The 136,324-nt window shown below is 45.6% G+C and overlaps 1 protein-coding gene across 4 annotated transcripts; it reads right to left on the minus strand.

Moving 5' to 3' along the window:
• Positions 1-24,439: 24,439 nt before the first annotated feature.
• Positions 24,440-97,103, minus strand: RAB11FIP4 (RAB11 family interacting protein 4). 4 transcript variants are annotated; one of them, XM_082326934.1, is made up of 13 exons: positions 97,054-97,103; positions 39,788-40,011; positions 35,357-35,548; positions 33,757-33,891; positions 32,248-32,283; positions 31,403-31,502; positions 30,895-30,998; positions 30,195-30,335; positions 29,573-29,654; positions 29,172-29,309; positions 28,499-28,657; positions 27,998-28,141; positions 24,440-26,215 (listed from the first exon to the last, which is right to left on the minus strand). In XM_082326934.1, exons 2-13 carry the CDS (start codon positions 39,928-39,930, stop codon positions 26,099-26,101), a joined length of 1,491 nt encoding a protein of 496 aa, XP_082183060.1. In that variant the 5' UTR covers positions 39,931-40,011; positions 97,054-97,103; the 3' UTR covers positions 24,440-26,098. The 4 variants fall into 4 exon arrangements, with proteins under 4 accessions (XP_082183060.1, XP_082183058.1, XP_082183059.1 ...); XM_082326932.1 differs by lacking the exon at positions 97,054-97,103 and adding an exon at positions 51,624-51,672; XM_082326933.1 differs by lacking the exon at positions 97,054-97,103 and adding an exon at positions 51,571-51,613.
• Positions 97,104-136,324: the final 39,221 nt, after the last annotated feature.

Raw genomic sequence — 136,324 nt, forward strand, 5'->3', positions numbered from 1 at the left:
GCAGCAGCCACCGCCCCCGGCCGGGGGAGGCAGCGATCCGCGCCGCCCCCTCCCCGGACTTGCGAGCTGGCCGGGCCCGCGGCGGGGCGAGGCGGCCGGCCCCGCGTCCCGGAGCCGCGGACGCCCCGGAGCCAGCCCCGCACCTCGGGCCGGGCCCGCAGCCCCCGGGCCGGGCCCCGCAGCGCATCGTGACTCGGCACCGCCGAGCCCGCGCCCGCTCCTGCGGGAACTTCGTACGCGGGGAGGGGGGAAGCGAAAACACCCCGTACGGTTCAAACGGCCAGAAAAGCCCGAGCCCCTCCGTTACCTGCTCCGAGCGAGCAGGGAGTACGGGAAAGGGGCTGCGGGGGGACCCCGCGGCCGCCTCCGCTCCCCAGACCCGCAGGTCCTCGGGACTGCGCGCAGGAGGGGCTCGGGCTGACCGAGCACCGAGCGGGGAGCAGCGGCGGGCCCCCTCCTGCCCCGCAGCCCACCTCCTCGCGGGCGGTATTTAAGCTGGTGTCGATCACGTTGCGATTTTTTCCACCCTTCCTTTTTGCCCTTGCAAAAGGCAAAATTTGAAAAAAAAAACAAAAAACAAACAAAAAAAAATTCGTTGCCACAAGGGACATTGCAACATTTCTCTCGGCGTTTCGAACGCCGCGTTTGCCCCAGCGAGCTTAAGAAGTCCCGACCCAACGAGCAGCAGAGAAGTGGGGGAAAGAGAAAAAAACCCCGAAACACCCCAAAGCAGCAATTAGAAAAAAATCAAAAACAACCCAAAAAGCAACACCCAAAACCCATCAAACCAGGCAGAGGCGAGCTGCTCCCCGCAGCACCAAGGCGCGATCCCGACGCGGCGGAGCTGCTGTCCGGCGGCAGGCACGCATCCCTCGAAAGTTTGCTCCACGTGTTGCGGGCGCGTCCCGGGAGGGTCGGCGCGGCGCGGCCCGTCGCAGCGGGGCGGTGCGGGCCCGCTCCGCCGCTCCCGCGCCGTTTAAGGAAGCGGCCAGTCCCCACCCCTGCGCCGGGCAGCTCCCGCGGCAGCCCGGCTCGGCGGATCCGCAGGCTCTCCCGGGCTGCCCTCCCCACCCCCTGCCCTCCCCGCCGCTCCGCCGGCCCATCCGGCCCCGCACCCGCCAGGAAATGGGCGCCGCGGCCCCCGCCGCCCTCCCGCCGCCGCCGCCGCCGGCTCCCGCCCGCCCCGCGCTCCTCCCGCCGGCGCCTCCGCCGGGGCAGCCCCGCCGCGCCGGCCCGCGCCCCGCCGCCCACCGAGGGCGGAGGGCGCCCCCTGGCGGCCGCTCCCCGCCCGCCGCGGCTGCCGCCCGGGAGCGCGTCGGGAGCGCGGCGGAGCGGAGCGGGGCGGGCGCGGCTGCTGCGCTGCGGAGCCGCCGGCGCCTCCCTGCCCCTGCGCCGCTGCAGACGCTGGGAGCCGCGCCGCAAGCGCTGGGGATCGCCCCGCACAGCGCTGCCCCGCACAGCGCTGCCCCGCACAGCGCTGCCCCGCACAGCGCTGCCCGGACCGCGTCTGCTCGCAGCCAGCGCCTCCCTCCGCGCGTCCCGGTGCGTCCCGCCTTCCCCGCATGCCTCGAAGTAGCCATGCGGACACCTTGGGTCTGTCGCGGGCTGCCGGGGACCCGCTCTGCCCCTCGCCATTTACGTGCCCAGCCAGGCTGGGGGAGCACACCTGTACGACCGGGAAAACCTCTGCACGAAGCACAGCTATACGATGCACGCAGGCTATACAGCCTCTGTAAAGCCCCACTCGTTCACGTACGCACTCAGCTAAAAAAGCGTTTTAAGAGAATACCACAAGGCCCTCAGTAATGTGAGGTCAAGTCAGAAGGGACAGCTGAAATGCTATGAAAAAGAAAAATTTACTTTCTTCCTGCTTTTCGCTCTTACATTATTCCTCTGCACATCCTCACCTGCCTCATGTTTTTGAGCTTTCTGGACGTTTTGGAATTACACTTTTATAGGCTTTGGGTACCAACCCAGCACGTGCAGGCCCTGCCCACAGGTTACAGGGGGCTGGACAGTTACTGCACCTCCCTTTAGTCTTTGCCACAGATCCTCCGAACACCGAACTGTGGAAAAGGGGACAAAACACATACACCCCACAGAGAGCTTTAGTTCCTTGCACGCCCATACCCCGGGACAGCTTATTCCAGCGTGACAGCGAAGCAGTGACCCATCCAGCAGGACATTGGAACCATCAGAAACACGGGGGATGGCTTGCGAGGTTTTTGTCCTAGGAAGGAGGTCACTCACTGTTCCTGCGAGATGTCAGCAGCCAAGGTGACGTTCACTGAAGATCACAGCAGGAACACAGCTCCATCGAGTTGAGCAGCAGGCCCACAAGGGAGGCAGACTAGAATGAGCTCCCATTGATGGGAGAGGATTACCAGCACATGGGAATGTCTCCATCACATCTCCCGTACCTGGCAGGAAAACCTCAGCTGAGCGAGAAGCTCCAAACTGGGCTTCAGGAGCTAAAGCTAACAAAAATCAAAGCCAGCATCCAGAGGACTCCTCTTTTAAATATCTGGGTTCAGCAGGACACAAATGCACATCTCTGCTGTCTACACTGGATTCTTTTTCCTGTGTACACAGAAGCCACGTAAGACAGCCCCGTGTATGCAGGCTGCGCCCGAAGCCTTTGCCTGCTCAGAGGTTTGTGGTACCAGCATCATTATGGATGTGGCAAGTGCCTCTACCTGGCTTGCGTGGATAGAATGAGACAGAGACAACTTGAACTGATCCGTCACGTAACTGCTCTTCTCGATCAACACCACAGAGCCATCCTCTACACAGAAGAACGTGTTCCTTGGCTGGAAGCCTGATGAATATTTAGAGCCTAGGAACATGATGTTTAAAACCAACAGTAGTTTAAAACCAACAGTAGCAAGCTCCCAATGCAAAGTGAATCATGGACCATGGGCAAAAAGGTTTGAAAGAGGGAAGAAGTTGTATGAGCATTTTGGAAATAAGACGTACTGGCAGAAGGTACAGAAATGAAGAATTTCTGGATCAGCTGGAATGGTGACACCCAGGAATTTGTTCTGCAGCAATGATGCCCAGTAAGTACTGGTAGAAATGAAGACTTCAAAAAACTGTAAAAGACACTAACCTTTCTTCTGGTGAAGGGCATGGATGCTGCAGAAATCACTTGAGTTGGACAAGAAAAGGCTTCAACAGCTTTTAGAAATTAGAGAGACTTACTTTTAGAGAGACTACAAGTTACATCTGCCAACCTCTTATTCTCATTCTCCCCCTCCCCCCCCGTTCTTCCTCTTTGGCTGTATCAAAGAGTTGCTCATAACAACACAGACCAATGCTGAGCACAATAAATTCATAGCAAATAATGATGTACCTACGTGTATGGAAGGAAGAGCACGAGCCAGGGAATGGAGACGTTTCTTCCTAATTAAGCTGATGGCATACTGCGTAGCTGATGTCCTGACCAACTGTTTAATTTGCTATTTTCAGCAGCCTCATACATGTTGCCTCTTGTCTTCATCTTGCCCCCGCTGGTACTGATGTGAAGCACCTCTTAATTTCCATGAGAGCAGGGCAAGACTTTCACACACCATTTTTGCCCAGCGGGAGCTCCTGTGCAGGGAGCCCAGTCCCACGAGATGTGCTCAGCTGCTGGCAGCCCGCTCCCACTTCCACTGACAGCCCTGGCAGTCCCTTGGTGGTAACTGGATACGGCACATTTCAGGGAAGTCTCCCCTTGGCAGGAGGTACTTCCCTACCTGAGAAGGTCAGGTCTTTGGACTTCATCTCCTCTCACAAATACCTGCTGGCTGCTCTCCATGGTGTGCAGAACCTGTGTGCTGGGAATGCATGACTACAGCCCCCCTCTGGATGGGAGCTGGGAAGAAGATCAACTCCGCATTCAGTTCAGATGTAATCACAAGTATATCAAGTTGTAAAGCATCACAACTTTCACAATTCTAAAAATAAACATAAGCAGTTTGTTTCAAGCCATTTGGCAGCCAAAGGGCTAATATATTAATAACATTAGACCAACAATAGCCCAGAACAATAACTACGGAACAATAGATTCTATCACTTCTGAAAATAGCCCTGTGTGGAAAAAAGAAAACATTTTTACAAGAGCCACGAACCAGATGCAGTAGCTTCTTTACAGGACTCCAGAAAGGCTTCACAAAGCGGAGGACTGGTGTGATATCTCCGAAGTCATGAGGGAGCTTCTGTGCGTGGGAGACTGGACGGCACGTTGCTGACTGGGACACACTTGGAGCCTGCGGGCGCAGTGTGGTCTAGCTGAATGCATGCGTTAATCTGAGTTTTTCTTTCTCGATCCTACCTATGCTTAGGCAATACATTTCGCTGCAAGTAGATCCATTGATTTGTTAACTTTCCAGCGTGCGGTACTAAGCAGCATGTAAGCAACCGTGGCTTGTAGCCAACAGCTTGGTATTTCGGCATCAGACCTTGTTGACAAAGAGACTGGATTGTCAAAGAAGTTAAACCTGAAGACAATGTAGTGAGAGGAAGAATTGAAACCCCACTGCTGGCAGAGGATGAAATTCACTGGTCTTCACTTGAAAGTATGAATCCATGCCGGAGACCCAGAGTCGGATCTTTTTTTTTTTTTTTAATCAGAACAATAGGAATAGCAAGTTTATGATTAAAAGTTCTGAAATGTGCAAATAGGATGTACTGCAAAGAGCTGGCCTGACCCCATGTACCTCTGCAGGAACACCAAGCAGCCAAGTCCACTGAGGATTTATAGAAACTGCAGTCCTTCTGAGATCTTTCCTGCGACCCGGTTGTTCAGCTCTGAGCACCCACATAACGCCAGTGAGCTCCAGCCTCCTGTCACCGCTCAGACATGGTCTGGTTCTCTGCTCACTGGCCAAGGCTCTGCCCGTCCAAAGAACCTCTGGCAAATCGTCAATGCAAGATGAATGCCCCACCACAAACGGGGCCTTCATATTTAAAGCATGTGTGCTTGTGTGTATATGGGGGAGAGAGAAAATCACAGGACTAACGAGCTATGATTAAGCTCAGAAATAATGGTTTCCTGTTCAAACACAGAGCTATGTCTCTTCTTAGTACAACTACCTCATCCCAATTGTGTCTATTAAAGACAATTACTGGGGGAGACAGATATGTGTAACCAGATGTGGAAACAACGGTCATGTTATGCACAGTGCCATATGCAGTTTAAATTCTTTGGGGCTGAACAAGTTACATATAAAAAAATTGTGTGTGTGTGTTTGTGCACAGAGGAGCAGCTGTCAATGGGGAAATCCCCTTAGCCCACTTTAATCCTGTGTTCCACAATCCCCAGGGATTAAACAAATGCACTAACATTATTTACTGTAATGCTGCCTCCCTGGGGGGCTTCAGTCCATGAAATCCACTCCAGCATTTGCAAGTTCCAGTTGTGAAATAGGCTGCGCGCATTCTATATTTGGTAGCTCGCAAGTACTCTTTCGGTTGGGCCCGGAGTGATGAAAGGACAGGAGTCAGGAATTCAGCTCAAGCAGAGGCTAACAGCAGCGGGCTCGGGCTCGGAGGGGGAGCTCATTTCTCCCTGCACAGGTCTTACATGGGCACCAAGGCACTGCAGTGACTGCTGAGAGGGGACAGTGTTCACAGGATTATACAAGACGCTTTCTTAAAATTAAAGATGCCGCCACAGTACTATTCCTCCCGTCTACACACTGGGAGTGTGAAATGAGGCTTTAAACCCAACTTTAAACCCAGTAAAGCCTCACATGCCTTCTGCTTTCCTTTTCCTATACCGAAATAAGTGTTTGAACTTGGGTACAATCCCTGTGAAATTAGTGACAAGGATTCCATCGATTCAGATGCACAACCCTCACAATCCCAATAAGGCTGCGACAGTGCAAACTGCACAATGCCATCAAACTCTTATGACCGTTTGGGTTCAACTGATGGCCACAGTGCCCAGCAATAACATACAACAGTTTCAGGCTGGGGCTCCCAAGAACCCTCTAACATATTTGCAATGCTAGCTGATTACTCCATCTCTTTCTTGAGCTTCCCGCCTAAGTTTATTATAGCTTCTTCAAAGACAGTAAACATTAAATTCTATATTAGGCTGTCCTTGCCTTGAATTCCTGTACAGTTTAAATTCTTTAACTTAGATGATTGTACCAACTCAGCACTACAGTTTGAATTACTGCTGCCACAAATGAGAACGCAGGTCACAGTCACAGGGAGCATCACCCTGAAGAAGCCGCTGCTGTTAGTACAGGGGCAGGTTTGGCCCCATGTCTTTCAGGCAGCAGCAAACAGTACAAATGTCAAGGGCAAAGGAGTTTCACAGAATCACAGAATGGTTGAGGTTGGACGGGACCTCTGGAGGTCATCTGGTCCACCCCCTGCTCAAGCAGAGTCACCTAAAGAAGGCTGCCCAGGACTGCGTCCAGATGGCTTTTGAATATCTCCAAGGATGGAGGCTCCACAACCTCCGTGTGCAGCCTGGTCCAGTGCTCGGTCACCCTCACTTGAAAAAGTGTTTCCTGATGTTCAGACGGAACCTCCTGTGTTTGAGTTTGTGCCCTTTGCCTCTTGTCCTGTTTGGGGTTGATGGTTTTTGCACTGCGGACATGATGTCTCAGGCTGGACTCTAAAGCCTGGCTTTGTCACCATAATCACCAGGCCAGTGGAGCTGTATTGTGCTGAAAGCAAAGGAAATTATTCTCCATAATACGAGATTCATATGAGGACTCAGAAGCTGTTCAGAAGCTGTATTAATCCAACATCTGACTCTGCTCCCATGGCACTGCATTTACAAATATAATTTCATCAGCTCCAATGTAATTTTTTTCCAATGTACACCAAGGTCATAATAAAAGCTATACTCATGTTACTGCCCTTCATCCTGCAACAGCTTGCTTACTGCAGTAAGCTTCACTTAGTGGTAAATGCAAGAGGGTACTCACACGGCTAAGGAGAAGCCCCGTGCACAAACCTTCCAGGCCTGGGCTCTGAGCCTCTTTCTTTCATGCAGTTTACAGTCAGAAACACGAATAAGCACCTGAGAGAGAAAGAGGGAGAGGAGCAGGGCTTCTGTGACCAGCAGGCCCCGTGCTGCTGAGGTTAAACTGACTGTGGAGGAGCTGAGATTAGAAATCTCCCATCCATCCCTCTTGCTCCTCCTCCCCTGCATAATTGCAGTTCATTTCAGACACTGCCTGGAGTGTCAGCTGGCATCTCCTGGGATTCACAGAAGCGGTTGCTGCCATTCAGCACCACTTTTTCCATTTAAATTCTGTTTTCACAGGTTCCCTTAGGAAACCAAGGCACCGAGCACTGCTCCGCACTATGCCAGCACGGCAGCAAGCACTCCCACTCCCTCTCCTGGGTCCCCACAGAGCTCATTCACGAAATCCCGCTGCCGCCACTCATGACATTACACCTTGCTCTTAGGGGAGCAGTAGCAGCACGCGGGGCTGACCCCTTCATTCATCCTGGTCAGGGAGGCACACCTGGACCCTCTCATTAGCATCTAATTATCGATGACAGTAGCACCCTCAGGACCAGACCTCTGTAAGAGTTGCTACGCCTGTACCAAAGCAAAAATACAACATGAATCCTCACGGAGGATCTTCACAACTGCTCCGCACCTCGTGTTTCTAGGGAAGGGGACACCAGTAACACTGCCCCTCGGACACAGAATGAGGAGACTCACTTTGCCTTTCCTACAGTTGCCATAAATGGAGTTCTCAGGCAAAAAAAAAATCTTATTTCGTATCTCACTGTCATTTTTTAAATTATTGACTACTGCAGCATTCAATGGATTACTATTCGCAAACACGTACCTGCTCCTCCGGCAGAACAAATCGAGTAATTTCTGTTTCTGCTTGAGCCTTCGGCATGCAGACAAAAACATTTTTTATTCATCAGTGGTAAAAGGCTACAGCCATTTGACTTTAAACACAGACATGCTTCTGGGCTCTCTTCCAGGAAGTCTGTGTCACCCAGGCTTTAGATCGATATGTTTGTCTGCAAAGTCACCCTTTTGATCTGTAATTTTTCATTTTGACACAAGAAATGCCTTTTGGTCAAACTTCAGCAGTCCATTAAATTCCAGGCATAATGGAAATGGGAATCACATTGCAGTAGCCATGTGAAGATTTCCACAGTTTGGGGTTTGTTTACTCATGGGTTAATTTACTCAGCCATATATTTGAGATTCAGACAACACTGCAAATACTGTTCTCCTGCCTCATCACTGCCTGCCCCCGACTTGTTTGTTGGTGGTCTCACCGGCAGTCGCAGCTTTATAAAATACTTCGTACATTTAGTTGTCTAAGCTGCAGGAAACGCTGTCCCCGTTCCGTACTGCAGACGCTGAGCATCCTCCCAGCTTGGCCCTGTCGTTTGCCGTGTACAAAGGCAGGGCCCAGCCGCCGGGACGGGCTCTCGCCAGCACGTGGCCCAGCTGGCTCACGCAGCCTGGTCACCCCTGGCACGCCACGCGCTGTTTGCACAACTCGGCACATGTATTTTCTTTCGAAGTTCAAGGTTTCAGGGCTTGGGTTTGGGGTTTTTTTTCCTCCTTTTTAAAAAAAAACAACAACACGTGTCAGCTGTCCCATAGAGGGATACCCCAAAAAGCACGAGAGCTGGGAAGACAATCCAACACTTCATTAGGGGGACAAGCGGGTCTGAACAGCCTTTGGGCCAGTCCCCCTGCCCGGCTCCATGCAGCAAGGTCTGAGCAAGGCTTTTGAATGATCTCACTGCTATTTCTGAACCAGACACACAGCTCCTCCTGTGTTGCTACCACACTGGTTTTCAGTTGCTGAAGTTTGACCCTAGGGAGGACGCGACAGACACTCAGGGGAGTTGCAAAGCACTGAAAATGTTATTATAATCCAAACAAAGAACATTATGCTTTTAGTCCCCATTCACATATTACCTTTCAAAACCAAGCGTTTTCTGTCAGCCTCTCAAAAATACATATAATACACAATTCAGAAATACCGCTGTTACAATTGGTTCATTTTTACACTTCTTTTAAAAGGGTCATGAAGATGTCTGGATTCTGAATAACAGGTTTGTCAAACCAGAAAGGTCAGGAAATTCTGTATCTAAATATGGCCAAGATTTTCAGCAGTAACACATCTTTTAAGTACATTAATTGTAATGTGTTTTTATTAGGTAATTAAAAGGGACCTCATTTTAATCCTCATTTAATAACTCCTTATTTAATAGAGGTGTTATATTCAGAGGGAGGCTGCTCAGTATTTCCTGGAATAAAATCAAAGATCTTAAAGCAACTCAAGTGGGGCACCTAAAAATTTTTATGTTTTTGGTCAGGACTTGTGTCCAAAATAAACAACTCTCCCTCACCCACCAAAAAAACCCAAACCAAAACCATCTCCAGCACAGCTATGATCAGATCATAAGCATCTTGATTAAAGCTCATTGGCACTTCAGGACTTTAGCTATTAAATTAAAGCCAAAATCGAATTTATTACCTGAGTGAGTAAGAAGAGGGGGCCAGGAATTTGGGAGGCGAGAGAACACGGGATCTGCCTCCACACAACCCTGCCGTGCCGGGAGCTCCCACAAAAAGCGAAGGCGCAGAGACGCCAAAGAGAGGGGAGTGAGGAGAACCAAAGCCCCAGGGGTGCCCGCACCAGCGAGCCGGGAGGGGATCAGCTCTGCCTAGATGTGGGGAGCAGGATGTTTTATACAGATTTTATTTTTAGGCTGGACTTTGCTCACACACAGGGTCAGCTGACAAAGTCTTGTTAGCTTGAGCGGCTCTCTGCTCATTTACATCAGTTGGGGTCTAGCTGTTGATTCCCAGCTTTGTTAGCAAACCGTGCGGTGCTCCTGCCCCAAGTCAGGCGGGCCAAGCGCAGCACACGCGCCGGGTGACAGCGACATGCGTGGGGCCGCCCTTCCACGCCCCCAGCTCCTGCTGCGAGAGCTCTCTGTTATCTGAAGTAACCCGCAGCCTCCCCTCCCGCCTGAGCCAGGGCTGTGAGTGAGCGGTTTGTCTCCAGGAGGCTCAGCCAGCATCTTGCCCTGGTGCAAAATGTACACGTGAGCCTGGAGGCACGGCTCCATTCCTTCTAATAAGCCAACCAGAACTTTTCAGAGGCGACAAACTGCTCCGCAAGCGTCACCTGTTCAAACGTGGCATTTATAGCAAAGCCTCCACCCGTTCTTTTCTGTACAGGAACACCTCCTTGTCTCTCTGGACTTTCTTGACTACTACAACCAGCACATTATTTTTCAGTCGTACTTTGGGGGTGAGCAGGGGCCTGTATTGCACACCAGGACTCTGCCGTGCTGAGCAAAACCAACAGCCCTAAAAAGACGGTCCTGAAGACTGGAGAAAAATACCTGTACCCTGGGATCAGTGTGTCTGTGAAGAGCCGGGGAGCCTTGAAGACAACAAGGTGAGCAGGATGGCACACACACGTTACTGAACAGAAAGGATCTGGGCAGGCGAGCTCCTTCCAAGAGTGAAGATGCACAACAGCAGTCCCAGCGCAGAGCTTTCCTATGGGCCCCTCCACGAGGAGCTGGGCAAAGAGCCTGCGAAGGACCTTCACAAGACAATTCCGGGAATCAGAAACAAATATTCCAGTTCTGCAGAGACTGAAGTTAAGCAACTGGTAAGCTGCCTGGATGTGTTATGGCTGCAGAAAACAGCAATGCCAGAGCTTTATTGAAATACCTGGCTCTTAGTCCTGGATTCGTGGCACACGTTTGGGCAAGACTCGGCTGCTCAAGTTTACAGGATGGCAAACCTGTTTCAGGGAGGACCTCAGTTTCACAATTGGTTTCAACCAGAAACAAACCCACAGAATTCTGAAATTCTCTGCAAAAGCTGCAAGATGGCTTTTGAATCATTAGAAACATTTTGGTTTGACATTCTGATGCGAGATGCTGTAGAATTAAAAAAAAAAAAAAAAAAAAAAGTCAAAATAGGGTGTTTCAAAGCTGGAACTTTCATCCTCAAAAGCCTCCAACAAAGCTGACAGGATTTTGACAGCACTGCATTTTCCAAGTAAAATGGTGTCTACGTTTTTCTAAACAAGTTCTAAACTGCATTTCCTCTTTTTATATCAAAATGTACTACGGCTTTTTTTGTGGCTTGTTAATAACATACTGTACCATCATTTTGTACAAACCTACCCAAAAACCTTATGCACACACACTTCCAATACCTATCGAGAAAGACAAACAGCCTCCTACCCAATCAGTCCTAGGCTACGTGTGGCAGATTAAACAGCAAAAAACATCTTTTTCTAAGCATCAAAGGAAGCAGCTAGTTTTTTGGAAGAGGCTCCTCAGCTCTTCCCAGATACGTGGCTATTGTGATTTTGCAGTGAAATGACTCTATTCTTCACGTATTTTAAGCTGTCTGAAAGCAGCAATAATCAAAGTGATGTTACACAGAGCCAGCAGAAATGCCCTTGCACATGTGTAAAGCTTGCACAGCTTTATGTATTAAGAACCAAGCCATGAAGGTCAGTTCTGGTGTAAACGGTAAAACTGCACTAAGCTTTTCACAGCCGTGTTTGTTTATCCCAGGATTCGGCCTCCCTCTACCATTTCAGGACTCAATACGTGGGAATTACATCAAAACCAGCACCTATAGATAAAGTAACAGCAAGAGGGATTGATTCATCACTTCCAAGCTCACCAAACGCTTCCTTCACAGCAATGCAGTGCAAACATCGGTTTTATTTTAACTATGATTCATTGCATTCGAGACAACAGTCCTGAAGCAAACCCGCAGAGCAATCCCTCCCGCAGCGGTGGTTGCCGTGCTCCCGTAGTGCAGCTGCGGGCACAGCAGAGCACTTCCACCCCCGGGCAGGGGCTCCCGAGGAGCCCCGGGCTCTGCCCCCGCCAGACCGGCACCGATGCCACCCGTGGGCTCACCACCGGCTCCGTGGCAGAGGCCCGTGGGGATCGCGGCCACCCCACTGGGTCCACGGGGATTGCGGCCCCGCTCCCCGGGCTCCGCAGCTTCCCCGCCGCGGGGCTCCCCGGGCACAGCGAGGACCCGCAGCCGAAAGCAAAAAGCGGCCGCAAACGAGGCGGCGCCCGCGGCCTCCCCGCAGCGGGGCTGCCAGCGCACCGCGCTGCCTCGGCAGGCACGGACGGGGTTCGAACCCGCGATCTTCGGTTTACGAGACCGACGCCTTACCACTTGGCCACCGCGCCTGACGGGCTAGCAGCACCCGCGCGCCGCCAGTGGAAGGCGGCGAGCGGCCGCCCCCGGCCGCCCGCCCCGGGGAGCTGCCGGCGGCGGGACCGGGCGGGACGGGACCGGACGGGACCGCCGAGCCCCGCCGAGGCGGGGAGAGGCCGCGGCAGGGCGGGACGGCGCAGGGCCGCCCGCCGGCACGTGGGGGCGCTGGGCGGCGCCGGGGCAGCCGCGGGGCGGGAACGGGCGGCGCCGGCCCTGCGGAACCGCCCGGGACGGGAGCACCGGCGCGTCGTGCCCCAGCGCGTCCCCCGTCGGCTGCCGGGGGTCGGTGGCCGGGCCCCGCCCCGCCCGCAGGGCCCCGCCGTGCCCCGGCCCCTTCTCGCTGCAGCGGGAGGCCTCGGAGGCCCGGTCCCGCTGCCGCCCCCCGCGCCGTGCTCCCGCCGCTGCCCCGCCCCGTCGGGTCTCCGCAGCGGCACCGCGGGGGCAGCCCGGTGGCTCAAAAAAGACCATGGTCGGTGAACGTTTGTTTTTCTTTCTCCTGATTAACAACTCCTGATGTTTCCCATGGCAGAGGAAAGCCGTGCATCCCTACAGAAACGCTGGGAGTTGCCTAAGGAAACAAACAGTAGCTGTTTTGTATGAAAAAAGTCTGCCGCTAAGCTTACAGAATCCTAGAATGGTTTAGGTTGGAAAAGACCTTTAAGATCATCGAGTCCAACCATTAGCCCAGCACTGCCAAGCCCACCACTAACCCATGTCCCTCAGCACCACATCTCCCCGGCTTTTAAATCCCTCCAGGGATGGGGACTCAGCCCCTGCCCTGGGCAGCCTGGGCCAGGGCCTGACAGCCCTTTGGGGGAAGACATTTTTCCTAATATCCAACCCAACCCTGCCCTGGCGCAGCTTGAGGCCGTTCCCTCTCGTCCCATCGCTTGTTCCTGGGGAGCAGAGACCGACCCCCCCGGCTCCAGCCTCCTTTCAGGCCGTTGCAGAGAGCGATGAGGGCTCCCCTCAGCCTCCTCTTCTCCAGGCTGAGCCCCCCCAGCTCCCCCAGCCGCTCCTCCCCAGCCCTGTGCTCCAGCCCCTGCCCCCGCTGACACATTCAGCCCTGTTGCTTTCCAGTGTCTGGCACCTGCTAACAAGAGCGTGCTGGTCCCATCTCCCAGTTTCGGGGGGAGGGAGGCTTCCCCCCACCGCGCAGCACCGTCCCGCGGTGGGACACAGCCGCCCCCTGCAAGGCCCAGCACACCGGCACCGGGCTGGGGCTCTCCCGCACGGCACCGCTCCTGCTCTGCGACTGCCGCAGCACGCTGCCTCCCGTCGCGCTCTCTGTGCCGGGCAACAGCGTTTCCACCTTGGGACAATATCAGGCAATCTAACATGGTTTTGTGTCAGGAAATGTTTCCTGATATTCACACTGAATTTTCACATTTCACTCCAATCCCGTTATCTTCTGCTTGCATAGTAAAGTCATAGTAGCATAAATCATAAATACAATACTACATTACTAATATTTCCTCCTTTGGGTTTCCAGCTACCAAATATTTAGCCTTATGGCTAATGCTTGGTTAAAACCCAAAAATGAATCAGCTTTCATTTTTATCACCACTAGCTGTAGGGCAGGAGGGAAGAATTTGAAGGATGTGGTTTTGAACGATTATGTAGCTTTGCATTGAAATTTCTCATTCTGGTTTCTAGTTTTCAACCATGGCTGGGTGGCAGAAAGGAATCTGGTATATTTTGGCTTATATACTCCTCCTGAAAAACACAAACCAAACCAACCAAGCAAAAAGAAAATAAAAAAATCCAAGCACCGCTAGAACCTACTACCAATCTGACATAATAAAATCCCTCTTTTTACTTTATACCTATGAATTTGTAACCAGGCACCACTGTCTGTTTAGTCAGATCCGAGTTACACAGCCTTTATTGCAAGAATGCATACTGCATTTGCAGGGCGCTCCTTGCACAAATAAATAAAACACGCGAGGTCTGAACAGCTCCTTCCAAAGAGGAACAGTTGCTTTCCTAAGGGCGAGTCCCATTTTTAGGTGTTAATACAAATATTGTGCCAAGTGTTTCCAAGCAGGTCTCCGATGCTAAGGCTTACTTTTTTGATGCCACAATCGCTTGGGAAGGCCGCAGCCCAGCGACACAGAGGGTGACTGAGCCGAGCACAGCTCGGGTGGCAGGGGACGCCGGGGCTGCAGAACTCGCGGCGGGTTTTCGGCCACGTCCTGCGCCCTCCGCAGCCCCGCACTTCGCGTTTCAGGCGGCCGGTGTTCAACCACGTCCCTCCCTCCGCACAGGGCAGCCCCGGCAGCGCTCCCCGTCCCCACTTCCCCGGCAGCGGCCATGCCAAGAGCCCGGCCGTGCTCTGCTGGGGGAAGGCTCCACTGCACCCACCGCAGGCGGGGCGCAGCGCCGCGCCTTCAACCCGCGCTGTGCTTCCACGGAGGAAAGCAAACTCCTCTGCTCCTGCTTTTCTCCAGGGCAGTTCCCCCCCGGAATCGTCGCTTTGCACAGCCAGAGCTCGGCTGCTCACCGCAGGCTTTGACCGAAGAGGCTAAGGGACCGGCTGGCTCGGGGGTTATTTCTCTGCCACACGGGACAAGTGCTCGGGCAGACCGGAGAAGACTGAAGGGCTGAGAGCAACCCTGCCCGGTGACCGTTCAGGTTTTAAATAAAAGCCTGAGCACATCAAGAAAAAAAACACACAGTGGCCAAGAGAGACAGCGTTTCATAAAACACAGCCTGCGATTTGCTTGCAGCACAGTACCACCGGCAAAGAGTGAGTGCAACCTGCAGCGGCCAAGTTCCATCTTCCTCATTGGGCACCACAGCCCAGCTCTTCCGTCTTGCTTTTCAGACGCAGTCTGTACTCTGAGTTGTAAGCCTTACGTTATGTGCTATTGCATCAAAATATGAACTACCCTGTCTGTTGGCGAGCTAAGGCACAAAGATCTGTGTGAGGGAATGAGGGTTTAAGCACTACGTCAGAAGCCATGCTTACACATTATCACCGCAAAGTTGTTTTAAAATCACCATTAACCCAAACAGTTCTGGTCATACACCTGGGACAACCTTCAATTTACTAGTCATATGCTCTAGCCCCTTTTTTGCATCCAAAAAGCAGCTGACTCCAAGGAAAAAACTTACCCCGAGCTATGCAAGCTAGGAGAGTCCCTGCTGCATTACATGGGTCAAGAGACATTTAGAGTGACACATCCCGGACCCCTGTCTGCTGTCAGAGATAAGGGAAAATGTTGCAACATGAGCCAGCAAGAAGAGCAAAGAGAGGAAGAGAAAGCATCAGTCACAGCTTTGAGACAGCTCTGTTGAACAAAACATATCTGCCAAGACAACGTGAAGAGACCAGAGCCTGCTGCCAGACTACAGGAGCTGGCCGGTGTACTCACTGGGTGCTCACATGTCGTTCCTCTGTGTAACGGCTCTCCTTGCCCCCGTCCAAGTTTTCAGAGTCAGAACTCCTGCAATCTATTTCCTGCTCTGCTACCGCCTCATTTAACCTCTGTCTGGCTTCAAACCCTCTTTCCCTTCTCCCTTCCCCCCAAAAAGATAAGAGCAAGATAACGATCACCTCCCAGGGAGTTCTGAGCTTTAATTCCTGGTTGCAAAATGACCCAAGGGTCTCGGCTCTCCCCAGCCCAGTAAGAACAGCATCATTTGTTAGAAACTATTACAGACTTTGTGATATATAGTGTTGATGTATTCCTATCCCCAGAGTAACAGCTGATTTACTTTCCCAGTGTTGTCTTTCTTGTGTGCCAGTGAGTAATTCATCTGGAAGTAGGTCAGTAGTACATCACGTTAGTCTGACCTGCTGAGATTTGGGAACAAAACTGCTCCGTGTCTCTCTGGTGAAGTGGTTTAGCATACACAGCGGGGAGTTTTCTTTGAGCCTGCTGTCATAAATCTGAATATCCACCATCTCATTGCCGTGAGGAACCTGGGAATGGGGAAGTCTGAGAAGACAACATGCAGGTAAGTTGCTCCACAGATTATTCATACACTGTCTTTGCTCTGATTCCCCAAATATCTGTAGCCACTGGGAGAAAAGCTGCCCAGCAACTACATGTGATGATATTGTAAAAGGCATATACCAGATTTAGAAACTACTGTCAGCCAAATCAAAGCAGTTTGCACACTATGATCACTTGAAGATCATCAAAATGCTTTCTAAAGGAAAACATTTGCCCTGCAAGGCTTGAACTGATCAGTGAAGTCTCTTCAAAATTCCCTTTCCCCCTCTCCGAGCTCAGCTGGAGGCAGAGAGCTACAACATTAGACTCCCCTTCAGATTTTAAATAACACACCACAGGCCTGGTTCTCTGGCCTTACACCCTTCACCATCATTCACACAGATGCAAAACGGTCGCATTTTTTCACATCAAGGGCGCAGGTGACACCTGATGAAGAAGCAGGCTGGGGGGTGGGAGCAGTAGGTTTTCAGGAGGCAAACTTCAAACCCGCTCAGCCCCGCCGTGGAAGCACAGCTGTGAGCCATCCGTACCCTGCGGCCGTGCCAGCGTGGGCTTTGCTGGCATTTCCAGGCTAACTCTGATGGTTTCCTTCTGACACGCTGCCGGGCAGGGAGGACGGGGCAGCGAGCTGCACAGCGCTGCTTCAGGAGGTGCTTCACCCCAGGTGTCTCCCCAGCACACCACAGAAAGGCCCCAGTTTCCCCAGTAAGAAGCACCCAGCACCTCTGTAGGCTGACTGCGGCTGCCCCTCTATCAGCAGCGTTTTCCCAAAGTAATGGACCCCTCTTTTTTGTAATGGTGCCCACAGACACCAGCCCTGGGGCCGGCTGCCCCCGAGGTGACCGCGCCCGCGGCGCCCTCCTCTCACTCCACACAGACTCTTGCAAAAAGTAGCCTTGAACCTAAACAGCTAGTCACTTACTAGGTTATTTTTTTACTCTAGCAGTTAAAATAAAGACCAGAGAAGAGGCCAGCGGGTCTGGCAGCTCAAACAGGAGAAGATAAAAAAAAAATTACCTCAGAGCGTTGGTGGAGGGAGCCCCGCAGGCACTGGTGCGTGCTCCGCCTTCCCGCCTCGCACAGAGCCTGTTCTGCTGGGGACGGCGACTTGGTGAGCCCTGGCCCGAGCCCGCACCGGACCGAGGGTCTCCTTTTGTCCCCGCTGCCTCCACACACCGCACTGGCGATGGCCTCAGCTCCCAGCCACTGCCCCGGGCTTCCCACCGCCGCCCTGGCCACTGGCGGACAAACTTTGCTGTCCTGCTCCTGGGAGGGCTCATCCCAGCACACCTGGGAGCCGCTGCCGGGGGCTTGGCCATGGGCAGGCTGCTGCCGGGCCACCCATGGCAGAGCTTTCCCTCAGGCCTCTCCCCAGCACAGGCGAGCAGGGGGAAAGCCGTTGCCTTTAGCTTAGCTGTGAACCTCCTCTCCGCAGTGCCCCGTGGGCACGCCCGGGGGGGTCAGTGCTGGCCACGCGAGGTCAGACTGTGCACCAGCACCAGACCCCCCCGGGACGCGGCTTCAGGCTGCGCCCTCCCCGCGGCAGCTCGCTGCTGCCCAGGAACGGGGTCAGAGCACGCGCTCATTAGCCACACGGGTCAGTAAATAATTATATTTAAGTCAGATTAAAAAGCTGGCTCCAACTCCTGCAAACGGCTCACAGCTGGAGCTCCCATCAGTTGAGAAGGGGAGGGCTGTGGGTGGAGAGATTAATGGGTCGGTCCCACGAAGCTTCGGCATTATGTATCCCACAAAGCTCTTGGAAATTTAACATAGTTGTGGCTGTCAGATAAGGCACGTGCCGAGACAAACTCCTTCCCTAGTGACATCTGTGTAACTTGGCCAAAGCTAATGGAGTTGGCGTTTGGGCAGGTGAGAGCAGAACTGTGCAATCCTCCTTTAAATGAAGTGCAGAAATAGAGGTGGGTCTGCACTGCGTGTGCCAGGGAGCCAGGGTAAGGAGGGACACTGAATCAGTCACCCATGACAGACAACTTTTTAGTCATGCAGGGAAAGCAAATAATTTATTTACATATCTGATTGTACATTACAGCTACCTGAAAGGATCCACGTTAGCAAGGACAGCTTTATTGTCCCCAGAAAGTATTTCAAGAAAATACAGAGAAATAGTGTAATGGCACATTGCAACAGTACTGACATCACTTCACTTGTGCTGTAAATCACAGAACGAGATTAAAAAGAGTCATATGCCACTTTTGCTGACTGCTTTTTTGGGGTTTTTCCAGTAACAATGGAGCGAGTGGACTTTGCTCATTTTCATACCAAGCAGCCTTTGAAGTAAAAAATAAAACCACCTCCTTGCTTCTAAGGCAGCTTTATAATCTGTCAAGTGAGTGCCAAATTCAGTTAAAAAAAATACTGCTCCATGAGGACAGAACATATTATTTTATAGATCAAAACTTTGTGTTTTGGGAGATTTAGGAGATATTGACGATTTCTTCCTTGTGACTTACCACAGTTTATTATCTCACTGTGTCCAGGGGCTGGTGAGCGGGGTATTGATAAAGCACAAGGTGCGAGAGAGGGAACAGTTCAAGCATCTCACCAGATGAGGGGGTCAACACTCAAGAAACGAAAGCACCAGCTCAAGAAGAGGTTGGTGGGAGGGAAGGACACTTCTAGGACCAGGCCCCTGGTTGCCAGCGTTACAGATGGCCCAGTCTCACAGTGCACCTCTTTAGCTTCCCCAGTGCTGCAGGCGAGTGCTGTGCTACAAACCCCAAGGGAAGGAGCTGAGTCTGCGGTTGGCAAAATGTGAAAAGCAAGACACTCAATTTCTCACATCTGCAAGAGGAAGATCTCCAGTCACACAGACCCAGGGTCTGTCCTTAGGAAAAGCTGCCACAGAAGCCAGGGAGGGAACAGAAGAAGTAATCATCTAAAGCATTTTACCCTCTCTAAGAAGGAGAGTCTATGAATTGGTAATGCTATTTCTCTTTCCATTTCAATGGGCAAAGTAAATCACTCACCCACTCCCACAAAAATAATCCTGGAACTGAAGTTAACCTGAAACAGGCAATGTGTTCAAATGAGATTTTGGTCTGATGTCCATTTCAAGTATAAAAAGAAGCAAATTGGCTTTAGCGTGAATAAAAACTATAATCACCAAGTCAGGACCGTAACATTTAGTTAGGCGTTTTATTATTTTGAATTAACTGAAACCAACAAGTGGACAGAATCGGTCTCATAACGATACTAGAACAATAAATATGGGGAGTGTATGTGTGACATTGCCTTACAAAAGAGACCAGCCATCTGACACAACATTTCTAAAAGAAGACAGAGAACTGCTAATTATGTTAAATTTCATTTGCTACATAATTTAGACCATGACGTAGTGCTTCTAAAAAAACCTGTACAAAATGAGTATTTTTTACATCTCAGAGGCACATGAATACAAATCTGATCTATTTTATATATACACATGTACATTACACGAAAACCAGAGATGAAGATCAAATGAAAAACGTGTATATAAAAAGTGCCCAAAACAGGAGATAAAACGTGAAAGTAAGATGTATCCTCACAATAGAGAAGTAAAAGGCACAAGTACTAAAATATGTAACCATGCAAAAAATGTAAGTACAGTCTGTGCAACAAAGCAAAACAAATGGCTCCCACAACTGATTTTACAGTAATTCTCAAAATACCTCAGTATTGAAACATACCGTCAGTGCAACGTTTACTGCCCTGCAGCGTACTAAAGTGTTTACGTGATATGAAATTCTTGGTTCTCCTTCTGACTTCCCTTCTCCAAAGCCAGAATAATTTAGCTATGGATAAGGTATTAAATAAAATGGGGCTGATGTTGGGTAGTGTAGGAAGTTCACTGCTCCGACAGCCCGGGTGGAAGAGTAACCGCAGCCCTTCTGCACCCCTTACCGTCTGCGTACTGAACGTGTGTCTGCCAGAACAATCGCCTCCGTGCCCTTCGGCGGGACACAACGGGCTTTACGGGGGTTTGCCAGGGTGAACGTCACTCTGCTGAGAACAGTGATGCGAAAGCTGGCAGCTCAGATGTCACAGTCGCACCACTAACACCTCCTACATAAAAAAGAAATACAGATTGTAGGGGTAGGTGTCCAAACTATACCGAAGACGTCCGTGTTTGTTAATACATGTTTTCGTTAGGTTTAAAGTCCAAGTAAAAAGTAATCTCTCTCTAATTATGTCTTTGAACAGGTACTACTCTCACAGTTGAACAGAACTTTGAGACTTAGGACAGTAAGCTAAAAAAAAAAAAAAGCTTAAGGAATGCAATGTAGCTGGCTCCGCACTGTGACAAACCACGGTACAGTGACCCTAGCTGCAGATGTTTCTGTCTTAATGGGCTGCTGTCACTATCTCTAAGGTGTGCTTGCTAGGCTAAGGCAGCAGGGCTGTGCCTTGCCAACAGTGTACAAGTACAGCATGCAAGGGGGTAGCTATAGAGAATCAAGGCAAAACTTACGGGGACGTCCCAACGATGCCTTACCTGGGTGGACTTCAGGCTTATTCACCCTACATGCTTGCGTATCGTGAGAATCAGCTACAACGTTTTGTCATGTAGGTAGGACACAACTTGTCTTCAGGACCACACAAAAGGCATGGACAGGACTGGCCTGATATAAAGCCAGGGATAAAATTCGTCATCTCAGTAGGTAAAGCCATACTGAAGCCAAGAATATTGTTTGTCCCTCCCATCTGCTTAAAGTGGCTGCTCCAAGGCACACAGACACTCTGACAGCGGGCACAGTGGCTGGGGACAAGGCCAAGAGCATAAACGTCAACAGACGATATATTGGGGAAGAATCCCACAAAGACACAACTCTCTTGCACATCAGAGCAGTTCCCAGTGCATTATGCAGGATTACAGGATTCAGACCAAACACCTACTGCAATCCTTATCAAACTCTAAAGGCACGTGCAGAGTTCCATTAAATAAGAAACCCACACATGCCACATGCTTCAACAGCAAACTGCTCCCAGGATCAATATTTTGGATTGAAAAATACTGAGAAAACAACCCCAAAGATGCAGCAAAGGAACAAAACGCCAGCAACTGTTAACTATACCCTTTAAAATCAGTTGTGTTACATCACCTGTCACGCCTTCTTGACAATGTTCCTTGAGTAACAAATGACATAACAAGAATACGAGCATTGCTATTTACACCAGAACCAGTCCAGGAACTGCTCAGTTAAAGTTTGAGTCAGTTTTTACTCAAATCAATGTAAGTCAAGCCACTGATTTGGCAAGTGTTTGATCAGCTGCTACTTCCTTCCTTCCTTCCTTGGAAAAAAATCCCTCAGAGCACAACATACAGTATTTGTTTTAAGAGAACACCGCTGTATATTCACTGTCATTAAAGAAGAAAAAAAGTATTCACGTGTTTGTAAATTCTAGCTCGTCGGTTCATCACGTCATTAGCACTACGATGCAGAGACCGCTGAACAGTGGCTGATGTAGCAGGCCACAACGTATGTTTATATATCAGCTTCCAAGCCTTCAATCCCTAAGCAGATTAGGGAGCCTAAGCACTGTAGGCCAAGATCCTCCCTGGAGAGTAACGCAGTTCTACCGAAGTAAATGGCGCTTTGCTGCATTCAGACAGCAAAGTATTTGTTGAGACAGATATCTGAGAATTAATGACGCCGTGTTCAACTCCCTACAGAGCTGGCTGAGAAACATCGGAATTTCTCTCAAGACCATAGAAGGAAAGTTGACAGCAAAAGTATATTGGATTTTTTTTTTTTTTTTTGAGACTTGCTACAAATTTGCATATTAAAAACTCCTTAAAAATAGCTGGGATGGTTACAGTTTGCCACTGTTGCACTTCAAAACATGACAAATCCTCAAACGGCTTGAGTCTTTAATAGAAGTTATTCAAAAAGGTGAAAAATACTCTTTTGATGTCAAGGTAGTTTTGAATCAGCATCACACTCCGAAACCAGAACTAGGCAGCAGCTGAAGACTGATGTCTGGAGGGAAGCAGCCAGTATCAGAAAAGTCTCGAGACTACATTTCAGGTGCTCTTAAGTGCAAGTTTTGAAAGAGGTATTTTTTCCGCAGTAGCTTGTGTGTGGGATTAGCCTGATGAAGGACAGCTTCTAGCCAGAAGCAAGTCATTTTTTTCACTGTACAAAAATACCTGCAGTGGTTTGCAACTGGTTTGACCAGAATATCTCTTAGCTTTTCAGAATCTACAGTAGCATGAACTAAGGAGCAGATCAAGATACAGTACCTTGGATTGCGTTTGCATCCCCGAGGGTTAAATGAGAAGTGCAGTTTCGACACGAGAATGTTTACTGCATGTGAGAATTGCTAGAATGAGATGATACCACATCGCTGTGTTTGATTTACCCAGGGAAGTGAAGCCATTGTTCCACTAACAGTAACACTGACACAGAGGCAGACTGTACTTCCCCAGCTGGCCTGTGAGCACAAAGGAAGCCCACAGTAAAGAAATAAGACATCTATCAGAGAACAGACACTGAAACCGGTGTCTCCCTATCTCCCATATCTCCTGTCTGGTCTGCCAATGTGTCTGCCTGGCACTTGAGCAAAACAGGCACTCTGCAATGTCGATAGCGGATTACTCTTCTCCCTGCCCCAGTGACCCATCAAGTGATCCCGTATTTCCAAGTTACCTGCATGTCATAAAACATGACGACTTCTCTTCTGGGATAGAAGAGTTCTCCAAGGCTTGGACTGCAAGACAAGTTGGTTTGTTATCTGTAGTTACTCAGTCTAAAAATTTCAGTCGCTAGTTAGTATTTTTAGAAGCGGACACCTTAGAGGAAAAGGTATCTGCCAGTGAAATGCCTCTCTCACCTCCAGCTCCCATTATTTGTCAAGCATAGCAAGTGTCTGGATATGTAGTTGAATAATAACAGAAAGCAGTACCATGTCGAGGGCCCCACAGGAGCGGAAATATAACTCCTTTATGCGATAAAACAAAGCTACGAACACCACCAACATGGTGGTAAGACAACTCTTCAAATGCAAATACTGGAGCAAGGAAGAGCTTCTAAATGCTAAAGCAGCTGGGTACAGAGCTAAACAAGATGACCTGCAAGTCTTTCGAAAATCCACTGCTAGGTACCCCTGGCTAGAGTGCCGCTTTCAGGATTTCAGCCAGATTTAGTGACTCTTTGTCACTATTAGTGACTATTCACCTCTTACATATAGTTACCTGCACAAAAACTTGGTTATCTCTATGATCATGTCGTCTTCTGTTCACGTCCATAGGCTCTGTGGTCTCAGTGAAGTAAGCCAGGCTCTCTGCTTCCCAAGTGCTCAGCACAATTTTCAGTGAAACAGTCCTCAACATTTGCTGACGTTTGACCCAAATGGGAATGGGTTTTAGATTATTAAAATTCCAAAGCTGAGTCCAGTTTACATCAAAGTATTTAGGGGAAAGCATTCAGTTACCGGTCTGACCTGCAATAGCTTCACTCTTATTTACATGAGAGCAGGACAGAAGTGTAACTTACCAAAGGAAAGTTAGCTCCAGTAGCAGGGCTGCTGTCTCACCCAGCCCTGCTTGTCACAGCAGGTTAGCAACAGCCACCTGACAATTTGAAACAGTTCTCTATGGCCTGTAAAAAGAGCAAAGTCCTTGGCACAACCCACAAACAGCACCAGGCAGAGGGAAATGCCATCGCTAAAGTGCAGGTGAAGAGTCCCGTAGGCAGGGAGCTGCAGGTAGCACCAAGCTGGCTTAACTGTTCCTCTCCTGCCTTCTGGGTAGCACATCCAGAAGCAGCAGTGAGGGGAAAGGTGTGTGTGCGAGGTGTCCGTGGTGTTCCACCTGCAAAGGAGTAGTCTTTAAATCCCTTCCTCCAGACTACCCTAGAGCCTCCGGACACCAGCGCTGAGACATCACTGTTTGAACAAGACTGTACCATTTCTCCCAGAGCACTGAAGCCCTGCAGACATCTTTGTGCGCTGGGATGTTGTGTCCCATAGTTATTCCTCTGGTCCCTTTTGCTGTCCAGTTACTTTACACCTGCCTAATGCAGATACATAGAAACAAACTGGATTTATTTTCTTGCCTTCAAGAAAGCCTGATTTCAGTACTTCCCCACCCTCTCCCATCACTCCAGTAACACATCACTGAAGGCAAGAGCACAGAGGTTGCAGAAAAATATATATATATATATTTACATCTATAACTGAATACATGTTTTATGTATTCAAATTCAGGAAAAATGCATCACATATACACACCAAGATACATCAAGAGAATACTAGGGGCAAGACACTGCCAACAGCAAGAAATATACAGAAAAGCACAGTCATTGCTACTGTAACATTCTTCTGGGGAGCGTATTCAACAGAGGAAACATCTCTATGCATTGGGAAAAGCCAGATACTTGGGCCTATTTTTCTGTGCCAGTTGGCGTGAATCAGAAGTGTGAAGTTTTTACTTTAAAAAAAGTGCATGGAATAAAATTTTTTTTTTTTAGTATTCAACTATCCAAACAATTCCATAAGCTCCTTATATAAGCTACATCATTAATTAAAAAGGTCTTAGCCCTACAGTACACAAATCCAGCTCAGGAGAACACAGGCACATGCTGAAGTCCATTCCTGTTTAAGGCAGCATTTAAGCGTACACTCAACTTCAAAGCTTATGTTCTGTCCTGCTGACTTCTGTGAGCGGCCACACTACACATTTGAAGTTAAGCACCTGCACAACTGCTCACCTAAATCAGGATGTGTTCCCTATTCAGAGCTTTAGATATGCACGTGTGTACTCAGTCTGGATTGGCAACTTCTGCAAGACCAAGCTCCTTTTCTTTTTACTGCCCTGTAGGTAAAAGTCACTCCACACCAGACTTCTCTCCACCACCGTGTTAGGACCCAGCCGGTCCTCTCCACAGCTTGCCCAGAAAATGTCAATCTCAAAGGAGTGCAGTGTGGCCGGAGTGGGAAAGCAACTCAACATGTAATTTCAAGGGCTGCTTCTCCTCCCCCTGAAGTGGGCTATTTCATGCAATTTTTCCTTCTTTTTTTTTTTTTTTTTTTTTTTGTTCTGTTTCTTTTTTTGTAAGAAGTGGAATGCGTTCCTTCAGTGAAATCTTTAAAATTAAGGGTGAGGGGAAGGGGCAGGATCCCAGAATTCATCTTAATGGCCCATGATAAACCCCTGAAAATAGGGGAACAGATTTGAAGAGCTTCTTAGCCTCAATGCTACAGGGACCCTGGCATAAAAAAAATACACATGCAGACACACACTAAAGAGCAGGCTGGCTCAGAGCATCCCAAAGCAGGCTCCAAAGTGATCTTACATAAAAAGCACTTTGTGCTGACAGTGGCAAACAAGTGGATGGTGATTTCTCACAAATAGCAACAATTCTGCAATATCTTCCTCTTCTTCCCTTTTACTTTGTGTCTTTCCTTTTCCCCAAAGTTTGGGCTTTTTTTATCCTATGTGTGGTTTAAGCACTAAAACTAAATCAAATAGGAAATTACAGAGTCAGCACCAGTCAGGAACTGAACCTGGGTATGTGAATTGGTTTGTGGTACCCAAATTCCTGGAAGAACGAAAGAACAATTCTTGCTCCTAAAGTTAGGGCCACATCCATATGTTTCCATTGTCTTTTTTACCTTTACAACTAGAGGTAGAGTCATTTTGTCCAGTATCTAAAACAGCATGATCCAGTTATATTGTTATTACATTAATATACAGTATCCATCTTATCACAGGTATTGAAAGTGCATGGAAAAAGTCTAACCAAGCCAATTCAATGACAAATAACAGTGTACCAAACATCATATAAACACACCCGCGCACCCACACTCACATGTAGTGTATATATATATTTATAGATTAATTTACAGTATCAGAGTGTTGTTTAGATCCAGTGGCATGTGCAGAAATATCAGGCAGTTGCTGCTTCTTCTCATATTCTCTTCAATTCTTTATTTCCAAGATAGATGGGTTGTGGTCTAGGATTGCCAAAATAATCTTGTCCATATACTGTCGCAATCTGTAATTTATCTCTTCCTGTTCTTTAAGGGCTTCCATGAGCTGAAACACAACATTTCAAAGTTAATCTTGCAATATTCTCACTAGTTTACATAATAGCACAAAATTCAGACAGGTGAGAGACTAGCGCCCACTCAGAACCACCGATTCTCTTTTTGTGACAGGTATTCTACCTCCAGCTCCTCCCTGTATCTCTATTAGAAACAATCTGTATGTTAAAGATCTTTACTATTACGGAAGGTGGTGAACTGTCATCACCAGGAATCTTTTGGCAGGTCATCTGAAACAAATTCCTCATCTAACACACCAGTCCATCCTGCATCCACACCATGGAGGAGCTTCCTCATCTCGGTGCAAGAGCTTCATGATACTCAACTCATATCTACTGAAATCTACAGCACTTTGCATGAAAGGCTGCTGAACAGAACACGGATTTCGGTGTTTTGCACTGGGAACAATACGGGCTGCCTCTCTACCATGTGCATACTCTCCCTCTCAAAAAAAACCTACCAAAACCCCCCAAAACAACACAGCTACATACTCCTCACAAACAATCCACTGAATATTCTATGTCCTATATTAAAGACGTGTTTCACTAGACCTTTGAGCTGTGAAAGGCCCCTCAAACTCTCCAAAGATGAAGACGGCTTGCTTTTTATACTTTGCATGTTTAATGCCAAACTGACAAAGCTGCCCAGGAGTGTCAGAGCCCCAGATCCTCCCAGAGCTAATGTGATTTGGGTGTTCATTTCCATTAGCCTTCATTAAAGTCCCAGCCTGAATCTGCAGTTTCTTACCTTCATTTTGATTACGCAGGAAAAATGGCACAATGGGAAAAGCTTATGCAGGTCAGTGAGGTTTACTAAGCCTGGGCCACAGTTGTAAGGCACATTTAGAGGGAATGCTGGGTATTGTATGAGCCAGAGTCATGAGATTCAGAAGGAGAAATAAAGATTTGTCTGGACAATAGCAAAAGCCCAATTTGCTTTCACCTAATTAGAGTTCGACAATTAAACAGCCTTTCTTCACAGTGCTCTGGTTCAGCAAGAAACTCAAGTATGCACTTCGCTTCAAGGGCCTGTCCAGGAGCTAAGGCTAACAGGGTCATTCAAGTACAGATTGGGTAAAAAGGTTTGTCTCAGGACTCCTCTTGAAGAAGAAATGGGAAGTTCTGTCCAGAAGAAACTATTTCTTTTAATCTCCTTCATCACTAACCTGTCTTTTTCCCTGGGAGCTCTTCCATATCCATTGGCCTGATCCCACTATCCGTCCTGGAGCTTAAAGGAAGCTGTACCAGCTCGACTCAGCTCACATACACATGGGTCTCCTATAGTATCTTCCAACGCATTACCAGATTATTACTTGCACACTACCTACCTTCTCCAAGAATTCAGCTCTGCTACAGGGAATATATAACTCAAATTTAGATCTAAGGGAGAGCTTGTTACTGAAGTAGCTTAGAAATAAATCTAGAACAGAAAGTAAAATTTTAAGTAACTAGCTATGGTAATTTCTGTATGAAATTAATGTCATAATAGCACAACAACCTGTAAGACAGAAGATGTTAAAATAAATCCATTGTAAAACACTTCACTGAGATTCTAATAATTCCAATTTTCTTGAGAGACAAATTGAAGAGTTATATAAAAGGAGCATCTAAAATCACTGTTAGATTTAAGGCAATCTTCTAACACTCCTCAACTCCTAGCAAAGCAGATTTTTCTGTTTTTCATTTGTCAGCTTCAGATAGTTCAACCTTGACAGTTAATTACATTGAAAAACGCATATTTTTGGATGTAGTACTTGATTAAAAAATCGTATTACCTCATCTCTTGATGCAGAATCAATTTCAGCAGCCAGTGACTGGGCTTTTGTTTGTGTTGCAAAGAGATTTTTAGCTTCATAAAGACTAAGACTCAGGATCTGTCCATTAAGATCATCATTTTGGTCACGAAGTTTCTGATTCTCCTATTTAAGGATGAAAGGACATTGCTTTTAAGTTCTTCCTACAAGGTTTCATTAAAAAATACATAAATTTTTAAAATCACAGGTAGCTTGGATGACATATGATAAGGCTGCAAGCTAACAGCAACTCTCTTACCACCAGTGACAGGTCCTCCCTGCCTGAATCACAGGTGTTTCCTATGTGCACAATTTACATCGCCTGGGCAAAGAAGTCCTAGACAGATGCAATGTGGGTCTTGTGCTTGTGTGGGAAGGGGGGGACAAAATCTAAAGGCAGTGTGCTAGGGGTTGCAGCTATAGGCATTTTTTCAAAGCAGTCCTGTACATTTCACATGGATCGAGAGGCCCTTCCCTGCTCACCTGCTTCAGCCGTTTTATTTCATGCTCCATTTCCACCTCTCTGGTTTTGGCATTGAATTCACTCACGCTGGATGAAGAACTTCTCCCACGTCCAGGACGCTCACATTCCAGCTTGTACAGCTGCAAGTGCTCCAGCTCCTTCCGCAAGTCTTCAATGAGCTGTGGGCATGCAAGCAGGCCATGTCTCTCCAGCCCCTGCACAACCAGCCCTCCCTGGCAGCAGCCATCTCTGTGCTGCGCCTCTGTACTCTGACACAAGCACTGCGTGAACCTGGCTGAGGCCGGACATTGCTCCACTACAGCCACTTGCACTTCTATGGAAGCACAGGTCACTTAACCCGCTTCAGAGCTGGAAGCGGCTCTGATCTCTAAGCTTCATGCCTGAGAGGCGTAATTCCCCTTGCAAACCTAGTAAAGGAAATGTTAGGGCACGCATTCAAGGTTGCAAGTTTTCAGAGAGTTGTAAACCCTTTGGATCAGGGATTGCCATTTATTAGGTATTCTTGCAGCATTCATCACCCTACGGGTATCCCTCCCAAAGAAACACAATCCAGTAATGCATTCACTGGATGTTATATTTTCAGTGTTCATCCTGTCTGTCCATTCTTTTTCAGATGGGCTTCCATGCAGATGAGATGCAATCGCCTGGTCTTACATCCCTCTTCACACCTACCTCCTGTGTGGCTTCCCTCTCCTTGTTAAATTCCAGTCTGTTCTGCCGCAGCTTGTCCATCATTCTCTTGTACAAATCCATCTCATCCTTCAGTCGCAGACTAGTGTCTTCCAACCTATCTGACATGCGTTGCCTTTCCTAGAATAAACGGGGAACTTCACAGCTAGCTTGCAAGTGCATAAGCCATCTTCCGTTTTACAACACAAATCTATAGACACAGCTGGTCATAAGCTGGCATGTGTCTCAGGGCATTCCTGCCACTAAAGGTGATCAGTGTTCCAATTCTATCAATATTTTTGTTTAGAGAAGGGAAGTTAAAGCCGGGCCAATCGCTACATGAGTTTGTTTTTACACAAATCAAGCTGCTGTTAAATTGTTCAAGCACTGAGGGTTTTTGTTACCTCATCTAATCTCTCCGTTTGCGATTTCAGTCGTGTGACAGTGCTTTTCAGCTCGCCATTTTCTTCTTCCAGTTGCTGAACCCTGTGTCAATAACAAAAATCTTACAGCAAATGCCTCTTCAAGAATGCAAACATGCAAAACGGCATGCTCTAAAAACCCATTTCTCTTGCACTTGATAGAAACACCAAACAAGAAAATCTTGTAATCTTAGCATTTTTCCTCATGAGATATTGGGTGGTTTTTGTTTGTTTGTTTGTTTTTAGGGCCAAAAATGCTACACTGACCCTCAGATTCTTATGCTCCTAACAACAGGTATCTAAAAAGAATTAAGTAGGAAGAAACAAATGCACGCACAAGTGGCTGCTACAGCTGGTCACAATTCCCTCCTTGAATCCATGCCAAATAACCAGCTAAGCTGTCTACACGGGCCGTGTGGATTAAAGCATTAATGTAAACCATCCTCCAAGCTTTTGGGCATTAGACATGCAACTGCACAGCTACTCTACAGACCTACGAACCTGTAACCATCTGTGCACTGTCTGGTTGTGAAGAACCTACGTTTACATGCAAAGTAAAGATGAACCTGTACTCTGTTCTGGGTGGCACCGAGATGTTTGTTACCTTGTATTTAGCAGTTCAATTTCGGTGCCTTTCTCCTTTTCATACTTGCTGTATGCTTCTCTGTGTCTCTTCATCTCTTCTTCCAGGGTCTGTTCTGCTGATGTTTCTTGGTCCTTCAATAGTTCTTCCAGCTCATGAACTCTAAGGAAACCAGATCTCATTTCAGTAACAGCTTCACAAGTACTTTAAAAAAAAAAATAAAGTGTGCAACTTCATTGCCTCTCTCTTTCCTTCCCATTCCTTTATTTCATTCTACTTCACCATCTCTCTTGGCATTTAACCTCTCCCAATATCTCTCTTGGTATTTAATCTTCCCAAAAAGCATAGAATTAAGTAGTATCAGTTAATCTAGTATTCTTTCATTCTCAGTGAAGCTGGGACTATGACCCAGCCTTCTGCTCTTGCTACATGCAAGAAAAACATCCAGTGGTAACCTCTCTTATAACAGAAGAGCTTGCTCTGTGCAGGTCAGTAAATCTCCGTACTAAGAAACTTGCTTAGAAAGCCTCTGCTTGCTGACAATTCAGCAAGGCAGCCCTATTGCATTTGGGCTTCTCAGATGAAGCCTTATCTTATTTTGTCTGTCAGCATTAAAGCAGAAGACTTGGTCATATTTTACAGGTAGAGATGTTCCCTCCCTCCAACCTTGTTCTAGCTCTGCTCTGACATGATGAAGAGAACTGGCTCCGTGCTTTATTACCTGTGAACTAGCTGTGTGTTCTCTTGTTTCAGTTTGCTCTTCAGGTCGCCATTTGTCAGGCTATCATTCTCCAGTTCTGTCACCTTTTTTTCTAGGTACATTACCTGGAAGGGGAAGTGGCAAAGAATTGAGAGTTTGAATCTCTCTTCATACACACCTTCACTCTTTCTAATTGCCATTTAGCTATGCTACCCATTTTAAAGGGGGCATACTTCCCTGCAGCAAAATGAAGCTCTGAAATTCTGAGTTCCCCAGACCCTGCATCTTCCTTGAAGGTGACCAATGCAAATACACGGTAAAGAAGTATCAATACAACGCCTAGATCTGTATTTGCACAGTTCTTGTATTTTTGTGAAGCAAAGTTGTAATATTAATGGAATATCAAGGACATTTTGAATGAGCTACTTCAGGTCACTGGTAACCGTGAGCAAGAGAACTTTGTCAATCGCTGCATGTCTCCAGCAGGATTTGGTTGGGTACGTTAATCGCAATGCACACAGCTTCTCACCTTTTCAGTTATATCATTGTCACAGGAGTCTATACTGTCTCTGAATAGGTCTTCTGTGCTGCCATTGCTGCTGCTGAAGTTACTGTTGTGGAAGAGCTGTCTGAAAGATCAGAAGGATAATATTTGGCTTGATGAGGATGGAGGAGAAAGAGCCTGGGTACTGTCTTATAGCCTGGCTTTGCACTTTGAGCATCCAATGCTAGGATCTGTGCAATCATTTCAGTGACAATTACAACTGTTTAAGCACAAGTCTTACAAGAGACTGGTAGCTAAATGAAATCATAGTGAGCACAATCAATGACATTAGTTCTAGGGGGTGAATTCTTTGTTGCTTTTGATAGGATCTGCCACGAGCATTAACATAGTTTAAAAACTACTTAGCCTTATTCACACTATGTACTGACTTGTATTTGCCTTACTACAAATTTAAAATAAGGTCACCACTGCGCACTGGCAGATCACAATTCTGTATGTCCCTTTTTAAAGGGATGCTCTTGCTTTCCTTTGCATTTCGGCAACAACAACAAAAAGGCCCACATTATGAGAGTGAAAGAAGCAATAGCTGGACTGATGGAACACCAGTATAACGGAAAAAAGTTGGCAGACAAGGAAGCAACTATCTATGTTCTTAATAGAGCTCTTTCCAGTTCAGGGGCCTGCTCCAAGACTAGCAGTGGCTTCTATATTCTGTAACATCCCTATCCAAACACAGGCCCCTTCCCTTGAAAACTTGTCTTGGCACATTTTTGTTTACCTAAACTTATTCCTCTTCTCTTCTCCCACCCCCGCTTACAGAATTGTTACAGCTGATTCCACATATATTCATTAAAAAGTTGGACTCTTACCTTCCAAAAGCTGTGCTTGATATTTTCCTGTTAGGGCTACATGGATACAGAAGGAATAATATAGGAATTAAACACTTACTTGATCAGTGTTGGATTCAATCTTAATTTAAACTCCAGCTGAATTGCACAATGAAACATAACACTGACTTTTTTAGTGAAGTAAAAAAATGATTCTGAGAACAATATTCTTAGACAACTTAATCAAAAGCTGCAGTTACTAACAATGTGAGGATGAGTGAAGCCACAAATTACTGTGATCATTAATAAGTCAATTTGCAAATACTGTTATATTTAGCAGAGATTTGTCAGTGTAAATCAGAGTGAAACTAACATTAGAAACACCACAAAGGGACACTGAGTTAGTGATGGACATTTATTCTAGATTCCCAGTTTTTAGATGATTTTATAAACAGTTAGTTTATCCTTCCCTATAACGCTTCCCAGTTCAGCACAGGAACTGAGATGCTTTCCATTTTTACAGGACCCTTTTGCAGCCAGAGCCTAGTAGTATCTAAACGAAGGACCAGACTCCAGACAACAGCACTAGAACCAAATCAAAATATCCAGCTGTATCGCTCAATAAGAGGATGTTGCATCTCTGCGTGCACACAGACACACAGCTCTTAGGCAGAGCATTGCTCTCTTTCAGCCAGCTATGTACGGCCTCACTCATAAAATTACCAAAGCCCCAGCCGGTCACGGTCTGGCTGTTAGCGAGACTCCTTGCTAGGGCAGGAACATTGTTCATATCAAATACTATGCGGCTGTGTCATCAAGAGAAGAAGCGGTGCAGTGCGCTCTGCGCCCAGGCTTATGCAGACAGGCAGGATTTACATTCAGTTTCTAGGGGGAGCTAGAAGCCCACCAAATTTCCTTCAAAAACCCGAGATGATTGTTGGAAGCACTGGATGCTTTCCAAGTGCTCAGCACAGTTCAGAAGTGGATGCAGTGGCAGAGATAGAAATGTAAGGGGAAAGCTGAAATTGCAAAGAACCACAAAAGTTAACTTCTGCCACAGGATTAATCATTTTTCCAAGTTCCCTTGAGGACAAAAAAAATCCCACTGGAATGAAGTGCCTCTGCTGATCAATAGCTTTAGGAGAGGTGTATGTAAGGTTATATGCATTTGCTAAGGATCTGCCAGATCACTCCTTCCCACCTGGAGAAAACAGTAGCTAACTGTAGATCTGCACTAAGCAGCACAGCAGCCCCCACTTCCTGGGAAAAATTCCTGGAAATATCACTCTCACTCTGCAATCAAAGAGCTAATTGGTTAAAATATTTGAGTTTATTAATGCTGTCTACACCTTAAGTCAGAAAAATACTTACTAGCTAATGAAGAACGGCATTTTGGTTCAGGCCAAATTTCTTACTGTTTTGTAAGAACAACACATGTGGAAGACAGAATGGGATACAGGGAAGGAGAGGGCTCTTTCTTCCTCTCCTCCTGCTGCTAGCTAGTCCCATTTCAAGGGGGCATTGCTAAAAGCAGTGCAATAGGCTGCTTACCTGTTTGCTTTCAAGTTTTTCAGCCTGGCTTCCAAATCGTTGAGTAGATTTATCTTTTTGCAGCACTGTGAGCAGTAAACATCCAGTAACTCGCTGTTATAAACATGCCTCATTTTTCGGGGTGTTTGGCCAGCACTGTTTGCAGGAAAGGAGAGATGTTACTAGCTATAGTAACCAACTCACAACAGATTTTCCTCTTGACTGCGTGTCTGCGTGTCAGAATCACAGATGAGGGTCTTGGGGAACCACCTCTAACTGCAACTCATCTAACTTAGAGGTGATGATGGAGAGTGCTAGTCTTAGGGCAAGTCTACCTGTCTGAGAAGAGGCTTTACAGAGGATGTGTTCTGGGTGTCAGTGGAAAGAATCAGTTTGGGCGACTGGAAGAATAGCACAAGGTATACAGAGTCCATGCGATGCATGTAGCAAAAGCAGCTACATTAGTATGTTCCACCTCAGCAATGCTGCCCTCTCATCTTGCCCATCTTCCCACTAGAGCCTGGCATGCAACCTGAAGCGTCTTTTCTCCAAGAGAAAGACAGGAAGATGAAAAACAGAGTGGTGTGGTAAGAAGTCGTCACAGGAACCCCCTCAGATGGTAGGATGGAAGGAACCCTAGAATGAGGAGGAAGGGAGAAGTGGACACAGGTCTAAAGAGGAGATAAAAGTAGCTCTTGGCATGATAAACAGAAAATAAACTCAAATAAAAGAGAGCAATCATGGCATGAAGTGCACAGAGCCCCAGGAATGGGAATGGAAAGGGCTGCATAAACCTGAGGAAACAGGGGATGAAGGACACAAGCCATCATCATGAAGGGGCAGTGGAGAGGGGTGCTGGCTCTGCATGCATGACAGAGGTGGCAAGGCTGGATTGCAGAAGTGCTTGAAACAGAGGGCAGCACATGGGGGTTGCATGCAGAACAGAGGGATGCAGTGAGCTTGTCCGGTGTTAGCAATGAAGCACAAGACCTTCACGTGCTATTGATCCAAGCAGACAAATCCTAGAGCATCTTCATGCTCAGCACTTCCCCAAACCTGCTCCCCCATCCAGGAAACTGGTGGACTGTAGTGGCATTTCCAGCTCCTACCAGACAGCAGCTACTTGCTTATGGTCTCCAAGACATTCAAAGTCAATTTGGATGCTTGTTTCAAACAAACCCCTGTCCGTATACAGCACTTCACCTTACAGGTTAGTGCCAAAGATTTGTAGTATCAGAACACTAAAAGAGGAGCAGCTCTCTTGCAGGTCTTCTCTGCACTGCATCAGGGCTGGTGCATGACGCTAAGCTGGTTTCCAGCTTGCAGCAGGTAACTTCCAACACTAGCCCCTAACTGTGAAATCTACTGTCTGCCATAGACAGAAATCTCTACAAGCAAAACAGCCCAGTTATTTCAACAGAACGCAGCAGAGGTTATCAGAAACAACATATTTGCTATACCTCTTGTTATTAAATGTAGTCTGTCAATCGCAGGGCAAAAAATAAACTGAACATTTTGCTTTTAAGGTAAGTCTATGTAACCAGTGTAAACTCTGGTATGGTCACCCATGCTCAGAGAAGAATAAAATTGAAAAATTGTTTGTTAATGAATAAGGAGCAACCTGGAAGATACAGATGAGCCAAGGTCAGAGTAGGCGTTGGTTCTGGTCTCATCATCAGGGCATGGGCTACTGGGAGTAAAATCCACATCATCTCCTTCCCCATAGTCTTCAAACTGTTCTTCATTACTGATCAGAGAGGCGGTGGAATAAGTTGAGAGGTCAGATGCTGCAGAAGGGTTGTGAGGACTTGACCTGAAACAAGAGGTCAAAACGTCTCGAAGGCCGACTTTGATAGCATCTCATCTCACATGGAATCTTCCACCTTTACAGCTTGTTCCCTCATTTGAAGTTGTAACCCACTTACTTTGTGCTAAAAACCTGAAGTGCTAAGCACATCTGATGTGCATTTGACATAGTGCCTTGAAAGACAAGAGCATGAGAATCTACAAACAAGCTACCTGTGAGATGGGTTTGGATCAACGCAAACCATTTCACTTTAAAGAGCACACCTCGACAATCCTCAGTCATCATTTCCACGCAGTGAAGACTGCTGCTTATGGGACTTCTGCTCTGAATGCAGGAACTGCGCAGACAACTGCGAAATGCACGGGATAGTGAGAGAAACACGTTCAAGACAGAGGCTGTCGCTCCATTCCACAGTTTCCCAGTAATCCCCACAAACCCTCTCCCACACCTCATGAGCTCCAGCCACTCTCTTTTTGGTGTGTCCAGAAACAAACTTCAGCTCACCACATGCCAAAGAGTCACTAAAGCTACAGATGTGACCTAATGGAGGCCGAGTTCCTGCCTTTCCTTCCATTGTGACAAAACGTGTCTTTCAGAGGAGATACGGACCACAAGAAAAGGGTGCTTTACTACCAGAGAAGTATCTAATACAATGCCAAACAGGTAGGGAATGGCAGAACCCTGTGACCTCAGAGAGAGAGGACATATAGGTAAACAGATCAGCAGAGCCAGGCACCACAGGAAAGCAGCTGGCAGAGTACTTTTGAGCACATCACATCTAATACAATGGAGCAAGTTTGCCGCGGAGGGTGCATGGTGATTCTCCTGCCCAGAGTCCAGACTACCCTGCAGTCATGCAGTGTGCTATCTTGCAGAGGCAGATATTTTACACAGGTTTGCTCAGCTCCCACCTCAGTAAGGCTTTCAAACAGACAAGCCAGTAAATTCACATACAAGTTCCTATAAACAGACTTCTCCCTACAGAAAATGCACATCTAAGGCCTGAAACACACGCTCCACTTGTGAAGCTCTGGAGTTGCTCGACATGTTACTGTTCCTACTACAAAGCAGAATCCAGCGCCTCTCTGCAATACAAACAAGGCACTGATTCAATCTGCTGACGCTTTGTGCAGATTGGGGTTTTTCACTCCCTTTGCTCCAGTGCACGGTGCTTGTATCTCTGACTCCACTAGCTGAGCCACGGGACAGTAGCTCCCTGTTGTTGTTCTCCAGCAGCCCAACAACATTGCCTCCTAGGTTTCGTTTGAGTCTACCTTGAGCCTCTTAACCATGCGCCGCACTTTTGGAGACAGGGAGACTCCTCTTCCTGTGACACTACACTTGTGAGCTGTAAACAAGAGATACAACAGTGCTCCTTTGGCGGATGGTGCAAGCGTTATTTGCATATCCCTTCCCTTCAGAAGCAATTAGTAGACGAGGAAGCATGCCAATGTTTCAGATGTACGCTCTTTTGTTTCTCTTGTTTTGATGAGATCCATTTATAACCTGCAATTCACTTATCTAATTCACATTAACAGAAATTAGGGCAAGTCAAGCCTGGCACACTATTAAAGGATCAAGATCATGAAGATAGGAATACTATACTAGAAATAGTTCAAACTTATCTAACAAGGCTCCTTGGCTGGGAGATAGATTAGTGAGAAGCTCAACACATCACACTAACATCTATTCATGGAGAGCTGCTGTGCCACAGACATCCTGTGTATTGATAAGTTTTTGGGTGACTATGATCTGTGTAACTGCAACTGCTGTTACACAACACTGTGTAACACTGTTACACCAATTCAGTTTAGGAAGAAGCTCCTCATAACACTTCCACCAGGGATGCACATAAACGACCAGTCCTCAGCTGGGATGAGAACGTATACTTGTCCATAAAATCCACTCTCCAGCACAATAGCCCTGGAACACCACCACTTGCCAACAGACTGGAGTTCAGCAGCCTTATCCCTCATGCATTGCCTGGCTAACTTTCTCTTATGGCAGCTATGCAAACAGTCACCACTGCTGGAACTGCCTGATAATGTTGCTTAGAACTTTTAATTTGTAGTTATTTGTAAGCTTTGCTAAACTTCAAACTGCTTGGGTTGAAACAGTCCATGCTCAGGGCAGATCCTTGTCCTGGTTTCAGCTGGGATAGAGTTAATTTTCTTCCTAGTAGCTGGGATAGTGCTGTGTTTTGAGAATAATGTTGTAAAACACACTGATGTTTTAGTCGTTGCTCAGTCAAGGACTGACACCAGTCAAGGACTTTTCAGCTTCCCATGCTGTGCCAGGTGCACAAGAAGCTGGGAGGGGGCACAGCCAGGACAGCTGACCCCAACTGGCCCAAGGGCTACTCCGTACCGTATGGCGTCATGCTCAGCATATAAACTGGGCGAGTTGGCCAGGGGGTAGCGATCACTGCTCAGGGACTGGTTGGACATCAGTCAGTGGGTGGTAAGTGGTTGCATCACTTGTTTTTCCTCGGTTTTGTTTTTCTCTCTCTCTCTCTCTTGTTGTTTTCATTACAAATTTATTTTATTATTACTATTATTTTATTTCAATTATTAAACTGTTCTTATCTCAACCCACAAGTTTTCTCACTTTTGCTCTTCTGATTCTGTCCCCCATCCCAGCGGGGGTGTGTGTGTGAGCAAGCGGCTGTGTGGGGCTTGGTTGCTGACTGGGGTTAAACCAGGACAATCCTGAACTCATAACCAGCCTCAGGCTGGAAACTATCTAGAAATCACACAGCCATTTTCTAGGGAGTTGCTAAAAGCAGCTGTTTTTCCCCATTCTAACACTTTCTGAAGGAAGCTTTCAGGTTTGGTGCCTTTTTTCTTTTTTTTAAAAGCTATTTCCTGTTCTTCAGAGCAGGACTTCAGAGGGCTGACACGTCTGATACACAACTCATCTCCTTCTTCAACAAGCAGGTATCGTGGTTTGGCCAAGGTAAAAATCTCTATCCTGTCTTTTAACATAAAAGCATGAAGCTTCCCAAGTGTTTTCCCACAGATTTACCAAAGCTGAGGATGCCCCAGAGGATAAACCAGGATCTACTAGTAGTAGTAGCACAGTAACTCTTAGTAGTTCCTGCCCCTCCTTGCAGGAGGGTACACAATGCCTCCCCCAACCCCTTCACGAGAGCCTGAATGGCACAGCTGGGAGGAAAGATACTTATTTCAAACACAGTATGGGTAAAAGTCAGTCAATGGAAGGATGGGTGCTTTGAAGAACTGGGAATGGCAAGGGAAGGAGACAAGTTTGATAAAGAGCTGATGAAAACTGGAATTATCTTGATAAAGTTTCTGGGATTGCTTGGGCAAGTGGAAGGCGGCCAGATCTCAGCTAGCTGAGAAATTCAGGAGGACGGTAGGAATGAGGCTGCACAGAGAGCACTCGAGGAGGCCAGGAGAGAGAAGGAGGACTGCCTTAGCAATCAAAGAAGCTCAAGAGGCACAAACCAAGATGACAAGTCAGAAATAGGGAAGACAGGACAGAGGCTTACAAAGCAAGCCCAGCTGAGCTCTGCCTGTGGTACTGCATTAACTCAGCTCAAAGCAGGATTAAATCAAGTTGGGTCCCTTTCCCCCAGTCAGCTTTCACCAGCGCCCCCCAGGTACACGCCTGGGAAGAGTCAAGTTAGGATTACAGAGACACTCTTGTGTTAACAGCAAACTATGGTTACACACGCACATGCCAGGACACCCTGTGTTAAACACAAGTTACTGTTGTGCACTAAAGATTATGGAAAATTAGAAACACACAGAATTAACTTGGTACACGGAGTTGCAAAGCAAACCTGCAGAGCCCACATCTTCAGATAACTAGATGTACAAAAGGCTAAAGCAGCATTCCCCATATTGCACTGCTCTGCAGGAAGTATTTCTTTTAATTCCAGCATATAAAGGTTATGGGAACACAGAAGATCCTAAGTTTGGGGGATGCCAATGCAGTGATCCATTCTGGAAAGACCCAACACTTTCACTTCAACACGCAACATGCGAGTCCCATGAGTGCTCACAGAACGTGCCAGAAAGAGCCAGGGCTGAGACTGTCTAAGCCACTTAGAGGACCTGGACATCCATCTCCCTTATATTGTAAATGGATATTAAGTTTCTAAATCCTTCAGGCATCCTCAGCCTCCCACAGTAGGCATTAGTCACATAAAGGCTCCTTCCTCCCTGGTCCTTCTGCATGTGCCTCAAAACAGGGCTGCCATGGGGCAAAACCACCACTCACTTGTCACCAGGCAGAAACAGGCCACCAAGCACCCCGTCCTTCTCCTCGCTCCGACACACGTCGGAGGCCTCCGAGCTCTGGGCACTCTCGATAGCACTGTCCATGTCAGACTCATGGTGAACCTCTTGCTGTGCCAGAGTCATCGCGTCGTCATCAGGAAAGAGCTCCGACTCGCTGTAGGCGCTTTCGCTGTCCAAGTAGGCACAGTCCTGGATTTCACCACCCTGGCAAAAGAAGAATTGGGAGGCAATTCAGATCATCCTTCAAGGCAGTTAAGAGGGTACAGGAGAAGCAATAACCCACTCTCTGGATGCCCTGGTAAGCAAGAGTGATTCTGTACAAAAGCCATAAAACAGAAAGGCTGCCCTGCTTTACAAAGGCCAGTTTCTGCAAGCTCCTTGGGTAGCTTGCGCCTTCCACAGGGGCTAAAATACTGTCTCTGCCTTGGCGTGTCTCTTCTATAGCAGAGAGGAACACAACACCCAGGTATAAAATGCAATCAGTTTTGCCCTAATTTACTATCAAAATGCACTTGAAGTAATAAATATCCTCAAAGTTTTATTGTAAAAAGAGGCATCCTTTGAAAGAAGGTAATCACAGGACTAACTCTCAGTGACTTCAGGTATTAATATTATCAATTAAACAAAAGCAAGCCGGATAAGTCTAACAGTTTACTCTGAGGATGGGCAAAAATCTATCAAGTGAAAAAAGAGCTGGCAGGTGTTAAAACATTTACAGTAAGTTTTGGTGACAATTAAAGATACAAGAGGGCAGGGGGAAAGAAAAAAGCCTGCTTCCTGGAACCACGTCTTGATTAAGTATCAACGAAAATAAGACGTCATTGTCATTACTGCAACACTGCTCTTGCTGTTTGTCCCCTCCCTCCCCTTCTTGCCCCATGAACACTCACAATAGCCAAGACAAGCTGTTTTCTATTTGCTTGTCCCTGAGGGACAAATAAAAATTCTTAATCGAAAAAATAAAGCCTAAGATTTTACTCTGTGCTTTGTTTGATACAGAGCAACACGATACTGCTTTGACAATTCCCATCCAGCGTGACACAAATAACTCGACTCCAGAGTGAGTCCTGCAAATACTCTGACTCACCGCTCCACTCCAAAGCTCACCTGCAAGCTCCACAACTATTGCCAAGTCAAGACAATCATGCATTTAAGGCTTAGCTCACTGTCACAAGTAATGGAGCATTTCATTCACAGATGCACCTCATATTTAGGCCCAACTGTCATCCGCCCAGCTCCTTCCCCAGGAATCCCAAGGCATTGGCAGCCTGGCACCAGCGCAAGCACCAGCTGCCCTTCTGGCAAGCACGGTCAGTGGGACGCTGTTACAGTGGCACCGCTTGCAGGGGCACGGCTTCAAGTCAACCCCCGTAGCCTCTGGACACTCCTAAGCAAAAGCCACAGAGGCTTAAATCCCCTTTCGCAGAACTAATGATGTTCAGTGCTGATGACACCAATTTTTCTCAGTGCCTTTTTCACCTCAACATGAGAAAGTCAGCCAGAAGCTGCCGCTTTTTAAGATTTGCAAAAACTGCTACTAGAAATGCAGGTCTCCACTTCCATTTTTTCTGAAATACCAATTTATATGACTGTGAAAACTCCTAGGATACAGAGTTTTAAGAAATTCAAAACAACACCTGCTCAAACCTACTTAACAAATGAACACCCAAGCAGTCAAAAGGACAGCTTTACCTGCAGTGTTTGAATCTCTAGGTACACACTCAGAGCAGATGTCTGGATGCTTTTCTAGCTGAGCTTTCAGCAGGTCTTCCAGATACACAAGTAATATCAGTAAGACACTTCGGCACTATACAATAATAAACACAGCTGTATATGCTTTCTCCCACTTTTCCGTATCAGCTTTATTAAGCCTGAAACTTTCCCAAGGTACCGCTCCAAGAGATGTCCAAAAGGATTTATTCTTGGTCTATGCCATGTAGTATTATTGAAGCCACGCTGCCTCATGCAATCAAATTTCTAGCTCTGAGCCACAGCACCTTCAGCACGGCCACGTCCCCTCATCCGCAGGGAGCCGGTGGTTTGGCGGGTCAGACAGCAGCCGTGGAGTCCGCCCTGGCCCTGCCATAGCCCCAGATTCTTCAGCACATCTTCTGACCTGCACCCTGCATCCTCACAAGCAAGCAGGGATAATGACACTGTTGCTCTTGCAAAGTACCTTGGGATCTACAAACAGGCAGCACAAGCAATAAGACCTTTTTAAGTAGGTGTTGAAAAAGTAAAGATTGTTAAGGGCAATTAAGATCGTTTCAGTAGTATCCAGGAGTGTTTGTTTATCTAACATTTCCCCACAGTTTCTTCCTGCCTGCTAAGCCCCACAGGCACACAGCTCCTGTTTCTCTTAAAAAGTTTAATGCAATAAAGCCCTGATTGCCATTATGGAATTGCACCAGCTGGTAAAAGTCTGATCCAGGAGGGAAAGAGAGGCACAGAGCACACAGTGGATCCCTGAAGTAGGAATTCGCAAATCAAGGGAGGAAAGGAAGGAACAGCTCTTGCACAGCCCTACCTCCCAATTAGCACGTCTTTTTCAGAGGTCTTGGTCTCTGCTCAAGCAAGTTTCTACAGCAGGAAAATCTCACTGGTATTAAACAAATTAACACAAGAAAGTAAAGGTCAAGAAGATCACGAAAGACTCCCTTTTTGTTCCCTGTAGGTAACACCACATATCTGCTTTTTCTAATAATAGCAGCCTAGATGCTCTTTAAAAAAAGTCCATTAGCAATTAAATGTGCAGTGTCATCTATAAAGGCTAAGGGCTCACTTTTCTTTCCTGTCACTTTATGGCAACCTAACCTTCACATATTTACTTGTAGTGGAGTACTCATCTATAGCTACAGCACAGACTAAACTGTACCCGTGCTGGTCAGTACCCTGAATTCTTTGCTGAAGTGTAATTGTTCTGCTCCTAAACTTTCACTTCTAAGCCCCATGGAGGAAAAAAAAAAAAAAGAAGAAAAGAAATGAGCTTTCGGAGGCAATGACCCATCATAAGCCTGAACACCTGCTTTACAGCTTCTGAAATGCCTCACTGCAAGACTTGGAACCCCCCCTGGAAGCTGGTCCTCCCTACTGCTGATCCCATCCTGGAGCTGTAGGGAGCTCAGGCACTGATGGGGACTGGATCAATGAAGAACATGGGCCAGCCAAGGTCCTTTGAGGAGCTCCCCCTCAGCCGCCCTCCGCTGCTTCCTCCCAGCAGGGAAGGCGGACGCCACGCCGCACACCACGTCCCAGGCTGCCAGCCCCTCTCTTCTCCGCCAGTCTGGCACCTACCCCGCAGATCCGCGCAAAGTGGACGTTTAGGAAGCACGTCTCAGCTGCTCTTCCGAGTACCTGGCAGCCAAATCACACACTGAAGACCCCAGCCCTTTCAAAGCAAGCAGCACGACAAACAATCCTGCCAGGGAGGCTCAGCTCCAGCAGCTGCATCAGCTGCTTATTCCTGCTTTTAAGTGCTCCAGGTCCACCTACAATCATTGCTACAGACCACTGTTTCAGCACCATGTACAGAAACTAGGGCCAGTGACAGCCACTGTGCTGAAGCCTGCATGACTGTTTTCTGTGGGTAGGAACTACTACTTAGCTATTAAGCTTTAAGAGCTAAGGGGTGGGGAATCACTACACCCCTGATAATGCAGTGTTTCCTGGCACACGCATACCTCTGATGGGCAGCACAGAAATCCTGTAAAGCGTGGGACTTGGATAACACCACCCAGCTGTCTCTTCATAAGAGATTAATAACTGTCACAATTACACATCTAATGAAAAGTTTTCCTTCTGTGGGCTAAATAACCAGTAGAAGAAAACAGACAAAGCACCCCTAAAACAACTAATACAGGTAAGAAAGCTACTACAAGAAGTCAGAATTGGGGCATCACTAGTAAACAATACACAGGCATCCACACCTTTCTGACTAAAGCTGTAAAATATTTGAAGCTGTAATTGTTCAGTGATCACAGTTTCTCACAGGACCATACTTTCGATGATGCCACCTAGCACAGGCTGCTTACAGACCACACCAAAGGAAATTAAACTCCTTCAAAAAAAAAAAAAAAAGATAAAAGAAAAGTAAAAGAAAAGGCTGGTTGCACAGCTTAACCTCTCAAATGATTCCTTCCTAGTTCAGGTATCTACAGTACTTCATGTACCAAATTAGAGGTTTGCAAGAACGGGTGTTATTCAGGTAAACTTAAAAGAGCTAACTTGAGTTTAAACAGTATGTTAAAGATTAGGAGACACTTCTATCCTGAGTCATTTGTTTCCAGTGTACATGCCATTAGCTGAAACCAGTAAGAGAATGAGGTTCTGATGACCTGAATATGAATCACTGTTTCTCATTCTGCTAGGCAGTTCCCTTCTTTGTTGGCCGAGTCAAAAGAGATGAAGCTGCTGCTTATGATCTTGGAAGATTCACATAACAAAAAAACCCCCAAAACCCAAAACAATAAACGTTAAAATACCACCAACACAATATAGCTGCGGGTAGCTTTAAAGCAGTAAGTACTTTGCACTTTATCTAATCGGATGCTCAAGATAACTCCAAGTGCTTCACAGGCAGTTGGCCAGACACTTGTATAGCAACTGTTGAATATTCAGCAACAGTTTGCTCTATAGAAGCACCTGCTGCCCAAAGATCCAAGGCCACTTCACAGAAACTAATGAATTCCCTTCCTCGAAAGAGGCAATTGTGTGCCTGCATTGAGGCCAGATGAGTAAGCACAGCCACCCCAAACAGAAGCAGGAGCCAGAAGACAGCGATTCCCATGGATTCGTTCTGATCTTTGTGGGGCAGGAAAGTGGCGTCAGCATTAGGTGGGTATGGGAACACAGCTCTGCCTTGCCCTGCAGTGACCTGGCTGGGCTTTCCCAGGTTGGAAGCAATCCCTAAAATCTGCACATAAAGCAGCTGAAAGCTAGTAACTTGGCTGAGAGACAGGCTACATGACATGCCTACATCAATACATTCATGCTGAAGAGCAAGCCTACTTAAAATTCGCTCCCATCACAGCCAAATCACCAGCACCTCTGACATTTAGACAGCCTCCCAGTATACCAGGAGACAGGGAAGAAAAGAGGATCCAAGTCTCTCACCACTGGGCAATTTGATTAGCAAGAGCTGGAACCATCACACACGACCAGGAACAAGAAATGCCATGTGCACGTCAGCCATGGCACTTCCCTCCCCAGGATCATGCCCCCGACCTGCACCCGCCTGACAAGCTGAATCTGCTAGCTGTGGGACAGATGCAGGTCTGAGTCCCTGCACCCTCCGCATCCAGTTTCTTCCCAGCAAAAGTGCAGGAAAAGTCACCTCACCACAACTGGAAAGGAAGAGATGCCACGTGGAGGTGTGCCAGGCTTGGCAGTCTCAGATGAAATGTTACTTACTGTTGCACATCCATCATAGAGAAAATCCAGACTCTCCCATCTTTATTTAAGCAGCCACTGCATTGGAAGGCAAGTATTCTCCTAATTACTGGGTAACGCAGAAGGGTGTGAAGCATTTCTCACCAATGTGTTTTAGAAACACGCCACTCCTCTACGAACGTTTGCATATTCACACCAAGTGGGCTATGAACTTTTTAAAAGCACAGATTCTCCCCCAACATATTTCCTTTCCTGTTCAGTTGTCAGGCAGCGGTGGGGAGATGCTGATCTACCCTTTGGTCTGACTGGAAACAGGAGAAACTATGCAAGAGGAAAATGCAGAAGCACTAAGTGAGACCACACTTCTGCATCCGCGTCCACAAGGAAGCTGAGCAAATGACTGCCGGCTCTCACCCATGCAGCTGCGGCCGAGCACAAGGCAGAGCAGGGGCTGCCATGCGCGGTGACGCGGGTTGCAGGTAGGTTGATGGGGGAAGGAAGAAGTCATAGAAACTGCTTCCATCTCTTGCTGCAACATGGAAGAACTCCAAGTCTCCCCACAAAGCTGGGAGTTTAAAATCTCTCAGAGTTCAAGATCAGTGTGCAGAGCATGGTTATTTTACTAAGCTGTTCAAATAAGAAGCTATTTTAGGGCCACAAGTTAGTTTGTTCAATGCAATAGCTTCCTCTGACTGTTTAGTTACTCAAATCTAATATTTGAAGCTCAGTTTAAGGCAAAGCTTCACACACTGCTGCTGTGACTATTGGAAGGGACTTCTAGGGGCAAGTTCATTCCTAAGACCCAAATCTACGATCGAGTGCTGGACAGCATCCTGGAAAGCTGGTGAAGGATCCCCAGAGGGCAAGCTATGCCTGTGCCGCAATGCACTGCCAGCCTCCCTTTCCCTCGCAGATAACATCTGTATCTCATACAATTGTGCAATTCAAGGACAACAGGTTTTGACTGAAAGATCAGGCTTCAGCTTCTGGGCTGTTCACACTGAACCACATGAGCGGAGGGCACAGAGGTTCTGAAAGGCCGCTTTGTGCTCTGGATAGCAAGTTCAAACTGACGTGCCTTTTCCAAGGCAGAGGAGAAGGGCAGCGTGCGGCCTGGAGCCAGGCAGGGAACGGCAGGAGTCAGGAGTGTTTACACTCTGCTACCTGTCACTTTAATTGGCCATAATAGACATGCCAGACCTCATCATGCACAGGGTCTAGATCCAAGCACTCCTTTTCACAGGTCATTGCTTATGCTCTGAAAGTTTTAACATTAAAAGACTTTAGCAGACTGCTAATTTGCTAATCCTCCAAAGAAAGTTTAAAAAAAAGAAAAAAAAGGCTCTTTCTCATTACTTTGAGGTTGCACCCCATCAATCCATGGGCTGCTTCCCACTACTGGGCTATCATACACTCATCAACCATCACTGGAGGCTCAAAGCAGGGAGCACCCCTTTGCAGAAAAAAACATCCTAGTGTGCAGCATTAGGTACAAGAGTACATTCCCTTCACCGTTGGCATGGACGGGGCCAGCACATCAGCCATAGACCTCAGAATAAAACCCACCAGATTGCTTGGTAACTTGTTCCAACATTGATCAGGGCACTTTTAGCTCTGAGCTACAAGACAGTTTCCATTCACTTTCACATACCTAAAAAAAGAGGCGCGAAGTGGCACCATGCTGGTATGCCGTGAGGATGCCACAAATGTCACTCAGAAACTCTAAAGGTGTCCACTCCAGTAAGAGCAGGAATGAGACCATATTATCTGAAAAAGTCTCTGCTAACATTTCTAGTGTGAAATGCTTTCGATTGTGCAAGCTGCCGGACCTCTGAGGACTGGTACCAGGGCCCTTCCCATTCAGCGAACTGCTGGGACAGCCCACACCAGGTCCCCGCCTGCCGCCCCCTCCTCCTGGGCCGGGCACCCAGATCAGGCAGCCGTATGCTGAAACGAGCTGTGGTCAACTCAGCATCGCCTTTGCAGCATGCACAGGGGTGCTGCAGCCCCTGGTTTAAAAAAGCTGGTATACAACTGAAAAAAAAAACAAAACCCCAAAAAACATTATTCATGATATTTGCCTAAAAAGATCTGCACAGCAGATAATAAATGTGACATAATTAACCCTCTTGAGAAGCCTTTGCGTTGAGATGAGACAATCTCTTTCTATTTTTAAAGTCAGAACAGCAGTAACAAGGAGGGAGGACAGAAAATGTCAAACTCTTACCAAGGATCATTTCCTGGGACTGACGCTCAGGCCTGCCCCTGTTAAACCTGCTGCTTTGGGCAACGGGGCCAGTGAAGGTAGCACGAGTATATCGCGGGCAGTAGCATTTACCATTATGTTGGCATGGACAGTCGGTGACAAAATTATGAAGACCGCTGTGCCCTGGGCACCACAGGCCAGATGCCACAACATTCCTCGCACACAGGAAATGCAGAGCTGCAGGTCATAGTTAAAGGCACACCAAAGACACCCCAGTATGGACCAGCCTTAACACCAAGGGTCAGAGGTAAGCTCAGATTTCATTATTTTGAAGCAATACAAGTGAACACCTATAGCATGTCAAAGAGAGCTGGAGGCTGCTTGCAAAGAAATGTCTTTTATTTTAAGCCTAAAGCATAGTTCAGCACTCGCTTCTCAGTTCAGTTCCTTAATTATCCAAGTCTGTAAGTTACAAAATGCTCTTTGCAACTGGTGTTTGCTGCTCAGGAGACAGCTGAGCTCACACACCAACTTGTTTTCTTTGACAAGCCTCAAGGTCAGCCCGTCGGGTGCTCAGTAAATAGCAAAAAACTTGCATCATACTTGCCTGCGGGTGCTGCAGGCACATGGGTAAAGAGCTCCTTCAGCAACTGAGTGCTGCTCCAGACCGTGGCTGGGCGAGGAGGAGGGTACTCCTGGTACCTCCAGGAGTACCATCAGGCACAAACAGCGTGAAGAACAGGGAGAAACTGTCCCAAGCAGGAACAGTTCTGCCTGTGTCTAAGCTAATTATTTACAGGAGCCCTGGTCAAATTCCCTTCCCCCAGAGAATTTGGAAACTATAATATTTGCATTTCTTTTCTATACTACTGCAAGTCTGGCCTCCAGCAAACACAAGGAAATAAATACATTTAAAGAAAAACAAAGAAAATAAGATTTTTGCCTCACAAATCATATTTCTGTCTACCCACCCACCCGGGTTAGATTACACTGCAGTCTCCAGAGGGGAGGAATGATTGGGGAATGGGAGCAATTTCAGACCCCAAGAGGTAGAGAAACATCTCGAGTTTCCCCAGCACAGTAAGAAATCCAGCCATGCCTGATGATGACTAGTTTACGTTGGCAAGCAGAGGGAAAGCATTAAGGATGTGGCTTTACTCTAGTTTATATGGAAACACTTCCCAGAACCCATTGGTCAGTCTGAATGCAGACAAGCCTAAAAACTAATTTACTTCATGTTTAAGAAATACTTTAGAGCTACTAAAGAGCTCTTCATTAGGAGGAGGAAGGAGCTCCAGGACCTTGGCTGCTCTTCAGCTGGTGGCTGGGCAAACCACAGGTTAAGGCGTCTGTCTCTGCTGCAGGAATAACTGGAATTGCAGCCTTTATCCAGCAAAGCTTGGAAGCACTGATATTTAAAAATTTTCAGTCTCCCCATCTATTTATAAAAGGCATTTTATTTATTTTTAAAGAAAGGCTCTCACATACCTGCTCTTTTATTTCCTTACAATGAAGTGAACACACTTACTTGTAGAAGGGCTTCCCTTTATTATTTCTTGAAGTCTGCCAAGCACATCATGGTGCTCAAAACGTGACAAACACAAATTAACAACCCAGTGATCATAAACTCTGGCACGTTCAGCAGACTGTGTTTTTTCACTTATATGGTAAAACAGAAAACATGGCTTATTTTAGAGTTTATAGCTATGCATAGGCAGGAGATATTTCTGCCCTTGAACCTGCACAGACAAAACAGATAGGGACCAAGTCGAAATCATTTATAACAACATTCGTTGGCACACTGAAAACAAGATTCAAAGCAGAGCCATATCCAGAGACCCCTAGTACTAACCAGCAGTATTAGCTGCAACACAGTGCCCAAAGCACTGTTCTATGTTGTCGGGAAGCACTTACAGAGCCTGTCTCATGTTCAGTGCAGCAATCATCCTAAATGACTATGGAAAGAACAAAAGGAATTACATTATTACGCTGCAATTCAGAATTTAGGGGGTCAGCTACCCAAGCATGCCGAGCATTTGAGAATACTGAAGTTTGGATAATGGTTAACTCAGCAGCAACCCATGATTAGTTTTATCACTGTTTAAAATATTTCACTAGGACACTGTATTCAAAAGACAGAAAGAGTTTAGCTCAAGGTATGCTCAACACATGTAACAGGACTGGTTAATCAATAACTGAAGCAAAGCTATTCCATTCCTCTTGCGATTTTGGCATGGAAAGTGTTTTGTTTTGCAGCCTTTGCACATGGCCAAGATCCCCAACCACTGTGGTGGTAAGAGCCGTGACAAAGCAACCACAGCTACAAAACATCTGCACATCAGGTGGCTTCTGGGAGATTTGCTGCTGTTTGCAGTAATTCTTCAAATAATAAAGTTAAAAGAAGCCTATTAAGAGAGGTTTTAAAACTGCTTGAAGGCTACCACATCTAGCAACGGGAAGAGCTCAAGCTCCTCTCAACTTGGGCAGATGCTGCCAAACAGCCGCTAGAAATTCCACAATCATCTCCTCCTGTACGCAGTTGTGTGAATAGTATTCCACACTACTGCACAGATCTGGCGGTGACACTATGCTATTCCCCCCTCCCCAGAAATCAGAAGGGCCACAGGCAGAAAATCACTCGCATCTCCAACAAGTTCACGCTTTGCTCCTTACTGAGAACCAAGAAACGATTAGGGAAGGGCAATCCAGTCCCATCACTGGGGAGCAAGCCCACCATCTGACTGGTAAGACTGCTTTTTACAGGAGCAGCTATAATAGCATATTAAAAGGGACCATAATCACATATTATACTGGTATAAGCTTGAATACAGGTACCATGAAGTCCATGCTCAGGGAGCCTGTTCTGAACCTATTTCAGAAGCGTTCTCTTATCTGTCCCTCCTCCTTAACATAAGTAGTTAAATCAGACAAATAACACGAGGTCTTTTTCAGATAAATTGTTATTTGTGCCCCCAAAGCCACTAACCTTATAAATCTGCTGGAATGAATGAAGATTGTTGGTACTACCAAAGCAGCAACATCAAACTGCCACCCCAAAATCCGCACTAGCACGGCACAGAGCGCGGGCAGCCCCGAGACTGCTGCCATAGGTCACTTCTGCGTAACAGAAAAGCACAACCGCCTGTCTCCATTTCAGAGACAAACAACTCCAGACCGAGAACTGTTAACATCTCCTACGCTCCCCACCGCTGAAAGCTTCAGAGGAAGATCTCTGCTGTGTGCTGCTTTCTTGCGCTGCCAAGCACATATTGCACAGGCCCAACGCTGCTCAGCTATGTACATCAGAGGCAGTACCGCTTCACCGACTGCATCAGAGCAACGCAGGTCCCACATGAGGGCTACATATGAGACCTGTAGTTACGGAACAGACTGTCGTGACAGCCACATACTAACTGCAAATCATTTTTTCCTGGCTATGTCACCAGCATCCCAGAGCCAGCAAATGTATTCAGAACCACAGTTGGGTATTAAAAACATTCAACAATAAGTAATGGCAATCCAAACACCATCACCAGCGCCACAGAAAATAATTACAGAACAAGCCCCTTGCTTGCATTCACCCTTAAAAAGTACTATTTTCTCTTCTTCCCCTTTTAAAGATTTGAAGCCCAGAGAGTCAGGCATCTCCAGGTGACAGCCCCGAGTGCCGCAGGAGGCTCGGCTGTGCAGAAGACACCCCCTTCTGCCCCGACACCCCCATTTCACCACGCACGGCTGCCGAGGCACAGCCCCATACGGTTCTGCATTTTCCCCATATAAGAGCGTTACCAGAGCTCCCCAGGACCTGCCTGCTTCCACAGCGAGTCCAACCTTTTTCAGCGTACACAACTCCGGAGTGAAAAACCCCTCCCTAAGCAAACAAGAAAAAAAACAAAACCAACAGCGGGGTTTCGCTATACCTGCGTTATTTCCTGGATTTCAAAACGCTCCCTGCAACCGTGAAAACGCAGACAGCGCTGCAGAAAGGTCACAGAGATGCTTTAACACCCCGCCTCGACCCCCAACGACCCTGCATACACCAAACCCCCCTTCCCTCACGCTGCAGCCCCGGCGCCGGCTCCCGCTCTGCCCCTGAGGGGCAGAGCGGGAGCCGGCGCCGGGGCTGCAGCGTGGAAATCCCCAACACCGCCGCCAAACTTCCCCCTCACCCGACACGAAAGCACCGGTTGCCTCCCGCCTTCTGCTCCCGGTCTTCCCGTACCTGACCCGGGAGCCCGGTACCGTCCCCCACGCCCCGTTCCCTCCCCTCAGAGGAGGCGGGCGAAAAGCGGCGGTAGCGTTTGGGCGGGCAACAGTTGGCGGCGCGCGCGGGGCCCGCCCCGCCGTTGCTAGGCGACGCGGGGGGTCGGGTGTAGGCGGTCGGTACCGGGGTTCCGTGACGTCACAGCGCGGGTGTGAGGGGTGTGCGGACACAAACGTCCCCGTCCCACGCCGGGGTGAGTTCGGGGGGTTGTGGGTTCGTTGTTTGCGGTTGGCTGCGAGAAACCGTTTTTCGGTTAATTCGTGTGAGTGACGTCTCCTCCACCCTGCCGGGGGGTTTCGTCGTCATGCTTCAGTTTTGCTCCAAATTACCCGTAGCAACGGGAAATCCTTGGGGTTCCTGAGAGGGAAATGCTTGGGGTTCCTGAGAAATGAAATGTGGCTTAAAACCCGAATATTTCTAAATATATACCTATATATCTGTGCTCAAACTAGGGCAGCCAGCGCGCTGTTCGGGAGAAGGGCACCCCGCAGATCTGGGTGAGGGCAGGTAGAGCATCGCCTCCACCCGGGCAGGCGCACCCACCCTCCTCTCCCAACCAGCCCCGTCCTGCGGATGGTGTGCCTGCAAGGAACACATCTGACACGCCAACGGAGGAATTTTTACAGGCCGATCTCGTGTTGCCGACACCTCGTAAAGAGAAGGAGTGCCCTGGCGGCCAGGCACCCCGAGGGCAGCGGGGTGGCGGGTCCCTGGACGGGGACAGTCTCTGGGGACACCAGGGTTCACTGGGGATGACCTTGCCTGCCGGGTGTGCCCTCATTCCTACAACTGGGTGACGATAAAACGCATGTACGGCCTCCCCGTGATGGTGATACCGGTCCAAAACACCCTCAGTGTGCTACAAAGCAAAACAGATCCTGTTAGGAAGTGATGTCTGTTTTGTCCTTGATTTTAATCCCTTTAGTTACAAGATAAAGAAAAGCAAAACAAAAAGGCTGAGAACACTCACAGACTTCATTATTTTACATTCACTTCGCTGCTTAGAAGTTGTGTAACTTCCTTTTTTGCAACACCTCCTAAGAATTGTGTTTACTGTGCTGTCTGTGCTAATAAAGACAAAATTAAATAAAATCTGTTTCTATGGCTTTGCAGTAGAGGACTCCAAGCCAGAGGGTGGTATTCAAACAAACATTTTCTGCAAAACTCCTGTCCAGGAGCCAAACTCTGCCCTTCCTGACTGTCACAGTTCTCACTGGAGAGCTAACACACGGAAGGGAACACCGTCCTGCAGGATTCAGCCAAGAGACGAGCACCTCCCTCCCAACCGTAATGGCGCCGAAAGACTTGGAAAACGAAAGCATCGCCAGTCGTTACCCTGCCGTTGGATCCGGCCATAGTCCAACACCCGTTTTTAAAGTTAACTTTGGGTATTTCAAAAGAGTTACACAAAGCTGTTTGTGGCGTACTTTAGTGAGTGCTCATGTACAGAGTTACAGTGGTGTTGAGCGAAAGATGATTAAGGTACTTTATACTTCTATCCTCAAATACTTTTGGACTTCACTGTGTCCAAAGACAGGACGCTTTCTGGAGAGGAGAGAGGCCCAGGACTCACTTGGAGCAGAGGGTACTGAAATTATAAGAAAACAGACCAAAGCAGGCAGTGACAAGTCCACCGGCTCATGCTTCACTCAAACCCATCTACCAGCTTAACGTCGCATGTCCCAGGTATGGCCTGAGCCTGCCTTCATTTGCATCGCAGCCAGCAACTTCTAAGTGTAAAAATATTGTCGTTCAAAAAGCAAAAGAAAAGAAAAAGAAATTCATTGGCCTCAATTATTATATGCAAAGCTTAAAGCAATTCACTGAACTTGACCCTTTAACCAGTTCATCGAAAGAAAATGAAAAGAATTCCCTCTTTGCTGAACAGAGAAGCACTGGAAGGGTGGAGGATGCCTTAGGTTTAGTGTAATAAAGTGTAACAGCAGCAGATGAAAGCGAAGTGCACCTTCAGCCACGACACGCTGCCGTCCTCGCGTGTCCAGGGAGGTCCCTCGGACTCAGCAGGGCAGGCCTCGGGGCAGCTCCCCGCACACGCGCGGGACCCGGCAGACCCTGGGCTCCCTGCGGTGGCAGCGGGGCTCCGGAGCCTTCGTGTTCGGGAGCTCGCCCAGGAAGCTGAGCAGAAGCTGGTAATGAATGGTGTAACAGGGATCAAAAACACCTCCTAGACCTGCTTTTATTCATTAATCTAAATTAACGGGAAAGCAATTTTTACAAGACAGATCTGGGGACAGACAACTTCACTGCTTATTAAATAGGATACTTCTAAAATCTGCTTTTCCTTTCAGTATTCATTTTGAAAGAGGTAGTTCTATGTCAAGGGTTCATTGCAGAATAAGTAACAATCATAAATAAAATAAGTACTTGCACAGTACATTTTTTAATGGTTTTCCTGAAAGATGCAAGTAAGAAGTGTTTGTATTGTTACAGTGATTGGGCAGTATTACGGCACATTGTGAAATGGTTCCTGATACTTACAGAATCATTAGCCAACACAGCCATACTTTCAATAGCCTGTGATGAGCAAAATGTAAAATAAATGTTTAACAGATAAAGCAGCAATAGTTAAAACTAATATTATAATAGAGATGTTAAGAACATAAGTACAACTGTTTGGTACACCTGCTGAATGTGTTAGTATGCTACCCAGAGCTTTGCCATTTATTACACAGTAATAACTGAGAAGGCATAAATGTCTCATTGATAGAAGCATTCCTCAGTAAAGGTCCTAGAAAACGTACAGGTTTTAGACAATCACTTCTTATTAAGGAATGACTGTATAAAAACTTTATTAAATAATAACCATAGCTATAATACAGGTCCATTTCTCACTTCACTAAAGCTAAGCCTGATTAAGTGGAGATTGTTATAGGCTGGCTTTGATCTCCATTGAGACAAAAAAACCTTATTTTTTACATATTTCATGGTAAAGTGATAATTTTCTGTTTAATACAACTTATGATTTGTTTCCTACAAAGGGAAAAGCAGAGCACGCTGTCATGGCTGAGGGCGGGCAGGTGGCCATCACTGCCTTCTCTTGGAGGAATGAGAACTGCATCGGGAGTGGCACAGACTTTCAACTGCTTCATATCTAAGAGCAGCAAGGGTGAGGAGGAAGGGCTGCATGGCTGCATGAAATGCCCAGGATAGCAGTTTCTGCTTAGTAAGACTGGCAGCTGCAACTCCAGTGAGTCAGCGCCACAGAAGGAGATGTTGCATGACCCATTTTTCCCATCTGAGATTGGAGGTCTATTCTCTTGTCGTGTCTTCAGGCAGCTGAGGAATCTGTGCAGGTTAGTAATAGCTCAGATGACCACAGGCACTGAAATATGCTCCAGGCTTCATGCTTAGTTTGCATGAATAGGATCTGCACACTGAGACCCTCACAAGCATGGTATTTTCTGACTCCATCAATAGCAGATTTTCTGCTTTTCAAAGGAAAGCCGTGCAATGGCAGACACGCTCCTCCAGTTCCATAAAAGCTGGCCCCTGACAATGGCAGGGCATTCCCTTACACTCAGTTCCCCTCTTAATTTATCATGATTTTTCCTAAATCCCGCCTGCCAAACGCCCACTTGTACACAGTGGTATTTGCAAAGTAGGTGTACTCTGAGTCCTGTCCAGGGTTTGAGGTTAGGAGAGTGACAACTACCTGTCTGTTAATGGAGAGTAGACTTTTATCCTCATTACCACAGGAAAGAAAAGAGATAGTTACAGTGGCAAAAGGATGCTTGGTACTGCCAGATCCCACAGATGAATAACGCTAAGCATTCTGAAAAAGGTGCTTCCAGAAGCATGCCAGAGGAAATTTGGGCAAAATATTCATATTTGGGTGCTCAGAGGAAGATTGCTAAATACATAGCTGAGTGCCTGAATCACAATCACTGCTGACTTCCAGCAGCAGCCAGAGCGCCTGCCGAAACCAGGCGCTCCTGGCCAGGAAATGCTGGGCAGGGTATGTTGTTGAAAGGGTTTACGGCAGGGCAACCTGCTGATCCTGTACAAAGCACTGCAATTTCTTCTGGAGCAATTCTGAACAAAGGCTGGCACCTCCTCTGCTGTTCCAGAGGCAGAATCCTTCCTCTGAAGCTCCCTAACGCATCGCTCACAGGCTAGTCACTCTAATGGCAAGAAACTGGAGCTGAAATGTGAAGAACAGAGACTAATTAATAATGAAGATAATGAGATCACCAGAATGTATATACCAAACCCGCATCTTAATTATCTCATGAAAACTGGCAACTCCAATCATGCTTTAAGGGCCTTTAATCACGCTCTCTCTGATGAATATTGGTGGATATTTTGCACAGATACTTATGTAAAAATACCTTTTGTGTGTGTTTTCCCCCTACAATAATAGCCGGCCAAGTTACTACTGCATGTAACAACTCTGCTTCAAAATGAGGTATCGCAGACTAGTAATTACAGCTGGTCTGATCTTCATCTCATCTCCTCTCATCTGATTTTGGAGTGCCTCCTTTGAAGCAAATGCAACGCGACTGGTGTGAATTACTGCAGTATTATTATGAATCACTTTTATCATGGCAGAACAAACCAAGAATGATCCCTAATTACGCTAGTCTCTGCAGAAACACAGGGAGCACATGTCCCTGCCCCAAAGATCTTACAATCAGAACAGGCAAAGATAGACTTCGAGGTAGGGAAAAGGGGACAGAGGGAGTGCAGAATGAACTCTCTCCTGACTACAATTTGTTCCCACGACTTGTTTGCAGGGGAAGTCAGAAGGAGGCTAAGATAGGATGAACCCAGGAAAAGCGTGGAGCTGCTGAGCTGAGGACTGTAGGGGGGAAGAACCAGTCTGCATTTACAGCAGACAGAGCCTGTTCAGCGCCTTCTGCAGCCTCCTCCCTGCCCTCCCCATCCCTGCATCCCTGGACGAGGTGAGGAGGTCAGCTCCAAACTGCAGCTGCAGGGGCACATTGCTCTGGGTGGAGCTGCCTCAGCTCCACCCCTGCTCCCACTCCCAAAAAACAAGACCCTCAAGTGTCTGCAGAGTTTAGCAAGTAAGGAAGCAGCTCTTTAAACTCTACACCATGGGGCAGACCATGGGGGTCTGCTCTCCCTGTGATCCCCATTAACGTTAATAAGAGCAGAGTGCTTGCTTGTACGCTATCCTCAGGAGTACAGCAGGCAGCCTGGCAGATCAAACGGCACAGGTCAAGTGAAGGGCTCGCAACAGAAGGTCTCTGCGCAGACGAGAGCGCTGAAGGCAGGATGGGGCTGGCTGAGGGCCCATTAGCATCAGTTCCTTGGGCCTATAATGAAGCTGGACCTAACTCTGTGGCATGCAATTGTAGGGTAAAGACATTTCAGGGGACTTACACATCGCTTTCTCTAGAGATGAGCTACTTGCAACCTCTTTGCCATCAGTAGGTTACATTTTGGTGGCTTAATGAGGCTGCATTTGGAGAGATTTTCTGTGCTCCTCCCCAAAAGCCTGAGGGACAGTAAGTCAAGAACTGCAAATCCAAAAGCCAGATATTGGAATGGGATATGCACTCCGCTCTGAAAAGCAGTTTATTTTTTGCTCACCACTGCAACTCTATCATTAGGTTTTTCGTATCAAGCTCCGAAGGTGTCTCATAATAGTAGCTGCGAATCCACAATTAAAGCACCTTTGTCAAAAGCGTTACAAAAATATGCCAGGCACAACATCTATTCTATTTAGCCTTTGTCAAAGTGCCCAATAATAAAAAATTAAAATAAAACAACAGGTTACATGAGCAAATTCAAGTGAAAAATATGTAGCCTGTCCTTTAGAAATGGGCTGGGAGGACTGTGCAGACTGAGGGTATGGACACATTGCCTTTGCAGGTAAGAGCACAGAAGACGGCAAGGAAAGCGTGAGCGTACCTCAGCCACCTCAGTGCTTAAACCAAGGCGGAGCCAAGCAGCTCTGTGTTGCACCAAAGAGATGAAAACCTGTTTACTCAGCTGCCTATGCTGTGGCAAATTAACTCAGCTCCTCTGAGGCTGGAGTACTGTAGGCTTTATTGGCTGGTTTATCTGAGCAAGCAACTGGCCAGGAGCGAGGCAAGCCTGGCGATGTGGACGGAGCAGGGGGTTCTGACAGCCCTTCTGATGGATGAGTAGCTCTGCTGGATTCTGCTTCGCACGGTCTGTAAAAGACAGGCTGCTGGCTGAAGAACACACCTTTTGGTAGTTTCAGCTCTGAGCATGTTTCCATGACATGGTTTTAAGCTTTTAGCCCCTACTCTGCATAATATAACTTGTTAGCAGAGGAAAGAAAAAGAAAAACAATCAGCTGGCCAGGACAAGAATAATTCATGCTCACCAGTGGCACATGGCACATGGCTGACAGCAAGGTCACAGAACAGAGCATCCTAAAGCACTGAAGAGCCTGTACTGACCTCACGGGTGCCACTTTGCTTTGGTCCTGCTGCTTGTTTGCATTAACATATCTCTTTAATCACACAATCACATGCTATTTCCCACTGGTCTGGATCTGTTCAGGACACAGGCTGGATGGTGCTCAGTTTATCAGCAACTATTCAATATCTGCTTTAGTCTCCTCGATCAAAGTGTAGCTTCATGTCTTATTTACGGCTACTACTAACAGCCTGCTCTGTAGACAGAACTACTTATTTTCCCCCAAGCTTTTCTGTGGTGTTCATCACCCTGACATCTGAGTGCTTTGCTAAGATGAATTCATCTTCATAAAGCCTCTTCAAAACGAGAGAAGATGGTATTGCCATTTTACAGATCAGGAGCTGTTGCACAGACAGATTGAGGTCAAACATTTCCAGTCATGATAGGTCCTAATATGAAATGTCTCAGATCTAAATTTTTTTAGGTATCTTCAAATATAACACCAAACCAAAAATATTCTGTTTTGTGTGTTAAAATAGAGCTCTGACTGGCTCTTTACGAAGTCAGGTATTACAAGAACAGGAAAGGAGTAGGAACTGTAAGAAATAAGGATGAAAGCTTTCTGATGCCAGTCTCAGGAATACTGAAAACCCATACAGATAACCCATGTGGATATAAAACACATTATGAGCCTTCAATGAAGCAGCAAAATATACCTTGAAAAACTAGACACATGGGAATTCTTCTCTGCAGTTTACAACACAGGACCAAATCCTGAGAGCACAGTTTAAGGTAGGAGGAATTGCAGGTTGTCTCCATTTCTTGGGGTCCGGCCCATTAAGCATGGACAAAACCAGAAAGCTTTCTAGTGCAGAAGACCACCCTGGGAAGGAAGGCTTTTGTTTTATTAGTGTGTTAAAAGCATCTGTGGATCAAATGTGCCAGTATCACTTTACAGCATGAAAAAGCTGCCCACGGGACTCTCAAGACTCATCTTTTCAAACGCTGATACCTCTTTGTCAGTTTTAATAAAAGGCAGCTACAAAAACAAAGTGGGCCATGTGGTCTCAATGAAGCAGAGACCGTGGCAATCAATAACAGAAACAATCTGCACTTACTTGCTGGGAGAATTTGCTTTTAGCAGCAACATCTATATAACAAGACATCACTCAAGACCTCCCTTCGATTTTTCTTGGGACAATGAGCCCACTGTGCCCAAAGCACATCTGTGCTTATGGAGATTTGCAAATCCAGGACAGTGTTTAGACTGATAACATGACCATGCAACATATGACGATGGATCGGAGCTTGCAGGATGTTTGATCCTCCCTCTTCTGTCCTAAACTGGACACTTTTCTGTCTCAAAAGTAAACTTCTCTGATAAAAACGTTGATTTTTTTAATGCAACATAGACATTATTTTCTGCTGCACTTCATGATCTCTTTCACAGAAGGCCACAGAAGTGGCTCTGCGCACGGGTCTGCCAGATACAAGCTCCTGTCTCCAGCCCTGGTTTTTAGCAGATGAATGAGGTAGGCGTACAGTTAGGAAAGACAATGGAACTTGGGAAGAGGAGGGATGTGGAAGCTAAAAGAAAGCCTTTTTCATTTGTTATTCCTGAAAGACACGAAACTGCCACAGCAAATGTCTTTCAGTTAAGACTCCTGATACGTCCCAGGCCCACAGACTGTATATAATTTAGATCAGTTAAATTACACTGCACATGAAAGTTTTATTTGTTTGGAAAGTTGCAGCTGAGGCCATTAACCTTCTCTGTCTTATCACTCCAGTGCCATCTCCATGTAGCACTGTCCTGGTTTCAGCTGGGATAGAGTTAATTTTCTTCTTGGTAGCCGGTGTGGGGCTGTGTTTTGGGTTTAGGATGAGAACAATGTCGATGATACAGTGATGCTAAGTAGTTGGTTCTTGCTAAGTAGTGCTAAGCAGTTGCTAAATAGGTGCTAAGTGGCGCTCACGCTGGTCAAGGACTTTTCAGCTTCCCCTGCTCTGCCGGGGGCACAAGAAGCTGGGAGGGGGCACAGCCGGGGGTGGGTGGGGGGGTGTGCTGACCCAGACTGGCCCAAGGGCTATTCCATACCATATGACGTCATGCTCAGTATATAAGCTGGGGGAAGAAGAAGGAAGGGGGGACATTGGGGACATTGGGCATGATGGCGTTTGTCTTCCCGAGTAACCGTTACACGTGATGGAGCCCTGCTTTCCTGGATAGCACCTGCCTGCCGATGGGAAGGAGGGAATGAATTCCTTGTTTTGCTTTGTTTGCGTGCACGGTTTTTGCTTTGCCTATTGAACTGTTCTAATTTATTTTACTTCAGTTATTAAACTGTTCTTATCTCAACCCACGAGTTTTCTCCCTTTTACCCTTCTGATTCTCTCCCCCATCCCACTGGTGGGGAGTGAGCGAGCGGCTGCGTGGTGCTTAGTTGCTGGCTGGGGTTAAACCACGACAAGCACATACCTAGTAAGTGGGGCTTCTTAAACAGAGCTGGTCGTCTAGCCAAATGCCACCAAGGCCACACGCTGGCTGTCACACCCATCGGGAACAAGGTGGCCTTGACTCAGTCCCCTGGCACTGACAGCTATGGTATCAAGGCTAAGAAGGAAGTTGTTTGACAGAGGGATGAGAAGGTTATAAAGTGCAGGACCTGAACTGTTTGCTGTGTTTGACCATTTTCACAAGATTAAGTTGGCGCGGCTCTGCATCAGGGGCTCAGGGACTCTGCTGCCTTACAGTGATCCGTAACCTCTTGCAGTGCCAGCGCTGAGCACTGCAGTGCCATGCCAGCTGAGCTCCCATCTTCCACTGTCACCCGTGCCTGCACGGTGACAGCACAGTGTGACAGACCCCAACATCCAGCCCCTTGCAGACCCTAGGTCACCACGGATACAAGAGAGACATGCACCGGTTCATTTTGTGTGACTGCACATCGGTGACGCTGTCGCGTTCAGCTGCTGCATTCCTTATTTTTCACTTTTTGGCAGATTCCTGGCTCTTTGCCTCACCAAATGAGGAACCAGATGTTTTCAGTTCCTTTTGACTGAGAGACACTGCAACATTTGTGAGCAGAGGAGCTGGCTTGTCAGGTTAAGCATGTTTCAGTAACTAATGTTAATAAAATCATCTCAGTCTAAGTTGCAGCTGCTGCAAATTTTTATATGCCTGGTTCAGGATTACTTTTGGGTTTAGGATCTCAGGTCATACAGAAAGTCAGGAATGGGCTCAACCATTAGTTCTATCCAGAAACAGAATTTTCATTCTTGGATACGGCTAAAATATTGCAACCACCAAAATGTTAACATATGGATGGAAAAACCTCACTACTGTCTCTAAGTAATGCCTAGAAAGCATTTCAGAGGCATGGTAGGATATTACAGGGGGAAGTCCAATTGCAGTAAGAAACATACAGATTTTAATTTAAAAGTCACACATCAGTCTTATCAGCTGAAACGTGAATTGCATTCTAGCCTTAACAACTCAGTATAGACGTCAAAATGATCCGATTTCCAACCTGGACCATCCCTCACACGTTCCTTTACCTCTGTGATTTGTGGTTCCTATTCAGCACCCATTTGCATTCATATTGAAATCTAGCAAGCCAGGTACTTCCATCAGCTCTGCGCCACAGCAGGAATATACAGTAAGTCAATTTTCTGTGGCACCAGAGAATGACAACTCAATACTTTCCATGACATTTCATTTTGGTGGATTTTAATCTTGTCCCTAAGAGACAGGAGCTGCTAGCCACTGCTGCTTTGGGGTTTTTTTTTTTGCAACTGTCAGATGCATAATAAGCAAAGGATCAGTGGAAAGAGAGGAAGAAAACAACATTTTTGCATCGTGGAAGTGGTGCTTTGGAAAAGCACCTCCAGTGAGACAAAAACAGAGAATAAAAGAGAAAAGATACATGCAGAAAACTTTTTTGACAAACCTTGCAACCAGAATTATGCCTTCTTCCTCCACGCCACCCTTGCCCACTCATCAGATCCCTTTCTCAGTATTTTATTCTGGTATCAGCCAAGACCCAAATCCAAGGCTCCCCGGGGGCACAGCACTGTACCGCGATAAGCCAGCTGCACGAAAACCAGGAGCTAAGTCAACAGAGTTCAGTGAACATCAAGAGAGTGAGCAGCAAAGGGGATGTACTTAGAAGTGGAGCATCTATGAACAACCAGTTGTTCATAGGGACTAATGGACTTGCCTTGCTCCCCCAGGTATTGTCACTCCAAAGGTACATAAAAAGGCTTAGAAAACTCTGTCTTGGTACTACAGCAAACAGCTCTACAAGGGCTACAGCAAACTAACCACCTAATGCAGAGATGAGAAAGCAACAGGGATTTTTCTTGTACAGTCATTTCATGTTCTGCCCTTTGCTCTGGCCCAGCCAACTAGAGACAGACCCTGTCGGGACACACAAAAAGCCCAAGATCCCAGACCACAAGACATAAAAACATTTCTGTGCACTGATTGCCTCCTCACAATAACCTCATTATCACAGCTGTCAATCAACAGGACAAACCAGTCACTAGCATGGGAACTACTAATAAGAGATGCTCACCCTCAAATGCATTTGCTGCCTGGAACAACACAAGTGACGGCAGCTTTAATACAGCAACAGGCTCCTCAAAGGCAGAGCGGCAGTCTGCGTCCCGTCTCTTCACTGCAAGAGACTGGATGGGTCGCAAGAGGAGATTCCCTTTGGCTCTGTGTGATGCTATGGGGGCTGCGGCGTACAGCCCCTTCAGTTCCATACCGAACTATCACTCCTTCGGAGATAATTGTTTAACAACCAGATGCACAGACTGTCATTTAGATTTGTGTCCCACAACGGTGACGTCCTGTGATCAGCTTGAAAAATCTAAAGGCCTTTTTCCTTATAGATTGCCCAGCACATAAATCTTGTATCCACTTGCTATCCCCTGCCATAAGTGGCTACCCAAAACCTGAGTATTCTTAATCATTCACCTGGTATACGATCTCTCTGTGTTTTATGCAAGTCCTTGATTTACTGATAAAGGGTGGCTATATTCCTAACTATGCTGACCTAAGGCTGGATTCATCACTTGTGTCCAGTTCTGATCTCAGTACTCCTCAGCCACTGTTCAAGACAGTGGCATAACGGTGAGAATTTTGTCCTGATTTATTGACCTTATTTTCATAAAAATTCTGTCATCATTTTAAAATGAGCTAAAAAATCTTTCCCAAGGCAGAGATGTTCATAAACCTACCAAATACCCTGAACATTCAGCGCCTGAATCAGAAACTGTAACAGATGGACTCAGAGGGCTTTTTTAATATGGACTATTAATAAGTGCAAATGTTCACAATGACAAATGCAATGTATTTTTAGTCTGTACTGGGATATTAGCCTGGTCTTCATCAGCACTTTTGGCAAACTTCCCGCTTTGACACAAAACCACAATACTCTAGCTGTGAGGCTGGTGTTTGTCTAAATATGCAGCCACACAATCACAAGCTCTTTCCAGCCTCATGCTCCTGTTTCAGAGTAAGGTCTGTAAGCACGCGCGCTGGTCTGACTACCCACAAGATGTGTCTGTCCATTCACCCTGCCTTATAACTGAGATTGTTTAATGATTGCAGCTTAGTTAACCTGGAATTACTCTAGTGTAAATCAACTCAGAATCAGGCTTTGCTATTGAAATGAATGGATTAACTCATGATATAGTTAAGCGGGAAGACCTGGCTCTGTACTATAAACATCACAAATGCAAATGTCTTTTTTAAAGTCAAGTCTTTTGTCATTATTTTTCAGAGAGTAAAAACTAGGCAGCAGTGAGGAGGGAAGATGTGGCTGGATGCAATCCAGCCTCAGCAGCATGGATCAGCACGGGCACGGGGTCCCAGTCACCTTCTGTCTCTGCTGTGTCTCTCCTTCCCAGCTCAATGCCTGTAGCACAGCTACACCAACACCTCCAAAAGCCCAACACGGTTAAAGGACCTTGCCATGCTGTGAACCTTGGCGGTAAGCAATGCAAATATTTTGAATCTGATTCTTGTGGCCATTTCCCTAGGTTACACATGCAATCTTAATGGTTCCCAAAGGAACACTGGGGTAAACATAAACTGTGATAACAGTTTGACAAATGCCAGCTGACGTAAAATGGACCTATTTTTTGTGTTTAACTGGAAGCAGTCAGGATTTCACATCTGTAGTTTGTGTTTTCTTCTGGGATCATTGCAATAGTTTCTACATATCACAGGTTTATTCCAGTAGGAGCTCATTTTTAAATGGAGCGCACCAGAAAGGACACGGGGAAACCGGGGGTTACTGCACAGGGAGCCTGCACAGGTGGCTCTGTGCTGCTCACCTGCAACGCTGCTGTGTTGTGAACAAACAGCTGCGCTCATCTCCCCAAACTGCCCCAGAAGCAGCTTTGCTCAGGAACTGGCCCTTTGGAGGGGCTTTCTGGAGCTGCAGGGCAAGTGCAGAACAAGGGAGGATGTTCCAGGGCAACACGACTTGGATACCACAAGTGTAATTTCATAAAACTTGTATTGAAAAGAAAGAGTAGCTACTGCCATTTCACTGCAGAGAAATCTGACATAGACGGGCTGTGGCTTTTAAAGGTGTTCAGACACCTACTTCCCACCCTTTAATTGCTTCTGTTCCATATTTGTCTGATAAAAGCTCAAAGAAACACTTAAAGGCTTTGCTAAACAGCAGGAATCCAGCCTAGGTGGTCTCCAGCCCTAAAACTACTTCCAAGTGACTTCTCCAAGCTCAGACAAGAAAACCATGACACAGTTAGGACTTGGATGCTCATTTCCCCATTCTTGCGATGCCACCCCCAGGGCTCTGATGAAGTACCTTGCTAGGACAGATGCTGCACAGGGCTAAAACTATCCTCATCCATGAAATATTTTCCTCACACATTTGGCTTCACTGCTTCCCTCCTCCCTGAGCCACGGGCAGGTACGAGGAGAGAATATTTCACAAGATTAATTGCCTGCTATGGCAAAGAGGATACGTTTCCTTCTACATCTGTGTTTTTGTTCACTGGTGCTCAGACAAATGTCTAAGCTGTGGGCAGCGATCTGGAGCGACAGCAGCACTCTGGCTCCCGAGCACACAGCACAGCAGTTATTTGTGAGGGCGGCTGACTGGAGCAATTGTCTTGCCTTCCCAAGTGATATTAGCATTTTATCATTAAATCATAGTTAACATCAAAACTGAAAGTATCCCCAAGGCCTGAATAAAGTACATCACAGAGCTCCTCAGATGAAACCAATTTTTCATCTGCTCTTCCTGGGAAAAGTGATGATTTTTTGGCATCCAAATATGCTAAAGCAAGCTGGCCACCAGATACAGGCAGCCCACAATAAACCAGTGAGCACCAGCACTTCTGCCAAAGCCTGGTCTAAAGTCTACTGACATCAGTAGCAAACCTTCCTTTCATTAAAGACACATTTTGCGTTAGCCCTCAGAATCTTCATTCTGTTATCTTTGCTCATGTTGAGTCCCAACTATGCTTCATGAACATCTCCACTGGTTTGAACTGGTTTGCCTGTTAGGTGCTGTTGCTGCCCTGCCTGGGGACAGCGCTGACCATGCGAGTGATGGCTCCTCCAGGCAGGCTGAATATCTCTCCAAGGCTGGGAGACGGGGTTGGAAACTTCTGGTACCCTCCTTCCACCAAGCTTCAAGGGGAATGGAAAGCGTGTCCTACCAGACCGCTTTGCTCCTGCACAACTGCTCTGCCTGGAGACAACATGGGAACTGCAAGCCTGGTGTAAGACCTCATGCAAGTCTCAGGGGAAAAGTGCCCTTCACTCCAGAGGTAAACCTGCCCTCCCTCTTTTCCACCCTCTTTGCAGAGCTGGCTCTGACGACACTCAGACCAGCCTTACATGTCTGTCTTCCACATCTTTTCACTTCTCCCAGGTTTTAATTGCTTCTGTTTTACATTTGGGTGACCAAAGCTCAAGAGAAACCAGTTCAAAGGCTTTCTCAAATCGCAGCATAACAGTAGGTGGTCCCCCCTCACACATCTTACAATTAGACAAAAGGAAAATGAAGGAAATAATTGCAGTGTCCATATAGGGCCCCTGCTGTCAATTCTCCCTGATGCAGGGCATCTGCTCTCTGTTTCCTTCCTGGTGGCTCAGCCCCAGGCAGGCAGAGGCAGCACTGACAGCCCAAGGATGGACCAGCATCATCAGTCGCTCCTATCTGATGTCCAGCACGACTGAAGATTGTCTTCAGCTGACTGAACGCAGGCATTTAATACCACTCTAAAGCCCTAAGATATGAAAAGCATTCACAGAGATGTGGCACAGCCCCTCCAGGAGACCATGCCCACGCAGCAGCACCATCAACTACTGGCACAGGCGCCCAGGAGACAGAGACTACAGATGAGAAGAGACGTAGCCTCCACGGGTGCCGCAGCACAGGGCCCCTCTTGGCACAGGGCTCCACAGCCCCGTGTCAATGTGAACACCAGTTCACTACCTGGCTGCAGTTTGTTGGGCTTGTTAGGATGCCTGTGTCACTGGAGCTACAGGCACCCCAGCCAGAGCCCGTCACCCTTTTTAATAACCTGAGCACGCTCTGAGCTGTGTGATCCATTCTCCCCTCAGTCCCTTCTGGAAAGTACAATTTAAGTGGAACAGCAACAACCGAGTTTCTCCACGTGAAACCCAGAGGAATGCACAAGACCCAGGGGACTCTCCTGTGAGGCTGCAGACACTGCCGTCACCTGGGAACTCCCCCCATGGCTACGCAGGCTCCTCTTAAGACAGTTATTGGATTACAGCTTCGGGCTCAGTGCTTTATGCTTTAGGCTCTGTCAGACCTGTTTAATCAGCTGGTAATGTGACACTTCCTTCTATAAAGACCTGAGATCTACTTCCCTGGCAGCGTGCCTTTTCCTCCAGGAGGTCAGCCTGGATCCCTGATTTCTGATGTGCTGCTGGTAGCACAGAGGCGAAGCGATTAAAAAAAAAAAAAAAAAAAAGATCAGGACGGTTGTTATTTCCATCTAAACCTGACAGGACGTCCTGCTTGAAAAGGATATCTCAGTGAGCTCCTGCAGGCTGACCCATTTCAGCCCCAGAGAGCAGGAGAGGCTGAGCTCAAACCTCTTGACTTCCTCCAAATTCCCACTGGGTTTAAGTGCTTGACGTGATTAAGGAATGAGAAGTGAATCTCTAAAAATTGAGAGGTGGCACAACAAACCTCGCATACAAATCTGAGCAAAAAAAAAAAACACAAAAGAGATATTATCTACTAGTCCAGGAAGTTTACTGAATAACTTACTTTGCGAGATTTCTTGAGACAGGAGTGGTGCTCAGATCTGAAACATCCTAACTGCACTGAAAAACTGTCCCCCCAATTCTTATCTCCTTTACATGTAGTTTTCTTGTCTCCCTCATTCATTTCTCATCTTCCAGCATCTTTCCATTCTTTTGCTAAGTCACATTTAGCAAGCAATGTAGAAAAATGTCACAGGAAAAAAGCCCGCCAAGGTGGTCCCTCCATAGCCATACGTGATTTTAACTTTGTGTTACAAAACATCCCAGGTGAAATATTTACTAGGGCTAAGAACTTAGATACCACCATCTCACCTGGATGCACTGGTACCCTGCTTGGTGAAGAAGCTGGAAGCACCTCCTGCCCCTCTTTTATACAGCAGACCCCAAGATGAAAATTTCTGGACAGTCTCTTATGCAGCACGTGACCAGGCAAAGCCACTCTTGTTATTTCCAGCATGCAAACTCTGTTGCCACTGATGGCTATGAAAAAGTAGCTTTAGTTGGGCATGAATGAAAGGCAATGACTAAAACATTGTATGAAATTGATTTAATAAGGTTCAATGATTGAAACAGGAAAGATTTCCCGTAACAATTTGTTACAGGCCAGATTCAGCCACTGTGACCAGCTCTGCCAGCCGCCTAATTGAAATTTATGCAGTGAGTGGGGGCAACAGCTTTTGCTCTCAATTAACTCTGAAGAAAAGTTGAAATCTTTTTAATCATTCTGAATTATCAGCCCTTCTTTCATCTGATTTTTTAAAAGGTCTGGATATTTATGCAGCTATTAAGAATATTCAGAGGTACCATAATTCACAGCCATAATTTGGGACCATGTATTAAACTGCATGTTTCAAAGGTAGGATTAGAGAACAGGAGACAATTAGTATTTCGTTCTGAGGGAAGCAGGTAGGAATGTCCTACAAATACCCACTGCAAGGTCTGTATCTAGTCCCAGCCCATCCTGTCACAGACTTCTGGCTGCAGATTAAATTGGATGTATCTGGCATTTCCTAGATTTTGGTTACAGGTACAAAAATTCCAATTCTGCCATTCTTGCTTACACTGACCAGCACCTCATTTGGAATTACTCCTTATGGCTTAACTGAACTTGTTTGTAGGGAAAAATAACACTTCGTGGTAGTTACATGAGACCTTTGAGTCTGGATACAGTAAACTTTGGGGCCAACCAGACCTTGGATTGGGTCTGTTTCATATGCTCTAAAGGCCATGTTCCCAGGCCTCGACACGTGCCGCTGACCCCCCGCTCGGCTGGTCTCGCCCTGAAAGCAGCAATGTGTGTGTCGTTACCCAGATGTGGTTCCCAGCGGCTCGTGCAAGCAAGAGGCAGTGCTCGGGCTCCAGGGAGGAGCAGCAGCTGAAGCTGCAGAAAGCTTCATGTGAGAATCTTCTCCTCATGAAAATATCCCTATTAATAAAACAGTAGGGAATGCAGAAAAGCAGCTTTATCTCAGAGTAAAATGTTTCTTTGGGAGCTCCCTGAGGAGTCAGTAGCAGCTTGTTATGGAGCTAACATGTCTTTTACTGCTGCAGCCACGTGAATAAGAAACATTTCAGTGTTAGGAGCAGTTGAGAGGCACAAAGCAGGAAAGCTGGGCAAGCACAACAAGTGGCTTTGAGTAACAAAACCTGCAGCTACTGGAAAACCTCCTGAAAGGTTTTGAGTTTGAAACAATCCCTGACCTAATTAGGTGGCACTGTTACTGGAGAATAGAGGAAAGAACAGAAAGAAAGGAGGGGGAAGATAAAGGGAGGAGAGACGGAGAGGCCTAAATACTTTGCAGACCAGTCCGAGCTAGAGCTGCCCAAGGCTGACGCTTTATTTAACACGCACGAGCACGCTCCATGAAGCACGAGGGAGGCGCGGATGAAAGGGGACTTTCTCCGTGCTTGTGGACAGTCTCCTCGTGGAGCACATTTTACACACCGAGATGAATGAGGGAAACGGACAGGAAACATCACGTTTTGTGGGGATCTGGAATGAACAAGGAATATCCACGCTGGTTTCTGTTACTAAAATATCACATTTTTCTCTAAGGGGAAAAAATGGGTTAGGAATCCCTAAGCGGCCTTGGAGGAAACAAGTATTACAGTGAATTGGGCCAAGATATGATAAGGATGTGATCTATTCTGCATCTTTCCCAGAATGATTCCCCATCACTCACAGCACAAGCACAATGCGGAGGCAATTGGCACCTCTGAGCCAGGAAGAGCATGGTTCACGTGCACAGGTTACTTGGGTGACACATAGCAGTCCTCTGCGGGAACAGGCCCCGCAACTCAAAACCAAGCAATACTATACTCTTGAGGTTATCACAAGAGGCTGCAAGGGAGTAACCAGGAATACCCACATGGATACTGCCATGGAATGCACAGGCACAGGGTGTCTCCAAGGCAGGAGGCCCTGGAAAGCCCAAACCATCTAATCAATAACACACTACACACAGAGCTCCCCATACGCCCCCTGAACCAGCCTCTGCCCAAGGGAGCCAAGGGACACACCTCTTACTTGCCAGGCTGTAATACTCTTTCTTAAACAGCGACAGGCCAGACTCCTACTAGGATGTACCATCCCAGCGCTGACTCCAGTGAGCTCTGCTGATTTAAATGGCAAGATTCTGGTCCGCTATCTCCCAAATGATACTGGAAGTGGAGAAGAGCTGGGCCAGCCAAATCCTTGTCACTTTTCAGCCAGAGAGGTTACAGGCTGAGCCACAGCTGGCTTCCCGCGGACACCCTGCTGTGAGCAGTTCTGGACAGCAGGAGAGCTGATGAGGTGCAGCAGTCTCATCTGGCCGCCATTCAAGTACGACAGCCCCTGCTTGAACTGCACATTAATTCAAACGAGGAACCGAAGCTACCAGGATCTGGCCCGGCCATCAGCTGTTACCACAGATGCGTGAAGCCTTTGAACTAAGTTTCTTTAAACTCACAGTCCTCCCCACAAAAAGCATTTGTACGATTGCCCGATCAAAGAGCATCGATAAATCGAGTCCTGACTTCTCTTCCTCCCACTGCAGCGTTCACTATTCCCCGAGGAGCCCGTCTGAATTCTTCACTCACTGTACTCTGTGACTAATCACCTTCATCCCCACAAAAGGAGCTGCTGAGAAGTGCTGCCGTATCAAGATGGGTGGCACAGAGCGGTCCCTGCCCCTCGCTGAATGACAAGCAGATACACTCATCTCGCAGGCAGCTGCGTGAGTCACCACCCCGCACAGAAGCTGCACGGGCTCTCCGCATTGCTGCAAGCTGCCTTCCTGAGGATGTAATTTTAGGCAACTGAGCTGTGAAAGCACTGCAGATGAGGGAGCCACACCACGGCCCTGGCCTTTCCTTACAGGACCACAGCTAGCCCCTGCAGGGAGCGCGGCCAGCCCAGCCCTCCGCTGTGCCTGCGAGTCCCTCAGCCCTACGCTAACACGTCCTTCATACGAATACGCTTCTTCACAGGATGCATCACTGTCTCTGCACGTCTCTGTCCTGAAAGGTTTTAAACCAGGAGTGTGGACATACCTGCAGTGATTGCGGTTTGCATCAAAGGCCTGGGCAGAGGCTGCTATGAGCGCGGAACCAGCCAGTCATGCCCACCCACCCCACATCCAGCCCACGCAGGCACCACACGTGCCAGGGAGAGAAGGCTGGGGGGGCCCTCTTTAACGCTGCCAGCTTCGGTGCACAGGGCGATCAGCTCTGTCCCTGAGGTCATCCTGCAAGGCTGCGACAGAGGCTAGAGAGGAATTCAGACACCCCGATCCTAAACCAGTTGTACAACCACAACTGTGCCCTTTCCTCTGGTTTGGGATACCTCTGCAGGGCCTGTATTTCCACAATCACTTTTTACTCCATTAAAAGCAAACACAAACAATTCAGAAAGCGGAAAAGCTCAGAGGGAACAAGAGCTCACTGCACATTCTAGTTCTGCATAAGAAAACAGACATCTTAGAAAATACAGTCCAGCCCAGCTGAAGTCCTCATCTTCAAAACAACACTGCTTTATCACAATATCTGTCTTTGGTGCACAAGGAGTGGAAACGGCTCGCTGGCGGCCGCGCCGCCAGGCTACCCTGTTGCATCAGCAGCGCAGGGAGAGATCTGCAGAGCCCACAAAAGGCGTGCAGGACTCCGGGGAGGCTGTCCCGGCTCCCCCCGCACGGACAGCTTTGCTGTAGGTAGCACTGCACACACAATGCAACTAGCTCGCTCCCGAAAAGAGAAAGCTGGCAAAGGGGGAAGGGTCAGGCTCCGCTTTCCCAATTTGTAAGGTTTTCTAAGAGGCATCTCCTTCGCTCTCATACCATTCAGTTAATGGCTAGTTAGAGCAGTTTCACACTAATTGAAAGCAGACTTCTGTATATTTTAACTGTGGCTTTTAGCCTGATTTACATCCCTGATCTACAGCACACTTAACAAAAGATGCCTTCTGGGGGAAGAAAATTTATCATTCCTTAATTTAAAGTTATACTTACTGAGAATGGCTGCGCAAGTCTCTATAGGGAATTTCAGGGTCTCTAAGCCTGTCTTGGTAGCAGCGAAGTTTTCTCTCTTGCCTTCGCACAAGTGGGATGTGAACCAGACCTGGGACGCGCTCTGTGTCTGTGCCGATGAGGGCTCTCAACTGTGTATCGTTGCCAAGACACCCGGGAGAGACTCCAAAGCCTCCAGATCTCGCCCTGGCTAAGGCATTCCTAATCAAATGCTCCTTCCAACAGGCGCTTCCAGCACGGCCACGGGCATCACACGGAGCTGCAAACAGCATCATTTGCTTTGATTCAGGTAAAGCTAAACTTCCGTGCAGTGCTTTCACCAGTTTGAAATATTGCTTATTAACAAAACATCTTCTATCTGGAATTGTAAGAAGCTCTCTACGTTAAGTCTTACTTTTGAAACAAATCAATTTTCTGTCTCACCCTCCTGCTTTGAGCTGCTCAGAGGAGATCACAGAAACGATGGCAGGATTGAAGTCTGCCTGCAGGTTTGATGCTGAAGTCTGCAGTGGAATCAGTTATTTCTGAACAACTCTAAAGAGTCTGCTATGCCAAAAATTTATGACCTGCAGTTATAAGTTTCTTGACATCTGGAAACACAGGGAATTCATAAAATCAGCTGCTGCAGTAACACACATGAATAAATTTTTGCATTATGGCAACAGATCCTAGACAGTCAGGTCTCATGATGCCAGATGCCAGTACAAATTCACAAGGCCTATCCCAAAGATCTCACAGTCCAGAACACAAGATGTATGAAGCTGCAGAGAGCAAGAAATAGCCAGATGAAAGGAAAACAAAAGTCTGAAGTGCAGCAGAAGCCAAACTGCCTATCTGAAAAAACACCACCTCTCTGCTACCTCTCAAAGGAGCACAATAGGTGTCACTTTGGGCTCCCACCCTTTTGAGTTTGTTGTCCCTTTCATACCGTGTTAATTGTGTTAATGGCTATTCCATGTCCGAGTGGTGTTAACCTGGAAAAGGTTCACAGAGCTCATGGAAGCCTGTGCAAAACCAGACAAGATGAACAGGCAGTTAAGAATCCCATTTCCCATTGCTCCTATGTTACAGCCGATCCTGAATGCACTCCAGCTTCCTTGTTCAACATTCATCTTTGTTTCTACAGGTAAGTTGATTACAATACAAATGCTTACATTATGGAAGTCAGATCAAAGCATTTCAAAATTATCAGGATGACTGATCTGACAGACTATTTTTATATATATATATTTTTTTTTTTTTTTTCCTATGGATCACAAACAGTTCTGATAATGACTTCTTGAGTTAGGATAGGCAACATTTTTCAGTATCTTTCAATCTTTAATGGTATAGAAAAAACATTTCCTGCCCTTTCCTATTAGTTAATCATAAACTAGATTAACTTCTAACATTCAGATTTCTGCAACAATGGAAATTTTTGGACCCTTAATTTTGCTGATGGGGATTGCTCAAAGTGGGAAGGGTCAAACACTTAAAAGATTAGAGTTTTCAGGGAGGATATACTTTAATCCTCTTCTTTCCTCCTACGGTTACCATTATGTGTGTGTAAGTAACTTAAAATGAACTCCTCGTACAAGACCACGTGTGGTGTGGCTAAAGCAAACCAGTTAAATGTATCTTCCCGGTAGGGCCTGGGTTCCTGATTTCAAATAATGAGGTTGTAAAGGAGGGTGGGAAGCAAAAGGAGGCAATAAGGTCAAAGAAGTACTGAGGGAAGATAACTCTGGTTTTGCATATGGGTTTTCACACTTCTTTATACTCCCAGAGACACATTTTGGAAGGAAAAGGATAAACTGCTCCTCTGCCTGCTCCTGGCACTGCATTTGCATTGAGCCCTGGGGCGTGCAGCCTTCAACCAGCTTCATCATTCAGCCCAAAAGAGATTAAGCATGCATAGTTCTGCAAAGAAGATGATCATCTGTTAATAACACCAGTTATGGGCAGGGAGTGAGGAGTGAGACACCTGAGACAGTCATGTTCTTTACACACAGATGCTGAAGGCACATCACTCTCAAGCAGCCGAGGCTCAGCTGCTAGGTCAAATCACTGCATGGTTGGGCCTGATGTAGCCCCCTCTCCATAAAATTTAGGAATATAGTAAGCCTGTATAGCTTCTTAACTCAGTGGCTCTCCATTTGGAGCTTGCCTGGAGATAACCCAACATAAAGAAATTTTACTCCTTGTTCGAAAGCCCCACTGCAGGACTGCAGTTTCAGGCTGAGCCGGAGGACGGGTCTGCTCGGCTCCGCAGCAAGGCCGGCATCGGAGCATCCCCACAGCCCAGACCAGGAGCAGTGATGGAGCTCACTGCAGCTCAGGGTCCTTCTCGCAAGAGCCGGGGGCTACAGGGCAGAGGATGAAGCCAGTTCTCCCACAGAGTTAGGATGTGCCTGGGGTGTGCAGCACGAACCGAGAGCGAAGGGCTCCACACTGCATAGCAGAAGCAAAGATTACAATTAAGTAAGCTGAGCATGATGAAAAATGTATCTCTGCCACTCACAATTTCCATTAATCTTTCAGAAGGTCTAAATCTGAGAAGGTAAATTAACTCCTTATCTGTTCACACTTTAAGCTTTTTAAAAAGCAGGACTGAAGTCTGGAATAAATTCAGCAGGCAGCAGTCTTTTAGCCTTACATGGGAAAATTTGCCTAATAAAACACTACAATTTTATCAGACTGTTTCCTTCTGTTTCCTCTCTGGTGGGTAATGGAAGTTACACCCACTACTCAGCTTTGACATGTGTAACCCAGAAAAGCCCCAGTTTGCTGTAAAAACGCCAAGTGATACGTTTCTTTGTTAGAAGATGTCTTGGGGCTCTTGTCGCATTCTTTTAAACACGTCAGGAAAACTAAACGCATTGTTAACAGCTAGTAGAAAAGCACCACGCATTAGCTATTCTTCTTCTGAATGGAAAAGAACACAATTTCTGATGAAATATAGTTCCTGTTATATTCCTAGATTGCTGTACTGGATAGCTGCCCTGTCTTTCACCAGCCTCAGGCTGAAAACAGGAATTCTGAATGAGAAATTCTGATACTCTCAAAAAGAATTAAAAGAAAAACATGAAAGTTCTCACTAAAACTTTTTTTTTTTTTTAAATATGGAGTCAAACAGTTCTTTAAAATGTTTCTTAAATGTTTATGCGATTAAACAAATTTGTTAAAAATCCGGTCAAAATGAAATTGAAACGCTCCAGTCTGAAAGACATCAAAATGAGATGCTCTGAAATTTAGACATGCTTTCCTTCCTCCTGAGCCAAAATGTTGTCAAAATCAGTATTTTATGGATATTTCAGCTTTGGCAGAAAACAGCTTTACCATTGGTCTTTGCGCTCTATCGTGTCTCAGCTAGAAATGCCATCACAAGAAAGAGAAGTTGAAAGATACCCAGAGAAAAATCAAACCCAGCTGGACCGCAGAGGCGAGGGACTGGTGGCAGGAGCATCTGAGGGCCCAGGCTTCCTCCTGCAGCCGTGCGACAGGTCAGTACCTGCTCTGGCACAGCAGGGCAGCCGTGGGACCGCAGCTCCTCCTGTTACTTCTCGGGTTGGCCGTGCACGATGTGTGCTGCTCCGGAAAGCCAACGCGGCCCCGCACGCTACGGCATGCATCTGCGATCAGCTACTCCCGCCTAGCAAGGGCTGCTCGCCGTAATGCTGCTTTTGTAGCCCAGCATTGTATAGCAGAAAGGCTTCAATCTGCCTCCTCAATGCCTGTCAGAACGCACTATAGCTGCACTATAGCTGAAGTTTCTCCTGGTGCTACAGCAAAACTACAGCTATTTATAAGCTATCTTATTTCCAGATTGCACTTCTTCCTAGTAGGGAGATACAAAGACACGTATAAAAGGCAATTAAATAAAACACAATAGATTGTGTTAACTACTGGTAACTAAGAAGCCACCTTGATCCCTTTCTGCATTTGAAGATACTGACCGCATGACACTGAGGCCTCAGCTCACAAAGACTTTTCAATTTCGGATTAAACATGTTGCATTGGAAATAGCTCTGGTAACCCACAGCAGCAGATTAGAGCTGGCAAAGAGGGAAGAATGAATGGCAGAGGGAAGACAGGAGGGGATAAGCATTTGCACTGGGAGAAGGGGTGCAAATAAAAACCAGTATCTTTTAAAAAGTTTTACCACCTTGCCATGTTTCTAGGACCTGGGAACTGCCTGACCACGGAGGAAGAGAGACATTACGTGGACTGGCTGCTCTTGGAAAGCCCGATTCCAGTCGCTGGAGCTCCATTTCTTGAAACGTGATCAAAATCTGGAAAAAAATCCCATCCTTAGAGAGACTTCACTGAAAACTGTGCCAGTAAGAATGAGATTGAGCCCCAGCTAACTGGAGAAGGCAGACCCAGGGAAGGATATGAAGTGTCCCCGGCAGCACACGTTGGAGGTGGCAGTTTTCATAGGAAGACTCTATTTGCTTCCAGCTTGCATGGTTGCTGCTGAAAACACCACTTCCTCCTTTCAGGATTTTCTTGCAGAAACTTTTGCTAGTTACTCTCCAGATGATTCACATTTAGCCTTAGAGACTATTTTTAGCTGCTTTTCTTTCAGCACATGTTCTTGGAGAGTCCCTGCTATTTATGTGGTCTCCATTTCCCTCCTCTTGGCTTCTCTAGGGAGAAGCTGCATGAGGCCAGCTATTGAGAGCAGAGCTTGCACATCATTCCTCCTTTTGTGTCCTCCACACAGCAAAGCCCGTCAGAGCACTTCTGAGGTCAACAACAGCAGTCTTTATCACCACGAAGATAGATAATGGAAAGAAAACAAGCCAAGGAAAATCAAACACACTCCAGTTCCTCAGAGTGTTTGCAAGGCCACCCTGGGGCTGGGCTGGGCAAAGGTCTGATGGTCTGGACACATGAACAGAGACGCAAAGCTGAAGGCATAAACATGCAGCAAATACATACGGAGGCAGCTGAGTACAACTGAGCACTAAAAAGCATGAGAAAATTGCTGCAATTTGTCTGGGGTAAATCTGACACCAAGAAATGAAGTCACCTCTCTGTTAGGGTCACACAGCTTTAAACTCATCAGAGTGTCCGTGGCCAACATTGTGGTAGGCGTACATATGCTGTTTGAGCTGGACTCTGATGTCTTAAGGATGAATTTTATAACTTTGACACAGATATTGCAGGACATAGCTAACAACCACTCAAAACACATGCACCTAAATAATGTTACCAACCCAAGAGGCAGCTGGGAAAGTGCCTACATTGATTTCTTTCACATATGGCAATAGTGTCGATGTATTAAATCATTTCTACACTGGTAAAGTCACTGAATGAAGGCCTGTCTTGCTTTAACTATACCCATACAAAAGCCTATTTTTATGAAACATGAGAGTTTAATATTGTTGAGGATCCTGCCTCTCCTCCAAATGTGGTTAAAACTTTTGAATGAGTCTACGTTTTTTGATGGAAGTGGGACTCATGCATGCATGCACACTCAAGACACATCACAAACACTGGGAAACCTAACTAAATGAGAAGTGAATCAGCTGGAGGTAGAGGTGAAAACACTCTCAGGGTATGAATGTTAAGTAAGCTTTGACTGTAGATTGTAATTTTTATCTTTGCGGTCTTCCCTGGCTCACAAGTAAATCTCTCCTCTACCATGAAGACATTCAGCATGCTCTAACATATAGCCTCACCTTTTAAGAGCATCTTGTATATTGATCCCAAACGTATGGCTCAAGCTCATTAGCTTATAATCTGCTAGGTTAGTAAGAGCTCAGAGGGAGCCAACATATGGATGTACTTCTGAGCACATTAACAGCTGTAGTATATCAGCTAAATCCATGACACTGAGCAATGGAGTTGGTTGTTCTCTTGTCTTGTTGCCAATATGGCAATAATTAGGGCTGCTGCATGGTTCCATAGACTAAAAGAACTGGCAGACCAAATTAATGCCAGGAATAATTCAAGGAAGACAGAGGAGTTACACCAGGAGTCATGGCCCACTGTGTTCCTCTCCTTGAAACCCTCGCTTGAAAATATCAGTTATTTGCAGGCTGAAGTCTGGGCTACTAAATGGTAATTAGACAGCTACATGGGAAATAATTACCTGATTACAAGATGATTAATTAGTATGCTGTCAAGATACGATTATCCTGGCATCTAGGGAATACATTGCATTTCTTCTTTGCTCCTTCCAAGATGATGATTGCAGCATAAAGCACTTCTGCTCTAAATCCCCACAGAAATTGTCATGGTTTAAGCTCCACCCAGCCATGGTGGGATGGGGGAGAGAATCAGAAGGGTAAAAGCGAGAAAACTTGTGGGTTGACATAAAGACAGTTCAATAGGGAAAGCAAAAGCCATGCACACACAAGCAAAGCAAAACAAGGAATTCATTCCCTCCTTCCCATCGGCAGGCAGGTGCTCAGCCACCTCCAGGAAAGCAGGGCTCCATCACGTGTAACAGTGACTTGGGAAGACAAACGCCATCACTTTGAATGTCCCCCCCTTCCTTCTTCTTCCCCCAGTTTATATGCTGAGCATGACGCCATACGGTATGGAGTAGCCCTTTGGCCAGTCTGGGACAGCTGTCCTGGCTGTGCCCCCTCCCAGCTTCTCGCTGCCAGGGCACGAGAAGCTGAAAAGTCCTTGCCTAGTGCAAGCACTACTTAGCAACAACTAAAACGTCAGTGTGTTATCAACATTATTCTCATACTAGATCCAAAACACAGCACTATACCAGCTACTAGGAAAAAAAAATTAACTCTATCCTGCCTGAATCCATAACAGAAATGAAGAACAAAAGAGCACAGACCGCAGCGCTCAGTACCCAGGGATTTAATGAAGCTAGAAATATGCAGGGCAGACTGACACAGCCCCGTCCTGTCACAGCGGGTCAAAAATAGACAAGGAAACAGCTTCACAAAGAGCAAGAACCAAGTAAGATCCTACCTGCACCATCCCTCAAATACACTGAATGCACCACTCCTGACAACAAGCATGCAACCTTACACTGGGAGAGAAGGAATTTCTGGCCACCTGTGTATGGCAGTGTAGGCACCACACTTCATGACCATCAGCTCCAAATCAAGCCTTGCAAATTTTTATAGATGCCTGCAGGGATTGGAGGGTAACAGCACATAGACCTCTGGCCCCTGAGACACCAGGAAAGGGCAGGAAGGCTGGTATGATAGGGAAAGGCAAGATTTCCAACACTAGCTCCTTCTGGCAGAATACAGCCTGACCTAATTAGTTAGAACGTGCCTGTTTGTACAAGGGTGCAGCAAACTTATAATGCCACCCTTGACTGTTTTTATAAAGTAGATTTGACACCTACTAATCTTGCTAGGCTAGTAGCTTCATAAACTAGTGTAGGTAAGCAAGAAAGGCACATGCCTTCAGCACCATCACAACCAGAGCTTTGATCTTTTCCCTGCTTGAGGCAAGGGAGCCCGGCTTTGCACGCTGCCTTTCATTTGAGCAGGCGCTGCAGACAGAGGAACAAGGAACAGCATTCTGGAAAATTATTAGCCTGTGAAATTTAGTATCCAATTCCACCTACATGCACAAAAGTACTGCTGAATGTTATATGTGCTAAGATATAAAAGCTGGGCCAGCAGACAGGGCACCAGCTGAGACACAGGTACAGGTTCCCAGGCGGCGATGGACATTTTCCGTGACCTCAGCGGTATGTAGTCACCTGGCTCTTCTGGAAACCAGTCTGACTGTGCCGCCTACCTGGGCATTATCACTGAACAGCTGAATTTATCTTCTTCAAACTCGGGATGAATAACAATGTTCTATCTCCCAGAGAAGGTGTGACATGAATTCATGACAGCCTATGAAGCACTTTGATAGTATAATAATGGAATAAGTATTGTAGATAGTTTTTATGCTAATTCCTTCACCTACATATCTGTGGCCGCTGCCTCCAGGAATTTAACAGATAGATGGTATGCAGAATAAACCTCTGAGAAGTAACAAGCCTCTGTACCAAGTGTGCAGATCATTTCCACAGCTCACCACCTCTGCAGGGCCACCCTACGCTGGTCCCTCCAGGATAAGTGAGAGCAGCCTACCGTAAGATGATGGTGAGTGACAGCCTCCGCACACAGAGCCTGTGAACTATGCTGCTTTGCACATCTTTTGCACCAGCCTTAGGGGGAAGCAACCAGGGTGGCGACCCCTTTAAAAATCCCCTAATGACAAAGGCCGTGCTCACCCAGCTCTCTGGGACGGAGATGTGCGGGCAGTCTTTTGCTGGCTGGTCCATTGTTCCAACCAGTCTTTTCCTCCTCCTGTATGGAAATGCCATTAGTGCTTCTCACATTCAAAGCCTTCTGCTGGGCCAGATCCTGACAAATCCTTAACTCCAGATAAACCAAAGCACCCAGGTGACCAGCCCCTTTGGAAGCAATAGGAATCAAGTCCCTGTGCATACCGGTGACACAAGGCCTCCTGGCCATCACCTCCCTGGGAACGCTCAGCATCGCAGCCCAGGCGCTGAGCACACTGTGTTGAACTTTGCCTCTATGTTACCCCTTCGCTAGACAGCTCCCAATTAACAACTTTGTGCGAGCCCAACCAGCTCTAGACAGTATTTTCAAATGTGACCACTGTGAAAGGAAAAAAAAAATAGGTCAAGAGGATTATGCAGGGTGACTAATGATTGCTGCATGCTGGGCTGAGATGTGAAGTCTGGCTGTGTTTTCAAAGGTGCATAATAATATGTCCTTGTCTGACCTGTGGTGCTGTTGACACTTTTTCTGAGTTGATGCCTTCTCACAAATCCCCATTAGGCTGGAAGCTTGAACGCCCACCGTGAATGATGCCAGCGGAGTGGAAGGGCTATCAAACTTTGCAGAACTCCCATTTAAGTTTCACTTCATTTCTTAAAAGCCAGGCAGCAGTGGCAATTATTTAACTGTCAGGCCCTTTTGGAGTTGTTTGCTGAGAGACGTGGCTGCTGTTCTCAGGCTGTGGGGCACAACGTGTTAATTCACCGACAGCTCCCTGGAGCTGGTCAACAGATAAGAGGAGGGGGCTATTCTGCTCAGCACAGCCAGCACGTAGAGTCAGGGGAATGCGCTCTGCCAGCCAGCTTGCCATCCAAATAGCCAGAACTAATAGTTTTATCCTTATTTTACTGAGAGGGAGGACAGCGCGGTATGATGGAGGGCACAGTTCAGCTTCCCTGCCCAAAAATCACAGGAGGTTTGGAGCAATAGGAAAATGAATTCAGCTGTTTTCTCTCCTGGTCCTGTGTTTAGTATTAGAGTCCCTCCAAGTACACCTTTCATTAACAGGGAAGTTAGAGTTCATTTTTCTTATCTGACAAATATTCATTAGCCAAGTATTTGTATCAATCTCTCCATCCTGGTGACAGAAATATGTCCCTTTCTAGCTACAGAAACTGGAAGAGAAGGCAATTCAGCTATAGCTGAGCCGAACCTCTAGTTTCCCACCGAAACTCTGGAGCAACAAGTGATGCAGCAGCCTCACCTCAGAGAGTCACAGAAAACAGCCTTTTGTTTCTATTACAGTCCCTTCATGGATAAGAGTATAAATATAACCACAGAGAAGTTTCCTCGACAAACACAGACATACCAGGAAAAACATAACCTCTAGTTCAGCTTAACTGTGAGGAAGATCTGAAAGACATTTCATCTCAGACAGCAGAGGCCAGCCCTTGCATATGGGCTGTTGGCAGCCTGGCAAAAGCTGGGTGTGATCATGCTAGACTGGATGATGCTGGGCCCTAGACATGGAGCAGGGAACAGCAGGTGCAGATCTGTTGTAGGAGGCAAGATACCTTCTTCAATTCGCATAACTTTTTTTTCAGAATGCCGCAGGGAAAACTCCCAGCTTTAGGAGAAACATACAGATGTCCAATAAAGCTCACAAGCGTGGGCAAAGTTGTGACAATATTAGCACTATCAATACCTTTCTGAGGCACCATCAAATTGTTTTTCTACTGCTTTTGGGCAATGTTCACATTTATACAAGGAATGGGGGAGCACAGCATGTACATACATCCCATAGTTACCTTTAAAATAAGATCAGTTTTAATTCCCAGGCAATTCTACACTGGCAAAAGAACAGAAATTCCTTGCTATAGCAAGAGCAGTCCTCTGTGACTGAAAAGGTACAGCCCAGGCGAGGCCTTTCAATGGAGTCCCACTAAGGCATTGCAAACTCTGGGCTCCCTACCTCGCTCCCCGAGGTACCGCACAGAATTTAACAGAGGATCAATTTCTGCCCCATTGTTAGGTCCCTGCAAGCACAGGCTGAGAAGAATAATTTTGCACAAGCTCCTTGATTTAGATCAACCCAAAAGTGACAAGAATACTCTTCTTGCTTTTTAAAGAAAAGCCTGCCGGAGCCAGCAGCCTGATTGTTCCATAAATCAACTTCTTTCCCAAGTGTAAAATCTCCAATTGCTCATCCCCTGTCTTTCATCCTAATTAAATAGTGACGTGAAGTAATCAGCAGCATTGTCAATGGCCCTGGTACTGCACAGATACTTCTGAATATACAATATCAGAAGGAAGCGAAGCCAATGAAGAAGATTCCCACCCAGCAGCTGCATCAAGACTAGCAGCCCAGGCTGGAAACATCCCTGCAAAACCAAGACACCCCATGACTGCAGGGCAAGCCCAGCTAGGGGCCTGCAGTGCCCCATGTCCTGTGAAGAACAGGTCATGGAAGGGCCCCTCCCTGTGCTAAAGGTGACATGGCTTTCTCTACCATTTCAGCAGGGAGTAAACTACCTCATTACCTTTCACATTCTATTTCCATAATCTGGTCAAATTAAAATACTGAACTACTCTTAAACACTGATCCCTGCCCTTGACACTCACCTCTCCCTTCTAATTAATCATGTTCAATATGGAAGTGTTTAGATGCCATGAGAAAAGATGTCCTGTGAGGCAGTGAGTTGTCAGCAGGGCGGAAGCTTTGGGACCCCCTGTCAGCTAAGAAACAGTTACAGATGGTGAATTACCTCAAGAAACAGAAACGCGTGTGGTCCATGTGGTTGTTGTTACCCGCTGGCTCTTGTGGAAGCGGCAGGAGTGCGACGGCAGCCCCAGCCTACTGGGAAGCCAGAGCTGGGGAAAGGATGTTGTGCCTCCCCAAGTGGACCTGCGCAAGCCAGTCCCAGGGAGCCGTGCTAACAGAGATGAGCCGAGAGCAGGTAAGGGAGGACGTCCTAACGCAGTCTGAGCTCCTGGGAGCCGATTCAGGACAGTCCTTCCTCACTTGAGTATCAATTCCCTCTTAAGAAAGAAGACATCGCACGTAAAGGCAAATCTATACGGAATGCAGGTATCTAAGTCAAACTAAATATGAACATTTGGTAAATATTGATATATTCCTAATAGTGCTGGTTTCTTCCCTTTCCCATCTTTTCCTTCTAAAATGAAGTGGTTCTGTCTTCCCAGGGGAAAGGCAAAGGAAGAGCCCCACGACAGGCACTATACAAATACAATCAAGAGAGACTGTCTCTTCCTGTAGAGGTTTTTGATCTAAAGGAAAGCTAGAGGAAAAGCATGTCACTCAGCAGCACAGCAAGTAATGCCCTGGCTCTAAGTCAGGAAACATCTGACAATTTTGTTCATGGGGAAAAAATAGTAATCTTCAATAACTGCAGAGAAAGTGCTCCAGGACTTTCGCTAGCCCTAGGATTTTGCTTCATGAAGCACATGGGTCAGCGTTATTCAGTACATTTCACTGCTAAAACTTTTCTTTGTAGACCAGCAGGGTATCAGGCACTCCTGGCAGGGCATCTTCTGCGGTATCTGAGTACAAACTCTTTCCCCTTTGATTTGAGTACCACAACATGGCACAGGATGTCTCCTGATAGCAAAGTTTTGTCATGGTGCAGTAACCTGAGAAGTCTTACTCAGAGTTTCTTTATAGGCAAGGAATCGTACCAGGCAGCAAGTGAAAACTCTGAATTTACTGCACAAAACTCCCTTTTATAATTCTCCTGTAATATCTCACCGTTGGCTTGGCAATGAGACAAATAGAAAGATTTTAAGTGACGTTTCAAAATACGGTGGAAATAGAAAGCCAGTGATTTACTCTTTCACTTAACTGATAGCTTCCCAGATGAGAAACCTGCAGCTAGATAACCCTGCAAAGAGTGATTCATAAAAGGATGGTTGTTGATCCTTGTGCTGAAGAGTTCCGAGGTAAACAAATATTTATGAAAGGCAATATTTATCTATTAGTCTCACAAAATACTGTGCATTACTGATTTCCATAAAAATCAGATCTCAGAGATGTAGTGAAATACTGACTTCATTCATTATTTAGGTCTCCCTCCTGACTTTTCCACACGTTAATAGCAACTTATGAATCTTTCCTTGGAAACATCTGTGCAATCTCATTTTAAAAAGCCAAGAATTTAACAAAGCAAAGACTGTTGGTTTAAGCTAAGATTTTCACAGACTCGTAAAGCCCAGTGCTGAGCTCATGCTGATGTAGGGTACATTGGTTACTTGTAAACTCGTAAATCCCATGCTGATGTAGGGTACATTAGTTACCAGCCTAGAGCCCCCAGGTTTTTGCAGTACATAAGCAGGTAGCAAATGTTCCGCTGGAAAGGGAAGGAGAACACCAACGAGGTTCTCAGCATCTCTTCTTCAAGAGGCACACTCTGTGCTCCCGGAGATAAACAAGCAAAAGCAAAGCCATAGCACACGGGTAGAAAACGCATGGATCCAGAGCTTTGAAAACGTGTGTACAACTGCACAGACACACAGACAGGAAAGGCCTCTTCCCCCACGCCCAGAAAAGAGCTGCATTATTTTATGGGCAGGACTGATGTCACTTGGGTAAGGCCTAGAGACTCCAGAACAATGGACTCAGCATCCTCAGAATTTAACATTTCTGGGTTGTTGCTGATAAGCTGATCACAAAAAGGATGCAAATTACCCACGATCATATTGGTTTCTATTTTGCTATCACGCATAGATTAAGGAAAAAAAAAAGAAACAAACAAAGAAGGAACACTTATTTTTCCCTTTAGCCACAGGCTTCATATATGTCAGACCAAATTCTGAAATTCCTCCTCGAAGTTTACTGATGGAAATTTAACCACAGTAGAGACTTCTAACTCAATTAGGATTGTGAGATTTGGTCTAGAGCTTGTACGGTGCATGGGATCCTTTAGGATAACTGGGGTTACTAGATAAAGTTAAACATTTGCAGAACATCCATTCTCCGCAAGTAGCAGGTGAACAAGAGAAACTATTCTAATTACAGTTCAGGTTTCTCCCAATTGGTTTTGCTTTAATCTCCTAAACTTTAACTTCCTTTTTGTGGCCTTAGATGTACTTTCCTCTGATTTTTGAGAATTCATCTCCCCCTCCCTTTTTCCTTCATTCTTCACTGCACTCCTTCTACATATACATTTAGGTAATCTGTCTTTGCGTACCCATCTCCCCGGTGCGCAGAGCTCAGTTTTGGACACACACTCTGCTCAGAGGCAGTTCTCTACTGTGAATGGATGAAGGGAAAGTAGGACATCAGTTCTTTGTTCAGTCTCGGATGTGAGCTCTCTTTTACAATGCACTGAGAGAAAATTTGGTTGAACACATGGCAGTAATAACTGGTCTATGAAATATTCCGAGGAATGTAACGAGAAGCCAGTGGAGCAAAGATCCCAAGAAATACACTAGTCTAAAATGTAGAGATTTCTGGCAGAGACCTTTTAGAGATCTAAATACAACAAGCCATTTTAAGTCCTGAAACTCTAGAAGACAAAAGAGGACCCTGGTGAAGGTGGAGCTGTAAGAGTTGAAAGGAGGCATATACATGGAAAAAGTTCCTACTGTAACAGTCTTAAAAGCTTACAAGGTGGGAAAAAACCCAACTCAGCAGGAACATAGGCTCATTTCTTCCATGCTCTTAGGTTGATTTTCATCATCTAAGAAGCTGACCAACAGTTCTTAGTGGTTCCTCAACACCCCGCCCCATCCTGGACAGGTTCCCAACTTCCATACACTAGACTTTTCCATGAGCATGCCTTAGGATATTGTAACCAAACGGTCCATCTCCTGATGAAAGACACATGCCCCAGTTACCCCAACAAATATTCCTCAATGACATTAGCCTTCAAGGACACAGTAATGGAAAACTCACTGGAGCAACAAACAGCAATAATTTTTTTCAACATACACATGCCAGTAATAAATGCAGAACAGTTACCGATATAGGAAACTTCTTGTGGAGAATATATAAAAATACTTGAGGTTCTGTCTATTGCTCTGTCTGTGACCAAACCAAGCCAAACATGTCCTCTCTGCTGCTGGAAGAAGGTGGTAGCACACTCAATATGTGTAAATTGAGAAATTCCCCCCATTTTAAATGAGGTCAGGCTTTGTATACCATGTTATAAATAAATTTCTGCCATGGGCAAGAAAGTTTACCTAAGTATTGCACTATTCTATAAAAATGGCTGGCCAAAGCGCCACGATATATTTACACCATGCTTATGTATTTGGGATGTATCTATCAAAGGGTACAGAGCTTTCTCTCCCCCAGTCATTATCCTGCTTTGGCTCTACGTGGTGCTGTAAAAACACATACCAAGGAAGCCTTTGCCCCAAACAACATGCTGAGTGACCAGAGGCTTATGTAGAAAGGCAACAAATGAACAGGATTCACACTAGGGATGTCTCTTTGCAGGCTCTCGGGCTCCATGGCTAAGAACAAATCAAAGTCTCTTGCAAAGCCAAACTTCTTTGTTATCACAGTCCTGTTTACACAGGCTGGCAACAGCTCCAAGGAATCCCACTTTTTGATATGCCTTTTTTACCTTACTGTGTCTACTTTATGTATTCTCTTTCCAAACACTTCCTAGTCATGGTGGTTTTGAGACTAGGCTGTCAGGTTCACAGTGTCAGCCCAAAACGCTCATCAGCATTTGCATCAACATTGCCATGGGTCCATTATTATTCCAACTTAACCTTCCTAGTAGCTTATCATAATGCCAAGTACCAAAACAAGCCTGGGATCCGGTGTACACATCCACCTAAACAGGCTACTCTATCTCATGGCCTATTCCCCAACTGATATTAGAGTCAACTGGGTAATTACAATGACAGTCTGGGTAAAAAGGTGAGCCAAATAGCAAAACTCCTGATTAACAAGGCCTCTCAGGGGCCTAATTAATCTTGCCTGGATTTCTGCAAACTTAGAAAGTGTAACAATTGACAGTTTCTTTCCTGTTTCTCGTCTGTTTAGACCATAGCTCTTGGAGCAAGGACGGTTTTACTCTGCTTCTAAAGACTGCCTGGCAGGCGGCAGTCCCCGGACCTGGTGGCACTGCCCCACCAGCGTACACACAGCTCCAAAACCGGTCCAGGCTCTGCGAGGACCATGCTGAACGGAAAGAAATTATCTCTCTGTTCCACCGAGCTTCGGATGAACTTCAGCAGCCTCTTCTTGGCATGCAGTCGCTCAACAGAAGCTGTATTTCTCTGCATCCTTATTCTAGACAGGGCCTCTGTGTCCCTGATTGAAAGAAGGTCAAATAGCCCATATCTCTTCTTAATTTTTAATCGCAATTTCATGCTGTTATTTCAGCTGCTGGAGGCAGTGTAGCACAAATCCCTCAGGAGTAATTCCTAGATACTCTCTTGTAGGCTGGCCTACTTTTTCTTCCTGTTCAGTTACAAATTGCTTATCGCAGCCCAGATGTGTGACAGTACTGGAAAAGCCTTCCTCCACCCAGACAAATACATTCTCCACTGCAGCATGTTAAAAAAAAAAAAAAAAAAAAAAAAAAAAATCACATTTTGATTCTTCTCCAGCTCCTAAAAATAGACAAGATAATCAAGATCTAATTTTTAGCTCTATGAGCCCAGCTGAGTACGATGGTTTAATTTTAAACAGTTCCATGGCCTCTGATGGAGGACAGTGCCACAGCCCCCCGCGTGCGGCACCCGGCTGCGGCAGTCTCCCGCAGTGGGAGGCAGGTCTCAGCGCTGCCGGGAAAGCCTGGCGGGGGAAGATGCTCAAATGGGTGGGCCAAAGTCCACGCGGTTTCGTGGGGATTTTGGACATTGCAAGGGCTGGGTGTGAAACGCGAGAAGAAGTGGGAAAGGTGTCCTAGAGCTTTCATAACTAGCAAAAGTATTGGGCAATTTCATGAACTGCATGGGTCACTCTGGCGGCAATTCTTGAGGCTACTGAAATCACATATTTGAACCCTAAAATATTGTGGGCAGTATAGCGGCAGCTGTGTGACAGAAATGATTCCTGTAAGATTACACCTATGGAGGAATTTTATGTTAGTGGGAAAATTCGTAGCAGTACGTGCAGCTCTTTTGTTTTGGAAAATGAGAGAAGCTGCCTCCAAAAAAATACACTGCTCTCCGTTTGGTCACAGAAGCTAGAAGACAGAAAAGAAGCAGTCAAATCCTTTTTGTTTGTTTGTGCAATGAGGGATTTTGCTGGTTTTGATTAGCTAGAACATCTTTTTTGTGGTTGACTTTCTCTATAGTTTCATAATAACCTGGAATCTTGGCTTTATCAACCAGATTTTACAGGTCTACAAAGAACTTTCTTCTGATTGATAATAAATAAAAATAAACCTACTTAAACCAATGCTTTTTACTTAAAAAAATTCCTATATTTCAATTTCACAACCTTCCCACTGAAAATATTACAAAAAAACACTCTATGTCCCAAAATCTTCCATAAATGCAGCACAAATTTCCCCAAAGCAGCAAGGAGAAAAGATAGGAAGCAAAATAGGAAATATAAAAATAAAAACAAAGAAAGAAAGAGCCATTTTCAAGTTTATGAACTGGAGGGCAAAGATACCCTCATCTTGTCACACAAGCGTCAAGAAACCCACTGAACGCTATGTGCACTGCCTCTTACGTAGCTACTGTTATTACAGATATTTTGGTATTCCCCAAAGTCACATATCAGAGTCAAGGCTCATTCACCACCCTCTGACTGAGCAATTATATTTCTTTACCAGAGTACAGTACACAGTGAGTGCTGTCATAATATTTCTTTTGCTTATGTTGTTAACAATGCTGTATTCAAGACACATCACAAATTACAGTGGACAGATTTTCAGTACAGCAAACAAAAGGCAAAAAAGGACTAAACCACAAAGCCATACTTACCTGAAGGATTAAATCAATAGGGATGCGACTTCCTCAATAGGAAGAGACCAACTTTTATCTTTCAGTCATTTCACAGCCTCTACCCAAAGACTGAGCCACAGCCTGAATTGGTTTATCCATGGAGAGACAAGGACAGGAAGAATATTTTGCCATGGCAACTGACAATTCCAGAAAAACCACCCCCAAAACTGTGCTTAGTCAGAAAATCAGCAGATTAAAAGCTTGAAGATAATGCCTCAGAAAGAAAAAATAGGGATGAGACAGAAAATGTCTATTGAACAGAGGTTCTGCCAAAGAGACAGGTGACAGGCTTTCAAATGGTAAAGCTTTTGAATGCTATACAAAACCCTACCTGGGCCACAAAACAGAAATAAATACTCAAAAAAGAGTCATAGATAACAACAAATACAGCGCACGAGGTGACTTTCCTATAGATGCCTGGAAGGACACTACGGTTGGAACTTCATCTCCGTCGCTAAGTCACAGCAAAGATGGCTGAACCGGGCAGCCACACTTCCACCTGTTGCAAACCACCCAGCCAAATATAGCCACAAGAAATAGTAAATTTTGACTCAGACAAGCCCCTGTTGGAAGCAAATAATGTTTGGTCCCTCATTGATTTAAGCTTCTATTCCAGGAAGCCAGTAGTTCACCTGCAAGAGCAGGTGCTTAAAATTTAAACCAGCTAACTGGCAGAATTTGTGCAAAAACACTGACATACACAAATTCAGCCCAGCTTCCCAACCCCCCAAAAGACGGCACTATCTGAATAAACACTGCCGCACCGAGATACGCCGTTCTGAGGGCTGTGAAAACTCAAGCGACATCTGTGTCGGGGCACCCCCCAGCCCTGGGCAGCCTCCTGCCGGCCTCAGACAGCGGGGTTGCATTTGGAGGGAGCAAAGCCCATCTACCGGGGCGTTGTGGCAAGAACTGGGTGAGAAAACATTTCTCCCAGCCTGGGGGCTCTTACATTTCAAAATATTTTCTTGGCCCAGCTCAGGATGAGAAGGTCAAAACCTCGGATTTTTCTCAAAAGAAAATCCAAAACACATTGTGAGACAGGGAGGAAATATTTTTTGACTGGGCCAGAGCGTTTCACTTCTTTTGTGTTATTTTATGTGTTTTTTATACAACAACCGAGCAGAAACAGGTCAGGGAAAAAGTAATTTCCCCTTTAAAAATATCAGTGTGTGATGTTCCACCAAATCAAAAATTCAAACTGGTTTTGAAAAAGAAAATAACCCTCAATCTCTTTTACGGCTGTTTTTGGAGGGGTCAGCATTTGTTTAGTTGGAGGATGCCTACCTTGCCCCGAGTGCAGAACTGCTCATTCTCTGTACAGCAGATCTTCAGGGCAGCATTTTGTAATCATCTTGAGCAGCCAGAGCGGTAGATTATTTTTATGCAGGTGTTTTGTACCAAGGACACTTATTTTTGCATGTATGCACAAACATAAAAAATATAATTCAGAATATTGCCAGGTGAAAGCAGGCAATTTCCATGTAAATTAGTCCCAAATGGGGGCACGCTTTGCTCTTCATTGCTCTTTGTAATTATTCACTGAGGGTTTCTCAGCAGTTGTAGTTAATATTGCTTTCTGATGCTTGGAAAAAAATAGGAAAAAATGAATTGCTGAGAGTGTTGCCCTTAGAAGTTACAATAAACTTCTCATCGGTGTAGACAGTGTGTTGCCTGTGCATAATCCTGCCTAGTCCTACCTAGGAACATGGACTTTTTTTCTCTCTGTAAGTGTATGGCTGTGCTTTATCAAGGTTTATCAAGCTTTTCTTCCTGCCCCCTCCAGCGAGGGATTCAGGCAGCAACAACCTCAGGAACAACACAAGGTGTTGACCTAACTCCTGCCAGGGTGTGAAGTCTTTCTACTGATTCTAGCAGGCGCTGGCATCATTCCCTAGGCTGGGCCTCCCAGAACGCCATCCCCAGAGATGCTGAGCATACTCATTTCCCAGGGGATGCAGCGGAAGCTGAGGGGAAGGAGAATCTGGCAGATATAGGAGCACCAAGTATAAAACAGACTTCTAGATTAAACCAGGGAAACCAGGGAACCTTCTGCTTCCCTTGCCATACCCAAGAGAGAGGCTCGAGCCAGAACATTCCCCAGTCGAAGTACTGGGGACATGCATGTCCCACGTTTTGACTACTGCAGGAATGAAGATGCAGCCTCTCTCCCAGCTTCTTGAGGAAAGATGTTAGGATGAGCTGCTCGTAATCACAGCGCGGGTCCCACAGCGACAGCAGGACGGAAGAGCCCACCAGCACCTTGGTAAGGGAAGCAATTTGCAAACACGCACTGTGCTGATTGCTGTGCAGTATAAACACCCCAAGAGTCTCAAGCACAGGGAGGGAAGTCTTCACATGTGAGGCAGACACCAAGCATCTGCAGGGCTGAAAACACAATGGGAGCCAAGAATGACTGAGAGAGCGTGGGTGGTGGAAAAAAACGGAGGCTGATAAGAAACAGGGGAAAAAAAAAAGCATCAATTTGCTGTGTTTAATATTGCTTCTCCTTACCGCACAGGCTGTTTTTTTCTCTTTGCTATCGGTTAGAAAGGTATTTCCAACTTAAAAACATCTTAGCGGCTTTGCCTCTGCTAAGATAGGAGTGTCTCTGCCAATGCTACCACAGAAGGCAGGAGGAAAGATGTATTTTGCATTACCAGTTAGGTAACACCTGGGTTTAATGTTAGGAAAAATGGTATCAAGAAAACCCTCCTGACAAATGAGCTCAATCATTTTGCCAAGGACCATTGGTGACTCAATAGTCAAGGAGGAGCCATTGCTTCAAAACACAGCATATATGAGATGAAAAATACAAACAATTCTGGCTGCAGACTCTCTGAAGTTTCCCCACTAGATCTGACACCCTTTGCTCAAACTTTGCTTCAGCTTCCAGAAGGAAGAGTGAGCTCAGTACAGCAAGGGTGCACAGACCCAGAGCAAACTTTGTGGGACGACGTTTTTTTAGGGGCTGAGCACTGCCAAGTCTGCACCAAAGATAAAAATGCATCAACAGTCAAGCTCTGAAGGATGCATGCTGCTATCTTTAGCGATGATCTGCATTAACTTGTGGTGTCAGGTTAGTGCTATTCCTTGACTGTCGTTGTCTTCGTGGTGGACACCACCCCAAACTGGGCAGAACAGGCTTCTGGGAAACTAGAAGTGATAGGGCAGATGTTTCTTGGGCTCAGGTAGGATTTGATGTCTTTGCTTGCTCCTGTCTACTGAAGTGACCCAGAGGGATTTGTTCACTAGCAAACTAGCATTGCTGGAACTGCTGGCAGGCCTGGTGAAAGGGATGTCCTTGGGGGGGTGGAGACAGCTTTATTTAAGATGGGAATAAGAAGAAAACTGCAAGTTTGAGTTCAAGAAAATATTCAATGCTTTCCTGGGCTTTGCTTTTCAATAAATAGCAACAGACGGCACAAACAGAGATAACAACTGCAGTTCCAGGCTGACAGAGGAGACCTATGCAAACGGCCCTTCACCTTTCCTCAGTCCAGCTGTGTCTCAGACTGCTACGTTCTTCCCCAGCCTAATGAAAACCCCCCTTGGATCACAGTCTCTTTCCAGGGCAGGAAGGCCCCCTGTGTTCTGGCCCGGGTGTAAGCAGATATCCTCAAGCAGCTAGTGGGGAAAAAACTTTTTTCAGAAGCCAGTGGGGGACTCCTAATTGCTTTTGAAAATATTTTCAAAGCAGTACATCAGTTAGTAGTCCCAGCTCCATCCCAGAGGCAAACACAATTTATTTGTCATGTTTCAACAATTTTTCTGCTGTTCATACGGTGTAATTAATCACTTGGCAGGCAGGCGAACACGCACAGGACTGAAAAGGCAGCTCATTCTTTGACATGCAGCAACCATCCTGCGCCTTGTTAAGAGGCAGATTCACTCTCTTATTTACAGGTGAGAAATGGAAAGCAGCAACTCAATATAGCAAGAATTAATAAGAAACAACCAACCTTGTTTAAAACAAAGACCCTGCTATTATATCTTGCACCACCACTCTTCCACTAGGTTTGCATGTATGACATTTGGGCATTGATTTCAGATGAAAAGGCAATTACTCACAATTAAAAATAGGTAGTCTGTCCCTTCATAAGCGGCTACTCAAACAGGTACCTTGCTACCTGCTGGCGAGAGGCTCTAAGATCTATCATTCAACCTCCTCTTCTGCCATCTATGCGGGTGATCTGGATTCAGGCTCCCGTCAAATCTGAACAGCCAAAACACGCCAGGTGAAGAGCTGAAAAATCCAGCTGATTCCCTTTTCCCCAAACTTAAGTGCTCAGACAGAAGGGCACCTAGACCCAGGTTCCTGCTTCTCAGGGCCTGCAATGCAAATTTTGGCCAGGGAGCTGCAGATGCAGCCAGCCTAATTCCCTCTGAGTCCTGTGGCTAGTGCTCCCAGCTGGCTAGGTGCCCAGGAAGGCCCAGAGCCAGCCATTTGGAAATACTAGACACAGGCACTTTGCTTTGTTTGAGCTGGCTGAATCTGGGTCTGGGTTTTCACACACATACTTCAGCTGTGGACTTTCTGTTGGTTACCATCTCCAAAAGGCTATCCAAGGGCTCTGAAGTGCTACCAGATGCTTGCCACAAAGCAAATCCTGCACACTGGACTAGGGAGACTTTTGTCTCCTGTCAAACTGGAGCCAAAACAAGAGTTGATGCCATAGCAGCAAACACTGTGAAAGGAATTCAGGATCGATAAATGGCTTCTGGCAAATGCAGAGCATTTCTATTATCTCTGTAAAGGCTGTAAGAGACAGAAATTATACTAATAAACAGCACTTGACTGAAGCAGTGCCTGAAATGGAGCACAACACAGACCTTAACCAAATCAACAGACTCTCAAGTCCTGCACAGAGGGAGCAGGTTTATTTGTAGGTCCGGGAGCTGAGAGGCTCTACAACTGCTAACTCCTAACTGCAATCCCATCCTCCTAAGTTTCTTTGGACCAGCTTTCTCTGTCTGTGCTAACATACTCTTTGCAGCCTGATTCAATGCTGATGGAAGTCAGTGGGAGATTTCCCACTGATCTGAGAGTCCCGTAGTAACCAAGTGCTGCTGTTTGCTTTCTGCGTATCACACCTTAACAGACTTGAGCTCACAGGAAGAGCTCTCCATTCACCTGAAACATCACTGACACAGCTTCTCATTATAGACCATTAGAAACCTTCCATGGAATGGTCTTTACATTTGAGATTGCATATACAATAGGACATTTTTCTCCTTTTTGGATGAAGTTTTTAGACTTTAAAAGCTTGTCAGGGTTTGTTCTTGTTTACACTGAAGGAAAAAAAAAAAAAAAGGAAAAGCAGACCATCTAGAAAATGTCAAATGAAATGCCCCAAGCTCCTGGTATCAGGGGATTTTATGTATCAATTTAAATTAATTGCACCCAGTTGGTTGGAATTAAAGGCTGGAGGCTTGGCAGTTTCTTCTTCCCCATTTGACTCAACATACATGAACAGCTGGATCAGTTCAGCACCTTACTGTGGCTCCTGCCACTTTATCCTACTTCTTGGAATTACCTTCACCTCTTCAGGTTTCTGCCTTTGGGCTTTGGAAAGCTACCATACAGGGAGTGGGCACTTGGGAGGGGAAGCAAAAGTGAAAGCAGGGGACAGGGGAAATAACATGGGACAGCGGTAAATCTCCTCTTCCTCTCAAATCACATTGTGAATACAGAGATGGTGTAACAACGAACCAGCTCAGTACTTGCCTTTGTGTAAGTACAACCCCTTGGGTGGAATAAGAGAGATGCATTCCCTTTTAAAATATCTATTTGTGCCATCACAGCAGATGTATCCTTCTGCTGCCTGAGAATTTCACTGCACCTGAGAATCAGACTGACATGCAAAGGGTACGCTGGGATGAAAATCAGATTAGACAGGCAACTACCATTTGTGCCATTGGGAGTCGCCCATAAACTTGAATACATCACCAGGAATTCACACTCAATAAGGTCTGGGAGATGCAAGGAGACCTCTTATGTTTTCAGTATGTGCTTCTTTGGGAACAGGGAACAAATCTCATCAATGGTGATAACCTCAAATCCACCTGGGCCTCAGTTCTCCTCTGTTCCATCAGATTTAAAACTCCAACTTTCTGCCATAGCAGAGGATCCTTAAAGCAAGTGCAGAACCTGTTCACAGCCTTCTCCCAGTCTTTAACTGACATCTAGCGAACAGTTTCTAAACTGCACCTGAAAGACCTGGAGATTGTAGATGAAACGATCCCCTCTGGAGGGCAGCTGTGCAGAGGAGCTGTGGGATAAGCATGAGGCGTACAACAATGTGCACCGTTTGCTGGCCTCTCCCTATCACGATAGCTCATCTGCCCTGTGGGCGGGTGGGGAAGAACCTGGTTCTGCTCAGAGGCTGCAGAAATAACTGCATTGGCCCCATTAAAGTGGGCAAACACAGCTGCTGGACTCGACTGCAATGGTGCCACCCACTGCAGGGACCATACAGGGTGGCTGGTGGACATCAGAAGTCCTACCCAGGAGCGATCAGCAAGGCTTCCACCACAGCACTGCCAGACCAACTCCTTCTGAACAGGAAGGGTCACCCTCTGCCCCCTTCCTCTCCCAGAGGCACCAATCTAGAACTCAAGCGGGAAATCCATCGGCTGCTATCAGGATTAGCAACTGCAGCTCCCACCCTCAGGCTCTCCTGGCAGATAGGCGGCAGGCGGTGGTGCAGTTTGCAGCCATCTCACAGTTTGTCTTCAAGCACGCTCCACAGCACATCTTTGGGTGACAGTAGATGTGAAATCCCTGAGGAATAAAAGACCCAACGACCATGCCGCCTGCCTTCAAAGCGTGTCAGAACCAGCCTGCAATGTCTGCATAGCAACAGGGGAACATCTAGTGATTGCAGCGAGCCTGCTTTCCATTTTATAGCCTCCATCATCTATTGCAAAACAGGGAGTTTGGTTTAGGATATCTATTAAGGTAACCAAGCAACAGCATGGTGGGTATCTATGTCATCAGTTACAAAAAAATAGGGTTTTAGAAACAAGCAGAACGATGGTGGTGTCAGCCTGCCACAGCCTAGGTACTGAAACCAGCCTGTCATTTTCATCAAGCAAGAAGAGCCAATAAGCCCAGACAACTCTTCCTTATTAAGAAAGTTTATGACTAAATTCTGCCCTCCTGTTTGCAGTCATGGAGGGCTCCTTCCATCTTGTGACAGACATCTGCTGCATCGAGGTGAAGGAAATGTCTCTATACTTTCTGTATGAACAGTGAAAACCATTTTGTATAACACCATGAACTGTTTTAACACCAGCATGCTTATCACATGTCTTTCCTCAATACATGAGTATTGTTCTCACACTTCATCACCTGGGAAGGTAAAATGCTTTCCCTACCCATTTCAGGATCACTTGTAGTCTCATAACACCATTGACATGCAATCCTTATCTGAATGTACAATGCTAACTGTACCTTTAATCGTAAGAATTTATAAGGGTAGAGGTGATTAAAACCAAGGTAAAATAAAGGAGAAACAAATAGATGCTTAAAGAAAACATAACATTATCCTGCTTGTTACACTGCACAGACACTGTCAAATTAAGGATACAGATGCAGACCTTTAACGGTTTGAAAATATGCTATACCCACCAGCCAAAATACTATCAAGGTTACCAGAGGTGTATTGCTCCTGCTTCCCGACAGCTGTTGAGTCCCTGTTTATTATCTGCAGAAGGTCTCTGAGGACTTGTTCACCTACAAAGTTTGACTGATTTAATTAGATACAAATCAGTGTTTTCCACTTGTGTGGCGCCAGCGAGCTTGTATGCGATGTCTCCCTTCACAGCCACGCGAATACTGAGCCTCGTAAGAGCAATGCTATCCAAATCCTAAATGCTCTCACACCAGCTGACAGCTACCCTGTGTTAAATGCAGCTTAAACCAGCGTGGAAGACTTGCTAACAGTCATGAATCTCGGAAGGAAGAGTCAACAGGCCTAGTAAAACAACAGCATTTACAGTGACCCAACTACACATCACACCAGAGGCTTCCTCAGCCCACTCCCATCAGACAGAATTAGTGCTTCTCTTACCTGGTAATAGTAATCAACATACTGTGGCTCGTAGTGTCGAGGCCCGGAGTTTTCAGGAGACAGAACATCTTTTAGTAACTCTTCACAGCCTGGCAAACAGAAACGAGAGCAAATGGTCAGGCTGAGAGTTTATCTTCCCAGAGATTGCATGGACAATGGAGGAAGAAACACAGGTTTGTAGCTAATCTGTATAACCTTTAAAGTTAGCTTTGGAATATGTTTAAATAGCTCTAACAAAGCTCTGCCTTCAGACTTCTGCACAGCACATATTCAGCATGTGGCACTTAAATAAGCGCAATTACGCTAACGCTGACCCTCAGCATGGATACGCTACACTGCAATGAAACTGAAAGCTGAACATTGCTTGACTTGGTAAACTGTCCTGCGGGACAGAAACCCAGCCCTGACCAACCCAACACTCTGAAGTCAAACACTGGATTTCCAGGCTTGGCATGAGCCAGTGTCTATTGCACATTAGTGTCAGTGGAGCTGCTTCTGATTTTCTCTGGTCTAAGTGACAAAGGGGCAATACCTAAATGTCACAAATTCCCCTTCAAAAAGAGCTCTGTCACGGAGCGTACAGTGTTTGGCAAGCAAATAGCTATGCATTGCAACCAGCGATTTTCAGCCTCTGTGTTTGCTTTTGTTAACAAACACATTAACAGCTGGAAAAATCAATGTCAGTGTTTCCCTCAGTCCTTCTCTCATCTGAAAACCTGAGACAAATATAGAAACACTGAAATCACCGAATGCCTCATTCCCCATTAATTACCAATGACCGCACTTGGCACGTTGAGCTGCAGAAGGCAGTAATACCAGGCCAGGTTATTTTAGAATAACCTGCTTACTGCCTTGGGCCTAAACTGTGTGAAACCTTCTCAGCATGTGTTGTACACTATCCTACTTGGAAGCTGCAATTATCCAGCAGTATTTCTCTCTTCTGTCCCATCGCTAATGCAATACGTTTGGCTGTGACATTACACACCGATACCCGCTCGTGAGGCAGGTGAGGCAGAGGAAACACAGTAACGTAAGAAAGTGTAAACCACACAGGTTTATACTGTTAGCTGATCTTTTCTCTTGTTTTTAAAATAAAGGAATAACATCTGTAGGGGTGAAGATACCTTGTGGTTATGGAGGCTATGTAGTCCCTTAAAAAGTAAACGAGTACTTAAAAGAACAGAAAAGGTAACCAGATGGAGGAAGCCTAATAAGGGAGATCAGTATGTTGTTCCTGTCTCCCACACACAGGCATATGTCAGAGGCAGTGCATGGTGGATGAAGCAACCATTAAGATGTCAGGAGTGTCAAATGGACAACAGGCAGCAGGACTTTTCTCCCTCTTCCAGCTTCTGCAGCAAAGTGGGATTCTCAAATGACACAGAAGGGAGAATGAATTAAGCTATTAGTTGCACACTTCTGTACATTTTTGACTTTGCTGGAGAAGTTAGTGGGCAAGAATGGTGCGTTAGGGTCACTTCCCAAAGAGGAGCTCACCTGGGAATAACAATCCAAAAAACAATTTACTGGCTGATAGAGGCAAGATGTTAAACTCGTTTGCCTAGAGAGGGCATCTTTCTACATAACTTGCCCTGCTTGTGGCTCTCGCATTACCCACCCAGCCACGATCCTTTCCTTTCTCTTGGTTTTATCATTATGTGTGTCGGCCTGTGCGTGGCTGAGGTTATTCTCTAGTCCTCTTACGGAGGAGAATTCAATTTACTGTTTGTACCTTTTGACATTAATAACCAAAGCTTATTTCTCATCAAACTGCCTCATGCCAGCACCCACTGTGACAGTCTTTACACATATGAACCGCTTACTTTGGTAAAAGGTCTCTGCATGATATGGAGCATCTAATCATTAAAGTGAGTTATCTCCAGCAAAAAAGAAAATCAATGCCAAGTGCTACCACAGTAATGGATGTAGATTAGTGTAATGAAGGAGATGTGTTTACACAGTTCTAAAAATTCCCAACAGTATCTTCAGTCATAATTTCAAGCCGTATTTTCCTAATTCAGTTGTACTAACAACAGTGCTTCTAGCTAAAGACCTCTAAGCACACTCAATCTTCATTTAAGCCTGTTAGGTGAGAAGTTATCTCCTCCCCCAACTTTTTTCTTTGGTGGGGTAAAATCACAAAGGCTGTGGGTTTTCAAAGGTGCAAGAAGGATTTAACTGCCCAAAAACAAAGGGAGTCAAAACCCCTTCTGCCTTGCCTCCTTTTGAAATGCCAGCCAGACTGGTCTGTTAGAGCTAGAGTCACAAACAGCTCCCAGATCTCCAGGGTCTCAAATCTAGAGCTTGGCTGCGAGGTCTTGTGTCCCCGCTTTGTTGTTCAGTTCTTACCTAAGATTATTCCTGATCCCGTTCTTTCATTGTCCTTGTCCATTAAAGCAGACACCTTCATGATAGCCCTTGGCCATTTAAATTCAAGCCTATAATTTATTCAGTAAAAACACTGGGGAGAAAAGCATCGCCTCCTTTGTCCTCAACCTACTTGGGGCAGCCCTCACCGCTTCTTCATGAGAGCTACTTGGCACAGGCCTTTATGTCCTGATCCAGAACCACAGAAGCTGATCAAGCATTTGACCCATTTCCAGAACATCGCCAGGCATTTAATCCAATTTGTTCACCTAGCTGCATAGCTTAGAATGGCAAACAAAGCCGAATCTTGCTTTTATTGAAGTCACAGGCCAAGTTTCCATTGGCACCGACAGACTCAGGATGTAGGTTCATCTGAGACTCTCTCCTTCTGCAAAGGTGACTTTTTGGTGGGAAGATGTTCGAGTGTGCAGCAACCAGTGTCCCCTGTGAGAGAGGTTTGCTTAGCATGCAAGCTGGCATGACAGCTTGGATCTCTCCATCCTGCTGGGAAGATTTGCATGTTATTATACTCCGTAAAAAAAGTGAAGAAGAGAAGGAAATGCTGAGAGGCCATTTTCCTCTGAGATGACTAAAACACATCATTGCTGCCTTGCAGACATCTGAACCTGTTCCAACATCCATCAAATCAATGGAAAGATGCCCACTGGCTTCAAGAATCTTAGGATTGTGCCATTGGTTTTATTCCTCTTAAGAACTGTGTTTAAAGAATAAATTCTCTGTTGCTCTTTTCCCCTGTGAAGACACAAATCAGAATCTCTTAACTCTGGAGGACTCTGATGCTGGTCTTTTCTTTGGGCCACCCCTTATCACCATTATCACCAGGAAGGTGGGTTTTGGCACATTGTCAGGAAATGCATCAGCTTTCTCACTCGGTGTTTTTCTGCAACAGTGCTAATATATCTCACCTTTCACTCCCCTTATCTAAATGATAATTTGAATTTTCCAAGTACTCCAAGAGGTTTACACAAGAGGCATATTATAAAGAGGGGATACTGGAGTGTCTCAGATACTGTGCATATGTCTTCTTATCACCAGAATATATTTTGGCTTGTAGCCTGGGAAATGCCAGTGAACTGAATTAGCGTGTCACAGTCCAGACAGAAAACAACGAAAAATCAAGGTTTACTCTGGCAAATCTCCATATGGAAATATTAAGGCACTGGACAACAATTTGTACGGGAAGCAGTCTAGTCTGGCGCACATGGTGCTCTCTGCCACCAGTACCACTCTTCAGAAGAAACAGGCTTGCCTAGGCTTGCAGAACTGCCATGATGGATATTTCAAGCTGTGCAGCAGTATGCACCCAAGGCTAGAATCTGTCCATAAATAACCCATTGCAAATAAGCAAAGGAATACTTCCTGGCTACTTTAAGGACCTCCTGCACTAAGATGTCCCATTATTGCTGTAACTTCATTTTCCAGGAAATGGTAAAACTGAAAGCCACTTACATGGCTGATTAGAGATATTTCATTTGGATGCCTACTTGTATCAGAAGATATTAATGTGCTCGATGTTCTCTCTCCCTTGCTACAGTTGGGAAAATTTCCTCATCTACATTTTTGCGCAGCACTTGGCAAGGAGGTTTAGCTGCACTGCAATCGTAGTGAGGCAGTGGGTAGAGGCAAAGAGCTAACCCAGGAGTAGTTTCAAGTCCTTGTGTTTTTACTGCAGCTCCGCAAAAGGATGCCCTCTATGGAGGACCACTCTGCTAAAGGGCTGCACATCAGATAAATCACTGCGCGGGGTGACACAGATCAGGAACAATCTCGTATCTGGAGAACAAATTTAACTATCAGATCACAAAATGAGAATGGCCAGAAGCTGCTAATTTTCTTCTCTGGCTAAAGACACCTGATGAGTCAGCACAGAGGCAGCTTCTCTGTGTCACTCGGAAGACTGTTCAACACATAGACGTGTATCAGTTCTTGTTAACAAAGCACTGAGTCACTCTCTAGTCTGGTCTGTCAAAATTATCGGCGTTAAAAACTATTTATCCTAATATTAAAAACGCATACGCAAACAGAGTTCATTTGGCCAGAATTGGGTTAGAGGACAGCATATGAGCTTGGAATTATTTGCACTTTGCAGGGCAAAGTGAAGTAAAATGGCAAGTGACCTGTCCCTGGTCAGAAGTGTGCTGCAGAACAAGGATTCTTAGTAGCACCAAAACGACTAGGTCATTTATCCTTTCTTTTTGTGAAAATAGCCAGCTAAGATTTTTCCTTTCTTGAAAATACCTGGCTAAGACTTGTCAACTCTCAAAACACAGTGCTGGCTGTCCAGAGGCAGCACAGGGTCATCTATAGTCCTAAGCAAAGATGATTAAAGTGTTTTACAAGCCTCGGAAGGGGAAGACATAAACCTTTAACTTTTTCAGTTCACTCAGGAATGCCAGACATGACTTCTCTCTTGAGTTAATTTTATAAATTTACCTTCAGTTTCATTTTTAAAAAATTGGTTTTCACAGCCTAACAAACAGTCAATTTGCAAACGGACATTCTGGCCACAAATAAACACAATTGCGGCAAAGTGATTTCCTGCAAATGCTCCAAGAAGGAGATTTAACCCATACTGCATCGGGCAATTTTCACAGGCAATTAAGCAAGTTTAATACTATAGGAAATCAGAGCTGGTTACCTAATTGAATGTAGTTGGTTCCTAGCATTTTTCCTAAGAGCAATAACTTTTTACTTTATCTATCCTTGGATCTTTAATGGTGTATTAGACTCATTTATTCTTTCAGGCTGTATTTAGTAAATTTTAGTTGAGTCTTAGAAAACTCTGAAGTACTTTTAAGAGTAACCAACTTCAGTTCATTAAACAGCTATAGCATAATTTACAACAGGAGAGCTCAGCTCTTCACATTTATGTGACAGTCCTTCTCCTTGGAGCCACCCCAAGTACCGCTCCTGTCAATAAGTTATTCTTAAAAGAATGGATAGATTCATCAAATCATCTCCAGATATGGTGCACTGTGAAGTTTGAAATCTATAGCTATGAGCCTAAATGGGTTCATAAAGACTTTGAGGTTTTCTGCAGTGCTTTACTGAAATTCCTGTGCTAGTGCAGCTGTCCTGGTCTTAGGTATCAGTATGTATTACAAATACTGGTGCCGAGCAAATAAAGCTAAACTCCTTTTACATGACTGCAGCATATTCATCTCTTATTCCATGCTGGATCTTCAGGGCAAAGCAGGTGCAATACAGCTATGGGACTGTAAGCTAGATTTTAAAGTTAGTTAAAAAGAGATGGCCAAAACTCGGCATTGGTTTTGTGAGAAATATGTTTGTTTGGAGCATCTGAACGAAACTATAAAAGCAAATTAAAAAATAAAAATCTCCAGTGAAACAGAAGGCCAGACATAATCTGCTCTGGAAAACTTTGTTTTGAAAAAAAATCATCAAATTTTATACTAAATTATCTTCATATTCTTTCACAGTCCAGATGATAACCTGTCACAGTCTGAGCTGCCAGAACAGCCAATTTCCCTTTTTGAACATTTCTTTAAAGCTTTGGGCAAATCTGTATTCTTGGAATTTTCATCAAAATTGCTAGGAACTCATGGAGAAAGATATCTACTTTTTAACTTTTATCTGCTCACATAAAGACTGCTTCTAGAAGCTTTCCAGCCAACTGCAGTAATTAGATGCCTAAAGATCCAGGGAAGCACAGAGACGGATTTTTGAAGGCACACAATGGTCTGTGTTACTATTTTGAAGATTAGGAGGTTGCTATTGCTGCAGGTGGGGAAGCATATAAATTCACAACTGTACTTCTTCCACATCGTTAATGAATATGAAGGAGCTCCTACAACTCTCCCTTTTCAAATATCATAACAGAGCATAATTTAAGTGTCCTTAAAACTTTTACAAGATGAGGAAAAGACTCTCTTGCTCCAGGAGAAAAACAGGCTGTACGATTTCATCTGAAAAAACAGTGATTCTGCTAAAGCACAGAGTCATTATTGCAGAAATGCTCTGTGCTAACATGGCTCGGTCTCTCCCATTATGAAAGCCATTACCCTCCAGTTAGTACACAGTGGTCGGTGTTATTTTCATGGTTAAAATAAGTTGTAAAGTTGGAATACATTTGCCTTTATCTTTTAATTCTGCATTAATTTCTCTTTGTGCTGTACCCTCTCATCTCTGTGAGCTGCAACACCAAGGTCAGTAGGGGGAGCTCACCCTTTATTTGTCAGAGTTTGGGGGTTTTTTAAGTGGAATATCAAAGCAGAGAGACTATTGGAAAGACAACATAAATCTTAAAATAGAAGGAACAGGTCAGACTAAATTAGAGCCTACTAAACATACCAAGAGCCCGCTCCTGCAAACACGTCTGACTGTGGAACCTACTAGCCTGCATAGCACATTAGAAATAACAGTTCCACTCAAGCCTTTAAGTATCACAAGTGGCAGAAAATATTTACTGGACCAGTACAATAAATTCAGTACAGCAAAAACAGTCATTGACTCCACTGGGCAAACAGTAATGGATCCCATGCTGACCCTGCTGAAATCAATGGGAATTCAGCCTTTGAGAGATGTCTGACTGCTCTCAAAGTCTCTAAGCAGTGCCACTTCTTAGACTGTACTGGCTTTGACACAGCTGCTAGGTAAGAGGGTACAGGTGTTATTTCACAGCAATTGTTCTCCAGACTGATGCAGTTATTAGAAATAAAGCCATGCAGTGAGCAGATAGAGAGGGCAGCTTCAGCAGGAGTAAAACCTTCATATACTGGCATTCCAGTTAAATTGCTGCAAAGCTTTAAATTTGATGGCAAGCCTGTCCCTGGCTCTGGCAGAGCCTAATTGCGTGGGGAAAGCAGTCTCGACAGCAGGGGCTCAGCACAGATGCTGAGGCAAAGTCCTTTAATCCACAAAGGTCCAGCAAAAAGAAGCAAGGCTTTCCATAAATAGAAGGCACCCTGCCTGTCCAGTAGACTCCAGAGACACAGTAGGAATGAGTTCCTCCAACACACTTGTCCCCTCTAGCATAGATACCTCTGCTTGAAAAAGTCATCTCCATCACTTCCAAAGGTCCCTGCTGTTAGTGAGGTGCCTCAGCACATCCTTCCCCACAGCTCCTGCTACTCCGCAACTGAAGATTAATTGCCTTTTCCACCTGACAGCCCCAGCAGCTGCTGTGGAGGTACATGACTCATATGTCATGAGGTTTATCCAGCTCAGAAGCACTAACGAGGAGGCAAGGCTTGATGTCCACTTGTAAAAGAGCACAACACTTTTCATTTGTACCATGCAAGAGTGAACAATGCCCTGGTTTATGGAGGAGAGAGGCCAAGCTGCAGATTTTAGATCCAAGATTCAGGATTTCTCCTTGCAGTGAGAGCTGCTGCCAACCAGGTACAGAGCAGACACTCAACACACTGATGTTTGGGATTTTTTCAGGTTCCAACATTTAGTTTTTTGCTAAGATCCATACCTGGATCTGAAATGCTCAAATTGACATCATCAGAGGTCAATTCTTTACTACTGAGATTTGAACCTGTTGTTCTAGATGCTTCAAACCTCATGCTTTAAACAAATTCAAGGCACTGAACTACCAAAAAAACACTCTATCATCTCTGTGCAGCAAAAAATTTCTTCAGCGTACTATAAAGGCAAGCATCTATGAGACAAATTAATTTGAAGTCTCATAAATAAGAAATACGGCAAGGTACTAGGATAGTAAAGCTTGAATTTAAACATTTGGCTTCCAATGCTAAGAATAACACAGCTTCATACTCCATTACTGAAAAAACCACTGGATTTATAGTAGGATCTCATTTTGCTCTATTAATCTGATTGCCCCAAGCAATTGCAATAGGCTGAGATGTCAAAGAATCATATTTATAATCTGTTACTGCCAACATAAATTGCTTTTGTTTGGTAACAAGCCTCCTGCTACCCCTGGCATGTGACTGCACTGAAAAGTGAGAGGTAACAACATGGTGGAAACTTTCCATTCTGAAAGGCAGACATACCCTTTCTGAACTTTCTGAACATTGAATATGACCAATTTCATTTTTAAGAAAGGTATGGCTGGTAGCTAAGGCCAATAAAACTTCCATCCCGTGAGGTGAGCAATAGAACCAGCTTTTCTAAAGGGATGCTGTAAAAGCATGCGTAGCAATGTCTTATCAGAAATAGATACAACTGCTCCTGTGATTATGCACACTTGGCACTGACACCGTGGTGTAAGTGTTGACAATGGTAACGATGTGCTAGGAGAGCTCTAGGTGATGCTGCAGAGTTGGATGATTTCTCTGTATCTGTTCACATATACATACTAATATACATCAAGCACATGATTGGGACCCTACCTATAATATGCTCTGCATAAGGGCTTTAAGCTATCCATAAACTTGGAGTACAAGGTATTCCAGAGAGTTTGATTCAGTCACATCTTTGCAGGACTAGACCTTAGGATATGAATACATGGATCAGTTCCCACAAGGTGAGCAAGGATGAAAACTCCCAAGACATCATCACTCTCCGGTAACTGTCAATATGCACACGCTGTCCCTCACAGTAAGGAAATGTAGCTGCCCACTCCTTCGCTAAGGGTATTGCCCACTGTGGACAAGGGCACAGTTATTACAGAAGAGATGTTCTTCTGGGTCACATCTATCCCTTCCTGATCATATTTTGTGCATTTGTGCCCCTCTTTAGACTGTGAATTACAGAGGACTACCAAATGATTTACAGAGCTTGTGTCTTATTTAACCCAGAACCCAGTTTGCTACAGCATTTCCTGGACAAGGAAAACCTCTAGTATAGACTTTAATGTCTATACACTAATGCATTAACTTTCCTCCTGGGCTTTCTATTGCCTTCTCTTCAAACGTATCAGTATCACCTTCGAAGGCGTCTCCACGAACATGGACTGAGAGCAGCCTCTCACTGTAATTTTATATAATTATACACTGTCCTTGGCTGCCGTAAATGTTAATTAAAATTGCTGTGGTGTTATGCTCTTGCATCATTATGGCTTTGTAATAATCTCATCATAGCAAACTACAGAGGCTTCTCCTGGAATCACACTACGATCACTGCGACATTCACCCTGTCCCTGAAGTGAAGCCTCTGGGCTGTGACAGCACTCTGGCGCTTTACTAAGGACATACTATGTGTCTGTTAAAGGACAGGCTGGATTATTTTGCTACGGGAAGCTAGAAAACTAATCAGCAGCAAAATGGCTAAAGTCTCTCTTCACTGTTTGCTTCATTGCCCTTTGGCTAAGCTATAAAGCATAATAATGTCTGTCTTCTGTCAAGGACTGAGTTTCCTTGCAAAGGAGATGGTTTGATCTACCTGGTCTCTATCTTCAGGGCTTGCACGGCATGGCCAACCTGTCATTAACCCTTTTCACTCCAATACATGTCCCCAAGTCCTTTGAAAACATGAATTAACTATACCTTGCAGATACCTCAAGAAGAGTATAACAGTCTTACATTTCCTAGTAGAGAAACTAAAGCCCAAGGGCTCTCTAACTTCCTTAGGTAAATCAACAGCAGAACAAGATGAGAACCTGGAAGTATCCGACTTTGGCACTGCCTGCTACCCACAAAGCTACTCTTTATTCTGATACCTTTGTCTTTAAACCACATCACATTTGTTCTGAAAAACTAACAGTAAACCAACACACAAGCACTTGTGGATGTAGGAAATCTAGCACTGCTCGCCACTGATACATGAGATGCACAAAAAGGAAAAACATACTGGCGCTGTTCCCAGAGTTGCCCTACTGTCACTACAAATAACCACAGTCAGAAGAGAGGATGTCTTTGATCATTACGTTTTCTGCAACCAGAGAAACATTAGTGGAACTGAAGTGGATTTTTTTAAGAAATATACACATACCTTTGATAGCAAAAACTCCATGACAGAAGTCCTTAAAATTGATTCTTCCCAAATCATTTGGGTCCAAGTACTTTGCCAGTTTTTCCACCTAAAAGAAAAGATCATAAAATGTGTTGAGCTTGGTGCATCATCTGTTGCTCAGTTGCTCTACATCTTCTACAGAAGACCCCAAGTGGAAGAATACCCATAATGTTCACTTGAATCAGCCAACAAATCATTCTGCAAGGAAAAATCATGTCTTATAGTTGGATTATCTGGGGCTGAGTAAGGTGCGTGCTCTGACCAAAGCTTCTGCAGCTGCGACATATTAATAACTCTCCTATGTGGATCTCAAAAGCTTAATAACAGGCGAATCTGTGACCTAGCCTCTTAGAGCAGGGTGCTAACAGCATCTCCTTCCCTAGGAGCCCTTGCTGTGTATGCAGCTCATAGGAACTTAAAACTGTAGTGATCTCCCTTCTTCGATAAGAATCAAAAGTTATGGGGGAAGGAGAAAGGACAGGCGAGGATGTGCACAACCCGTAGTAGCCTCATTCCCAGAAGAATCCAAACTATAGGAGAGAAAACTCATTGGGTGCTTGGGATCAAACAAAACTTCCTTGCCATAGCAGAGAATACAAGTTTTGTATAGGAAAATAGAAGTATCTTAACAGCACAAAAAGATTCATGTGATAAGACAGAGAACGGTTCTGTTCAGTACACTATGCAAACAAGCAATGTTCTTATTGCTTATAATCTCAGCTTCACAGTTTAGCCTTTCTGATCACTACTCACCATAAAATGAGATTACACTGAATTTAAACACAGCCACCAAATTGGCATTTGCCCCAAAGAAGGTCTGGCAGATTTTTCAGGAGGGTTTCGGGGAAGAGGGAGAAAATCAGTCTAGACAGGAGAGGCTGGTGTGTGTTGTGCTGTCTAGAACAAAGGAATAGAGAAACAAGTAGCTGAGGAAGAATAAGGAGTGAGGCAGAACAGTCCAGGGAGGTGGGCACAGTGCTGGGACACCCCAGCTGGCTCTTCCCCTCTCTGTGATGAATATGCTGCATGACATTGTGTAAGTCCCCTCGTGTCACTGTGCCTTTGCCTGTTGTACCTACCAGGTACCCTCACTGAGGCAGAGGCAGCCTTTTGTTGCTCGTAAGCAAGCTCACAGTCAGCTGCAGCACAACTCTGACCTTGATCTGGGCCTTCCAGACACCCTGGAGTATAAACAAGATGCGTGTAGGAGGCAAGGACAGCAGGCACGCAGGATGATGCACAATCCTGGTGACTACAATGTGAGCTCATATATGTCAGTCTGAGCAGCAACAAAAGCCCAGCTGGAAAGATATGCAGCAAATGAATCCAGATGACCCAGTTTCTCAATTTTCTGGTGTGATTTTTTTTTTTTTAAAAACATGCTAGCAAAACCCTAGCAGTTTCTTAAAACCTGGCAGATAATGCACTAATGTGTGTGCATAACACTTCTTCCTTCAGATTCTCTCAGTGCTTATAAATTCTCTCTAGGCCAATAAATGCCATGATCAGCCAAAGGCCTCATTTAGAACAAGCAACGATCTGGATGAGAAAATGACAAAAATTTTATTCACATGCAAAATCCTATGTTGAATGAGAAAGAAACAATTTGATCATGACATTGCATCCTTTCCCCTCTCCTTTTCTTAAGGAAAAAAAAAAAAATCAGCTCATGTAGTCAGGGCAAATAAGGAGCCGTATGATGAGTTCAGAGCCCATGACAGGCTAGAAATCTTCTTAAAACTTTCTTATTGCAGAAGGCTTCAACAACTCAAGTCCTGCCAGCCGGGCAGCAGAGCCCAGCTGTCAGCTATCATGCGACTCATGATCAAATTCCTACATCTGGTATCACAATCCATTACTGTAGCCCCACTAGTTTATAGCAGCAGAAGACATGTTTCTGTTTCCAAAACATAGCCACTTCACCAGAAACTGTAGTGTGCGCTTAATGCATACAAGACTAGCTGGAACTCCTCACTGAAACCAATTAAGTAGAGACATGCTTGATACGGGAAAGCTGGGTCAGTGTTATCCCTGCTCACCTTCACAAACAACATAGATGTTATAGAAAGATGAAGTGGTGGCAGAAATTCCTTTCTTCAAACTATTTTTGGGTTCATTCAAAGCAGTATAATCAAACAGGCCATTGAGGCTGGGAGCAGCAAGATTTTACAGCTGAAAATCTTCCTGCCCACTGTAGTAGCTTAAATACGTGGCAGATGTGTCAGCTGGTGTGGCTCAGCCTGGCTCCAGAGGCTTTGATGAAGAGCTTGGTGTGGCCACTAGCTGAGCATCTGTCCCCGCATGGATACAGCAACAAAATCTACTCAGACACCAGTCTTCTAGGTTACAAGATCAGCCTGTAACTCCCTTTGACAAATGGCAAGCTCCTGTCATTGTAATGTAAGTAAATACTATTTCAGATGCTTGCAGGGTTGCTCTAGAGAATCCTATTTCCTGTAGGTCTCTTGCTAAGAGGCAACAAATTGTGTTTTAGGTTTTAATGTACAGATTCCTGCAGCCAGCTGGGAAGCCCCTACACTATTTAATATTGTGCTATAACACAGTAGTGTCACTGGGTGCTCCCAGTGAATCTGGCACATTAAGTTTATTTCTCAAAGTTGATCCAATGATTTTAGTCTAACAGTTGCTCAGCCATATACAATTACATTTTTTTAATCAAATTAAAGAGGATGTTATATGCCTAGGTGCGTGTATGATGGAGGAACAGAGAATACGTTCACATTTAGGTCTAAGCAATATCTTAACAGTAAATAAAATTATCACCTGAGCAAAGTGCTTCAGTCTCCAGTTTCTCCTAAATCTAATTTTGTAGGTTTTCAATTAGATTTTATAATGCAAATAACTGACATCAGTGCAGGAGATGATACAGAATTTACAGAACAGCCTGATGGAATTTATGCCACTAGTGCTCACATCTTCAGCCAGGGCTAACCAACACAGCTCCCAGCACAGCTCAGGGACTACAAGGATTTTGATCAACGGGGACGGCATTTAGGTGGAGAGTTTGTGCATTAATATACATACGTGTATTGTACATAAATCCCTGCATATTTGCACAGAGTTTTGAGCCTGTAGTGCACTTGATGCATTTTTACCAGTAGCTTTCTGGGATAAGGCAAGAAGCTCTTCCTAGTTAATTCCAGACTGAAGGCATTACTTAAAATTAAGCTCAATTTCAAGCTGTGGCCAAATAAACTCTGCCATCACAGCTACCCCTAAATCTCTGCTGTCTACACTGCGTCAACCATCCTTCTGCTTCACTTTGTAGAGAAATAATGTCCTATCCTCCTCCCTCTCAGAAAGGGTTGGCTCCCAGCAATTAATGAGAAGTTGTAACGCTTATTTATTACCTTGGGAAACATTAAGGGCTTGTCAGCCTAACTGACAGGCTGCAGGATATCGAAGCCTTTTTTGCAGTCGTCAGCCCCCAGGGTTTACAGTTCCAGTAGTCGGCTAGGAAATGAGGAAGGAGCAGCCTTTCAGCCCCATTAATGGCATGGGCAATGCAGCCTGGTTTTGCACAGATGGAATACGCAGGCTGCACCAGTCCTGGGCACAGTCGGACTCCTGAGCCCTCTGCATCTCTAGGCAGTGCTGGGCTCTGCTGATCCCATTGCAAGGGACACAGGACTGCAAAACCAACTGCTGCCAAAATTCAGTGCTGAAATGACCATGTGATTGTTGTGATACCTACAGGCAGCATAGAGAACATACCATATGCTCCAAAGCTTAGCATCATAAGCCATCACGATGAGGTAGAGACAGTGTTTTGGGCTGGGGACAGACACTTTTTTCTGCACTGCTGCACAGAGCAGCCTCCCACCATGTGGGACAGCACAAACAAGGCCTGGATTGCAAAATAGTTCTTCATTGTAGGAAGAGGACAAGGACAGAAAAAATTAGCTGCAGGCTCCATAATCTAGCCGGTTCTTTTGGCAGCTGCAAGGCTCTCTCTAATGAACCCTTCAGGACATCCCATAGTCTCAAAAAGAAGACATAAATCATTTTTGCTTTGGGAAACAATCGGAGAAAACCAAAGCCTCTGTCCCTATTGTTTAACTTGCTTGGATGAATGGGTGATTATCCTTTCAATGCAAACATATTTCTCCGCTGTAATAACAGGTCACTTCAGCCAAAGCATTAGCCTCCTCTCTGTTGGGTTTCCCAGCTATACTGGCTGCGCTGCAGAGATGTTTGCCCCCTGCTGCTTTCTGACACATAAGAGTAGGCGAGGAACACTTTAAAAGAGTCTCTACAATGAAAATAAAGGGACAAGGTTTAGTGTGAAGAAACACTTCTGAAATCAAAACTGACCAAGGCAGAGATGCATATTAATGAGCAGGAATTAGCAGTACCAAGCAGTGGACAGTAAAGTGAGGCAGAATATTCTTCCACCAGAGAGCCTCCGGTTCAAAATATAAGTTCTGGATGCAGCACAGAGGTGAACAGCTGAGGCTTTGTGGCACACACTTTGTAGGTAAGCAGGCTGGCTTAGGCCAGGAACCAGGAAGGGTTGGGTTCTCAGCTCTAAGGCTACGAGTAAATGATTTGCAACCCAGCTCTATGCAGAGACTGAACACAGCGAACAGAGTCTCCGTAGGAAATCTGCCACACTAAACCCTACCCAGGAAAGAAGTGAGAGCAGTAACTGAGTCAAAAGGCTTAACGCTTAAGAGACCTAGCCTGCTGCAGAACCGGCTGCTGGCTGCCAGAATCGATAACGTGGCTGAGACCAGACACAAGAAGAGAGCAGAGGTGAAATCCTGGCGTCAGCGAAGCCAAGGCAGAAACCCACAGTCAGCCCAGGGGTTGCTCAAAAATTTACCGGCAAGGGTTCTAAATCCAGTATGCACTGGGGTATTTTTGTGCCCACAGATACAGTCAGCTGTGCTGTCCTTTGCTCATTTCCTTCAACAGGGCTTTCAGATGGTGCCCTGCCACACAACCCTGAAGTCTAAAGCTTTCAGAAGTTTTTTTTGTACTGAACTCAAAGTGTCCTAAAAATTACAAGGGAAGAGGGGCATTTTTCTTTAAACTCCATCTAGTTATTTTGTTTTAACTCTTACAAGAGGAGTGAAGCAGGCAGAGGCAGCGAGCTTGCTGAAATATTATAACCTTTTTGATTTCGGTGCCATCTGGGTATGAGAAAAAGATTTGAGTTTTGGCGAAGTCACCCAACTCAGCAACTATGAAATGCGTTTCCTCAGTTTCTTCAGCCCAAAGTTTCTCGCTATGTTAGCTAGAGGCACTCCTAACTACGTGGGGGCAGCTTTCATTTTACTGCAGAAGAGAACTTTTCATTTCCCAGCTCTGCTCCAGTGAAGGTGTGAAAGGTCCACACAAGAGCACCAGATATAGGGACAGACCCAGCCTTCACTGCAGAAAGGAAATCCAGAGTGCCTTGTGAAGAATCCTCTGTAGCCATACCGCCTGGGACAAAATTCACATCTAAATTGAAGCACCCGCCATCCTGCCAAGGATGCAAACAGGAGCCTGTGACTAACTCAGACACTGCTCGAAACGTTTAACGTTAACATTAACGTTTGTTAACCTTTGCTGAAGCTAATTCCCTTCCCAGCATCACCGAGCACACCAGGACTCACTGCACCTTGGAGCATGACCACACGCGCTACGTGACCAGATATGAATGACTGTTAAGAGAAGAAAGGAAAGGATTTTTGTAGCAGAGGGAGTGGAGGAAGAGGAGAGAAGAGGACAGGTCACTGACAAACCTCAGAAGAGATTTATTGCAACTGATCTTTTCTTGCTAGTGAGTTCAATACAGGGCCACCTCCCAGACAAGGAACCCACTCAGGACTCCTGGCCAGCTCTCATACTGATGCTGCCAAAACAGCTAGGTATTTTTTTTCAGCAGAGATTTTCAGACTGGAACTGAGTCCTGCTTCCATTTCCAGGCCAGAAGCAGCTCAGACCTCTACTGACCTCACTTAATTGTCTTCAAAAAATGACCACCACAGAAGAGGTTTTGTTAACACAAAGAAAATTTGTTAGATTTAAATGTAATTGAGTTCTGAGGGACCCCACACTGGCTCCATCCACTGAAATCTTACAGCAGGATCCAAGTCACAGCCAGAAGATGCCACTTGAAATAAACAACTCATCTCAGCAGTTCGCCTTCATACTGCAGGAGTCTGTGAGCACGTCTCACCCTCAGTGTGAGCAGGGAACACCTGGGAGCTGTGAGAACGGCAAGACAAGCACTTGCAGGAAAGGTCAGGTTGTGCTGCGGCAGCGACATTTGGGCAGGATCTCCTGAAGCAGGAGCATTTGTGAGAAATCTCAAAAAACAGCAAAAGGAGATTAAATATGTAAATGCTGCAGGCTGGAATTAGAGAGGTTCCCACATGATTTGTACAGCAAGCAGCAGAACTGCACTCCCCCTGGTTTTAACGGACTGGCCTTTTCTGCTTCTGGGGAAGGGGTGTAAGTTTACACCTTCACGGTATGAAATGCAGAGGCAGGACTTGTGCCAGCTGAGCAGTGCTAAGCAATGCAGCCACCACGTGTGCTGAGACCCACCCCCGGCTCTTTAACCAGCCCCCGGGTTCAGGCCTTTTTAGCATCCATGTGGTCCGGGATGTTAGAGCTCTTCAGTCAGGGTCCTCTTCAGTAAGTCACTCTCAGTGTTGCACAGGGCTGTTTGGTTCATCCCCGCTCCCGATCTAGGGACTTGAGTAACAAAGCATGAGGGACTCATGCTGCTGTGGCTCAGTAATTCCTTGCCACTCAAAAATCACCACCCTCCTCCCCCCCAGCCTGCTTTCCCTTTGCTCTGCAGGTCCTGGTCCTCCACTACTTCACTCTGCAGCTGGCCACAGCCATCTAGACACCAGCAATTTTTCACCTTGCCTCCTTACAGACAACACTAGATACAGGCTTTGCTGTTTCCTTGCTTATATAAACCTCCTAAATGATCAATCTAGCTATTAATTAGTTCCCTTTAAAGGGCTACTACTAAAAACAATCTGCCATATCAGAGATGCACAGGTTAATGGGTGCTCAGGAGACCCGTTAGTGCGGGATACCAGTGTCTCTATTGGGATGTGGTAGGATTGGTCCTCCCCTGAAGCTGTTTGGCATTTGCATCCACGGACTGGAAGTAAATATAAAACCATGACGATGAAATTTGCAGATGACAGGCTGATAAATAACAACAATGCAGACAGTCTCACACTCCTCTGGATAGCTTCCTAAGTGAAGCCCATACAGACAGAATAAGTTGTAAGCACTGTCAGGCAAGGTCACAAACCAGAAAAGAATACAAAAGAGACGGAAAAGGAGTAACACATCTGCAGAGAGGAGGACTGTCTTTTGATGAGCTGGGGAGAGGAATGAGGCTTCTCTGTGATATTCTGGCAGTTCTGGGAAGGGGAGCAAGATGAGGCAAATTATTTTACATTGCATTGGAGAAACCAATACTAACACAGTTGTGGTACCCATTTTCATAAGAGATGCTGAAAACCCAAACAGGTTGCAGAGAACTGACATAACATTCAAGTGCTGTGGAAATGCCTTATACAACCAAACTTAAAGAGAGTCTTCTCTGTTTAATTTGGCAAAAGGGAGACCAAGTGGTGATTTGTCACTAGGTATAAAGACTTCTGGAAGCAGGAAATGGCAGGTTCTAAAGGACTCTCTAGCCTAGCAGAGGAAGGACATAAAGAACCATTAGCTGCAAATTAAAACGGAACAAACTCAAATTAAAAACAAGGCACAATTTTTTATCAGCATGGTTGTTTACCCATGAGAACTATAAAACGGAACTGGTCTGGAACTATAAAAAGCAACTGGACTCCCTCATCTGAGGCCTTTTGAGAAGACGAGATATACCTGGAAGATTTACCGAGCCTACACTAAATGGGTTAAAAGCTGTGCCGTCACCATTTCAGGACATACACTAGATGACCTGATGCTCTCCCTGAACCTGACCCTAAAGCACACGAAGGACCATGTTCCTTGTCACACATCTAAGGCATGGAAGGCCAGCATTTAGGAATCACAAGTCCAACAAACAGCCTGCCCTCGCCATTCGGTTCTGGCAGACTGTGTATTGTAAATAATTCATACCACCGCAAACAGCAGCATGAATTTCCATCAGCTGCTGTCCGATCCCAAAACATGCAGGGACATACATCATTGCTGGAAACGATGGCTTTGGATTTGCTTTGAATTTTGATTTCAAGCATCAGTCATTGTCCCTTGGTACTTTATCAACAGGCTTCAAGGCTAAAAGTTGGCTTGTCTGTAAGTTTTCTGTAAACAGAAATGATTGTTTCAGTTTCTGCTTTAACTGGGGACACCCAATTTACCAGCTAGAAGGCAGATTTTGGGACCGTATCCTAAATGACATATGCAAATTTTTCAGATAGTCTTGGCCTTGACTTTGAACAAATTCCTAAATCTGTCAAATCCATAATCTACTAATGGCTCCAATGCAAAAAATCTGATTAAATTCAAGGGAGTCCACTCACTGGCTTCCCTGCATTTAGATGGAATTGCATCTTCTTCCAAATATGAACTGGGTTCATGGGGCCTTGGTCGAATGGGAGAAAAATATCCACCAGTTACCCAGGTAGAGAAAACATCCATGATGTGGCATTTTGCTGAGTGTGTGAAATGCATCAGTGAATTATAAAGCCACAGAAAGAAAGAGGTGGTTTCAGAGGCATTGCAGGTGGTTGAGTACATTCAAAGGAAAAAGGGAAGCTTCTAGCGTTCATGTGTTATTAATGCCCTGCGTAAGCACTACTTTGACTCAGGTGGGCGACAGATGGGGAATGCAGTTGAAATACTGAAACCGGAATGGCAGAGCACTGCGGATCTACAGCACGCACACGGGAGGTCAGCTGCTATCCTTCAGAAACGCAAGGACAGCACGCGCTCCGCATCTGCTCAGCCACACCTGCCCGCGCCTGGCGGAGAAGCTTTGGAGCGCTTTCCAGAGGTGACAAACAGGAGAGGAGGGCAGTTAACTGCCTCTTCTCAGCTCATGGGAGCGATGAGGGCAGGAGCTATGGGATTCATATCACGGCCTCCAGGGCAGGACAGTTTAACTGTCTAGACTGGGAGATCCATGCTGCTGGGGAAAGAGATGGTATCCAGTGACCATGGGACTGTGCGATGGGGGTCAGAGCTACAAGTTTACCAGTAGCATGCTGTTACCAGCAAATGACTTCATCTGCTTTGGCTTCCCCTTCTTTAAAGTGGCTATGGCAATACTTAAACCACATTAAAAGGGCACAATAAAGGTGATGATACCACAGATGGCAATGAAATCTGCACCAAGCTGGTCCATGCTGTAGGTTTTTGGGTTTTTTTACCCTGTCTCACTTGCCCACTATAGCCTGTCTTCTCATTTCTCAGCACTGTGGACTGGTGTCTGTTACCTCTTAATACACCTGCTTGACTCTACATGGAACACCAGACATGCTAATGATTTGAGCCGATACAATACACAGGTATTACTAAACTCCACTGTTTTGCAATGAAACTTGCCCCACTGGGCAGACCCCTGTCATCATCTTGTTTTCCTATTCTGCCAAATAGCATTTCATTATCTTCTGACAGTAAAAGATTGAGCCGTACGTACTGCACAGAGAGAACACATTAGGGATGGATTTGTTTAAAACATTCTAATGTGCAAATAAGCTATTAAGAGAACATAATACTCCATGAACCTCAATGAATGTGTGTGTAACAGAAATCCAGGGCGTGCCGGGAAAATTGATGCTATGACTTCTGTTCTCTATTGCGAAATCACTTGCAGTCTTTAATACACATGATGACACAAACCTAATTTGGGATAACAACAAAGAATTGTATATTCTTGTGATATTACATACCCAGATTTTGTAGCTAACATCCTTACAGTTAGGATTTCCAATGACATCTGAGATCCAGAAGTTATTACACCTAAGGAATCCCTTCTGTTACACCATATACCTCACTGGCTAACCTCTACTTACAGAACAAAGCACTTCATGACCACAGAGAATCACCAATAAACTTTGAAACAGAGTGCGTGCGAATAGCTCTGAATCTGACCACACCCAAGAAAGGATCATTGCCTGGAATCAAGAAGTTTTCAGAACTTCCTCAGAGTACACATCCCAAAGAGACTGTTCACAGCTACAGAAACTACTTTCCCCCATCCTATCTGCAAGCCAGAGACCACCAAAATCTTGGTGAGTTTTCCTTTGCTATCTACACCTTTGGATGCATCAATTGCTTATACAGACAATACCACTGAAACAGTATTTCTCATTTATTTTGTCCCTCCTAATGTAATGTAGCAGCTGACGATGAGCAAGCATCAGAATCATAAGACCAACATCTCTCTAGAGACTCCCCCACCATCCATGATCCCATATGTGAGAACCTCTCATTTAAAGTTACTTAAACAGAACTGATTTGAACAGGATTCCGTTTCCCTCCTTCCCTCTGATGCTGTGTTGCAAAACAAGACATTTGGCTGGGCCCACCAATCTTACAACAGTCTATGGGGAATCCCACACAGTCTGGAATACCATGGGAACAGAGAGCAAGGCTAAAAATATGCCACAGCCATCTGTTCACTCTACAGTGATTTTTTTGCGTTGCTCTGGAAACAAAGGGTTAACATGTTGAACTGTTTTCCTAAAACCACTGATTCACTCACTTGCTAAAATAAGTAGGACTGCATTAACACCTTCTCCTCCACTTCCACCAGAACTGAAACCAAGGCTTCCTGGAAAACAAGGCTGTTAGCAAAAGCTGTGACAAGCTGAAATGAAGCACAGCCCATTATCGTCTCATTCGTTAGCATAAGTCAAATATAGCATAAAATAGTCAGATTTCAAGAGACGCAGTAGGCAACTGGTCGTGTGTGTGCAGCATGCTTTGCCTTTAAACAATGGAGGAGGGAAATGTTTGGGTAACATCAGGCTTATCTACAAGTGATACAGCGTGGATTCATTTTTAGAGAACATATTCTTCCTCTCTGCAGCTTGTGGTGTGTGTGATCGTTCTCATCAGTACGTAAAGGGAACTTACACAGAATAATGGTTTTCATGGCTTCCAGTTGTGAGACATCAGCCAAATGGGATCTCATCCAGGAATAATTATCATTTCTTTAAGTAAAACTGGGGAGAGAGATGGGGCACACAGTGCCAGCTCACCAGCCAACACTTTCTCAGCACCTTCCTTGCTGACACATCTGCAGTCCCATTTTAATTGAGGTGTTACCATATGCAAAGAACAAACAAAATACCAAAGACCAGCACGAAGAGGCTGGAGAGGTTGGGGAGAACAGAGCAAGTCTGAACCATGACTGGTAGGTAGGTCACAGCATGCAGCTCAGACATCCCCTACACCAGTGAAAACACAGTGCCTAAAGCCAAACAGAAGCTGCAGAAAATTCACTGAACCAGAGCCTAGAGCTAGTGCCACTGCTACAAGTGTGCTCCAGGCTTCTTCTGAAATCCAGGCAGTGACTCCAGACTGCACGGCTTACGCAAAATCAGAACAAGACACTTTTCTGCCAGCCATATGATGGCACTTCATTTGTTCCTCTCTGATTCACAGGTCAAAAGTGCTATGGCAGACTCCTGAGATACGGTATCACCCAGTTTTGTCAGCAACATCCTTACAGGTGGGATCTCTAGCCTCAAAGATAGAAAGCAAGTATTACACTTAGACAGTTGCTTCTCTTGATGGTGTGCTTTCATTGTTACTTTCTCTCCTTAATGCATAAAACTAACCAAACAATATGCAACCAGAACACAGCGCTGTGTTTCACACACAACATCTACTTTCAAAAACAATTTAGATTGTGGTCTGAGAGCCAGCCAGAGACCTGACCAGGGCAGCACAATTTCGTCATCCTCAGCTCTCTCAGCCTGGTCTCCTGACATCACTTTTGAACGCAGCCGTTAAAAGGGAACGTGCCCAGCTTTTGGCATGCTCACAGATACAGAGGATGAAATGTAGGTCTTGAGATCCAATCTCAAATGCAAACGCCTGAGCAGCAGTCCTGAAATTAAACTGAATGAAAGAAATTTCACAGTAAATTAATGCTTTGACACAAATCCTAGGAGGAATGAATATTGGATGAATCCAGCACAGGGAGAGACACATTAGTTAAGATGACAAACATCAGGCAGAAAGGTATGATTAAAGGAACAATCTTCCACTTAGTTGAAGAGAAAGATGCTTAACCTTTCAGAAAAGTGTGGCTGGGAGATAGCGTCCTTCCCCAAAGAAACAGGCGGAAATGTGCAGTAAGTGCCACTCGCTATGGTGGGATAATTACCAAGTCTGAAATGAGGTGACAGGTTTGAACAGCAGCTGACTCCTCTGACGTCAAGACAAGGGAAGCACAGATAAGCAGGCCGTGACAGCAGTGGCAGAGCACGAGTCAGGACTGCTAATGCTGGGAGAGGATAGCACCGAACCCCACCAAGAGCAAAGCTACCAGGGGCTGAGGGAAGGAGGGAGTCCTTGCTGCATCAGCTCGCACAAGCAGACAGATTCCTGACCATAGCACTCATACAGCCAGCAGCGTTCATCTTTTCTAGTTCCCCTGTGCCTTGTTGCAGCTGCCAGCTCCGGGCAATGTAATAGCCCAGAAGCCCCCTCGTACCTCCCGTCCCCGTGTCATGGACAACTCCCCCATACAGAAATGCATCATTCAAACTGCACAGGAGGAAATTTTCACTGTATAAAACCACACGTAGAAATCCACATTGCTCTTTGATCTACACTGGGAAAGACATTAGAAGGAATGATAATTAGCCAGCATTTTTGTGTAGAAAGGGATAGATGAAATACAAAGCCTGTGTGCATAGAAAATGTATGTTCTTTCCAGCCTTAGAAGCTGTATAAGGGTGCTACATGTTACGGTACTTCCTATACTCTGCATCCTTATTAGCTGTTACACTCTGGTCGATATTAGTACTTCTTAATGGTTAGAAGGCTGAATGGAAGCAAGATTCAAAGCCTAATACAAAGAGAAAGGAAATAAAGGTGCACAGCTACGATGGAATTGTACTTTTGTGTTTTAGAAGTGTGCCCAATTCAACTGTTACCAATTAGTATTGGTATTGTAAGAAGCTCAGTGAGGGACTGGACCCAGTATTCTCAGCTCTCTGTACACACTATTGAAAAGATAATATTTGACACAAAGGTAATTTTCTCTGCTGGCATGTGATTTTACCTTCTCTTCTTATCCAGAAACAGATGGACTGTAAAGAGTTCTGGGCCCAGGGACTACTCAGGAGCGGCAGATTTTGAAACAGAGATTTGGCTAATGGAAAAACCTTACTCTCCTGAGCAGAAATATGAGCTGGACTGTGGCACCACTGCATATGGAATCAGGGTATTTGTGTGCACGTATGACCCTGTGGATGTGCTGTGCACCTCGGTCAGTGTGCACCAGGCGTGCTGTCCCTGGGATCACCCCACAAAGGACACCAGCTGGCTACAGCACCTCGCTTTTTAGCTGAACAGAGACACCATCCCATCTAACTTTCCTCTTGTACACAAGGGACCAAGCCCCACAACAGAACAAGTAACAAACAGTAACAATACAGCACTTCACCAGCCAGAGATTCAGCTGGTACTCACTAGCCCTGTGCTCGCACTACCCTTTGGTCTACACCAGGAAAGGTAAGAGTGGTTCTGTGATGATTTCATCAGCTGAAAAATCGCATCTCACAGGCTCAGGTAACCAGGTCACTGTTTCCAGTCCAGCTGTCAATCAAGATAATATTCATCAGAGAGGCATTTCTGTCCACCTGTACGTGGGGCTGTGACCGTTCATGCCTGTACACACAGCACAGAAGTCCACAGGGCTATTCCTGGTGTGTGAAATTGTTTCCTCCTAAAGCCTTTTAAGAAGTTACTGTTTCGGTCTTGTTCATTTCTACTGCTGCCTTTTTCAACCACCTTTTAGTAGGGATGTAGCTTGCGTATTCTGTCAATGTGTATATATTTATCATGTCTCAGCGGTATATGTTGATTTATTTTTTATATCTGTTGATGCTTTGTGTATCAGTATGTGAGTTCATTTTCCCCCATATTAAAATCAAACCAAACAGCCTGACCAAGAAAATAGTCATTTTGATTTTTCCAGCTCCTATACATTCCCTGTAGGTATTATGACACCACATCACCAGAGTCCCAGACAGTGAAAATTAATTGCTTGGAAAGTGAAACCAACTAAGCCTTTCATTGTAAAAACAGAATAGGCACTGCTTACAGTGAATCAGGAGAGCTTCTCCAGAGCTGGACTCCCAGAAATAAGGTAAGAATTGGTCACTGGAGCTCAAAGTATTATCTCTGGTGTAGAACATCCCCTACCCACTGCCAGTCAGACTATGCGCAGCTCTGCTTTGGAGCATCTACACAAGAGGAGAGTGGACTAGTTTATCCTTTTCACCATACCTCACCCCAATTCCAGGCATAATACATACAGTAAAACATTATTTCTAAACTAGCCGAGTCCCTTTAAAAATCAGAGTAGGCACTTACACCCCCCTCTTGGCCTTTCAGTTCACAAGCTCTTCTTCGCTTCACAGTTACCAGTTTAAACAGTCTTGATAATTTATTGATCCTCTGTGGAATCCCTAAATAGGCAAAAACTGATGGCTGTGTATTTGCCAGACCTTCCACAGTGCAATTTCTCTCAAATACTCAGAGCTTCTGCCTTCTCTCAACCTGCCAAAGCTGTGCTGGTATCTATTTTCCTCCAACATAAAGATGTCTTGTAGGAGTTACAATCAAGAGGTGAGAGAATGTAGAAATCACAATAGATTTATACGGCGAGGCCCTCACCCAACTGCATTTCACTGCAGTGTTGGATCTGAGAAGCCAGCCCACCACTAATAACTAGACACGTACCAGCCACAAGAAACCACAGGCTACTCCTCGTGCGTTTCCAGGGGCACAGTTTCTGATGCATGTTATCTGCAAGTGCTCAGAAGATACTTGTTACAGTAACAAGGATGTAATTTACCCTTCAGTGATAAGGCTCAGCAAAGCCCCGTAGCAAAGGCAGATGTATGAAACATGAGGTGGGATGCTGAGAGCCTGAAAGAAAAAAAGGAGCCTTCTGAGAACGCCTTTCACAGGACCAGATCAATAAAGGAATCCTCACTGGGCAGTGTGTAGTCGGTTTCCTCACCACGGAGTAAAGCAGATGATAGTTTCATGGTTTGTAACCATCTCAAGTTAAACAGCTGGACATTTTTACACCTGCGAAGCAACGGCAGTGTCTATCTGACGCTGCTGATTGCGGCCTGGTGTAGGAGGGCTCCCCACAGAGAGGGCTGATGGACTGATTCTGTCTAACGTGTTCATGGACTGGGTGCCTTTTTGTATATATTTTCTTAAAATCTCTCTATGAAGACTCTGACTGCAGGAGGTGGGGAACCTCAGGGCAGCAGCTTGGTCAATATACAAGGGGAAACGCCAAAGGAAAAATAAGCTGGTGCCAAAACGCAGTGCTGGTGCCTCAGTAACAGCAGGGAGGCACTCCCACCCCCACTGCAGTGCCTCACCCTGCAGTCCGACCTCCTGAACAGCCAGCAGCTGCCATATCTCTTAATTGTACTGGTTTGGACAGGATCCCTGCACTTTTTGTAAGAGTAGGAATAACAGCCTCGCGGGCAAGGTGTACAGATATTACAGAGATGGGCATCCTGCCAACGCTGACTCTTGCATGGACCAGAGACAAACACAATGTCCTGGACAAACTGCACCGTGTCTCCCACCAGCTGGACAGTCCTCTGCAGTTCTCTGCGTAACTGTGGTGGGCTGGAGCCGCACGGCCTGCCGAACGTGGGAAATGTGGAAGTGGTCCTGGCGACGCTTCGTGGTGTTCCGGGAGCAGTTCAGACGAAAGGTGATCTACAACAGGGCAATTGCCATTCAAGTACGTATCTAAGTTGAGTCACAATGAAATGTTGCACCTGATGACAGCTCAGCCTTGCTGTTCTTTCTAGGTGTAAATTCACATTTCTCACAAACAAAGATTGATGCATTTTTATTAAATGACCAAGTGCTGCCCAGGTAGGGAAGCAGTGAGGGGGGTATAGAGGTAGTGAGGCAGCCGTGGAGCCATCACATTATTAAAAGCTCACATCACACCAGACAGGGTTAATAAGGGGAGGGAAGCAGGTAGGAAGGGGAAACAGCTCCCTTAGCACCATACTAAACCTGACCTTGAATAAAGCCAGAGGCAATGGACTTGATGCAGGAACCACTTGTACTATATCATACAACGAAAGTCATGCTAGAAGAACTTAATGGCCATAAAATCTATAAATCACCAAAACTACAGAGAGGTATTTAACTCTGAAAAGTGCTTTTCCAATAAATGTCTAAACCTTGGCAAACAACACTTAGCCCCTTCTCTGAGAGATGCTGGAAGACATCATCATGATGCAGGACTTAAATCAAACTTGACTCATACCAGGACTTTAACCTTCTCCAGACAGATATCACTTTCCAGTGGCCACCATCATTCAGATATGGTCCAGCAGTCAGGACGCCCTATCTTACAGGACATACTCCACCTCCATTGCTCCAGAACAAATCTCTCTACAGCCAGGTTTGTCAGACCTCATTAGGCAGGACCAGTATAAAAGTGAATTGTTGAGAATTACAAATAGGCACCTGTTTTGAACCTTCATACTTGCTGGTCTCAGCAGCTGCGTGGTTTTGTCCAGTGCGCTCTTGGTTTTGGACTGTCTCTCATCCTAGAGTCCAGAAATACCAGTACAGACTGTTGTTCCAAACCTGCGTACAAAGGGTATCTTTCCACACATCTCATGAACCAGGACTTCATCACCTCCATTGCTTTGCAGACTTAGATGGGATGAGGAGCCACAGAACAGGACACGTTACTTCTTGCCCAGAGTTTACAAAATGGTTTTGCTCTTCACTGTTAATAGGAATCCCCCTTTAAAGGGACCATCGGGAAAGCCTTGCAAATGCCTCTCAAAACACAGCAACCAAACCAGAGCCTGCCCAATATAATTCTCTGTGCAGATATCTTTGGTCTCCTGCTGAACTCTCCCTGCCCACAGGGAGGCTCCATGTCTTTTTGGAACAGCATCAGCACAGCTCTTTCATGTAGTCTGCATCCAGCAATGAGATCAGGGGAAGCACCGAGACTCTGCAAAAAGGAGTATTTTGTCAGTGAAAAAAAAGGACACCATCTATCTGGCCAGCAGTCAGGGAGCCAGAAGCTGGCAAAGGAGGCAATTCCCCTGCTCCAGGGTGTTTTGTATCTTGATGATAAACTCTTGTGGCTAAATTGCTTCTGGCTCCCATCATGTGTCTCACTGCTCCCTGTTTATTTACACTGCTGCAGTGGTGAGAATTATGGAAAGCTGCAATAACTGAATTACTGCCACACTTGCAGATAGAGATGGCAAGGCCTTTTAAAGGCTGCTGCCCTAGCACATGCTTTGTCTGGGATAAAAATGAACAAATAACAATAATTAAACAAAAGAAGAATCTCAGAGCATAGTGCACATTGAATGGTGCACCACTGAATGGTAGCATCAGCACCAGCCAGAGGTCAATCTTCATGCCAAAGAAACAGAAGGTAACATTCCTACAAAGGGAAGAAATATTAGAAGGCAATGTTTATGTCCTTGTTACTATCTATTTTATGGAATGTGAGTGAACAAAAGACTCAGGAAGATGAATGGCAAGTGCCGAGCTCAAGGGAAGCTGCAGAGTTTTACTCTGTAAGCCTTCCACCAATGAACCTCAGCCTAAAGCTGCACAAACCCAAAGGCTTGTTGTAGGCCTGCTCACTGGGCAGGATGCCATGGGCTGGGAACTGAGCAAGTGCTGCCCACCTCACCCGTGCCTTCAGCATCAGCACCAGAGGAAGGTGGCCAAACCTCCTACGGGTTAAGAGATCCCCACCAAGCCTTTACTGCCCTGCTGGGGGGCACTACAGCAGACAGGCCGTTTTCCAGGGACTATCAAGAGTCCTGGGACACAGTGAGAGGCAAACAGCCAGGATGGATACACAAGTGTAACCCTGCCCAGGCCAGCTGTGGCACGGGGCCAAAGCTCAAAGAAGTGAATAGGAACCTATCCATTGACCCGAACACCTTCTGGGCAGTGTGCAGGATCAGCAGCGAGGATAAGCCAATTAATAGCAAGCCCTTCTCACCCTTGGTCAAGCTTCTCACAATCAGCAGCACTCAGCAGGAGAAGTGAGACTTACCAAGGGATTTGACAGAGATCAGCAGCTTTATGGAGCTCTGCCAGAAGTTTTGCCATGTATCAGGAAGAAGCTGCAAACTGCAGACTCACTTTTCCAGTGTCAGACTCCTGAAAAACTGCTTATCTGTTCATGATTTTCTGTTGTTTCTCTTGGCATTGGAAAAAAACTTTTCCTGTAACATGGGATACTCCATTTCTAGGACATTTCCTTCCTGCACTAGCTCTCCAAGTAAATTTTACGTTCTTGTATACTTGACCTTTCAAAGTAAGCTCTAGCCTTTCTCATCTGGTTTTCAAGCATTTTCCTGTGCCTGTATTCCAGGATCAATTACTCAGTTGATTCAAACAGGAAAGCCTACACTTGCTCCAAAAGACACTTGCTACGTGGGCTATTGGTATCTTACTGGTCACATAATATAGATACAAATTTAGTGCTAATACAGTGTGCTGAATTAAAGCCTTGCAGACCAAAGCCTTAAGAGCATCTGTGAATCAGGTGCAGGCAATAGCCTTTCAAGGTTTCTCATCCTGGCCATTCAAACCTAACACAGCACCTCTAAGACGTGGTCTGACGGTTCATTTTATGCTTGGATACACTACATATTGACAGCAAAGGGAATCTGTGGCAACCACAGCTAGATCCGAGTCGCAGGCCAGTGCCTCAGACAGACTAAGCAATCTGTCACTCCTTGAATAAATTATCTGCTCAAAGAAGAATATAATATGATGCTATTCTCAGAAAATCACTCTCTCTTCCTGTTGTCCTTTCATGGTAGTTTAAGCTGCATACACTGACTGCTCATCTGAGGAAGCTTGCAAACATAGCTGAGGCATTTACTGCCCCAGGGTCTTCCTTCTTTATCATTCAAAACCACAGCAACACCAACAACTTCTTTCAGAAGAGACAAGAAGCATCATTCAAGTCCATAATGCCAGGAAGCTGCTCCTCGAGGGACGGTGAGACTGAAGCTTTAAGAGCAAAGGGATGGGAAATAACAGTGGGAAGGGGAGAGGGATTTCTCTTCCTAAAAGACACCGCGACCCAAACTGCAGTCAGATCTCATCTGCACTTGCACTGCCTCTGCGTCAAGCAAGCATCCATGCAGCAGGGTGCTCCAAGCTTCTGGAATCTGTGACACTGGAAAAATATTTCCAGAGAATAAGAGCTTTCTATACAGTTCCTGATGTGTTTTTCTCTAGTCCCTGCTGAACTTAACAACCACCTCTGTCATTTACAGAAACACACTTTTTTTTTTCCAGGATGCTGCTGTTGTCCTCACTGAAGCAAAACTCTCAAAGTGCATATAAACCATCTAATGGCAAGGATGGAAAAAATCTGCTCCTTGTCTGAAAGGCCATGGTTTAGCCTGGGTAGGAGCTGCTGGCCCTGCTCCAGAGTGAGCATAACTGGTATAAAGGAAATTCTGCCTGAATAAAGAGCTGCAGACTGAACTCCTAGGGAAAGCCAACTCAGGCTGTTTGAGTACATTAAAGGAGGTCAAATGTCAAGTAAATACTCAATTAAGGAAAGAGGGCAAGTAATTAGTAAGGCTAATTCTGTGCTCAAATGGTCTGGATGGTGCACACACACACACTCATCCCAGCACTTCCTTCCATACAAAATAAGTCTCAGTTCTTGAAAGAGTAGCTCAGCATTCAGCAGACCTGGGTTAAATTACCAACTCTGCCACAGACTCAGTGTTTTCATCATGGACAAGTCATTAGTTTTCTTGCATGTCCACTCCCCAAACCCCCAGGACAGTGAAAATAACTACATACCGACTCAGACACTTAGACACTACAGTAATGCATCCAAATCTGTGTGCACATATAAGTTTGTATACATTAAAGTGTAGGTTTGTATACATTAAAGTAAGTACTTGTGGCAATTATAGCACTCCAAGAACTTCTAAGAGGTCAAGCAAATGCTTCTCCATCCCTAGATCTATTCTTAAAATAGGTCCTGTGTGAAGGAGTCTCATTACTAAAAAATAAAATGTTATTCCATTTCAGGCACTGGAACAATACTACAGTGGGTAGCTGGCATATATCACGGACATATGAAAAGAAGCAAATCCCTTATGCAGTGTTATATAAAACCCATTAGAAACACCAAGCCTGGCTGGTTTGAACCTATTTGGCCTGTACTCTCATCTAGTGCAACACAGCTCTCACAACTGACACGCAGAGGTGGAGAGATTCTAAAAATAACCAGTGCAGGGAAAGAGAGGGATGAGGAAGAAAATGTTTCTTTGGCCTGGCCGACAAATTGGGCAGTAGCTCACAACGCCCAAGGAACACTTGGTTCCAGCCCTGCTCTGTTAGCAACCCTGCACTCCCTAATGTCTCAGTGGCAGACCATTTATGGAAACTTAACATGGCCTAAATACATATATATAAGACATGCAAGAAGGGATTTTTTCAGTCTGAGGACAGGCCAGAAATTGTCACAAATCAGCCAAAAGAGAGCTCTGACACAAGACAAAATCTAGCTGTCAGTGAACTGATGTATGACATCATCCTGACGCTAAGTCAAATATACATAGCTGATAATTCAGTAACAGGAATCTAGTCCCCAGCCTGTTTAGCTAGAGGTCTCTTATATGAGCTGTAAAATTGGATTTAAAAATAAAAAATAATCACACTCGCATATTGCCCTCTGCTTCCCCAGAACAAACCACTCTGGGGAAGCCAACGCAAAATCATATTTTTGTGTGCAAGCTTTCCTCCTCTCCTGGACAGTCATCCCAGGGCTCAGATTTGAGTCACAGGGTCCTGTCACAAATTTACAGCATACTGGGAGAATTATCTTTCTTCCCCCCTTCCCAATCCCATTCTCAGTTAACTACAGGATATTCTAATTCTTGCACAATTGATGCTGCGTAAGTGAAAAAGGCTTCCTGTAAAGTACTAGGAAAAGTGATGAAAGCAATGTAATTGGTCTGTGTAGATTAACGGTCCCAGCACATACAACACATTTCATATTAAGTCACAGAGCTAAGTTTATACAGTACCTGGGAACAATTTGCAAGCAGACATAACACCCAGATTTCATCTAGCACTTTCAACTACCTTGTATTTTATCACTGACATTGACTTCAGGTTACTGCTGAGAGATGGGCAGATATGGCGAGAGCAGGAGATTAGGCATGAGATAGCACTAAAGCCGGCACAGATGTACTGCATCCCAAATCCTGCCCTTGCAAACTGAGTATGTCCTGATGGAGCAAAGAACACAAAGAGAAGTCTGGCTAGATGTGCAGATCTCCTCCAGCCACCCACTAGAGTCAGACCTGAAACATAACAGCAACACTCCCAGCACTGTGTGCAATTATATCAGTTGGCTAGTTAGGATAAGAGCAAGCAACAACAAATTTTACTTCCTTCCCTATAATCAAAGGTTTTCTCAGACTCCTTGTGTTATTTTTTCCCTAGTGAAAGCATTCAGAGCTATGCTGGAGTAATAGAGGACAGCCAGCCTGTAGCTCTCATGTAATTATCAGTTGTCATCTCATCTGAAAGACAACCCAGAAAGGCTCCTGCTGCGTCAGATGTACAATTAACTTGTTCTTCTCTAGCAAGGGCACTGCATGAGTGAAATGGTTTGGAAGCTCTTTCTTTCTCCCAACAAACACATGACAAACCTGTGCTCTCAGTTCAAACCTGGGAACAGCTCTAACTGGTTTTTCCTTCAGTATTACTGTCATTGATTTGTACAGAAACTCAGTTGTTATCCTATAGCCTTAGACTACGGTTAGTGCTGCAGCTCTAAGTGTCCCGCTCCGTGGATGGCATTTACACATGCTTCAATCCAGGACACACATAGACTGAGCAGAGTAAACTGCACTGTCCTTCTCCTGATACACAGTATGTGGATGGTCCACGCAGATTCACAGGTCTCTGCAGTACTCCATTCACAAGAAAATATGTTCAAACACACACAGAAGCTTCAAATCATGCAGTCAGAAATGCTGGCATTACACAATTTGGTTTAATTTCATCTCACCATGGCATACAATAAACATAGTTTGGCTTATATGATATAGCAAACACTATCTCTGTTCTTGCAGCCGATCGGATCTGCGCTGTCACTTCACAGGCTCCTGAAAAGTCCCTGTGAGCTTTGACCTCACTGGGTGCTCAACAGTGGCTCTCCAGAGTATCACACTGCGTGGCAGATTAATGCCCCATACCTACGCAAAACATTAGACCAACATCCACAGGCTGCAGCTGGACTGTCCAGCGCAAGCTATGCGCCCTGTATATGGGCTCAGCACTGATGTGGATTTTGCCCTTTACAGCTTTTGGAAATAAGAGAGGGAAGCAGAGGCACAGGATATTGCAAACTCATGGCCTCTTCAGAGAAAATAATGAAGGGTGAAGTGTAAAAACCCGAGGAGAATGGAATATTCAGAGGGTCAGGTGGCAGCAATAAAACATCACACTTCACATTACTATTGAACAGAACAACTTATCAGATACTCTCAGTAAATTGTAATACACCCCAGAAATAAACTTGTGTTACATACCAATTGCTGAGCAGATAGGTACCTACAGCCAGTGCAGCCCAGTGACAACGCTACAGTGCATCAACTACTCCTGGTCTTCAAAAGGACAAAAATTACACACTAGACAATGTCAAGATAAAGCACTGATTAAATAAAAGAGAAAGTCATTACAAATTCTGCTTAGCATTTTTCACTTCACTTCATAAAGAGACTGGAACAAACTCAGGACCTGCCAAAAGAAGAAAGGAAATATGCCAAAGAAATCACCACCTAGCACACAGCATACAGCCAGCAAGTTCAAATTCTGACAGCAGAAAAAAGGCAGCAGCAAATCCTGTGCAAATAACTGACCAGTAAAGACTTGGAATGAGGGAAAAGACTTTAAGCATGGCCCACTGAAGTTGAGCACAAACAGGGATCAGTGACACTAAAATCACGGAACTAACATAAAGTATTTACTCTCAGAAGTGGAGAAAAATGACACAGAGCTTTCAAAGCGCTGTGTATTTCTAAAGCACTGGACTGCTGATGCAGTCTGAGTACTGGGCGAGCAAGGGCAGACCATACCTGTCTGTCACTGTCCCCTAACCAGATGTTACTGCTCCCACTCATCCATAAGAAGAGCTGATCGCACCAGTGCTCCCACTGTCCATTGCAGCCCAGAGAGACATATTCTGATTTTTAAGTCTAGAAGTCTGTGAACAGCCAGTGAGCTGCAATGTGCACACAAAAGCTCTTCCAGAAGTGATGTTACTATGGCAGTTCATCAGCCTTCCACCCCTGGCACTGGAGTCCAAACTCCATGTTTAGTAGGGTGTGTCTGGAGTTCACAAAGGATGGGAGAAAGCACTCTGGGCATACCTGGGAAGATGTTCCCTCGAGCTCCTCTCCTTTGGCTCTGCTGCTTTCATGCATAGCCAGAAAAGCAAGAGTATGAATGAAGTGAAGCTCTGGACCCACAGTTAGGGAGGAGGTAGACCAGAATGTGACCAAAATGATACTGTTTACTAAAGTTTTCCAAAGGATGAATGACACGCACTGCTTTTTCCTGCGCAGGGCTGTGAGGCTGGAGCCAGCTGCCTAAGGACTTCTGCAGAGCACAGCAGCTCTCAGCTGGGCTGGCATCCACCCCTTTGACTGTCTCCTGTGCACAAAAAGGGGGAAATTCCTGGTCAGGCAGAGAGCTTGGACAGTTTTACCACAATGGCTCTTTATACCTGCATCTCTGAGAAGCAAGATAGAGAGACCTATAAATATTTAAAACAGCATTTATTAATCACCTCCTTGTTTCTTCTGTATAATTGTTACATAACTGCTTCGGGAATAGGGCTTCTGAGTTTTAAGCATAAACTGGTACAGCTCCTTTTGCTCTAACAGAACCGTTACAGGCCCTATTCCAATCTCAGAGTGGCATCTATCAGAATTTCATTAAAGCTCAGACAGTTATACCAATGCTAGAGTAATGGAGAACAGAATTAGACCCTTGAAGAGTCCTTCAGTCCCCCAAATAGGGAATAAAAATCCTAAACAGAATTTGCTCATCTAATAGCACAATTTTTTCCAGGTGGTTTTCCACGAGGTCACTAAAACCTCTGTTTTCTTTTATTCGTGTTCCCAGTGTTCTCAAGAGTGTCAGAGGACAGACAGGTTCTCCCTGTTTTTCTCTCTTTTATGCCAATAAAAAACAGAGTATGAAGCTTCTGGGATTTTCAGCAGTAAAGACCAAAGACAGTCAGCCTAAGATGAAACATCTTTTCTTTTGTTTGAAATGATCAGTGAAATCTTACCACAAGGACAAAGACACTGAAAAGATTTAAACAAGTGCTCGATTTGCATGTAAAAGTTTTAATTCAGAGCTCACAGGCATTTTGGTCCAGGTTTGGCTGAGCCCAGTTCAGGCAAAATTATGAATCTTGCACACAATCAAGAATTGGGGAATCAAGGGAATGAATCTTCCCTTGCTGCCATAGACACATCTACTCTTTCTGTAAAGATCTGTCTACTCTATCTGTACACGTGAGCTAGGAGTAAGTTTTTGTTCTTCCTGAGCAAGAAATGAAAGCAGGAAGATGATCTGGGTTTAAGCAGTCAGTAGAGGTTACAAATCACAGCTGTCATTGGTAAGAAAAAGTGAACAGTGCAGAAAGACATCTACAATAAATGCAGTGGTCGCATGTGTGTTTAGCCACTGCTCATTAGTCTTCTGCATTTAGTACTGCAGAGAAATCTGCTGATACCCTTTGAGACTATTTCCATCCTTCTCCCTTCTGCGTTCACTACAACTCACCCACTAGCATTTCTGCTGAGTGCCCTTTAGCTGATTTGAAAGTGTCAGGACTGATTGTCTGCCGAGTCTGTCCCATAATTTAAAAATCCAAGTCAACTTTAAACATACTGAACAGACACCAGGAAAGGTTCCTTATTCTCTTCCACTCTATCCCAATGATTCTGAGGCTTATTAATTTTCTTTGCACCAATTTTTAGCTCTGTTCTAACCACGATGGCCCTTAATAACGGATGCTCTTCTAAATATATGGCTCATTCTCTTCCCCTCTTCTTCAAGGTACTTGTAGCAAGTAAGTTAGGCTCTGACCTGGCCATCCTCTGTGGGCACAGGGAGCCCTCCTAAAGTCAATGGAGCTCCGCAAAGGTGCAAAGTGATGTGAGGTTTTGCAATTTCGTTGCTATTTCCATTTGTTTGAGGAAATTTCCTACTGGCCACCTCAGTCGACTAGTAGACTTTTCAAGCATTCAGAGAAGAGCCCATGCAGAACAAGCCAACACCCAGGTACATCTAAACTTCACCACCTGACTCACATGTGGTGATGGACTAGATTGTGTGTGTCGTACTCAGCCACATTCATCCATACTCCATATTTCCATGGAAAGCAAACACAAACTTAACCCTGAATTGCAGTGTAGGGTATGGTTTGACTCCACATAATGGTTGGGTTTGCTCTCTTTGGCATGACTAACATACTCAAAAAGAACAATCTCAAAAATCCGACTGTGGTGGATGACCATACCATCTTTTTCTAACATTACAGGCTGGTTTCCAGGCATTTGGTCAAGCTCTGTTCACGAACACTCAGACCAGACAGTGAAATGGAAAAGCAACTTTATGTCCACTTCAGCAATGCACGTTCAGTGTTTTTATAACGGGAGAAAATGAGATGCCACGTCTCAGGCTCTAGCTTCTGACAACACCTCATCTTTCGTTTAGGAAGAAGATGGGGTGGGGAAAATGCATATAAGAAAAAGCTATTTAAAGACAGCAAGAGTCATGAGTGTTACAGGTAATTTGGCCAATTTCTGCCAGGTACAGATATGACACTTTCACATAACGTTGTTGTGTTGACTAATGCATCGCTGCAACAAACTGTCAAAATACGTTGACGGACCTTCATGTAGTGAACAGGAACCTGTTTATTTTCTTGTTAATCCTCCTACTGTAATTCAGCTTGATGGAATTGCATATGTCCTTTTGTTCCCAGCGCACAGATTATCCAACATGCAGATAAGGCCCCAGTTCGAGGATGCTGTCTAGATGGTTGGAGGTGTTTTTTCAGGTCTGGATAAAGTTGTTCACACTTTTGAACTCCGGGGTCTGAGCTCCCTCTGAAATCCCACAAAAGACAGGAACTTCACTAAGAGTTCCGAACCTACACTAGCTAGGAAAGATTTAAGGGCAGAAAGGTGTATGACAACAGTCACTGGAAAGACTGCTGTCCCTGCGAGAAAGCCAGAGCATAAATCTGGGCCTCAAAGTAGGGCTATAGGTAGCAAAAGAAAAAGAGACCAACATAGGAGTAGAAAACCCACAGGAGGGGAAACAAAACATGAAGGAAAAGATCAGCAACATGTTTAGCATGCGGTTTTCGCGAAGTGCGTGAACAGTTGCACAGACACCAGTAAGATTGCTCAGTGTCTTAGGTCTCTGCCCTTAAAGTCTGCAAGACTTTACTACGGAAGTAGCGCACACAATCTGTATACTTGGGTGAGCCGGCAGAGAATTTCCCACATATATTTTCCTGTTTCTCAGTTATTTTGATTAACCTGATTGCTCTTTATGCAAAGAGCAGAGCTCTCAGGAAACCAGGAAGGATCTATGAAGCTCGTCATAGGTGTGAGGTACTCAAGCACCTTATCTGCACCTGGGTTATTTTAAAAGGTCAGATATAATTGCAAACTGTAGATGGAGGATACCTGTATCAAAAATCTTCTCTTACATATTTTATTTTGTGGCATGTGTATGTGAGCTTCCTCACTGCTGTCTGTGATTAAGGTGGATCTCAGAGATCCTTAATAAAGCTATAAAGCAGTTTATTTTTCCAAATAAAAAGGTGATTTCTATCTTTCACTTGAATTTATTTAATTTATATATTTGAATGTTTTATGCCAAACAAGAGGAGTCAGCGGCTTGAGTCACAGTGGCTAGCATTGGGCTGTTGGCAACTAGAGCCCCCAGTTTAATCAGAAATCACTGCCAAGGAACAGACAGTGTTTGTTTCCAGACCAAGTAGGTTGTCAGAATATTTTGTGTTATCATTTAGTCTGACAGCATTATCTCAAAGTGTTGACTCAGACCTGCCATGAAGATATACTTTGGAACATCTTGATCAGTGAGCTAATTCCCTTCCCAGCCTTGCTCTGCTATTCAGAATCTCACCTTGCAGGAATGCTGAGCAGTCTAGCCCCAATTCAGCACAACCGCAGAGCGTGTGCTTCAAAGGAAGAAGCATGATCTCAGGGTGTTCCTACCTATTCCCAACTGCCCATCAGGACAGTTTTCTGAAACAGGCCACAAATAGTCCTGTGGAAGTCAGGGCTACTCATGCACACAACCAAGCATGCACTTAAGTGCCAGTTCAAAATTTTGCAGGTTCAAATCCTCTGTCTGTCTTAGAGTTATCTCTTGAAGAGGTAGCCCTTCATCAGGAATATTATGCTATAGCTTGGAAAGACTGATTTCGTAATATCTCAGCATTCCCGACAGGTGTCTAGCCTAGCCTTAAATATCTTAAAAATTTTACAGCTACTCTCAGCAGCTTCTTCCACTGCTTAGCTCTCCTTACAGATAATAAAACAGAATCAAACAATAAATTAACCTCCTCCTGGAAAAACCCTGTGGCAGTGAATGGAAATGATTGATAGATTTCTACTCTGCTTGTAGAATTTAATAATGAAATGTACTTTTACTGTGGAATTCTATACGACGGTTAAAACCTTAGAAAGCTGTCAGTTTTTACATCCCTCGTGTTTTCAGATTAATTTCTAGAGAATCCTGTTAAAATGGACACCCCTCATCATATGGGAATTCTTGAGGGGAAAAAATAAGGCTTAAGTTCGACAAATCACTGCTGCATGCATTCAACTTGAACATTTTATTCCCATTCAACAGAAACCATCAATGCTTTTATCTTCATACACCTAGACCCTACTAACATCACTGGGACCTGAGCACATACCTAAGTGCTTGGCACAACTGAAGCCTATGTTTTTTCCTCTCATTCGTTACTTTTATCAATGGTATAAATTCTGCCACAGGTATCAGGCTATCCATCAGTGTCTGACTATACTTATGCAGAGGAGGAGCAGTTGTGCAGGCTGTACCTGACCTCCTTGCAACAATGCTGCTGTTAAAGAGATCTTCCCCTGGCTTTTAGAAACCTAACATCTTTTTTTTTTTTTTTTTTTTTTTGCACAAGTAACAGAGACTCTTATCAAGAGTGTCAGCATCACAAACTCCGGAACTGCAGCACTGTAGTGTCAGTGACACATCAGAAGCTCCTGGTTGCACGTGGATCATCAGCTCAGCTTTGATAACAAATGTGTTTCTCATATTTCCTTGATCTAGCAAGTGTTGACCATCAGCAGCATTCCTGGGGCCGGCCATATACTAAGTTGCAGTGGCAGGCTAACGTGTTTTACACCTAAACCAGACATATTCCAGATCAGCCCTGTCACCTCTTTGACTTTATTATCAGCTGCAATTCAGTCTTGGCACATGCAAGGCAGTGAAAGGCTGTACCAAGGAGAACCCTGCTGAGGTGCTGTATAGACCCTGTTTGATTAAAGATTTTCACAGCGTTGTCAAATCCTTCTCTCTTATGCAGCTACCTTGAACTCAGATTTTCAAACTAATTCTACAGAGGGCTTTGGCAAGACATCTCTATTCCAACCAAAAATAACCTATCAAACTTAAAACACTTCACAGCCATGATGTC

The sequence above is a fragment of the Platalea leucorodia genome, assembly GCF_965183815.1.
Source record: "Platalea leucorodia genome assembly, chromosome: 14".
NCBI lineage: Eukaryota > Metazoa > Chordata > Aves > Pelecaniformes > Threskiornithidae > Platalea > Platalea leucorodia.

Bases quoted from the DNA above. Each gene is read 5' to 3' on its own strand.
- RAB11FIP4 (XM_082326934.1), bottom strand. From the start codon at position 39,930: ATGACTCTGGCACAGCAAGAGGTTCACCATGAGTCTGACATGGACAGT. The intron at 33,892-35,356 runs GTTGCTCCTTAT...TCCTGCAAACAG, and splicing joins GGCTCATCTGTATCTTCCAG to TGCTGGCCAAACACCCCGAA. The intron at 28,658-29,171 runs GTAGGTGTGAAG...GCATGCCCACAG, and splicing joins AGAGGGAAGCCACACAGGAG to CTCATTGAAGACTTGCGGAA.